General features: G+C 31.7%; 10 protein-coding genes and 6 pseudogenes across 16 annotated transcripts; 10 read left to right on the forward strand and 6 right to left on the reverse strand.

The window, feature by feature from the left end:
* Window positions 1-5,126: 5,126 nt before the first annotated feature.
* LOC148194840 (3-ketoacyl-CoA synthase 19 pseudogene) lies at window positions 5,127-6,873 on the forward strand (annotated as a pseudogene).
* Window positions 6,874-10,817: 3,944 nt separating this feature from the next.
* On the forward strand, window positions 10,818-12,932 carry LOC124832078 (3-ketoacyl-CoA synthase 19 pseudogene; annotated as a pseudogene). Of its 3 annotated transcripts, none has more exons than XR_015781758.1 (2): window positions 10,818-12,362; window positions 12,441-12,932. The product of XR_015781758.1 is annotated as a 3-ketoacyl-CoA synthase 19 pseudogene, transcript variant X1 (transcript). The 3 variants fall into 3 exon arrangements; XR_015781759.1 differs by having other exon boundaries at window positions 10,818-12,324; XR_015781760.1 differs by having other exon boundaries at window positions 10,818-12,306.
* Window positions 12,933-13,890: 958 nt separating this feature from the next.
* Window positions 13,891-15,180, forward strand: LOC124832072 (3-ketoacyl-CoA synthase 19 pseudogene; annotated as a pseudogene).
* A 972-nt stretch (window positions 15,181-16,152) lies between these two features.
* On the forward strand, window positions 16,153-21,148 carry LOC124832080 (putative protein phosphatase 2C 11). Of its 2 annotated transcripts, none has more exons than XM_047306200.2 (8): window positions 16,153-16,384; window positions 18,200-18,357; window positions 19,627-19,725; window positions 19,854-20,012; window positions 20,321-20,407; window positions 20,525-20,616; window positions 20,725-20,796; window positions 20,888-21,148. In XM_047306200.2, the coding sequence occupies exons 1-8, from the start codon at window positions 16,215-16,217 to the stop codon at window positions 21,014-21,016; spliced, it is 966 nt and encodes a 321-aa protein (XP_047162156.1). In that variant the 5' UTR covers window positions 16,153-16,214; the 3' UTR covers window positions 21,017-21,148. The 2 variants fall into 2 exon arrangements, with proteins under 2 accessions (XP_047162156.1, XP_047162157.1); XM_047306201.2 differs by having other exon boundaries at window positions 18,215-18,357.
* Window positions 21,149-22,215: 1,067 nt separating this feature from the next.
* On the forward strand, window positions 22,216-25,851 carry LOC124832077 (ankyrin repeat-containing protein ITN1-like). The gene is made up of 4 exons (XM_088097034.1): window positions 22,216-22,393; window positions 22,480-23,007; window positions 23,763-24,172; window positions 24,639-25,851. The coding sequence occupies exons 1-4, from the start codon at window positions 22,369-22,371 to the stop codon at window positions 25,470-25,472; spliced, it is 1,797 nt and encodes a 598-aa protein (XP_087953160.1). The 5' UTR covers window positions 22,216-22,368; the 3' UTR covers window positions 25,473-25,851.
* A 3,544-nt stretch (window positions 25,852-29,395) lies between these two features.
* On the reverse strand, window positions 29,396-31,027 carry LOC148194841 (putative membrane-associated kinase regulator 4 pseudogene; annotated as a pseudogene).
* A 2,237-nt stretch (window positions 31,028-33,264) lies between these two features.
* On the reverse strand, window positions 33,265-45,094 carry LOC124832075 (uncharacterized). 2 transcript variants are annotated; one of them, XM_047306194.2, is made up of 18 exons: window positions 44,721-45,090; window positions 44,265-44,489; window positions 43,596-43,691; window positions 42,794-42,846; window positions 42,340-42,436; window positions 41,266-41,339; window positions 39,904-40,018; window positions 39,026-39,136; window positions 38,156-38,232; window positions 37,717-37,783; window positions 36,316-36,381; window positions 35,813-35,920; window positions 35,584-35,714; window positions 35,285-35,351; window positions 35,113-35,180; window positions 34,810-34,903; window positions 34,200-34,270; window positions 33,265-33,919 (listed from the first exon to the last, which is right to left on the reverse strand). In XM_047306194.2, exons 1-18 carry the CDS (start codon window positions 44,868-44,870, stop codon window positions 33,559-33,561), a joined length of 2,031 nt encoding a protein of 676 aa, XP_047162150.1. In that variant the 5' UTR covers window positions 44,871-45,090; the 3' UTR covers window positions 33,265-33,558. The 2 variants fall into 2 exon arrangements, 1 of the variants encoding a protein (XP_047162150.1); XR_015781592.1 differs by having other exon boundaries at window positions 33,841-33,919; window positions 34,200-34,705; window positions 44,721-45,094.
* A 5,083-nt stretch (window positions 45,095-50,177) lies between these two features.
* LOC148194842 (chalcone--flavanone isomerase-like) lies at window positions 50,178-52,804 on the forward strand. Its single transcript, XM_088096921.1, has 4 exons — window positions 50,178-50,332; window positions 50,423-50,581; window positions 52,176-52,399; window positions 52,510-52,804. Exons 1-4 carry the CDS (start codon window positions 50,182-50,184, stop codon window positions 52,684-52,686), a joined length of 711 nt encoding a protein of 236 aa, XP_087953047.1. The 5' UTR covers window positions 50,178-50,181; the 3' UTR covers window positions 52,687-52,804.
* A 1,551-nt stretch (window positions 52,805-54,355) lies between these two features.
* LOC124846775 (chalcone--flavanone isomerase 1B-2-like) lies at window positions 54,356-56,948 on the forward strand (annotated as a pseudogene). The gene is made up of 4 exons (XR_015781586.1): window positions 54,356-54,515; window positions 54,668-54,823; window positions 56,283-56,506; window positions 56,603-56,948. The product of XR_015781586.1 is annotated as a chalcone--flavanone isomerase 1B-2-like (transcript).
* Window positions 56,949-57,360: 412 nt separating this feature from the next.
* LOC148194843 (chalcone--flavanone isomerase-like) lies at window positions 57,361-58,707 on the reverse strand. Its single transcript, XM_088096555.1, has 3 exons — window positions 58,342-58,707; window positions 57,845-58,068; window positions 57,361-57,708 (listed from the first exon to the last, which is right to left on the reverse strand). Exons 1-3 carry the CDS (start codon window positions 58,601-58,603, stop codon window positions 57,520-57,522), a joined length of 675 nt encoding a protein of 224 aa, XP_087952681.1. The 5' UTR covers window positions 58,604-58,707; the 3' UTR covers window positions 57,361-57,519.
* Window positions 58,708-61,647: 2,940 nt separating this feature from the next.
* On the reverse strand, window positions 61,648-63,601 carry LOC148194844 (cationic peroxidase 1-like; annotated as a pseudogene).
* Window positions 63,602-66,685: 3,084 nt separating this feature from the next.
* On the forward strand, window positions 66,686-70,779 carry LOC148194845 (uncharacterized). The gene is made up of 10 exons (XM_088096333.1): window positions 66,686-67,044; window positions 67,126-67,191; window positions 67,304-67,484; window positions 67,670-67,866; window positions 68,130-68,180; window positions 68,291-68,382; window positions 68,925-69,052; window positions 69,851-69,942; window positions 70,084-70,188; window positions 70,348-70,779. Exons 1-10 carry the CDS (start codon window positions 66,736-66,738, stop codon window positions 70,483-70,485), a joined length of 1,359 nt encoding a protein of 452 aa, XP_087952459.1. The 5' UTR covers window positions 66,686-66,735; the 3' UTR covers window positions 70,486-70,779.
* A 1,356-nt stretch (window positions 70,780-72,135) lies between these two features.
* Window positions 72,136-77,808, forward strand: LOC148194846 (spliceosome-associated protein 130 A). Its single transcript, XM_088096332.1, has 4 exons — window positions 72,136-75,312; window positions 75,746-76,237; window positions 76,478-76,633; window positions 77,325-77,808. Exons 1-3 carry the CDS (start codon window positions 72,298-72,300, stop codon window positions 76,613-76,615), a joined length of 3,645 nt encoding a protein of 1,214 aa, XP_087952458.1. The 5' UTR covers window positions 72,136-72,297; the 3' UTR covers window positions 76,616-76,633; window positions 77,325-77,808.
* A 478-nt stretch (window positions 77,809-78,286) lies between these two features.
* On the reverse strand, window positions 78,287-81,798 carry LOC148194847 (caffeoylshikimate esterase-like). The gene is made up of 8 exons (XM_088096334.1): window positions 81,673-81,798; window positions 81,546-81,578; window positions 81,280-81,406; window positions 81,025-81,171; window positions 80,730-80,860; window positions 79,122-79,259; window positions 78,941-79,039; window positions 78,287-78,863 (listed from the first exon to the last, which is right to left on the reverse strand). The coding sequence occupies exons 1-8, from the start codon at window positions 81,673-81,675 to the stop codon at window positions 78,573-78,575; spliced, it is 969 nt and encodes a 322-aa protein (XP_087952460.1). The 5' UTR covers window positions 81,676-81,798; the 3' UTR covers window positions 78,287-78,572.
* Window positions 81,799-88,320: 6,522 nt separating this feature from the next.
* Window positions 88,321-90,187, forward strand: LOC124832745 (large ribosomal subunit protein uL29-like). Its single transcript, XM_047307025.2, has 4 exons — window positions 88,321-88,438; window positions 88,509-88,644; window positions 88,743-88,899; window positions 89,974-90,187. Exons 1-4 carry the CDS (start codon window positions 88,435-88,437, stop codon window positions 90,046-90,048), a joined length of 372 nt encoding a protein of 123 aa, XP_047162981.2. The 5' UTR covers window positions 88,321-88,434; the 3' UTR covers window positions 90,049-90,187.
* Window positions 90,188-92,199: 2,012 nt separating this feature from the next.
* LOC148194848 (putative pectate lyase 21) lies at window positions 92,200-95,220 on the reverse strand. Its single transcript, XM_088095962.1, has 5 exons — window positions 94,999-95,220; window positions 94,507-94,858; window positions 93,419-93,629; window positions 93,243-93,311; window positions 92,200-92,789 (listed from the first exon to the last, which is right to left on the reverse strand). The coding sequence occupies exons 1-5, from the start codon at window positions 95,132-95,134 to the stop codon at window positions 92,553-92,555; spliced, it is 1,005 nt and encodes a 334-aa protein (XP_087952088.1). The 5' UTR covers window positions 95,135-95,220; the 3' UTR covers window positions 92,200-92,552.
* Between the last annotated feature and the right edge of the window lie 7,582 nt (window positions 95,221-102,802).

Genomic DNA, 102,802 nt, shown 5'->3' on the forward strand with positions numbered 1-102,802 from the left:
TTTATATCTTTTAATTTTTACCTTTCATAATTTTTTTTTCAACAGCAGTAATAATTTTTTATATTAATTTATATTTATAGAAAAAAATTAGGAGGTTCAATTGGTCTTCTATGATCCACCCGATGTAAGTGACAACACAAATCATAATGTTTTCAATAAAATAATAAAAATCATTTATCATTTATATATCAATCATAATATCTTTTGTACTAACTACAAGTGATATATGGCAATCCCATAAACAAAAAAATTAAACAATAATATTCAATTTAAAAATACAATTTTTTACAGTGTGTGTGTGTTATTAAATGTGATTAAATATCTGGAACAAAACTTAGGAAAGATTTGAATGGCAATTGATAATGTTGTTCATGATTTCAATGAATTAGCTGCATGTTGCTATCTCCTTTTGAATCCATCCATTTTCTCAACACATAGGTAGCATTTATCAATGCAATTCCTTCATCCAAGTTGTTGCTTATCTTATTCAATCTTTTATCTGGATCATACATAAACATTAATTATTTCTTATAATTTCTTTACCATAATTTAACAATTCCACTATCAACCATTTTTATAGACCTCTCTTGATATAACATGTCACAGTTTGTCTCTTAGCTATCAAATAAATGCTTATATGCCCTAAAATTGACTTCAAAATGCATGCATACCAGTCTTCTATTCAGACTCGTAATGCAGCATTCCATTTTAAGTCTCTTTTTAGGGTTCCTTCCAGCAACTTAAAAGATAAAAAAAAGCTATCATGTTTATCCTTTTTTTTTCATCATGTTATAACAATGGCTTTAGAGTGCTTACTCAAAAAGAAATTCCCTGTTTTGATGTTCAATTTAAAAAGATATCCGTATTTTAAAATCCACAAATATTTATATTGAATATTTTAAAAAGAAATTATAACTTTTTAAAATAAAAACTAAATAAAATTATAAAAAAAAATATATAACATAAATTAAAATTTAATTTTAATATAATAAAGTATAAATTAAATTTTAATTTTAATTCTTTTATCGATAAGTAAATAATTAAACAAATATTAAAATATCTAAATAAATATTAATTACTAATTATCTATAAATAATAAATACTTACGTATTAAATATTTGTCACGAATTTTATCTAAATATTTATAACTCAGTAGAAAAAAAATTTATATAATTTTATTAAAAGATAAATTGGGGACCTCTTGAAAAAAAATATTTTTTTTATATTTTAATAATAAAAATCATATATAAAATTTTAAAATATGGACAGATTTGTGTTAAATTATTAGATTAAATTATCACTTTTTTCAAAATCTATGGTTTGATTGATAATTTTTGTGATATAGATTATATATGGAACTTATTAATAAAAAAAGTATATCAGTATATATATACCTTTGATTTAAATATATATTTATATATATATAAAGTTGAAAACGTTAGTGTAGTTGAGAGATTTATGAACCATGCCATACCATCTTATCATCATCTTTATTAAATTCGCATCAGAATAAAGATATTCGTAAAACATTGTTTACTATAATTAATATAATTTAGAGAATATCTAGAAGAGTTGCTATCATAATTCCTCTTTTACCTTTTACTCTTCGAAATGAACGCAATGAATTAATGGGAAAAATATTAACCTGGCATAAAACTTTTTTTTAAGTTTTACGTTTTACTTTATACAAACTAATTTTAACTTACAACAAAGTAAAATTTATTTTTTCTTTCTATTTTTTTAAGTGATAAAAAAATTAGTGAAAATGTGTATTTATTATGACCAGGTCTTTGGAAAAAAAAACTTTTTCTGGCTATTAAGCATTATTTTGCTCTGGTCATGTTTTTAATAAAGTCTGTATGAGCCGTTGGCAAACATTAATTAGATTCATAAATTTTGCTTAAAGCTTTAATACATAAATTAATTTAAGATTAATATTACGACAAAACACGTCGAGATGATGATACTTGCTTGAACATGCCAGACATCACGATACACGATCGAAAAGGAGAATGCCATTTCAGTATATTTTTAATAGATATATTATCTCTTAGTTTGATTGAAATAATTTGAATCTACATTTTTCCTTGATGCAATAATATATTAAGAAAATTAAACTTTATCAAATAATATATATATATATTTATTAATTAAATAAAAAATATGTTATGCTTTAAAATTGGACTGGAATGTAGTATACATAAGGATAAACAAAACATTTAAAGAAGAATAGTCTAAGTAAACGAGTTTTAATTGTAATTAATATGGCTAAGAAGTTTTAAACACAGATATCAACATCAACAACTACGTCTTCTTGAGGGCAACGTTGGAGTCATGCTCAATTAATTAATTAAAAGGAAAGCTAATTATTCTTTACATCATGGCCGCTGGTACAGTCCCATGCCAATGAAAGGCTTATGGAATCGTAGATGGTTTATTTTAGAGAAATATTATATCATATGTTTGCTTTAAATTTAAGTAATAAATGAAGAAAAAGTAAAACCTAAAATCAAGAACCAATAGGCAAACTAAGCCAGTTAAGTTTTTATTTCTTATCAACACAATTTATTTTTTAACAGAATATATAAATACATTCAAATTTTGAAAACAACATAGACATCGATTTCTAACTTTGTCATCTTGTAATTGTATTTAATACAAACATATTATTTATTGGAGTGATAAGATGATTTAGTTAAAAGGAAAGTAATAGAAAAAAAATTACGAGTTCAATTTTTTTATTAACAAAATATTAGTAACTAATATTTATGGATAGAAAAACATTATATCATTTACATGAATGATACAAACCTAATAATTTAAACCGTTCATTATATGCTTAGCTACATCTAAATAATTTACAACAATATGTCATCTTTAATACTTTTTAATACATTTTTTTGAATCAACAATGAAGAAATTAAATATTTAACTTAATAGCAATAGGTCATATGTCTCATTCTCAATAAAAGTTGCATAGCTCAATACCAAGAGCTGCTTCAACAATTAAAAAAAATCTTCTCAATAATTAAATTTAATAAACTGTATCGAAACAATATTATACAGCATAATGGCACAGAACAAATACTTATATATATATATATATATATATATATATATATATATATATATATATATATATATATATTTGTTGTTAGAAAAAAAAATGATCTTTTTGGGTATGTTTTATTCTTGAGAGCATAATTCTCATGTCCAAGACATTTTTCTTTTTTTACTTCCATAAGAATAGATGGATATTTCATACTTGGGGAGGGTAGATGTTATTTCTATGATAATAGATATTTTAGAAACGTGAAAGTATAAAAAATATACAACAAAGTAGTCTTTTGAATAAATAAAATTACAAATTGACATGTATAATGCACGGTTAAGACAGAAGAATAATTTTACAATAAAATAATAGTGAATAAAATATATCATAATATAATTTATCATTCAATAATTTAAATTAATAATACATATTTTTTAAAAAATAAAGAAATAGAAGCCCTAAATGAGACTAAGGCTAATGCTTTATTGCACTAGTAATTGTAAAAAAAAAAAAAATCTTATGTAAGGGATTGTAGATATTTACGAATAGCTTCTGCTTTGTTTTTTCAATTATTTTTGGTAGTTAAGATGTCAAGCAAATGCCATCTGATATGATAGCAATTAAAACAAAACATTTAAATAAAATAACTCCAGATCCATGAGACTGTGATTCATGCTCCTCTGGTGACGTTAAAGTTTAAGTTGAGAACAACATTTACGGAAAACAATCAAGAAATTAATTAAGCCACTCCATTGGTTTCAAAATATTATAATTGAATGCAAAAGAATACAAAATGTACAATGACACCATGTACTAATAATACACACATATATAGTAAACTGGTAGCAGAACTTTATTTAGTCTATGCATGGGCTAGTTGATTGAGATACCATAAATATTATGGAAAAAAAATTAGGAAAATGATTATTTGACACACCTAAATATTTTACATTCATTTGATACTAATTTTTATTTACTTTTTATTCTATTTTTTCTTGAAAAAATATAAAACTTTATCCTTTTTAGACCATTTTATCCTTATATCATGTGTCAAATGAAATATAAAAGTGTGTCATAGTAGCATTTCTCAACAAAATATTGACAGATATTATATATAGTAGACATATTATTTTTTTTACTAATTCATTATTTATTTACGTATTTTAAATTTAATAAAAAAATAATAAGTGTGTTTTGTCAAAATATTATAAAAAAAATATATCATTTTCTGTCAAAATGAGTTGTAACCCGTGAGTCAACCTAGGTTACCACGGGTAAAAGACGGATTGAGTTTGAAAAAAAATTAATTTTTGTTTGTCTTTTGTGCTTGTTTTTTAATTATAGGACCTAGTGAATCAATCCGTTTAATCGATCAATATTCATATTTTTTGAGTGGGGTTGGGTTGACTCGTGATCAACTCGTGATCAACTCGTGATGGAGACTGAGTTGAGCCGGTTAATAGTTCTGAAATTACATTCGAGTCTTAGTCATTAAAGTTTCTCAACTCCATTGGGGATGTTAGTTGAGTTCTGAAATAAACATGGAAGATGAAGTTTTCAAATGGAGTTCTGGTTTCGCTCTTCTTCGCAAGCTGGTTGGTCCACACCGTATTTATTAACTTTGACCTACTCCAACGAGATTCCTGTTTATCCAGCATCAATCATAACTGGCCGAAAAAGGGTTAGAAATTTTGCAGCGTCATTTCATGAATGAAAAGTAAATGGAAAACACCAGGGATCACTCACCACAACTCACACTCTACAGTGTTACTATTATTTATTTACTTATATTTACTCAAAGTGATGAAAATTTTTATTTTATTTTATTTTTGAGAATGAGAGAGAGAGACACTTAATCACAGTCAATATCGACTGGTTAAGAGTTGTCTGTAGGGCACATCTTACCTTTTCTCAGGCAACTTGTCAAACTGGGTGACGCTCAACTTGCACATCGACGTTACATAACTGCCTCTCTCTGTGTATATATATATACACATGTCTTTGCACTTTCAACATCCACAATTACAAACATATATCCTCCTCCTCCCCTTATCCCTAGCTTCTTTGCTATAGCTAGAGATGAATCTTTTTTCTTCTTTCTCCTTCCCTTCTTATTATACTCTTTCTTTTCACTTTTCAAGTTGATTCTTCAACGTAGAGGCCAATCATGTTACATGTTGGCCTACGAGTGCTTTATGCCTCCAGAAGACACCAAACTCAACACTGACTCCGCCACAAAGATTGTCCTACGAAACAGAAAGCTGAGGTTGGAGGAGTTGAGGTTTCTCCTCAAAACCATTGTCAGTTCGGGGATTGGGGAGAACACTTACTGCCCCAGAACCGTTCTTGAAGGGAGAGAAGAGTGTCCATCTCTTAAAGAGACGTACGAGGAAATAGACGAGATCATGTTCGACACACTCGACAACCTCTTCAAGAAGACGGCCATTTCACCCTCCGAGATAGACATCCTCGTAGTCAACGTGTCCTTGTTCTCGCCGGCACCTTCTCTCACAGCACGTATCATAAACAGGTACAAAATGAGAGAAAACGTCAAGGCTTTCAATCTTACAGGAATGGGGTGTAGTGCAAGTGTCGTCGCTATTGATGTGGTGCAGCAACTCTTCAAGACTTACAAGAACTCTGTCGGGGTTGTTGTGAGCACTGAGGATCTTGGTGCACATTGGTACTGTGGAACGGACAAGAAAATGATGCTTTCTAACTGCCTCTTTCGCTCTGGTGGCTGCTCTGTGATGTTGACAAACAAGCCTTCTCTGAAGAACCGTGCAATATTGAAACTGAAGCACATGGAGAGGACCCAGTACGGTGCTGATGACGAGGCTTACAACTGCTGCATACAGGTGGAAGATGAGCAGGGGTACTCGGGTTTTCGCCTCACCAAGAGTCTTGTCAAGAGTGCCGCTCAAGCCTTGACGGTGAACCTTCAAGCGATGGCACCCAAGATTCTGCCAGTGTGGGAAATGTTAAGGTTCCTTTTTTCCTCTGTAAGGTACAGTGGGATGAAGAAAAGGGAAATGGTACCCTTTTTCACTGGGCTGGTTCTTGGCAGGAACAAGATGAAAAAGACAAAAGTTAATCTGTTGGGAGGGGGGTTGAATTTCAAGACAGGAATAGAGCACTTTTGTGTGCATCCTGGAGGGAGGGCAGTTATTGACGGGGTTGGCAAGGGTTTTAGGCTCACTGAATATGACCTTGAACCTGCAAGGATGGCACTTCACCGATGGGGGAACACTTCTGCTGGTGGTCTTTGGTACGTTTTGGGTTACATGGAGGCGAAGAAGAGGCTGAAGAAGGGTGATAGGATCCTGATGATTAGCCTTGGAGCTGGGTTCAAGTGCAACAACTGTGTTTGGGAGGTGATGAAGGACTTGTCTGATACCAATGTGTGGAAGGACTGCATAGAAAGTTACCCTCCAGAGAACCTGAGTAACCCTTTCAAGGATAAGTATGATTGGATCAATGAAGAGTATCTTAGCTTTGTGAGGTTGGATTTTAGCAGGATGGTCCTTTAGGTGGGGTACAGAGGGAGAGGTACAGTTCAGTAAAATAAGAAGAGAAAGGAAAAAGAAATATAAACTCTATATCAAACTATACAGGTTAATTATTCAATTAGAAGTTGTGGAATATGCGATGATGTTAATTTCCAGGTTTGAAAGTATTTTATTCTGGTTCATGTTTAAACACAAAGATCCATATAATTAGTCAGAGGAAGAACAAGTGTAGATTTGATTTGTTGAGAGAAACTTGATGACAAACATGTACTATTATTGTGCTATTTATGAAATAAAGTTTCATGTTATTAATGTGGTGTGGTTTTATTCACAACTGGTGAAATGGCATCTCTGTTAAGATCTAGAAAACATTAAACAAATATAACTTTGTCCAAGATGTCAATCAGAAACACTTTCGTGAATACATCGTAATTCTATATCTTCTCAGTGGCAGAAAAAACAAAATCAAATAATGGAATATATATATATATATATATATATATATATATATATATATATATATATATATATATATATATATATATATATATATATATATATATATAACTCTAAGTCTACATCTAATGTACTTAAAAGCTGATTGATACAAGATATGGACATACGTCTCTGATTGCCTATTTTATAAGCTTATAATTATCTTATGCTCTATTAAACATAACAAACATACCGATGTTATGTTGTTTCAATTCACATCGTCAAATTTTATAAATAAAATCTCAAATTTTAATACAGTGAATAAAAGAACAGATTGAAAGCGAAGATCTGTTGAAATTAATTATTTAGTGCTATATACTAACAGAAAGAAAAATCAGTGGCTAAAAATACTGTTCTTAGACTAAATGCAACTGAAAATATCTTATTTTATCCCATCTTTTGCGGCCCAATGTCTCTATAAAAGTATAAATAAGATAAATTCACTATTATTAATTGATACAAGTTAATTAGGAAATAGTAAAAAATAAAGAGCTGAAGATTATAGATAAATATAAAAATAAAAATAAAAGATAAAATTAAAAATTAAAGACAAAGATGATAATATAAATAAATAAATAAAAAATAAACCAAACTCTAAACTAAAAAAGGTTGTTGAACAATATTTACACATGTATTGTACATATACGTATATTTTAATAAACTGTACAGATTGAAGAAACTGTTGAGCTAAACTTTTGTGGAGCATAGCATTAATGACAGAAGGATTTATCTCATATCTAACTTTTTATCTTGCTTTCCTGTGAAAATCATGACTCATCATCTTTAAATATTCTAAAGGTTGCATAGGTAATATTCTGGAGAGACAGAACAGTCTTGTAATATTGAGATGGAGAATATATAACAGTGGTGAAATATATATATATATATATATATATATATATATATATATATATATATATATATATATATATATATATATAATCAAATTTCCTTTTGCTTCAAAATTACATCCATAAATATAAAAAAGTTCATTACATTATAAAAGAGTGCACATTGATTATATTAAGATATTGATTAGATTAAGTTTTTCTATTGAAGTAATATAGTGTATTATTAAAGAATGAATGTAACCTTTGTAATATCTCTCAACGAATCCATCTGTATTTTCTGAATATTATAGTTTGCTGAATAATGCAGAAAAACAGATAGAATACAAACATAATTTGAACTGATTAGTTGAATGTTGCTGTGCCTTTTTCTGACTCCATCGTTTTCCCAATTGGCTGCTGTGAACCTTTTTTTTTTCTTTTTCATTTTTCTGTTCATTTTAGGTTTTGGTACGTACATATTCCATGCAATATATAATATACATGCACATGTCATCCTTATATATCATATTGTTAGAATTTTTTAACCTAAATCTTTCTTAAGATATTGTATCATTTATCACATTATATATCACTCCTTTGTTTTGATATTTTTCTCCTCAACATATATTAATTTCACAACTTAAAAGAATGAATTCACAACAAAATTATTTGTTACAAATTGAAATATTAATTTTTTGAGTAATCTTCTTTTTTGAATATATGAACGTTTTGTTTTTCAAATTAATGATTGTTTTTTTAAATATCTTTTTTTACGATACTATACTCAAAGTATTGTACCATAAGATGATATCGACTATAACAAATATCATCATATTGGATCAGTGTGCTATTATGGTAACACAATACATCTAATTAAAGATTAAAATATCCTAAACACATCATTCACGTATAGTAGATATTGTTCATTAATTCTTAGGATATATATTTTGTCGATTTGAGTATCAAAGTGTTTTCCAAACACCCATTTCACATCTTGAGGGGGACGAAGACTGTGTCAAGAAATACATCTTTAAAAACACTAAAATTATATTACCTATACAATAAAAATATGTAGGCAATTCAATAAATTCGTAATAATACAATTTTATTTATGGATTACTTACAGAAAAAGATTATAGGTAGTCGTACCAATCTATGAATTCTTTTTGTAGATAATTACATGTGTCTATAACAAAATTACAAATAAATTTATTTGTTGGTAATGACTTACATATAAATTCATAAATTCATATGTAATTATCTTACAGATCCAAACCTGGCATGTCCATGATATTACTGTAACAAACTGACAGAACTGGTGTTTCTGACTTGCCCGCCTTAACCTAAATTTCTGCATGGCCGTCGCTTACTGTGGTATTTCCAATGAGTTCTTCCTTCATTTTTATTTTATGTTGGTGGTGTGTTAAGTAACTGTCCTTTTTCTGATTTCGATTTCTAAACCCATCCTACCAAAATAATTAAACGCGCAAATCAATGAGAAAGGAAACTTAAATTGTCAGTATATGATTGCTATAGACAAATAATTTTCATTTTGCCCTGTCATGTGTCATTTTCTACAACCCATTGTTATGAATTAATATAGACTCACTGATCATAAAATTTAGGTGCGGTATAAAGATCTAAATATATTAGTTACACTTTTAATTTGTCTCTTTATTAGTTACCATGTCCGTAACGTAACATTCTCTTAAATGTAATAAACTTTATACATTTACATACATCATTTATTACAAAAATTAGGTATAACTAGCTAGCAGTAACAATTCACATTGAAGTATGAAAGAGGTGTATAGACGTGTCTTAGTATAACATGTCACAATTTGTCTCTTGGCTATCAAATAATTAATCCTTATATAGCTCAGATTTGATTTCAAAGGCATGCGTATCGTGTTGTAATGCAACTTTATAATCATGACTACGATTAGCATTCCATTTTTAAGATTTAGCTGCTATTTGTAGGGTTCCTTTCAGCAACTGAAGGTAAAATAATTCATCATGTTTATCCTTTTACATCATCTTGTGTATCTTTTCAGCCAATTCCTTCCTTTCTCTGATCCTAACGATCGCACACTATTGTTATAACAATGTCTTGAGAGGAACATGGGCAAGTTATGAACTATCATCTGCCTACATATCATTCAATCAATATCTGATGGTTACGTTTTACTTCCCTTGCAATATATGTTTCATCTGCTGCTGCTGTAATAACAAAGGAATAAACATTGTTGATGTATGGTTTCTCACAGTAGCTAGTATAATATGAAATTCGCGTCCACTCTATATTGTGAATTATCACTCTAGTCAAAGTGTGACTTTGAACAAAGGTTACTCTTTATTTTAAAAACATAAATTATGAAAATACATATTTTCATTTTCTTATACCTATTTAAGACTATTTAAAATTAATATATCTCAATTTATTTTATATTAAAATAAAAATTTACTCTTTTAAAATTATTTTATTCTTATAATATAAATGAATATGAATATAAATGTGTAAATTACTTTTCATTTTTATCCGACATAGATCATAAGTGGTCGAAGAAGGGTTAGAAATTTCGCTGTGTCAAATGAAAGTAAACTGAAAAGATCGGGGATCAGTCACAAGCCAGATTATTTATTTGTTTATTTCCTCCCTTCTCACGCAACTTGACAAAGTGAATGAATTTAGTAAGTGGGTTTATTATGACAAACTCAATCAAACTCCCTAGTTCCTAAAAGTAATGAGAGTTTATCGCTAATTAAATAAAATTTATTAATAGTATATAAATGCATCCAATTTATATATTTATATATTACAATTCAATGTTATTTGAAGTTAAAAGTGGAATCTTGAAAAGTGAAGCTCATCTTAGCTTGTTAACATTGCATAACTGCCTATGTGTATATATATGCTCATGCATTTGCACTCATCCCCATATCTCTAGCTTCTATGATATACCTAAAGATGGATGTTTTGTTCTTATGCCTCCTTCCCTTCTTATTCTACTCTTTCTTTTCCCTTTTCAAGTTGATTCTTCAACGTAGAAGCCAAGCATGTTACATGTTGGCCTACGAGTGCTTTATGCCTCCAGAAGACAACAAACTCAACACGGTCTCCGCCACAAAGATTGTCCTACGAAACACAAAACTGAGGTTGGAGGAGTTGAGGTTTCTCCTCAAAACCATTGTCAGTTCGGGGATTGGAGAGAACACTTACGGCCCCAGGACCATTCTTGAAGGGAGAGAAGAGTGTCCGTCTCTTAAGGACACGTACGAGGAAATAGACGAGATCATGTTCGACACACTCGACAACCTCTTCAAGAAGACGGCTATTTCACCCTCCCAGATAGACATCCTCGTAGTCAACGTGTCCTTGTTCTCTTCCGCACCTTCTCTGGCAGCACGTATCATAAACAGGTACAAAATGAGAGAAAACGTCAAGGCTTTCAATCTTGCAGGAATGGGGTGTAGTGCAAGTGTCGTCGCTATTGAAGTGGTGCAGCAACTCTTCAAGACTTACAAGAACTCTGTCGGGATTGTTGTGAGCACTGAGGATCTTGGTGCACATTGGTACTGTGGAACGGACAAGAAAATGATGCTTTCTAACTGCCTCTTTCGCTCTGGCGGCTGCTCTTTGATGTTTACAAACAAGCCTTCTCTGAAGGACCGTGCAATATTGAAACTGAAACACATGGAGAGGACCCAGTACGGTGCTGATGATGAGGCTTACAACTGCTGCATGCAGGTGGAAGATGAGCAGGGGTACTCGGGTTTTCGCCTCAGCAAGAGTCTTGTCAAGATTGCCGCTCAAGCCTTGACGATGAACCTTCAAGCGATGGCACCCAAGATTCTGCCAGTGTTGGAAATAGTAAGGTTCCTTTTTGTCTCTGTAAGGTACAGTGGGATGAAGAAAAGGGAAATGATACCCTTTTTCACTGGGCTGGTTCTTGGCAAGAACAAGTTAAAGAAGACAAAAGTGAATCTGTTGGGAGGGGAGTTGAATTTCAAGACAGGAATAGAGCACTTTTGTGTGCATCCTGGAGGGAGGGCAGTTATTGATGGGGTTGGAAAGGGTTTTAGGCTTACTGAATATGACCTAGAACCTGCGAGGATGGCACTTCACCGATGGGGGAACACTTCTGCTGGTGGTCTTTGGTACGTTTTGGGTTACATGGAGGCGAAGAAGAGGCTGAAGAAGGGTGATAGGATCCTGATGATTAGCCTTGGAGCTGGGTTCAAGTGCAACAACTGTGTTTGGGAGGTGATGAAGGACTTGTCTGATACCAATGTGTGGAAGGATTGCATAGAAAGTTACCCTCCAGAGAACCTTAGTAACCCTTTCAAGGATAAGTTTGATTGGATCAATGAAGATTATCTTAGCTTTGTGAGGTTGGATTTAAGCAGGATTGTCATTTAGGTGGGGTACTGCGAGATGGTATAGTTCAGTAAAACTCTTTATATCAAACTATACAGGTTAATTATTTAGTTACAAGTTATGGAATATGTGATGATGTTAATTTGCAGCTTTTAATGGATTGATTCTCGTTATAGGAGGAACAGAGTGTAGAGTTCATTTGTTGAGAGACTGCTGTTGAGATAATTGGGTGACAACAGAACATTTGTTCACATTGGGATGAACACAAAACAGATATGTGGGGCTCTTCTGATGCAATAGCAATTGCATGTCCTCCACCACCTTCGGAAGACCAGCGGTACCTGATGGCTGCTTGGATTTGAGTTTCTAGAGACAATTATGGTTTTCATGAAGAAGCATATACATATCTTATGCACTTGGAACAGTTCCTCCTCCCGTTTAACCGAAGCTTTACAAGAATTTCATTGAAGCTTTAGAAGAATTTTCCTTGCTTTTGTTTGTGTGTGTACATCAAAGAATGACTTTTCAAATAAGGCTTCTTATTATAATATGTAGTCTATCTTTTGAAACAAAGCTTCCTGTTGTAATATCTAGTTTCTGTTATGAAACAAACTTCCTGTAATAATAATGTAAAATTTAATAGGTCTACGAAAAAGTTTTTGATTTAATTACTTCTTTTTTTTCATTCTTGTTTGTACGATAGATGCTACAAAGTTGATAACACAAGTATATCAAATTTCATAACTAAAAAAACATTAACTTAGTCATATTTTACAAACAACTAATCATGTGCTGCCTCAATCTCTAATAAAGCTTCATTCAAATTTTGGAATGGTACAGCATCTAAAATAGTCTAACTAAATTCTAATGATTGATTTGATGCAATACATCATTTGGCATATTTCTTTGCCTCTTTGAGTTTAGATAGTTTTTCATCTTCTGTTGTATAGCCCAAATTCTCTTTACCTCCTACATATTTACTCATCAAAAGATTCCTTTTGTTGGGTGTGAATTTTTGTTTAGAACTAGGGTTGCTGACGGGCGGTAATCTTAAATCTATTTCACACCACAACACAGTGTATAGTAGACCACAACAAAAGAGAGTATAATAGAAAGAAAATCCAAAAGAGAATAAAACATCCGAATACGAGAACGGATTCGGTGCACCTTGTTCAACGAAGTGAAGGTTATAAGCACCACCAACTACCAACCAAGAGCACCTCCCACACAATGGTCAACCACGACAGAGAAGAAACAAAGAAGAAGGACCACCAGTAAAAATGGAAGCAGAATGGAAGGTTGTTGGAAGTTACTGTAGTTTGCAAACCTTGCGCTTAAAAGTGGAACTTGAAAAGTGAGGGTCATCGTAGTACGTTAACATGAAAAATATTTTTTTGGTGATGGGTACATTTCAAATATTTTTTTTAAAATAAATTCAAATGAAGTCAATAAAATAATAAAATAATAAAATAATAACATGTAGTAAATTATGATAACATGTAGTAAATTGTTAAAAAATTATTATAAAAAGTTGTTAAAAAGTCCCGGTAACATTACCTGTGTGTATATATATATATGCTAACGCATTTGCACTCATCCCCATATCCCTTGCTTCTTTGATATAGCTAGAGATGGATGTTTTGTTCTTATGCCTCCTTCCCTTCTTATTATACTCTTTCTTTTCCCTTTTCAGGTTGATTCTTCAACGTAGAGGCCAATCATGTTACATGTTGGCCTACGAGTGCTTTATTCCTCCAGAGACACCAAACTCAACACCGAGTCCGCCACAAAGATTACCCTACAAAACAGAAAGTTGAGGTTGGAGGAGTTGAAGTTTCTCTTCAAAACCATTGTGTTTTCGGGGATTGGGGAGAACACTTACTGCTCCAGAACCATTCTTGAAGGGAGAGAGGAGTGTCCATCTCTTAAGGACACGTACGAGGAAATAGACGAGATCATGTTCGACACACTCGACAACCTCTTCAAGAAGACGGCTATTTCACCCTCCGAGATAGACATCCTCGTAGTCAACGTGTCCTTGTTCTCGCCGGCACCTTCTCTCACAGCACGTATCATAAACAGGTACAAAATGAGAGAAAACGTCAAAGCTTTCAATCTTATAGGAATGGGGTGCAGTGCAAGTGTCATCGCTATTGATGTGGTGCAGCAACTCTTCAAGACTTACAAGAACTCTGTCGGAATTGTTGTGAGCACTCAGGATATTGGTGCACATTGGTACTGTGGCACGGACAAGAAAATGATGTTTTCTAATTGCCTCTTTCGCTCTGGTGGCTGCTCTGCGATGTTGACAAACAAAACTTCCCTGAAGGGCCGTTCAATATTGAAACTGAAGCACATCGAGAGGACCCAGTACAGTGCTGATGATGACGCTTACAACTGCTGCATACATATGGAAGATGAGCAGGGGTATTTGGGTCATCACGTCACCAAGAGTCTTGTCAAGGAGAGTGCTACTCAAGCCTTTACGGTGAACCAAGAGTCTTGTGAAGAAATTTACATTTTGTGTTTTATTTTATGTGTTGTTACTCTTCTGGGTTTGAGTAGCATACTGTTGAGTTCGGTTTCCATGCTATATAAACCGTACTAAGCCTATGGTGGTGTAATAAAAAATGAGATAACCTAAAACCTAAAAATACCTTTTTGTTAAAATGTTAAAATATATAAATAAAAGTAAATACAGATATAAACAGAATCAAATATATATTACTGAAAATGGAGTTTTTGAAACATGAAACACGGACAGTGTTCCAAGCAAATAATGCAACTAATGGGAGCACAAGCACAGTGACTCTGAGTGCCCTCATTACTGCACTGCAGAAGATGGTAGAAGCCTTAACTGCTTCCGTCACTGCAGCCAGAAAGAAAATAACAGTTAAACGAATTCATATTGGGTAGCTGAGGTTTAAAAGAGAACCAAACCAAACCAAACTACCACATTCATGGAAAATGTTTTCTCCCAACACCTTTGTGTATTCTTGACATGGCTTCCTCATAACAACCACTGAATCTGTTCAGAACTTCACATGTCTCTTCATCTATTGCTTTGTTTGCCTTCAAAATTTCTTCTGTGGGGTATGATCTTATCACCACCCTTACCCTTTTTAATGCTTTTTTACTACTTCTAACTCTACTACAACTATGATAGGATGTGATATGCGAATATTATATACAGAAATACACAAACATAACATGTGCTTTAATATCATGTTTTCTTTTTCTGTCTTGTTGATGTAGTTCAAACCAACACTATATCAGTTTATTATATTCAAAAACAGTGAAGCAATGCATTGACGTGGGATATATATGAGTGTGCATGCATATATATATCCTTACATGAGGAGACAATTCTTATTATTGGTTAAACATTACGAGGTTTTGTCCTTCTTTGACACTTCCTTCCGTTCAACCAAACCAGACCAACCGAATATGTTGGATAAAGTACAACAACCTAAAACTATGTTTTATCAGAGAAAAATAATTACATTTCTTTGAGAATTTCTCGTTGTTGTATCCTATAATTAGTCTGATAAGAAAAAAAATTACTGTATTAATTAAGAAGCTACTATTACAAGAAAATCAAATCATTTTTGTGAAGTAGAAAATGGAAAGGAGCATGTCAAAGCCAGTAACTTATATTGTTCGTTTGAAAGAAGATGATAATGTAGTAATTTGCATGACAATGGCGTTCATTCACTGAAGCTCAGTATGGTGTTAGCCATCAAACGATGCTTGATTGTAGGCCAGACATGTATTGGGCCTTTTGCTCTCTTAGGCTTATTTGGGCCTTGTTTTTTTTTTTGGCTTCGTTGAAAATGAGTGGACCCAAAAAAACTGAAAATAGCGAAATAAACTACGCGTAAAGTAGATAGTGCAAGAGAGAGGTATAGAGGGAAAAAAAGAGGGAGAAATGAGAACGAGGAGATGGTAAAATGATCTCAAACTCCGACCCTGTAGAACCACTCACTGCGGCCGCGGCCACCTCCGCGGTCGCGGTAACCGCTTCGTCTTCCGCTGAAGGTCAGCCTGCACCGCCGGCGACGCCAAACATTGTGATGTCCTCCAAGGATCACGATTCTCTCTTCAGCGGTGGCGGCATCAGGTGCTTATTTCCATTTACTGTGGGCCTTCCCGCTTTTCTGAGGCCTTTCCTCTTTTTTGTTTCAATTTTCTATTACTTTGGAGTTTGAATTGAGGCTTTTAATCGGCAAATTTGTGATCGACGCTATGAGTAGAAGTTGAGCTCGGAAATTCAATTATCAACGGGATTAGATAAAATGGGAAAATAAATTCTTAGCAGGACCGGAAAAATACGATGATAGCATGCTTGTAAATTGTGACCGTAATTTATTGCATTTTAATGCCGTGGGTTGATGGTCATGTGTTTGTATGATAGGATATGATATGGCGTCGCAAATTGATGATAAGAATACTTGGGTTTGCTCCTTCTTGATATTTAAGCTTCTGAAAGCAGCGAGGAGGGAAATTATAGTATCTATATTAATCTATGTTACTGTTAATTAGAAATGGGCGTTATGGCTTAGTGTACCCTTCTTTTATGTTCATGTTTGTTAAATAATTTCTCGTGGTGCCTTTTTGTACTTTTTATGAATTACAAGATTGTTTTATAAATTTTTCATCAATTGACCACTCAGACCAAACCCTGCATCTACTACTGATTTTAAGCAATTTTTCTGTTGATATTTATATTTTACAGTTATAGTAAGACGTGAAGTTATAAAGTTGAGTGGCGTTGAGGTTGCAAAGTAGTGGTTCTTGTATGCCCATTAAAAATTTGTAATGCCTTTCAAGTTTGTATCATCAGTTTATTTGCTTTGTCCTACCTGGAAGCATCCGTTTCTTACCACATTAGATGAAGAATTTAGGAAATTATGGAATTCTTTTTCCTTTCATTTTGTTGCATTCCCCCTCCCCCACTCAACACCAAAACCCGATAGTTCCTTTTAACTATTCCATGACTGGTTGAACCAGTCAAATTTGGAATTTATTCCATGCCGATTTGCCTTGATTATTTGATCAAATGTGTTATTAACTCGGTCAGTCCTCACATAATCGAACCGGTCTTAAGACTGATACAAACCAGTTTTTGATCCAAGGCCCACTTTGCAATCACATCCAATGCCATGCCTAACTGAACTTTCAATACTGGCAGTCTGGATTTACAGTCACATCCAAGGCTGTTAGGCATTTTGTAGGCTACTTGATATTTTCTCTGGCTTGCTTTTGTGCTACAATACTTGACATTTCAAAGCCTAGTTGTCTAGCTCTCATGCTCTAATGGTAGGTTCAAGTGTTGATATTTCAAGCAATGAAATAGGAAAATTGCGTGAAGGAGGAATCAACTCGAAGACCTGAAATTCATAAATTTAAGTTATACCACTATGCCATGATAATTACTTGGCACGTACATGGAAAATATATGTACAATTTTATAACGCTGGTTTGGGTATGTATTTGGCTTGTACCCTGATATTTGTGAACTTGAAGCCAAAGCAATGGTGGGTCATTTATAGACAAGGAAATTATGGACAGAGAAATTATAAGATTGAAAGTAAAGTGTAGTATCATAGTCATGATTAGGTTTTATAATGTTGATTGTTGAGCAATTAACAAGCTGTAGCTTTTTTCTTACGAGATATTTGTGGTTTTTTAATCAGTTATACATTTTGGTCATGTTTATATAAAATTCTATTTTCTTATATATGTATATATTTTTAACTTTGTGTCCTGTAATGGTACCAAATTATTTGTTTATTTACTGCCATCAACATTTTTTTTTACCAAAATTCATTCAAATTAAATTGTAGGGTTCTATGAAATATATTTGAATTTTGGTTCAGGTACCCTCTTATGTTTTCTAATAATTGTCTCCCAACTCTCAAATATTCAAAAAAAGATTATTTTTGTCTAGCTTTCTCTCTGGAAGTCGAAGTGGAAGGTTCAGCTATGGATATTCCAGTTTCAAGGGTAAAAGGTCATCAATGGAGGATTTCTTTGAGACCACCATATCAGAGGTCGATGGTCAGATGGTTGCGTTTTTTGGTGTTTTTGATGGTAAGCCTGTTTTATGTTCCCTAAATTGGTTTTTTTATCTTTACCCCATTTCCTCTTTTTTTCTGATTTGGTGTGCAACATAGCCAATTTACAAAGCAATTGTAAGATTTTGATTACTTGGTATGGCATTTAGAATAAAAACTTGTGGTCCTGTTTCGTTTTTATAACTTATGTCTTTTTATTATCTGTGCTGTTGGGTGTTGGTGACATGCTTTTTATCATAGGATCAATCTCGCTAGCATGTGCCTCCATGGTGAGTGTCTCAGCTTTTGTGGCAATTTGACAAACATCTTTCCTGTGCGTTCAACACTGTTTCCATTTTCCATCTCTACTAGATTCATCCTACCCTTTGCTTCTTGGATCTGCCACCTTTGCTTTCTTGATCCATCCATGTTTTCTGTTATTTACATGTAGCTCATTTTCTCGCTGTCCAGCCCTTTTTGTTACATGTGGTTGATTCGGACTCTCTGAAGGCTGAACCAACATAGTCTTTCTCTCTGTCACGTCTCAGCAAGTCCCCGTTCTGTTTTGGCCTCTTCTCTCCTTTGAAGGATCGTCTTATTGTTTGACTTCTGTCCCAGTCTCTGTTGCACTCCTCATGTTTGGTGGCTGCACGTGGCTTCTAGATTGTTCTTGCAGAAACCTCTTTGTTAGAGTTCTTTTGTCTGCTTGGTTTGCTCTGGTTTGACTTTGGTTTGCCTACAACATTGGTTTCTATGCTTTAGTTCTCCATTTTCTGTCTTCAGCAGTCTCAGACACACTCTGACCCTTCCTTCTAGTCTTTCGTCCTGGGTGCACTGCCCCTGTAGATATTTTGTACTGGGATGATGATTGTTGAAACCCAACATCAACTATAGATAGGGTCGATAGGGTCAAAGTAGAGCTAATAAAGACTTGGCAATGGACACTTCTTGAGTTTGGGATTGAGTAAGGCACAGCCCAAATTAGAAAATTATTATTCCAACCATGGTTGGTGGAGTCTATATTATATTTTAAAACGGATTTATTTGTAATAAAGCTTAGTCACGTTTAAATAATGGTTTCTAGTTTTTACTTTCTATATTTCCTCTAATGATTTGTTTTCTTATTTGTTAGGGTTATAATCTAGTACATTTGTATAATTAAGGGAATGCTTCATTTATCTCTGGTCCTTATTCAATATTAATTTCTGATATTGATAAAAATGTTATTTATATTATTTGATTAGATATGTTAAAAATAAGGAAACAAAATCAAAGAGTAGTGTTAATTTGCTTCTTATTCTTTTAGGTCATGGAGGTTCCCGGACTGCAGAATATTTGAAAAATAATCTATTTAAGAATTTGAGTAGCCATCCTGACTTTATCAAAGACACAAAGACTGCTATAGGTATGAACTTCATTGTTGTAAATTTATACATATGTTAAAATTTTCATATCACATTACAGTTGTTTGGTTTGCGCCTGGACAGTGTAAATATTAACATGTTTTCTGTCCAATCATTTGTTTCATTGCAGTAGAAGCATTTAAACAGACAGATATCGACTACCTCAATGAGGAAAAGGGCCATCAAAGAGATGCTGGGTCAACTGCATCAACAGCTATGTTGTTGGGGGACCGAATTGTTGTTGCAAATGTTGGTGATTCCAGAGTAGTTGCAAGTAGAGCTGGTTCAGGTTGATGCCATGTCATTTATGTTTTAGTGAGAATTTGATTTACATTGGGCATAATCCGCATCTTTTTAATATGGTGATGAGTGGAGGGAATATGCAGCATGTTTCCTTTCAATGAAGTGCATTGTCAAACATTGGTTTTGGGTCACTTCAGTTTTCCTAAGTTTCCATTGTTATCCTTTTCAGTAAAATTTCCTTACAAATTGTTTATGCTAGTTGGATAGGCAAAATAGGCTCAAGAAGCAATATATAAATTCCTGTTCCGTTTTTTTTTTCTTGCCTTCTTTTGATGACTTTTTGTTTTAATGTAGCTATTCCTTTGTCTATTGATCACAAGCCCGATAGATCTGATGAACGTCAAAGGATTGAAAAGGCTGGGGGATTTATAATCTGGGCTGGTAAGTTTCTTCCTGTAGGGTTGTACTGTCTTTTTTTTGGGCAGGGGCAGTGGGGGGGCATACTTCACAATAAATTGATAATAAATAAATAGCTTGTACTGTTGCTGGTTGATCCAGGAACATGGAGGGTTGGTGGTGTTCTTGCTGTGTCCCGTGCATTTGGCGACAAACTTCTTAAGCCTTATGTTGTTGCTGACCCTGAAATTCAGGTTGCCTAAATCATAAGCGCATAAACTTTTGATCATCCATTTGGTATTCTGTGTCGTTCTATTTTTTTGCCGGCTAAGTTCCCCTTCTTTTGTTATTTTATGGCTTAGGAGGAAGAAATTGACGGTGTAGATTTTATTATAATTGCTAGTGATGGCCTTTGGAATGTCATATCAAACAAGGTGAGACTATCTTACTCGTTAAAGTTGACCTAAACAAGATAGATTTATTTTTCAATTTGATTTTGTGATTGATTGTGCGTTGCCTTTTCAGGAGGCGGTGTCGTTAGTACAAAATATTACAGATGCAGAAGTGGCATCCAGAGAACTCATAAAAGAAGCTTATGCAAGGGGAAGCTCTGATAACATCACTAGTGTTGTTGTTCGATTTGATATATCCTGATATGCTTGTACTCTTATACTTTAGGTATCTCTCGTTTCTAACAACTGAAATTCTGACCGTAGAAATCATAAATGGGTGTGAATGTGTACTATCTTGTTTTCTAACGAATTGCTTTATTAATTATTTTCATCATGATCTTGCTACTCCCTAATTTATTTTGGTCTTCTATAAATCTTAGTTATAAGGTAGTAGATCATCCACTTAATGTTAACTCAATCTAAAAGATTGCTTAGAAAGTTAAGGTTTCTCTTCACTTAAATTAGTCTCATTTTATCATATTAACTAAAAAAGTACCAATCCCACTTTTTTTTCGTTTATATATCTAAGAATAAAAGTTATTTATTATATTAACTATAAAAGTACATTATTATATGAAGACAACTAAGGAGCAAAATAATAATATTCAGGTCACTTAATTAACAATTTTTTAAGTGATTCAAATAAAAATATATAAATTTATCATGTACTTAAAATTTAATTAAACATTTATATTTATGTGCGGGTAAGTATGATAAGATGCCTATCTGAATACACTAATCATATAGTAGATTTATACTTACTCCCTTAAATATGATAAAATAAAATAACTATTTTTCACATATAACACCATATACTTTACATATATTTGAGTGTAAGGATATGAAGCACATTTTTTTTTCCTTACTATTTGAATTATCGTCAAATTCAAATCCACAAGTCCAGAATCAAACACATGTCAAAGGAATTTTTCCCCAAAAAGAAGAAAAATATTGTGAGTTAGGTCATGAATCATGATGATGCCAGCCCGTGAAATCGAAGCCTTCAGCTTGAGTCAAAGAAAAGTCTTATTAGTTATAAGAAACAACTATTTAGGTTCACATTACATAAATCAAAATGATTACCAATTTGTTTATTTTATGGAACGGGAAAGAATGCAGTAAGACTTTTTTTTTATTAATTACTTATTTTTTAAAATTTTAAAATAAAACATTTCAATATAAATCAGGCTACTTTGAAATCAATTTGTAAACTTCATCCAATTTTATTTAAATCAGATCATAAAAATATAAATTTTATTTAAAAAACATATATAAATAATGGTTATGTTAAAAATGTTTTACTGATAAGGAAAAAAAAGAAAAAGACAGAAAATTATAGGAAGGACAAGTAAAAGAAAAGTCCAAAGTGTCTTCCTCCGAATGCGTGTGTTTCTCTGAAGTTTCGTGTTTCTGAGTCTGTTTCTCCACTTTCCTTCCACCCATCTTCCTTTCCTTTAAGATTCTCAATATCTTGTAATCATAACAATCCAAAACCATCTTCCTCTTACTCCCTTCACTTCCACACTCTCCTCTGTTCCTTCTTCCACCATCTCAATGGCCTCTCACCCAAACCAAACAGGTTCTCCCTCTCTCTCTCTCTCTTTTTCTATATTTCTTCACTCTTCTAAATTTTTCATTTTTCGATCACCCTTTTGCTTGTATCAGGAACGGGAGCTGACGGGCAAGGAGAAAAGGACCCCCCATCGCCGATCCCAGCATCAGCCTTTCAGAATCCACTTTCTGAGATATCGCCGTCACCGTCGCCGTCTCCGTCCTCATCGACAGCTCCGGCGCTGGTGCTTTCGAACTCGGGGAAGCGCATCGACCAGACGGGGAGGAAGAAGTACGTGAAGCAAGTGACGGGGCGGCATAACGACACGGAGCTGCACCTGGCGGCACAGAGGGGCGACGTCGGCGCCGTGAGACAGATCCTTCTCGACGTCGAATCTCAGGTTATGGGAACTCTCGGCGACGGCGACGACGACGATCTCGACACCGAGATTGCGGAAGTGCGAGCTTGCCTCGTCAACGAAGAGAACGAGCTCGGTGAGACCCCTTTGTTCACTGCAGCTGAAAAGGGTCATCTCCATGTCGTGAAGGAGCTTCTCAACCATTCCACTGCTCAGACTGTTTCCAAGAAGAACCGATCGGGATTTGATCCCTTGCATATTGCAGCTAGTAAAGGCCACCACTGTATGTAGTATCTCTCTTTCTGGTACTTGTGTTTCTTTGTGCTTTTTTAGTTAGTTATACGAGGAGTTAAGTTATGAACTTATGAACATATGCTCTGCTGCTTGAGGTTTAGGAAAGAGACTATAAAACCTGTAAAGTGAGCAACTCATCCTTGAAAGTGAAGTAATTAATCTAATTCGTTGAAAAAACTCTTCGGTTACCCCTAGTTTCTTTAGTTAAAGAGAGTTCTTTGGCAGATGAATGATAATGAGTCTTCTCCACAACAATATTCCTATTGTGTACTAAAGGGTAACAGGGGATTGTTCCGGTGGTGGAGGGATTCTGCCAGATTTCTACTAGCCTTGAAATATGCCATTGGTGGTGATTGTCAATCAGGCGAGGGTTTTGCAGCCTCGAGGTTTTGGTAGCGCCCCCTTATGCGCGAAGTGGCTTTAATATAGGATTGATGGAGTCATGATCATAGCCATTGATTAGAAATTTAGCTGTTGGTATTTGAAGTATATGCATAATGTGTTGAAGTATCAACCTTTGCTTTTCTCATCAGAGACTGAGATTATTTACTTTATTTTTACTTACACTAGAGGAGCGAGAATTAAAGTATAAATGTTTTGGTAGCATTGGGAAAGTTCATTGTGATGATGGACTTCAATTTTTTGGTGTGTAATCTGATGAGATGTTCTTATGTGCTGATGTAGTGCAATGTGTGTTTGGTTTTCTATTCTTCCATGTTATTCATGGTGTATTTTGGTTTGCAGCGATTGTTCAGGTTTTGCTAGATTATGACCCGGGATTGAGCAAAACTATTGGTCCATCCAATTCGACTCCACTTATAACTGCAGCGACAAGAGGACACACGGAAGTGGTGAATGAGCTGCTGTCGAAGGATTGTAGCTTGTTGGAGATTGCTAGATCCAATGGCAAAAATGCTTTGCATTTGGCAGCTCGTCAGGGCCATGTGGAGATTGTGAAAGCCTTGCTCAGTAAAGATCCACAGTTGGCTCGAAGGACTGACAAGAAAGGGCAAACTGCATTGCACATGGCTGTAAAAGGGCAGAGTTGTGACGTGGTAAAGTTACTTCTTGATGCAGATGCTGCCATTGTTATGCTTCCTGACAAATTTGGTAACACAGCATTACATGTGGCAACCAGGAAAAAGCGAGTAGAGGTATGTCAACAGTTTCATAGCATTACAAGCACCATATCAGTATAGATGAGGCCATTTAAATGAAGTTGTTAGAACTGATGGGGGGCTCTCACCAAATGGCTAAATATCTCTTGTTGTATACCTGGGTTACTAAATGCTGCTTTTAACTGTCTAAATGTGATGAGTTTTTATTCAAAAAGGAAACATTATAACTTTTTGAATTTCCAATGTAATGTAATAATGTTTTCTTTCCTAATTTTGGCTTACCACTTATAGATTTTCCATAATATTATATAAATGCAACTAAACATCTAAATGAAGGTGGTAACTTGGTATGGTTGAACTTACATTTGTCCAGAAGTTTTGATCCTTTTTGTCTTTGAATTTTTCTTTATAAAACCATGCAAATCCCCTGTATATTTTTAATCAGCCGTCTAAGTTCCTCAAATGAAAATCTAATACTATGGTTTCTCAATTCCCTGCACAGATAGTGAATGAGTTATTACATCTGCCAGACACCAATGTTAATGCATTAACCAGAGACCACAAAACAGCTCTTGACATTGTTGAAAGCCTTCCACTCTGTGAAGAGGCATCAGATATTAAAGAATGTCTTTCTCGATACGGAGCACTCAGAGCTAACGAGCTCAACCAACCAAGGGATGAACTGAGGAAAACTGTTACTCAAATCAAGAAAGATGTTCACACGCAACTTGAACAAACCAAGAGAACCAACAAAAATGTTCATAATATTTCCAAAGAGTTAAGGAAGCTTCATAGGGAAGGAATCAACAATGCCACAAACTCAGTAACAGTGGTGGCAGTGTTGTTTGCTACAGTTGCTTTTGCTGCTATATTCACTGTGCCTGGTGGTGATAACAATGATGGCTCAGCGGTGGTAGCAGCTTATGCTGCTTTTAAAATCTTCTTCATCTTTAATGCTATTGCACTTTTTACATCTTTGGCCGTGGTGGTTGTTCAAATCACCTTGGTTAGAGGTGAAACAAAAGCAGAGAAAAGGGTGGTGGAGGTCATCAACAAGCTCATGTGGCTGGCTTCTGTTTGCACTTCAGTGGCATTTATTGCTTCTTCTTACATAGTTGTGGGTAGGAAGAATAGGTGGGCTGCTATTCTTGTTACATTAGTAGGAGGGGTGATAATTTCTGGAGTTATTGGCACCATGACTTTCTATGTAGTGAGATCTAAGAGAAGCAGGTCAATGAGGAAGAAGGAGAAGCAGCTAGCCAGGAGGAGTGGATCTAACTCATGGCATCATTCTGAATTCTCCAACTCTGAGGTTGATCGGATTTATGCTATTTGATCTTGAACTTGCAACCTACAAAGGGGATCATGAAGAACAAATTGTTGCAAAATGGATGCAGGTGTTTAGAGTTTCCCCATTCTACCACTTAAGAGTTCACTGTACAGGAAATTGTTCTCTCAGACTTAGCTGCAGCTAATGCTGCTGTTGCTGCTGCTGGTTTTCTAGGAGGATCATGAGGAATTAGAATGAAGCTCTCATCATCATTGTAACTATTAAATGATGCACTGCAGGGCGAATGTAAGCACCTGTGTCTTAATCCCAGGTTGTGATTTGCTAGGAAAATAAATTGAACATTGCTTTAACTTTCACTTTATGTATTGTTGTATTATCAAAATATACCTGCCAATCCTGTTCATTACTGAGTATTTTGTTACAATTTTCTTGAGGCCTAATCATTACAACTACCTAGATTACATACTGGACCCTTCATACATGCATCATGTGCAGTGCTCATACAGAATGAAATAGTAGTATACCTGTTAATTTTATTTTTATTTTTATTTTTATTTTTGATGAATTTGTGAGGTGAAAACGAGGTTTGCAATTTGCTGATAATGGTATGATTGAGTTTGTAATGAAGGTTTTGCTTTTGTTCTCTGATTGACCATCTGCTCATCTAAAGTGTGGTGTCAGCTTGCAGTTATCCATTTCTAGTAGCGACGTGTAGCAGCCAACTTTGAAAATATTATAGTGGTATACTAAGATGGCCGTTGTTTTCAATATTTATAATAATAAATTAAATAGTTTATGTTGCATAGAATCTCAATTAAAGAATTTTATTATAAAAAATAATTTAATTTTACAACAGTTGCTACCAATTTAGGAGTAACAAGAACACAGTGATGAAGTAAAAAAAAACGAAAAAGGATGGAGCAGCTAGTTTTAAAACAGAACGATAATTAGTCATAATGGATAAAAATGTTTTAAAATATTAAAGTTTTTAAATTTTGAAACTTTGATATATATTTAGTTATTAAATTTTAAAAATGAATGATATAGTTTTTTTTAATTCAATTATATAAATTTTTTACGTGTTGAATGTATTTTTTAATAAATATTAAAGTGAGAATATATAAAACGAAATAAATAATTTAAATATTAATATTTTTTAACAAATATTAAAGTAAGAATAAAATGATATAAATAACTTAAATATTAAAAAACAGAATATAATTGAATTAAAAATATTATATTTATTTTTATTTTTAAAATTTAAAAACAAAAAATGTGACGAAATTTTAAATAAAGATAAATTCTAATTTTAAGTCAAAAGTTATATAAAAAAAATATTCTTAACTCTAACAAAGAAAATAGGATAATGATACTTTGACAATATTTTTTTGATAATATTTTAATATCATTTACGTGTCATTCTGTGATTGGTCTAAAATTATTCCAGAAAGACACGTGTTAAAATATTGTCAAAAAAATATTGTCAAAATATCATTATCCAAAAAAATAACACCAAGAGTTAGGAAATTTTTTAAGAAAAAAATTGATGAACACAAAATAAAGCCTACTCGTGGTTAATAAAGTTGAACAAATCTCGTATTTAATCCCATACATAAGCTTTCATTATTTATAAATTAAATTTATCAAATAATAAAAGTGAGCAATAGCTTACAGTTTTTTTTTTTCTTCTGTTTTTTCAAGTCGTAGCACATGGAAACATTGAAAACCTAATATTTGACAGCTGATAGGACAACAATGGCTGCTACTTTAACATGAAAATCTCTCCAGTGCTCTATTGACTACACTATAATAAGTGATTAACTTCATAAGGGAAGTGTTAGTACAATAGTTAGTTGGTGATCACAAGTTTCGAGTCAAGTAAAAATAAAAATAATAACTTTGTCACCTTTGAAATCGTGAGATCGAATAGGAACACTGAATGTTAAAAGTAGCCTGCCTGAATGATTTATTTATTTTTGAAGAGGAGTAGCGTAGATCTCAATGGCATTTAACAGCATTAAAACCGCTATCTGCACAATAAACACATACAAAATTACACAAAAACGAAAGCAAAAGGAGAATTATGTATTGAAATATGTTGAAAATTGAATCTAAGTCTTACATTGGATAGAAATGAGAAAGTGAAGTATTATATAAAGGGGAAAGACTCATTAACTCATTGCCTCAACCTGAGTACAATGATCCCTATACCGAAAGTCTTCATGACAAAGGTATTTAAGTAAGCTAGTTTCGTTAAGATGAACGCGGTTAGAAAGGATTACTCATGGTTGTGATTGGTTGAGAATCATCCCGAAAGTCTTCCTGGTTGGAAATGGTTATTCGTGGTTGTGGTTGGTTAGGAATCTTCCGCTGGAGGGAGAGTGTACCAATGTGAAAGGAAGACCCATAAATCCATTGTAAGATTTTGGATAAAGAGTGGTGTCGATCCCTTGTATATAATATCCATACGAGCTTTATAATAACTTGTGCTTAGAATATCAGGAGCTGACATAACAAAATTCTATTCAGAATAGGCAAATTTTGAGGACCCAGGCTACCAAAGTTGAAAGCAGTTGTCATATATTAAAATTAAAAAAAATAGAGATTCTTGAAGGCATCCACATTATACATAAAATATATTTCATAGCTACAAAGTTGCCAAACATCTGATAACTTAAAGAAATCAGAATAGAACCACCTGAAAAGCTGTTTGTCACCTTGTCTGCACTGAAGGATCCTTTTATACTAAGTGTGAATATTTTAACATATTCTTGTACGTATGAAGTTCACTTCCTCCTAACTCTTCTTTTTTCTTCTTTCTCAGTTGCTCTGACAAGCTTTTTGCATTATAATAGAATAAGCTTACTTTAATGGTCAAGAAATTTTCTTCACAGAGAAACTAGAAGCCAGTAAATGTCTTAGAGTAGTAGCCAAGGGATGAAGACATGTGGGCTTCAACAATCATAATGATTGTGACCCTCTTGGTTTCTGATAATAGAATTTAGAAAGGACCTAAGAAACATGTATTTTAATTTTAAAAGACATTTATTTATTACAAAAATTGCAGTATGGCAATCACATTTATTTATTCATTAAAGAAACCTCATAAAATTAATGGAGAATTAGATGATCAAAGCTGACAGATAAGCAATTACAATTCAGTGGCAAATGACATGAAAAGATTGGTGTTCTTTATTTCTTGTCATCATTTGAACACAATTGAGTTATTAGTATTGTTTTGTTCGGTTTATCAAGTAGGAGGTCTAATTGAGAGATACAAACATCAATGAAATCCGAGTCCAATAATACAAAAGATTGACACTATTCTCTATCCAAAATCTTAAGACAACAGGTTAATGAATCTTTCACCTTTACATAGTATCCTACTTTTTATTTTTATTCAATGTGGGACTTGGACTCACAGTTCCATACCTTGTTTGTCAGTGAGAGTCTGGGATTGCATTAGTAGATTCCTCTAACTTTCTCATTTGTTTTGTATGTCCAACTTTTTCTTTTTCAGAAGATCTTGCAATGTACCTGTTCTCTCAATTTAATAGTTGTACATATTATCATGCTTTCCACTTCAACAATTAGGTTTTGATGTCCACATTACTCTTACATTCATTATGTCTGTACTGTGCCTGCATTAATCATTTCTTTCTCATGATTGGTAAAAGTAATTGCACAAAACAGAATCAATTTCTTAGTATCAAGTATCAAACATTTATAGTGTTTGTTGCATTGTCACCATTCTAGTTGACAGCATTTACAAGCAATGAGATTTCTAGTAGAAGATAAACTTTTAATCTACTCTTCTTTTCACTGTTCCTTATGTATCGAGATCCATGAAAATGCTTGATGTATGCATATAGAGGCCTATCATAGTGCAATAATTGATTGTTACAGTTGATTTACAAGCTGGAGAAAGATCAAATCAGTTTTTCAGTTGACAGGGTCCAAATTTCAGAAAGACACTAAAATAAATTTGTCACTGTTTAGGTTGTTTCGATCACCAAGTGATTCTTGAAATATGGGGGGAAAGTTTTTGGCTTGGAAGATGATAGCACAAAGTTGGAGTTTTATTTTCAGAAGAATCTCATTCTGTAGCCATCATCATGATAACCATGAGTGTTTCTAAAATTAGTGCTGGTGAATGAAGCTATCTTTCACCAAAGTTACTTTTGAATTGAAAGACAATGTGTGAAGAATACAAAATAAGCAAAACTACTCTTCAATTCCCGTCAGCCCCTCCAAAGCTCTACCCTCTCATGATCCTCACAAACTGAGGTTCTTGATGATGCAGACACCGAGTAGAGTCCTGCTTCGCTTGCAGTCTTCTTTGAAGAGAACACTTGCTGAGACTTCTTGCAGTGTGCAATTGCTCCCTGGATTGAATTTTCTATCTCTGAATTTGCACTGCTGCATCTTTTCAGTAGCTGGCGAGCTTGGCATCCATATGATTTGTTTGAAAACGAAAATGAAGTTGAGCCAGACAGAAACGAAGATGATGACGATGACGATGACGATGATGACTTGTTCCCTGGAAGAATTTTTATGCCGACCGAGAAAGACCTTCTGTGGTGGTTACTTCCATCCTCACTTGTCTTCTCTTTGTAGCTTCTTATGACAGAATTAGAGGACTGATATCTGTCCCTGTGAATTTGGCCATATGGGTTCTTCTTTGCCACTTGCACATTCATATTTAAAATTTCCCTGGCCTTTGAAACCGATCCTTCATCTGCAACTTTGGTTGAGGTTGCATAGGTTTCATATGAGCAACCAGATTTTCCAAACCACGATTTGAGATAAGCCCTTGAAGCCTTCAACTTGGAACCTATTGAAGACTGCTTCAGTTTCTTTGTCCAAGACTTCTTCTGGTTTTGAACAACAAATCCACCACTCGTGTCTGTTGGGTAGGCAAGGTTGTAATACTCTTCAGGGTTTAATTCTCTGCTAACTTGGCAAGAATCTGATGGAGAGATGTTGCAGGATTCAAATGGGGTGCCTGCAATTGGTGTTGTGTAGGTAGTGGCTAGAGGAGTGCTAAAGAACTCCTCAAAGATATCATTTTCTTTGTGGAAAGGAGAGGTTGAGTTTTCAAGGAGTTTTTCAACCATTTGTAACCGAGGGGGGAGGTGAAGAGGGAGGAGTTTTCCTTTGTAGAAAAGCTCATCAGCTGGGGAGGTTGTTGGTTCTTTCTCTTGAACAATGGAAGACATTTGAAACTCAAATTCTCTAGGCTGTGGATAAGATTGAGAATGGCAGAAGAAGTTGGAGTATGAGTTGACTTCCATGTCAATGTAATCATCATCTGCAGGGTCACATGCTAAGAGTGTTGTAGCCATTGTTATTTCTCAGGTTCAGTACCACTCTTCTATTTTGGACTTCTTCTTATGAGGGGATACCAGCTAATGGTTGCAGAGCTTTTATTATGGAAAAATGAAGAGTGGTATAGTACCTCTTTTGAAAGTGCAAAGAATGATTTATTCTAAAAGCAGTAGTATCCTGGAATTAGTGGTATTCTAATCTTGTTGCTTTTTATTTTTTATTTCATGTCTTGTCATTATTGAAGGAGTTTGTCTGCAGGCATCCGAATGTAAAATTAGGACCTCATTGATTTTCTTACGGGGAGAAGCACTGACCCACCCAACATAAAATTGTAGCTTATTTCTAATTGGGATTGCTACTTTTATACTTCTTTTGCTGCTAATGGTAACTAGCATGACATGATTTAAATTATTTTGTTTCCTCAAGAAATTAATAATGCAGACAAGTGTCCAAAAACTTCACCGTGTCGCACTGCAGGTTGGTTACTTGCTTAGTGCCGTTGGCATCATGAAGTCTCGCACAATGGGAAGCTAGAATCAACATATTACATAATGATTGTAGCCATTCATTTGATTACTTTCTAACAAAAACCAATGTTTTATTGTTGCCATTTTAAGCAGAAGGGGATTGTTGCATGATATTAATATTTGGGAATCTCCTGGCAGTGGTAACAAAAGTATTTGAGTCTGATATTATGGGTACTTTTTGTTGTTATCCAAGATGAGTTTTATTGAGAGACACGTTACCAAATGAGATACGAGTCTAATCATATAAAGAACTGACATAATTAATTGTTCAAGACCTTAATACAATGAAGTAATGGGTTTTTCACTTTCATACGAGAGTTGGACTCACTTTTTTGATATATGGGAAAGATGGTCTGTGAATTAAAGAGCCTATTTTGGAACCTTGTGTAACACTAGCGATTTCCCATGCAAGAAAAATGGGTTTATGAAAAAGATATGTCTGGGGGCATGCACTTTGGCATTCATGTCAGTACTTAACTACTTATCATTGTGATGTGCACCAAAATGAGTTAATGAAGAACAACCACAGCATACATTTTGGAACTTTTAACTGGATTCCTGCCTTTGTTTTAACGCACTTTAGTGAATAATTGCACACGGGAAAAGCCCTGGCAAAGCTTTTGGTGTACACGGGTGCAAAACATGGGCATCTTTTTGAAATTATTGGTGTGTTCTTTTGTGTTTATTAATTTGACATTGAAAAATGAAGTTGTGTGGTAAGTGAATAAAGTATTATAGTGAATGCAGAGAGTGAAGAAGAATGAGCAACACATGACCCGACAAGCAATGGTGGGAGAAGAGACTGAGGCCGGAATGCCTGCAAAGCTCGAGAGTTTCTTTGTCATCATCTTTTAACACACTCCTCCTGCCTACTTTTGAGTTTATCATCCTTTTCCCTTTTATATTTTTTAGTCGCAAACAAAACGATAAGCTCTTACCTTTTCTTTTTTTTTCTCCCTCTGTGCAATTTCTTTCAGATTATTATTTGCCAACATGCTAACAAAACACCACCAAATGGTTGGTTCTTTCTGTCAATGCAGGACCTATGCTAATGCCCACCTTACTTTCATGTCCAATTTGTCGCCAAGTTAGGTTGTCAAGCATTTTCATTTATTTTCTCAAACCTACTTATACATTATAATATAATGTCAACATTGATCAAACTGCATCTCTATCAGAAAAAAAACAAAAAAAACACTACTTTACTTTTGTTACATCAGATTGAGAAAAAAAAGGACCAAAATTGTCTCGTTGAGCCAATAATTTTTTTTGTTGCCTAATCAAATATAGCAACATCCATCTCAAGGCTAATAATACACCCGGTGCATTTACATGGATAGATTCATGAATTGATTTTATGAATCACATTAACAAGATTGACTAGCAGCTACATGGTGTATGTTCCGTGCTTTGCATGTTAGGTACAGAGTTCACAGGCAAAAATTTCCGGCTATACTTAGAAGGGTTCTTTGAACATTAGGCACATTCGAAACAAGGTTTATTTGCATATAAATTCATTAGAAATAGAAAGAAAAAAAAAACAAGAAAAAGATAAAACATTCAAATTTTCATTGTTTATTTCGAAGAGAAATTAGAAGGAAATAAATAATAAAGAAGCACTGTAAAATAAGGAGAAACACTTGCTATATTTCTTATTTTATTTTATGATAAAAAAATAATAAACAGCTCTTTTTCTAAAAAAAATACAGTACAAAGTTTAATTTTCACTCCACTTTTAAAAATAATAAAGAACTCTGTTAAAAAGGGAGGAACACCTATTATATTCCTTATTTTTTACTCTTTGATTTCTATCTAAATTCTCTTTATCTTTTTCAAACATGCCATAAATGTAGAAAGCTCAAAGAGAAATGTTACCAGACTTTAACACTACTGTTAACTAAAATTTGTTAGAGAAAAATTACATATATAACTTAATTTTGCAATTTTTCAACCAATAAAAGAATGCAAGGTGGGCTAGTAACACTAACCAAAAACAAAATATGACATAAGAACTTTTCCAGTCATTCGATGTAACGGTTCTAGGGTAACCATACTGATTGTTACAAATAATTTTTCGACTGGTCTACATGTTACATATTCATTAATTTACAGAAGAATCAAGAAATTATGCTCTAATGTTTACAAATTAAAAGATATCGGGATACAAACTGAGGCTTCATTAACAACCGACCCATGCTTACAAATTTATGATACTTGAACTTGCCTCCTTATAAAAATACAACAGCAAGCTTAATTACTCATAAATAAGATTTGACCTAACTAGCCAATTCTTTTTCAAGCTCATCAAACTCCCAATCACCAATTTCTTCTGACGAATACTCGTCACTAACCCTTCCAATCTCAGATTCCAGCTTAGCTAACTCGGCTGCATGGTCTAATAGCTGGTCTGCCTTAACTGAAGATGATTTTGGCTGTTCATCCGTCTCAGGCTTTGAAAGCTGTGCACCATGAGCTGGTGCAGAAAGTGACGGAGCACCATCCAACTTTTTCTCAGAAGGTGGAGTTTCAACCTTTGCAGGACTCTCTATATCAAGAATTGGCCTCTCAATAGACTCAAATTTAGTTCGTAACTTTTCAATGGCCTCAAACAGCTCTTTAACTCTATCTTCATCGCTCCTGGATTGGTGCGACCAATAAGTGAAGGCAAAAGGAAAAAATTCAGTACAAGGTGTCTGATGCAACCATAATCTTCTATTCAATAAATGAGAAAATGTTTTTTCACAGGGAGAGAACAAAATGGTTTGTAAAGGTGAGTCTGGGTGAAAACCAGTTAGAGAAATTCTAAATTTCAGCTGGATTTACACAACACATTTATTTTGAACTTGTATCAACCAACCGTTCAATTCTTCGGTTAATAAAGCCACCCAGTAAAGTTAATCTAGAAAGAAAACACAACCTGGAAACTTTCCCATGCTGAGCGTAAAACTGCTGTTTCATAGTATCCACAACACTGAAAGTGGTAATAATCTGAAGCAACGAAAGAAAACCATCAACAAATCCAAGCAAATCATATCACTACTCCATTGTTTTCGTCATGAACAAAGCATGCAGCATACGACATATATCAGAAGATCAAACTCATTTAAGGAGACAAGCCCACAACACCGATAGTCTTATCCTATTAGGATAAATCAGTACAAGCCCACAACACTGATAGTCTTATCCTATTAGGATAAGTCAGATCGAATTGGATACCCTGTAGTTCATTTTAAATCTGCAGCGTGTGTAGTTCAAGAGATCTCACGATTCAAATGTTTAAAGTTTTTTATTTAAAAAAAAAAGCAAATACAGTTTTAAAACTCGTGGGTTATTGGATACAACTGGAGAAGGTGCAGTTCATTTTTTTAACTGCCGAAGATCTGCCTTCAAGGTCAGTTACACGGATCGCATGTTGCCATTAGGCTGAGTCAAAAACCAAATTCACACTTGAACAAAAAAAAACGTTATCATAAAAAAAATAGGTAAATAAACTGCTAGATGAACGAGCCAGTGATATGCATATATACCTTGGCCTCGTACGTCAGATATTCCTCCTCAAGGTTTTTCCTTGGACTTAATCCTTCTGAATCCTCGGTATCTGGATTGGGTGTCATCTCTAACCTGTATCCCAACACAAACATACACACAAGAGCACACACACGAAAATTTTTAAAATTAAAACTTAATACTTTATAGACAAATGAAAATATCAATGATTTGAATACCAGTTCATTTATAGAAGCAAGAAAATCTAAGCTTTTTTGTTAACATGGAGAAAATACTGTACTCCCAAAGAAATTTACAATCAAAACACCCTTAAAAGGTATTACCTCTGATTTAAATTCTTGAGGTTCACGACAAATGTTCCAATATGGTTAATAGAAGGCTCTAACTCTTTCTGCACACAACGTAGCAGGTCATACTACTAAGGGGGAAAACCAGGAGGGAAGCAAAAACCAGGTCATACACCCATTATTTGAATCAGTAAAGCGTAGTATGTACCTGGTAAGCTGTAAGAAGTTGAATGGCCAAGTTCACAAAGTAGTCCTCATGTCTCTCCAATTCATCACTTTAAAATGTAAGGATAAGTCAATAATAATTCGTGAAAAATAAAGAGCAAAGGCAGAATAAGAGTAAGTATAGCCCATAGAATTCTTGTTGAAGGATGTAGTCAACTAAGTATATGTGAAATTGGAATTATTCCTAATATAATAAATATATACACATCCAGGGTCATACTCAAATTAGTTTATTTTACAGGCAGCAAAAACATTTATCATTGCTTAAGTTCAGTTACATACTTGACCAGCTTGTCGTTAGTTTTTGCATTTGACTGCTGAAGAACCCAAGTATCTTCCAGAAAATTAATCCAGGTTTTGATAACATCTGCTTCAACCTTACATGAGTTAATGGATTTTGAAAACTCATCTTCCTGTCGATCAAGGTCAAACCAAAATTTCAGACAACCTGGATGCTGAGCTATTCAGGAATATTCAACCATACGTGGAATAGAAAATTAGAACCTCGAACCTTTATCTTCAGGTGCTCAACTATCTGATTGTTTGCTTCCTCAAACTGGTCTCTCTCTTCCCTCACATTCCATAGTCGTGCTTGAGCAGCAGCCAAAGAAGTGTTAACCTACAATTCATGCCAGATTTCAGTTATTTATAAATTAGTTATGAAAGTCGTCACCACTCCTCCAACAGCATCCCATATATTAAAGTTGGAGTCGTTTTAACAATATAATAAGACAAACAACCATTTATTGCTATTAGCAGTAAACTTGAAGAACAAAATTCACATTCAATGGCCAAAGAATCTTACACATGTTCAAAGTTAAAAAGAGGCAATACAAGGTTCCTCAACAAATATCAATCCATAAGTCGCAAGGATATAAACAGACAACTAGAGTACAAAAATCATCACATTGCATGAGTAGAAATGAAGAAAATAATAAATAAACCCATTTTCTCAAGCAAATATCATTTACCACTCTCACCACCACAAAAAAAAAAAGTTGAATATGGTCATACCTTTTTCAGTTCAGCTTCAAGATCTTCTTTTTTACGTTGCAGTTCAGATATCTCTGCTGTCAGTTCCTGAAATTGAGGAAGAAAGAAAAATCAGTTGTCCCCTACAATAGATGGAAGACATAGTACTGACAGGCAGATGCTAGTTTTTCATTATGGTCTTGGCTCCTATGCACACAAGGAAATTGATCATCTCACTACAAACTTAATCAACCACAGCCCCCAAATAAAAGTGAACCAATTTAAGGGCGTGTGTGTGTGTATGTATATGTATACGTATATACATATGCATACATACATACATATATATATGTATGTAGATATATGTATGTATGTATATATATATATATATGTATGTGTTAGGAATAAAAGAGAATGAGTTAGACACGTGTGAGACACGTGTAAGGAGAGTAATATGTTATAGTTGTTAGAAGAGAGAGAAGGTATAAATAATAAACTAAGTAGGGGGAGAGGGGGATGGGAGAATTGGTTCAGACTGGATATTTTCCAGAGGAGGAAGGTTAGGCTTCCTTGGGGTGATTCTTGTATTCTAATTCACTCTTTCATCATTAATACATATATACATACTTTTCCATTCTTTATTCGAGAGTTGTGGTGAGAAGAGAGTCTTGATTAGGTTATTGGCATAAAGTAACCTAACAGTATGTATCTATATATGTATATTTATGTATCTATGTATCTATATATGTATGTAGGAATGCAAATTAATACGTTCAGGAAAATATCCAGCATAACCTATGAAGAAAGAACAAAATAATAAAACAATTACATATAAACTCCAGATGTTAATGCAATAAAGCTGTTATCAATATTGATCACATTGTTCATATATCATTTTTGTTAAGAGACCCTAATTTGACTAGAAATAGGGTAAAATTTTAGTATATAAATAGATGCAAACCTCACTTTAGTTTTGTGAGATTGAATTAAATTTAAAGTTCATTTTCTAAAATGGTATTAGAGTTTATCCTACCAAAGCTCTCATAGGCTTATCATACCACCTGCTATGGTACCACCCACAATATACAGTCACAAGCTTGAGATGTCAAGTCTTCAGTGTGATAGAATGGGTTGGAAATCCCATATTGATTAAAGACATGACCAAATCATAGTATATAAATGTATGTAAATATTACTTACAAGTTAGTTTTAAGGTTGAATTAGACTTAAAAACTACATTTAAAGAATTGACATACAGAACAACAGCTTAGATAAGTAGACATACAATGAAATCCCCATTTGAAATATGATACATTCCAAAAGCAAATACAAACCAGTAATATTTAGCAATAAACATAATGATTCCCTGTTGACCTTTTTAACTACTCTTTTTCACTAGCTTATACATTTGAAATATAATACATTCCAAAGCAAATACATTACCTTCTCCTTTTCACTAGCTTCACCATCTTTAGCTACTCGAACTTTTAATGCTTCCTCCTTTTGTACTCTGTAAAATTAGAGAGAGAAATATGGTTTAGTGTTCATTAACTTGAGCCAAATAGAATAACAAAAAACCCCAGTTAATCAGTAACATCATCTACAAAAACGGAAACAATGAACTAAAAGAGTAGGCAGAAGGTAGAATTATACCACCACCACTACAATTTCCTAATGAATGGATATACGTCTGGCATGTTTAAACCCACTTACAAATAAAACAGATTTATTGATCGGAAACTGAAAATAAAAACTATAAAGCAAAATGCTAAATAAAGTACATTCAACAAAACCTATTTGTCCGGTGAGTATAAAACTATGAATTCAGATGACAAAAAGTAAAGACAGGAGTATAAGAGAAGATAATATTATGACAGGCTACCTGTTATCTAAAATACGTTTTTCAGCTTTTACAGCAGAGTTGGCAAGAGATTCCGTCAAAACCTTCAGCTTATCAACCTACTTAAGCACAACAGTATTGACATGGATAGAACAATCAAAACATTACCAGAAATATGGGGAACATAATAGACAGAACGACAGAAAACAAGGAACTATATTCAGTGAATAAGAGACTGAGAACATTTCAAAGCAGAATAACCCCAAATGTAAGTTCTACTTCTACCATCTCATTCACTCTAAAATAATAGTTAGATCCAAACTAGGACACCTGGTAGTTTATTGTTTTGCAATTTGAATACAACCTGATAACAAAATGTAGAGAATTAATGTTTACTTTTCTATAATGTCAAGTTAATGGAAAGAATAAAATAAATAATAGAATTAAAAATTACCCGTAATATTTTGTTTATATGATTGACAACTAGAGAAGGGTAAATGTTACAAATCCTTCTAATTTTCTTTTCTGTTTCTCCACGTTCTCTGAGTGATTCAATTTTTCTATTTTGGTGAACTCAAGGTAAGCCGTTCCAATTTTCTTAGCCATAAAATCAGTTTTTCGTGCAAGGAAATATAATCTGTACCTCTAGTAAACATCTTTTTCATATGATTGACAAACTAGAGAAAGGTAATTATGAAAATTAAAAGTGCTAAAAATTCTTTCTAATTTTTTTTTTCAGTTTCTCTCCATTTAATCAGTGAATAAATTTTTATTTTGGTGAACTCCAGGTAAACCATTCCAATTTTAATTGCTCCAAAATATTAGTTTTTCATATCAGGAAATATAATTTTAACCTCTTGTTTTCCTTTCTCCGACCCTTCCCAAAGAAAATAATAAAGGAAGAAAATGTACCTTTTGAGCATGAACTTCAGGGGAGTCTCCATTGCTTAAATTTTTTTTCTTCAGCAATAATGCTTCCAGTTTGGAACAGATTCTAATTTGAGCAAGGGCAATTTTCAAAGCCTGCAAAATTATTGGTTGGTTTATAATCCACTCTCTAACACAGAATGGTCTACACAAAATATAATAAAAAGTAAATTATTATATATAAATCTATATTACATTACAACATAGTGATTAGAATCTTAAACTTAGAATGTAATTTGGCTACCTCGCACTTCACCATATCATAAGATCAATCGCAAATGACTTTGAATCTCACTACACATGAATGAATCTATGAAATTTTTTATCAATACAAATTACAAGATTCAATAATTGTTTTTTTGTTTTTCTTTTTTTCCTTTCACAAATTCTCATGAAAGAAATTGAAAATGCATATAAGCATGAATTGTTCAATGAAAAGCAATTGAAGGAACACTTCTAAACTCATGTATACGAATATTCCACCACTTCACCCACTCATTCAATGCATGCACTCTATTCAACCACACTCCATTTCGGTTGTCATGATAGTTGGTAAGTAAACCAAAAATGCTCATAACAAAAATGCCAGAAAGTATGAAAGCATCACAGTTCAATTAAGAATCAATCACAGTAAAGAACCAAGGAATTTACAGTCTACCAACACCGCTTCTTCAAAAAACATGGAAAATAAGCTCATAACAAGAAACAATAATGGGAGCAGCAGCATACTCGACTAATAAAAAATGGCTGACTCAATAAAAGTTTCAGATAAGCTTGTCTCATATTATTACTATATTAGTCGATGAAAAAATTCATTACTGGCAGTGAAAGGCTTTGAAGAGGAAGTGATGACAAAAACAAACCTCTAGAGTTGATGTTGTTTCCTCGGCAGCTTTAAAATCAACTTTATTTACAGACCCCTTTGAAGTTATTATCTCAGTGAGCTTTTTCTTAAGAGTAGAGGCTTCGGAATCTATTCTGCAGTCAATAAGGAAAACGAGACATGACTTGAGGTAGATTGCAGGCAGTTTTCTCACATTATATTATAACAACATGGATCTGCTGATAACAACTAAAGTAATATCTGAAAAGTACACACTAAATAGAACATTATTTCATTTTTCTTTGATATTAGTTAAAGGAATATATCAGTTAACTTTGTAGAGCTGTAGTGACTGGTTATGCTTATTACATAAATCCAAAGCATCATGGCATTCATTAAGGATAATGAAATAAAGTTAATAATTGTAAGTTGAAGTAAATAACAAGGGGGAGACAGAGAGGTCTCACGCCGTGAAATCTTTGAATAATATGTTCCTAGTCAATGCCAATAAATATATATTTCTCAAAGTAATCACTTTTGTTGAATTTCACTTTTAGTTGTTCATCTGCTAAAAAAACATATTTGTGCTCCATCTCAAATCAATGTGGTTCTGTCCCTGCTCCAGTTGCCTAGCCTAATTGACAATATGGAATACGATAGTGTTTAAGTTGTAACCTCTGAGTCTCTTTGAGTGCTGTCCAGAAGTTTATGACAGCTTCATTGCAGTTTTTAACCTCTTGAGGCTCAATGTTTCTTATTATCCTTTTATATTAAGGATGATGTGGGTTTTGCTCCGTTATCACTTTTATCTATTTACTAAATTCCATCCATCATACAACAGTAATCCGCATACCCCTATTTTTTCATTTCATTGCCAACCACTTTCTCCTAAAATCGAACATAATGGAGGCCTGATGCTGGAGGGAGGTACAAGATTACAATCCCATCACCTACTGCAATAGGAAAAGACATTTTCCACCCAAAGTTACTACTGTTGAAATCCTACCTATAAATTATTCAGGCATTGTATAAGATCAGAGCTACAAAGCATTCAGAGCATGATGTTCTCTGGAGCAACATTATCCTTATTAGAAAAATTGTCACATAAATTGTTTCATTAATTAAATGGGATTATCTATATAAATCACTTAGAGAAAAAGGCTAATAACCAAATTCATAAACAATTTATTACAACACAATTTATATATCAACTGTGCTACAAGGTGAGGTGGCTACATGAATTGCCAGACATTATTTGGCTAATTTAAAGACCAAATCTTCAGAAATATGATAACAAAAGTTATAGATTTTGATATTTGAACTTAAGATCAGTGTCAGACTTGGTTGTCTACCAGCTAGGAACAAAGAAAATGACAAAGGAAACCCATGTCTTCACACTGACCTTGCAACATCAGAATTGATTTTCAACCCAGTGATGGCACCTTGTGCAAATTGAAGCAATTCCTCTCGCTTCACCTAATGAAAAAGGTAACATATAACAATCTTATTGAATGCATAAAGAGCAAGTTTAAGAGGAGAAGACATTCGAGGCCCCACTGAGAGATGATCAATTGAAATGAAATGGCAGCAAAGTGAATTTCAAAGTTTAATGTCTCGACTCTATCTACTGAGTTGTCTACAGAGGACTACATTTCATTTCAATTACTTTCATTTAACACTTATATTCAGGTCGCCTTTTAAATTATGATTAGATATGGATATAAAAATCCATAATTGAAGTTATAAAATTATTATTTTAATCCCATTTTCTCCATTTTAATAAGTTATAAAATATATCATTAACTGTAAAATTAAGTCACGGTTTAAAATTGATATATGAGAAAGAAAAAATTGACTATGTGAATGATAATGCGATGAAAGATCTGAAACGGGATTATTACGCTTGCTGAAAATGTGTGGTGATGATACCATACAGTGCTTTATTTAAAATCAATGATGATTCAACCTAACTTTCAGCAATGAAATATGACACATTTTCCTATTTACATAAAGATAAATTCAGTTCTTTAAGAAGGATAACCATGTTTGGGAGAAAGGACAACTTCCCAATTTGGTTCTCAAAAGTAATTTAGTACTATTAACATTAACATCACTAATACATTATTTAAGGTAGAATGTTTCCAGATAATTTATTTTATTTTATTAGTCTTTTCAACAAAATAAAGTTAGGTTCCTCGTTTCAGAATTCAAATGTTTAAAACCAAAACTCAAAACTTAGTCAAGGAAAATGCTATCAAGGTATTAAAAATGTGCACTCTCAAAATTTAAAGTTCAGTTCAAATTCATATACTGATTAACAAATGGTCTACACATAAAACAGCCTTCCAAGATTTTGTGAAGTCACAACTAAACACCAAAAATACAATTAATCAAAGAGAGGAGAAAACAGAGGAAGCATTTACTTCTGAGCAATACCTATGTCCACAGATACGAGGGAAATAAAAATCATCCTTACCAGTACTTCATCTTCATAGCTTGAAAAAGCGGTTGCTAAATCTTGCAGGCTGCTCACTATGGCATTATGAACTTCTTTTCCTCCAGTAAGACAGAGTCTATATAGATAAGGATAGAGAAAGTAAGATTAGATGTATCTTCAGCTGAACTGCAATATTAAAAATTTCCCACAAAGGCACAAATGAAATTAAAATTTTAGACATTTTTTTCACAATAACAAAACATTGATCATACCCCACGAAAATTGCACCAAAGGATTTCATATACCATATAAGCTAGACTCGGATGTCATTCATAAACATAAGATCAAAGATAAATCATGGCATGAAAATGCGACATGCAAGTTGCCAATGACAAATCACAATGAGAGATCTAAATATCTATCTATCCAACTATTTATATCTATCTATCTATATGTGTGTGTGCAGTTGTGTGTATAAAAGCAATAAACTCACCCAAACATCTCCTGGAGAAGGGAAACCTCTTCCTCGTGGGGAGCATGAATAATCTGAGGAATAGAAAAGAGTTAACCCTGCGGTTAACCTCTATTATCAGCAAAAGAAACAAATTGACTTATCCAGAATGATATTCTTTTACCGATATAATGAAAATGATAAAACAAAAAGCTGCATACACCAAAGAGAAACTGAGGAGAAGAAGGTACGTAACTAGATCAAATTATAATTGATACAATATTATTGGGAAAAACCAAGTCTCACGATGACTAAATATAGAACCTGAAAAAAGTATATAAATGAGGACAACCCTCACCTTCCAAGACGATTATGAGGTTAAATTATGCAAAAACCCACATTGTAAGAAATATTCACAAGAATTTATTAAATTTATTGAAGTAAAGCAAATTGCATTAACTTTTAACATTAAATTATTCTTTTAGACATACAAGGTGCAAACCCACTCACAATCACTAAAGGAAAAGAAGGCAATATATATATATATATATATATAAAGAACATTGTACTTATACTGCATGTGTGTATACATTCTTTACAGTCTGAGACAGTGCATCTCAAGCTTACATCTCGGGCTTTCACCATGTTAATCTCATGTCTCACTTCAAAAGTACACTTGAAACTCGCTTCTCTTTTTGCACCCATTTTGCTAAGACAATTAAAAACACTAAGTTTTATGCTTTACAGAACAAACCATAGATATTTATGTTATAAAGATACCTACCAATATACCATGGGAAGTTCAGGATATTTATACATAATAATCAGCATTAATTGAACATACCATGGATAATGCTATACCCTCTAATGCCTGACTTTGAAGGAAAACATCACGAAAATTTAATGGTTCACCCCCAACATCAGAATCATAGTAAAGAACCTGAAAAGAGACAGTAGAATAGCAAACACAAACGGTTAAGGTAAAAGGATGCAATGTATTCGCTATTTTTAGGAATACATTACCAACATAAAAATTTGGGCACCAACTACCTACCAACAGGGAAGATGTCCTCATGTAATCTAGTTGTAAGAAGGAAAAAAAAAAAGAAGCCGACAACAGGAGAATTTTATTATCATCCAAAATACGAGAAGACATTGTAGTGCAAAAACAAACAGCAACAGCTTCTGAAGTATACTAGACTTAGCTAGGGAATGGCATCAATACGCCAGAAATCAGGAGGATTGCTATCAGTGACATCACACTCCTATTAACAATTTTTCTACTATTGCTTAAATTCTACGCAAAACTACAAAATCTGAGGTAGACCTACAAAATTTTGTACTTTGAATAATACAGTGTATTAGGAGAAGTGTATTAAAGAGAGTGTTGCTAGCATTTCTATAATTTTAGAGACAGTATAGTCCTCAAACATATAACGAAATTTCCGCAAAGTATAAAATCGGTCATAGCAAACTACTGAACATATGAAAAAGGAAGGTTCCGAATTCAAACCAGAGATGGTCTCCTTGGGTTCTCCTTGGCTTCTTCAACTGCAAGGTGCTGCTCTAGAGTCCTCTCTTTACCTTCGGCCAACGAGGCTTCAGACAACTTCTGAATCTCTTGAAGCACAGCCACCCATCTTCTAAGCAACTGCACTCTCTCAGGTCCCCTGTAAGAGATAGCAGCGTCTTCCAACCTCTTAATGGTCTCCGCAACACTTCTGTAATTCCTAGCACCCTGCATAGTGTGCACAACAAAACATAACACGAAATTAATATTCTCCTATCGAAATGTTTACACGTCCTAATATTGGTAACATGGCAGTTAGATTGGAACTACGCACACAAAGAGGATGGTTATGGATTGGTCTCAGTTTAGTGACTAGCATACGCACTGATGCGTTAATTAAAAACGAGAGGTGCCATGAGAGAAAATAAAAGAGGAACTGAGAATGGGGAATTTATTTACAATGCGATCCTGAAGGATTTTGGCACCCTCGGCGACCGCTTGACCGGCTTGCTGTACGACGGTGTCGGCGTAGTTCTTGACGGTGCGAGTGAGGTTGTTATTGTTGCCGACTTCGACGGCTTTGCTCACCGCAGATCTCAGCCACGACATGATTGCTCTCGGCCACTCCGAGTCGGAATTCGGCGATTGAAGAACGAGGCAACAAATTTATTTAGGATTTGGAACGTTAGGAGCGATAACGAGACGATAAAGAACAAGGTCAGGGAGAATCACAATGAACACCGACCATCCTCTGTCTTACTCTGTTGTTTGCTTCGTATCGGATTTCCAGAGGGTCAAGATTTCGAGACTCAACGACGCCGTTTCGATCTTCAAACTTTTTTTTTTTTGAGTTTCACTTTTATTTAATTTCTAAAAAAAGTTTGGTCGGTTATAGTACAAACGGTATGAATAGTATGTAAGATTGTAAATGAAAAAATATGACTTGTCTTTGATCATTTTTCTCTAAAAACACTTTTTTAGTAATTTTAAAATCAAATTTTCTCATTTTGGTTAAAAATAAAAGTAAGGATAAGATTACATATATTTTATATTTATTTGACACATAATAAAAAATAAAATTATTATAAATGAATAAACTTTTATATATTTTTTTAAAAAAAGTAAAAAATATGAAAAGTTGTATCAAATAAATATTAAAAGTTTTAAATTTTATGTGTGTGAAAATATTATTTTTTTAAAAATAATTTGACAAGTTATTTCTTTGTGGTAATTAATTAGATGTTAAGTAGGTCCTTGTGTGTTTATTAGGGTAATAACTAAGAATTCAATTTGTTAGGCTCACACGACTAATGTGTATTCAATGGTTTTGTTCTATAAACTTAAATTTGTGCTTAAGTTATGGTAAAAAAATTGAAGAAAAAACTTCTCTCGATATTTGTGAAAAACTTAAGAAATATCCATTGCGATATATTTTTGTTTAAACTTTGTGTTATTTTTTCTCATTTCAGAAATGAAGAATGAGATTGCAAACGAATTAATTTGTGAATGTATGATATTTTTTTAGGTATTTACATAATTATGCAACATCTTATTCAAAATAAACCTCAATTTACTATATTTTTTAGGACTTCAATTTTGAATTGGGTCGTATTATGATGCTAAAGATAACAGAGATGGATACTACATATATGTTTTGATGTAAATGCTTGTTTGTTGTTATTACAAAGGTTTTTGTTAGCATTTTGAACTTTGTTGTTTTCATATTTTTTTATTTAAATAAAGAAAAAATACCATTTGGAATTTTTGAAATATAAAAGCTGTAATGTGGTGTGTCAAACATTCTTAACCATATTATTAGGGGAGTTGGGGTACAAGGTGTCATGTTAATTTATGGTGAAAGTTTAAGACTGTTGATGAGTTGAAAATGTTAAATAATAATGTTTTAAATTAACGAAATATGTTTTGAAAAATAATTTTAAGGAAAAGAAACATCATAGTACAGACCTGAAACATATGATAAGTTAGTCCGTAAACCCATATAAAATGAAATGATTCAGTGAATACTATTCAAATCAAATATGTTGGTATTTAATTAAAAATATATTAAAATATGATATTGTAAATTATGAAAAACATCATTTCTCGTAAAAAAAATAGTTATCATTAATTATTTCTTTCTTTACCCATTTGCTAAAAGGTGAATTTGTCGATTTGACTCATCTTACAAAAAATGGTTCTAACTTACATTGATTAGAATAAATAATTCAACAAAATAAAAAGTTTGTATAAGAAAAAGTTTTTAAGGTAATGACAACAAAAATTCTGTGAACACCAACCCATCACTCATTTTTTTAAGTAACAATCGTATTTAAAAATGAAAAAAAAAAAAAAAAAAAATATATATATATATATATATATATATATATATATATATATATATATATATAAGTTAAGCTAATATCATCTTAAGTTTATTAAAATGAGACTAGGTGAAACTAAAACAAATAAAAAATATAGATTAAATAAAAATAGATCAACTCAAGTGAAGTTAAGCACGAATTACGACAAAATAAGTCAAGTTGAGTCTAAGATAACTCAAATCAAGTTGAGATAGTTATGTTAGGATAAGTTGAATTAAATATATGTTAATAAAATTAAGTTAGGTTTAAGTCTAGTTAAATCAGGTTGAAAACAAATATTGATTAGTTGATATCATATAAAAAAAATAAGATTAAATTTGACCCAAGTCAAGTACTCATTCGTATTGAAAACCATATCAATTTGATTAATAAAAGATCAAACCCACGTGAAACAATTTTAGATTAAGTTAAAACTAAGTTTGATTAAGTTGATTCAATTAAATATAGTTGGATCTAATAGACATATTAAGATCTAAATAATCAAAATTAAGTAAAAGTTAATTTATAATTAATAAAATATTTTAAAAATATTTGTAATTTAAAATATCATGTTATCGTAATTGTTTTTAAGTTAGTTAAAATGTTATAATAAATCAAAACTATCGTCATCCATTTTAAATGGGTTTTGGAAGTTGAATTATTTTTCAACTTAATTATTTAATATGCCGATAAAGAAAAACTTATTTAAGAAATGAATTAAGGTTAAAAGCGCGAATTGTGAATCAAATCGACCGCTTTACGTTTTTAGACAAAATATAGTAAAAAATAAAATGCTGGCCAAACTCACCACATAAAAAGCAAGACAAGTGAGTTTTTATATATTTATTTCGAAACGCAAAAATCTACAGTAATAATCTTTATATCCTTTTTACTTGTTAAGAAATTAATCGTTGAACGTAACAGAAAAATGTGAAATCTGATTTTTATATTTTCAAATTCCTAAAATTACAAATCACATTTTCTGCGCTCCATTACGATCTTATTTTGATTAGAACGGATACGTATTAGAGTATATAAACTCGAATATTCTCTGGATAAAAAATTATTATTTTTTAGCTCAAAACATTTATCGTTTATTAGGTTTGGTCAAGGGTGTTATTTATTAAGGGTTTTTGTTCTGACACAAAATAATCAATATTTTAAAATTACTGGTTAATTAAGGAATTGATTTTGTGATCATGATACATAAATGTATGTTCGTTATCATATCTTAATGGATTTGTATTTAATTAAAATATGGTATTGTTCTCTCCATTATCACCTCTCTTCTCTTCACTTTTCCTTTATTATTTTGTCCTCAGTAAAATTTATTTTTAAAGTTATTATTTTTTAATTTTATCCATTCATAATCTATTTCACTACTAACTTATTATAGTCTCGTACATGAGCAGTCTTCTTTCGCAGTGCGTGGAGTGCTTCCTCGTATTCGAATAAACCTTGAAATAAAACCCTAAAATAAAAAATGTAACATTTAAATGGAGGTGACATCCTTCAACGGATGTCGACATCCTTCAACGGATGTCGACATCCGTTTTACCTTAAACGAATGTTGATATCCGTTGAAGATGTCACCTCCCGTTTAAAGATACGTTTTTTTATTTTAGAGTTTGTTTTATTATGGGACATCCGTTGAAGGATGTCACCTCCGTTGATGTATACTTCGTCACGCTGGTTGATGCTTTGGACGTTCCTCCACACCACAGCGGCAATAAAAGCTTTCAAAACAAAAAAAATACTGAGAAGAAAAAGGAATGGAAGTGCGGAGGTGGGGAGGTGAAACGAAAATGGGAAAGGAGAAAAGAGTTCCGTGTGGGTGCTGGAAAAGTAAAATTAGGATTTCAAATTATTTAAAATAAGGTAAAAGTAAAAATCATTTTAACCTAATAATATAATTGTATTTAAAATAATGTAAGGAGGTAGAGGAAATATAGGGTGATAGTGGTAGAGGAAGCAACACCCATTAAAATAATGTATATAAACTCGAATATTTAATTAGAATATATAAACTCGAATATTCTCTGGATAAAAAAATTATTTTTTAGTCCAAAACATTTATTGTTTATTAGGTTGGTCAAGGGGTTACTTACTAAGGGTTTTGTTCTGACACCAGAATAATCAGTATCTTATAATTACTGGTTAAGGAATTGATTCTGTGATCATGATACATAACTGTATGTGCTTATGATATCTTAATGGATTTGTATTTAATTAAAATAATGTTTCAATACTTTTAATCTGCTTAAGGACACGTGTTTTTTTTCGTGAGATGTTAGGTGAGATATGTGTGGATTTTTCTAACATAACATAATAATCAAATGACCCTCCCACTCATACAAGTCAATTTTGGCTGCTTTTTTTATTTTATTTTGCTATTATTTTCTTTTAAGTCTGCTAGTTAGGTGGGTAGGTGAGAAAGGAGAAGATAAACACGAGTCAGTAGTGTCTTTATGCTTTTAGCATATACAATATATAGAATTTTCCATGTCAGACATTCATTTGAGATATATTATAGAAATAAATAATCATAACAAATTTTATTTTTTATATTTATAAAATAAAATAAAAATAAAAAAATTATGTATAGAGTATTGTTACTTCTTAACAAAACATTTATAATTGAATTTATAAGAACGAAGTGTCATGTTCACTGAATAAATACGAGTTAGGTAAATGAACTTTTAAAGTGATAACTAAATTCAAAAAAATACTACCAAGGAGTTAATTAAATTTAATATCAATAAATTTCCTTTTGAAATATTTTATATAAAATCAAAGATCATGAGAATATCAAAGGAAAGTGGTCAAATAATTGATTAAGTCTTGGAAATTTATTTCTCAAAATTTTCAAACCTATTGTTGTGATGATGGCATAAACATATAAATATAAATTAGTGAATTTTATTTAATGATTAAATAAAATAGTTATTTTTAACTAATAATTAACTTGTTCATTAAATAGTATACTCCAAGTTTATACTTTTCACATTAACGAAAGTTAGTAAAGTATATTTTAAGTTTATTATTTTGAGAACGTTTTAATTAAAACTTGTCAATATATATATATATATATATATATATATTATATATATATATATATATATATATATATATATATATATATATATATATATATATATATATATATATATATATATATATATATATATATATATATATATATATATATATATATATATATATATATATACTGGATATAAATTAATTAGCTCTACAAATATTTTCTGATATTCAGTTGGAATATGCATCGGCAAGATATAATAGAAATGTCCTTTAAGATAATTTTGTTATAAAAAAGTTAAATTAAAAAAAGTATGGGATGGATAAATATGTGAAGAGCATAAAAAGATGAAAATTGAATAATATTAATAAAAATTCATTTAAAATATTTATTTTATAAAATTAGTTTGTAGGAGGAAATTTACATTTAAATATTTATTAATTTTTATTTTTAGTCGACAGATTAAAAGAAAAAGAAAAAGTTTATTACTGGACATAGGCATCTCTTCCTATATAAGTTTATGCGTTCTTGCATTGTCATGTCATTAACAGAACAGAGTTTGAAAATGGCCACAGCACCGACGATCACCGACGTTCAGGTGGAATTCCTCCACTTCCCTGCGGTGGTCACTTCATCGGCCACCGGAAAAACATATTTCCTCGGCGGCGCAGGTTCTACAACTTCCTCTATTTATGTATAATATTCTGTGTATTTGAATTGACCTATATATATATATATATAAGAGATGAATTATGATGCAGGGGAGAGAGGATTGACGATTGAGGGGAAATTCATAAAGTTCACGGCCATCGGAGTATACTTGGAGGATAAAGCAGTGGCATCACTCGCCGCTAAGTGGAAGGGTAAGCCTTCAGAAGAGTTGATCGAGATTCTTGACTTCTACAGAGATATCATCTCAGGTGAAAACCAAACTTTTAACTTTCAACTTTGAATTTTAAATTCTCAATTCTGAATTTTGAACTCTGAATTTTGAATTCTAAACTCTGAGATTTAACTCTAAACTTTAAACTCTGAATTACGAATTTTGAACTCTAAATTATGAATTCTAAAGTGTGATATTTAACTCTAAACTTCCTTTAAACTCTGAACTTTAAATAGTAAGCTGACTGAACCCGAGCTCTGAACCCGAGCTCTGAACTCTGAGCTCTGAGTTCTGAACCCTGAATTCTGAACCTGAGTTCTGAATCTTGAGTTTTGAAGGATTCTGAATTCTGAACTCTGAACCTTTGAATCCCGAACTTTGAACTCCGAATCCTCAACCCTCAATATTAAACTTTGAACCTTGAATCCTGAACTCTGAATCATAAATCCTGAATCTCGAACCCTGAACTTTAAATCATAAATCCTGAATCTCGAACCCTGAATCATCAACCTTAAACTCTAAAAGTCGGGTAAATTAATTTTGTAAATGATATAAGTAAAATGATTTGATTTGATAAGTTGGAGGAAGTTGAAAAGATCAGTGTGTAGGTGAACAAAATGAATTAAACTAAATTACTATATGTCCTAACTAAAAATTAGTTTTTCTTGACTTAAGTAAAAATTAATTTAAATGAACTAAACTTCTTTTTTTTTATCAAACTACACTAAATTGTATAACTGCTAATTTACTAATACTAATCGATAATCAATAATTTTATTTATTTTTTAAATTATAAACTATAATATATTAAAATTATATACAATAAAATAATAATCATTAATTTTATTATCGGAAAATTCAAAATTTATACAAAAATATTTCTTTTATAATATATTAAACACTCTATGTCTCATTAATCCTTTTTCATGTATAAAATAACGAATGCATACAATTTACTAAAAAGTAACGTTTATTTAAAATCAATAATATAAAAACTTTAAAATAAAGTATAAAATCAAAGAATTTACAATTAATTATCTTACCTGTATTAGTTGACGAAAAAACATTAATTAAATTATGCATCAAAACATAATTAAATTATCTTAACTTAACTCTTATTTTATTTATATTACTTGATACTTTCTATTTTAATATTAAAATAAAAATATAACTAAGAATCTTACTTAAAAACATTAAAAATGTTAAATATTTAAAAATATTAATTTTTATACTGAACCACAATATTTTTTAATGACTCTATTTATGTTTTAATTGAATTAGATTAGTTGGGAATAAAATAAAACGACAGTGGTGCAATATCTCAAAAAACGACATTAAGTTGATTTGCATAGACGTGAATTTAAACAAATAAAAAATAAGTTAAGATTGATATACTTAGGTTGGATTTTCGATAGAATTATTTATCTAATTTACGTTTTAGGAGAAAATGAAAATGGAGGAGTGATAGAAAATTAACTGCACTAAAAATATAATAAGTTTAGTTTTTAATTAAAATAGATTAATTTTTTTTAAGTATAAAATCGTACGGTTTTCAAATAATTTAATATATTTAAATTATTTTTTCCGGCGCTAGGGTATGGTGTTGAGACGTGTTTTTATTGTATTTGTAGGACCCTTTGAAAAGCTAATAAGAGGGTCGAAGATTCTGCCATTGACTGGCACAGAATACTCAAGGAAGGTGATGGAAAACTGCGTTGCACACTTGAAGTCCGTTGGAACATATGGTGATGCTGAAGCTGCAGCCATTGAACACTTTGCAGAAACCTTCAAGAAGGTCAATTTTGCACCTGGTGCCTCTGTTTTTTACAGGCAATCACCGGATGGAATCTTGGGGGTCAGTCTATTTCTTACTTTACCTAATTTAGTAATAATTCCTACGTTAAACATGTTTTTGTTCCTTTGAAATAGTTGAACAATAATGTTTTGTTTTATGAACCCTTACAGCTTAGTTTCTCTGAAGACGCATCGATACCAGCAGAAGAGGCTGCAGTTATAGAGAACAAAGCTGTATCGGCTGCAGTATTGGAGACTATGATCGGAGAACACGCTGTCTCCCCTGACTTGAAACGCAGTTTGGCTTCACGATTGCCTGCGGTATTGAACGACGGCATTATACTCTGAAAATTCAGGATCACACATTATGAACTCGAGTTTTTCAAATATTCTTGTTTTCCATCATCTTCTGCTAATGTATTTCTACTGCTTTATCAAATCAATAAAATCTGAGTTTGAGTTTCAAGGTGTATATGTTTTATATGTGTAATTTAAACAGCCTTCTCCAAACCAAAAAATAACTGTCATGGAGAATGCATGGAAATAATTTGGCATAAAGTAAAAAAGTATTGGTTACACACATTAATATTTATTATAAAAAAAGTCATTATTAAATAATAGATTTTTGTATTTATAAACCATAAGAACAAAAAATAGTGTAACTTACATTAGTATAGATCTCTAAATAAATATTAATTAAGTAAATGTTAGGAATAATTATATAGTTTTAAAAATTTAAACTCTTCAGTGAATCTATTATACTTTATATTTTTTTTCCATGTACGTCTTCATCTCATGCTTTAAGACTATGTTTCAAGGTCATCTGATTAGATCAGAAAATTTAATCTAAGATTATTTGAGTAACTTTATATATGTAAGTAATAAATGTTTGGATCTCTATATATTAAATTAATTTTATTTTTAATAAATTATGTGTTACTATTTTATTAATATGTATATTTAAAAAAAAATCAATTACAAATTATCATATAAATGATTAAAAAAATTGTAAAAATAGGTTGTTAAAAATACATTTTCCTTTAATATATGTAATCTTGGGTAAAAAATATCTTGTCCGGGTGAGAGTAGACAAATCCACTTCTTTTGCCAGTTGCCACTACAGTCCTTAGCAATTTTTCCAAGTAGGACCAGTTGTGCTGCATAATATTCAAAACTTGTTCTCATAAAACAAAAAATCATTTTCACTCCGAATTTAGATCAAGAAAAAAAAAAGGGAAATAGATGATAAATAACATGCTAACATCACTGGCTGATTTTAAATTATTAATAAGTCTTTTTTTTTTCTTCTTCGTTTTTTATATGTTTTGTTTCTATCATCTATTTTTTCCTTCTATTTTTTATTGTTTCTTAGTGAATCACAACACCCGATAACATTTCAAGAATGAGTTTGAGTGAAATTATTATTTTATTTTATGTTTTTTAAGATTAAAATTTTACATGTGATTAAAAAAATATTAGTATAGTGGCTGATACCTTTTATTAAAGTGTTACATTTTTTAATTTATCTTGAATGAGGTTTCGGTCGGTGGAACAATAAAATGATATTTATTTTTTCTAGCAAGATAAGAAACACAAACAATAAAAAATATAGATAACTGCTAGCTATTAATAAAGAAAAATAAAAATGGACAATGATTCTTTGACAGACAAAATGTTTTTACACCAATTTATTATTATTATTCACTCTCTCTTTTTTCTTTATAAATATAAAAAATTAACCTTATAGTGAATTATAAAATGATAATTATTAGTAGTCAATGCAGTCCTAGTTTAAAATATCATAATTTTTTTGAGGCAGTCTGGTTCAGGAGTTGTCTCATTTGATGGGATAAGTGATTATGTTATTTCACTACCAAACCAAAAATTATATTAATTTAAAAGCTCGTGATCCATTTTTTCTACCATCAGTTTTTTTAATTAATATTGATTGAGTAAAGAGATTGGTTTGTGTAAAAAAATGTAACGAGAATTGAAAAAAAAAATGAACCTATGGCTTCTATATAAAGCATCTGAGTTCTTGAAGAAATCAGAACACAAACAACACTCTCCATTTGTTGCTCTTACAATGGCCACAGCAGTCACTGTTGAGTTCCTTGAATTCCCTGCGTTTGTAACACCTCCTTCCTCAACCAAACCCTATTTCCTCGGTGGAGCAGGTCGATTCTATCATGTTTTTCATCATTTAGTATCGGTTTATGTTTTAAGATTTTATTCTTAAACAGATTCTTAAAAAAGACAGACATGTTTTTGCAGATGATGTGAGATAACAGACAAGTTACCATCTAACATGCAATTTGATTTTGTTTAGGAGTGAGAGGGTTGAATATTGAAGGAGAGTTTGTGAAGTTCACGGGAATTGGGGTTTATTTGGAAGAGAAAGCTGTTGCATGGCTCGGTTCTAAATGGAAGGGCAAAAGTGCAGCTGAATTGGAGTCCCTTGAGTTCTATAGAGATATCATCAAAGGTCAAATTTCATCTTTGACTTATATGTTACTCATTGTTTTTCTGTTCTAACATTTGAAAATCTAGATCCAAGTTTGAATATCAAGTTAAATAAATATAACAAAGTTGAACATAAGAAAGTTAAACATGGATAACAACGGTTGGGTATCCGAAGAAAAATAATTCATTGACTTGTTATTTATAGGATATTTGTTTAAAAAATATTTACAAATTTTAAAATGTTTGTGAATATTAGGAATATCCAATTTATTTTAAAAATTTTATAAATTTTTAAAATAATATATAAATAAAATTACAAAACAAAATATAAAATATAATATAAATTAAAATTTTATTTTAATTAAATTTAACTTAATAAAATATAAATTAAATATTCATTTTAACTTTTTCTACAAGAAATGGATACTTGCACTTTCTTGTAAACCACTTTTCCCAAATACTCATCATTAACTTAAAAAATATATTGATGTTTCCTAGTTTTTTGATATTTGAATATTTTCTTTAATACATTAATATATTTTGAAAACACACTACTAAAAAACCAGTGGAGAAGTTAAATCGGAATTGTACCTTATATTAGTCAAATTCTTTTGAGTGAGAAAATTGGATATTAGTGAATCACTCATTCTTTAATCCAGTTCATTGGTATTGTGTCTTGTTAATCTCCTTCTTCCAAATATCTATTATTAACTTCAAAATATATTGATGTTTCCTGTTTAGTATTTGAATATATTTGAATATTAATTTTTTAATACATTAATATATTTTAAAAACACTACTACTATGACCTTGTTCACTTGAATGAATTTGAGAAAGAGTGATTAAGGAGATTTGAAAGGATTTGAAAGCAAATTTTTTTGTTATTTATTTGAGTGAATTTGGAACTAAAATGTATTAATCAAATTAATTAATTGTGATCTGTCCGCATCTTGAAAATATTGAATTCATAAGAAAATTAGGTAGTAGTAAGTTACTCATTCTTTAATCTATAACCTTAGAGAGTTTGTGTTGGCCTTTTTGAAAGAGTAGTTAATGTGACTGTAATTTTCTGAGCTTATAATATATTAACTCTTTTACTATGAAATTATTGGTTCAAATTTAAATAATTTCTTAGCACATGCATTAAAGACAACCTGAGACTCAGGATTTTGTCTTTTATAGCCTTTTTCTTTTTTAATAGTGTCATTCTTGAATTATACAATTAGTTTTGTTTGATACATTCAATTCTCTGCATAAACTAAACCCCATTATTGTAAGTAGTTCAGATTGAAATGCTCTGTTTCTCTTTTATGTCTTTATTCGTGGTAGATATTCAATGAGATTTTTTTATAGTTTGTTGTTGATTTTTATAACATGTACAAGATAATTTGAATCTCGTGTCCAACAATTATATTCTTTATACGATTGAATTATTGTCATTTCATCATTTACAAAATTGTTGAATGAATGTGTCTAATCAGGTCCCTTTGAAAAATTTATTCGAGGGTCAAAGGTAAGAACATTGGATGGACCTGAATATGTTAGGAAAGTATCTGAGAACTGTGTGAACTTTATGAAATCCAATGGAAGTTACGGTGAAGCAGAAGAAAAAGCTATCGAGGAATTCAGATATGCATTCAAGGATCAACATTTCCCACCAGGTTCAACTGTTTTCTATAGGCAATCACCCACTGGAACATTGGGGGTTAGTATAGTCACCAACTGTTTGTGGAATTGCATAGTATAATGAACCTGTGCACACATACAGTTTACAACATTTCTTTTCTTCCACAAATTGCAGCTCAGTTTCTCAAAAGATGAGACGATCCAGAAAATGAGTATGCAGTGATAGAGAACAAGGCACTTTCAGAGGCAGTGCTGGAGACTATGATTGGAGAGATTCCTGTTTCTCCTGCTTTGAAACAGAGTTTGGCTACAAGATTTTATGAGTTTCTGAAAGAGGACAATTCCAAGACTGAGTGAAAACTGAGAAATGCATGAGATATTCAATGTTGTCTCCTCAGCCATTGGTGGTACACTTCCTGTGTTACTCTTAATCTAAATAAATGTATTCATAATCTGAATAATGTAAACCAGACATTCGTAATCCTTTTTTTTTTATACTATTGTTGCCCATTATCGCGTAATCACTTTCATTGAAAAAACAATGTTCTTTTGTCCATTCTGTTTAGTATATAATTTTTCCTTCAATTTATTAATTTTTGATAATATATGAGATGGACCTGATCAAACTACTATTTTTAGCACTGCCATGATCTTTAATTTCATCACTCTCATCATTATGCATTATTAAATTATTATAAAATTAAACTTTAGGCGCATTATTACTTTACATTTTTTTTTCCTTTTTTATCTTATTCTTCTTTAGCCAACCCACGAACATGTCTCCCGAATAAAGTTGAGCCAAATTGACATTTTCTTAAACTTATTATAAAGGTAGTCAAATTAAGTTGACTACTTTTTCACAATTTTTTTCATTCAAATTTCATGTACTGTGTTTGATTTCAATAAGCAGAAATCCTGAAGCATGCAAAACAGTTAAGCATAATCAGTTGATTCACAACGAAAAATCAAATACAGCAATTCAGAACTTATACAACAAAGGATAACAACACAAGTAAAATCTGAAATTTCCCCCTTATTTATTGGTAACACACCAAAGTGGTAAAGGATTTTCATCATCAGATGGTGATAAAATCAGTTATGAGATTCAGGGACACCCCCCTCTTTGAATAACTCAGATAATCTGGTGGCCAAACTCTGTTTTGCTGCAGGGGAGACGCCATGCTTACCAATCATCGACTCCAACACAGCCTCTGAAAGTAGTTTATTATCTATAACAGTGCTGGCTTCTTCTGGAATGGATCCATCTTTAGAGAAGCTTATCTGTTTGCAATATAGATTTCTGATTAAAGAATGAAAAAAAAAACGTACTAATATTTCTAGAAACAACATAATGTGTAAGAAATGACATGATGTGAAATTGATGCATGACAACAGCTAGAACACCATAATCACTAACCAATAATGATCCATTGGGTGACACTGTGAAAAGGATAGAGGAGCCTGGTGGGAATGTTTCGTCTTTGAAAACAGTAACAAACTTGTCTATTGCCTGAGCTTCTGCATCAGTGTATATCCCAAGAGACTTCCAAATGGCAACACAATTTTCTGCAACTTTCTCTGAGTATTGCTGCCCCGTCAAGGGTAAGATCATTGTCACCTGCATAAATTTCTCAAACGGCCCTGAACAGTGAACAGAACATCCTTTAATTTCTTCGCATTCACATGCTGAAAACACATATCTAAACCTTACAAAGAGGTTCCATTACATGTTACAGCACATTTTCAGAACACCACAGCCACAATAGTCATACGATTATACCATTATTCAGAATATTTAATTTTAATACATAAAATTAATTTTTTTCAGTGAAAACAACTTCTTAATTAGATATAACAATTGAAAAGGAATAATGACCAGACATATGTAATTTCAGTTAGTAATAGGTTGATTACCTGTGACGATGTCTCTGAAGAATTCCACGGATTCCGTTAATTCTTGAGCAGACTTGGCGTTCCATTTGACGGAGAGAAGAGGAACGGCGTTAGGTTGGAGGTAGATCCCAATGGCAGTGAATTTAACGAAATTGTCTTGAATCTGGAGGCCCCTGACGCCGGCACCGGCGAGGAAGAAGGCGGTGGCGGAGGAGGGAGGGTTGAGGGTGGGAGGGAAGGTGACGTTTTCGACGTCTACGGCGGTTACGGAAGAGAGTGACATTGGTAAAGCAGTGAGTGAGTGAAATTGATATGGGTTGAAGTGTGTATGTAGGAATGGGAAATTTAAAGAGGGAGGGTTGGCGAAGGGTAGGTAAGAATGAGAAACGGAAGGTGGCGCCATCAAGCATTCAATGCAATCTTAAATATTCGGTCTAACTTCTTAACTTGTTTAAAAATATTAACTTTTTTGTTTGAATTTGGATTTTCTGATGGATTTTTTTTGTTATTATTCTTCTGACATGCTTTCAAAATATTTCATTTTGAAGTTTTAAAAAATATATTTTTAAAATATTGTATTTTTTAAAATACATTTTGAAGTTTTAACAAAATCCAATAAAGAATCTGAAGCCTTTTTTCTCAATTACTTGAAACACAACACATTTCTCTTACCTAATCAACAAAAATTCAAAAAAATAATTTCCTGATATCAGTAACTTGTTAATAATAGTAAAGTGGGTGATTAAGAAATTAGGCAGAAATGGCATATGGTGGCTGTATTAATGGCATAAAATGAATACTATCACTGTATCTCTTTTAACGTTCTTCTTGTGTAAGGAGAAATGATGAGAATGAAGAATGTGTTAATTCATTATTTACATAGACAAAAAGGAGAGATGCTTTGTAAATATGGAAAGAAAAAGTAGAATTATGAGATGAAATATGTATAAAGATAAGTGTGACAAAGTGCGTTAATCCAATTATTTAAGTTTGGTTTGATGTTGATATGTAAAAAATAGGTTGAGTCAGACTGATTTATCAATTAAAAGTTTAGTTTGAGAAAATTTATTCATTCGGCTATGGTGTACTCTTAAATCATTTCTTTATTTTTTTATAGTAATTTTTCATTTCTTCTCTTTTTTGTATTACTCAATTAGATTTTAATGAATACTTCAAATCAACAACTATTTATATGCTTATGTATAATTAGAAAATTAAATAAATTCATCTCAATAGTTTCCGCATTACATACATAAATTACTTCGAAATTATCAATTATTCAAATTTATTTTATACTAAGTTCTTAATAAAATACAATACCAATCAAAAATTGATAATTTAATTTACAACAATTCTTTTTTCAACCATATCTAACTTTTCATTTACTTTTTCACTTAGATTTATTTATTTATCCTTAATTCAAGCATCAATTCTCGTTATGATTTTCCTCTTTTATTTTTCTTTCTACTCCTACCACAACCCAAACAAAGTCTCGGCACTTTTAATATGGAGTGTGCCTAACATTAACACTACGTACAATGCTTTCCTTCTTAAGTAGTTCAATCAATGGCAAATTAATAAATTAATTTTTAATACAATTATTTTAATTTTTTTAACTACATTTACTATTTTTTTTCTCTATTTTTACTTTTCTTTAATTCGAATAACATCACTTCTCATTTTATTTTCTCTATTTTCTTTTTCCTTGTACTCGCTTCCCCCATTCAAACTAAGTTTTAGACAAATATTAACTTTTTAATATAGTGTGTCTAACATTAAACCACGATTATTTAGAAAATAAATTAAATATTTCTTCCCTAAAAATTACTTTTTATTCGAATTTCCATTCAAATGTGTATATTTTTAAGTGGCTATAATAATATGTAGACACGTTATATTAAGAAAGAAAAAAAATATCAAATTCTTATGATTATTTACTTATAAATAATTTTATGAGCTAACTCGTATATCTTTTATTGAAAAATTGACCGAGTTCATGCATTTTTTTTCTATTTAATCATTTTACGTATTGATATACACTAAAAAGTCAAAAGAGTGCAAAGGTATTCTAATAACTTGTAAATTAAAAATATGCTCTTTTTTCTCATCCATTTAAGGATACCACATAACAAGAAGGTAATTATAATATTTTGATAAATTCAAAGAAAAGTTGGTGAGATTAATGATTCTCTCTTATTTTTTATATTGTCTTAAACACATGCTTTCTTATATATATATTTTTTCATCACTCATCATTATATATAGGTCACTAAAATTACATATTTTTTTGTCTTTAAAATTACTTTTTTTTTAATATTTTGTTGTATTGATAAGAAGGAAAACACTAAAATGGTAGTACCATAGACATTATATATATATATATATATATATATATATATATATAAAGTAAAATGGTCATAAATGAAAATTTTAAAAAGTAAAAAGAGATTGTGTCAAATAAATAAAAAATTGTGTGTTAAAATATCATTTTTTTTATAAAAAAACAACAAATAGCCTTAAAGTTTGTTGTATAAGTAGTATGGTGAGGTGACATATTTATATTCATTTGATACATGAGAAGTAATAAAATAATTAAAAAAAAAGAATTTTTTGTATTTTTTTTTACGTGAGTAATTCTATTTTATGCTATACTCGTGATTTAAGGGAAGTCAAAATCTTAAAATGTGTAAAGAAAGGGCTTACGCAGCCCCTCTGTCAAGCAAAAACGCGTTTCTTCACAAATACAGAAGCCTTCATAATACTAATATAATATAACCTAGAAAAGATCTCTCAGTGAATTTGATGATCTAGCTTCAATAGTAAATATATATTTGAAGCCACCCAATATGCTTTGGGATTTATGCCATTTTTTAAGTTTCTTCAAAATCAAACACATGCATGCACCCACCCTTATTTTAATTTAATTTGTTATATATTAGGTTATAAGTGTGAGTCACATTAAATAAAGGATTTTTTTGAATAAAATTTAGAGTCAGAAAATTTAGCTGGATTAGAGTTTTACATCATATAGAAAAAAGAAAAACTTAAACAATATATAAAAACACATTAATGAATAAGGATATCATGATGTACATTCAATTCACATAGGGGTAAGATAATTTTAAAAGAATACATTTTTATAATTTTTCAGAAAAAAAAGTAAAAAAAAAAGAAGGAATAGTATTAAACGAATGTATAAAAAATTATGTGTCTCAAAATATTTTTAAATTTATGACTTTTTCATGTAAATATTACATGAGTTTATCATAGAACCATATAAATTACAATATAATTTGCAATTATGATAATATATACTAAATCATTTACTTCAAGAATCTTCATATATATGTTTCATTGATTACTTTAGTTAAGAAATTGCATTAGATTACAGTTGAAGGTGAGAAACAGAGGAAAGAAGAAGGCTTTATTTGATTGAATACATATAATTGAAGATGAAGTTGGTCAGGTTGAAGGAGGATTCACTCGGCTGCACTTTTTCCTGATCTCACCGTCTGAACCAGTAAGTGGGGTCATCATGCTCATCTTCAACATTGCAGCTGCGAAATCCTTCTTGAATTTTGCCATGTTTCTCGCATAAATAACTACTTGATCCTTTGTGGGGCTATTAGTTCCATTGACGCCGTTGAAGAGCTGTTGATCGGAGTGGACCAGACCCTTTTGCTGCAACAAGTTCTTGTAGAACGCATTGTCAAATTTGAACGGAGTGGTCGAATCGAAAGCACTTAAGTTGTCGTCACCACCTTCGAAGGGACACTCTTGTTGCTTTTCCTCTGCAAATGTCTGGTCGATGTTGCTCTCGTTATAAATCCTCTTTCTGAAGAAACGACACCTCACCAGTCCTATTGAGTGACCACCTGAACCATCAAGAAAAAAAAGTTTATCAAGATCGATACTTTATCGTGTTGCATCCATCGAGGAGGTTCACTAGATAGAAACAAGCACACGTACGAAGGATTCACACCACTCTTTAAAATAACATTAAGTCTCCAATTTATGGGTCTTTAATTTTTATATATGATTCTACTTTCTTATTTTTATCCTATTGTTGTGACTCACACTCGAATTTTCAATGATCATTTCAACAAGCTATTTTGTATATGATATGTTGGATCTATGTATATGAGTTCAACCATATAAAGATTCACACCACAGAAAACTGTAAGACAACTAGTTAACGAGTATTTCAATGTACAGTGTTTTACTTTCTCATTTTTATCCAACTTGAATTCCCAACGTATCAATCATTTGAACAAGCTATTTTGTATATCAGTGGTGTTTTACCTGATAAAGTAACTAGTTCTTGGACAGTGAAATTTTTCTTGGCGAAAGCACTGGTGAGGCCATCGAGATCGAAAAAAGGAGCTGGTAAGTCTGAATTAGATTCGGCTAAACTTGCTGTGGTTGAATCTCTTCTGCCTAACGGTACTTCCCATCTTGGTCCACCAAGCTGAGATGATTTCAACTTATCTTAGAAATCACTTTCTTTTAATGCATGTCATTGAATTCTGCAACATATCTACGAACCTTAATCGAACAAGATAAAGTAGCAAGTACTTACTTCAAAAACAGCGTCTCTCGCAGCAACGGCTAAGATGTCTGCACAAGAGACAACATCTTGGCACATTTTCCAACTCTGATTTTATGTTATCAATCACATCAAAACCTCTAAGAGAGTTAGCATTTGGAAACGAATTCTTCTCCCCAGTGAAAGTATCCGTGTCGTCTAACAACACAGATGCATCACATCCCTGTAATACCAAAACAAAACAGATCAATGTCAATTGATTTTCTCTCAACCAACACACACTCACTTTTCATATTCAGTGTTTATATATAAACTCATTCAGTTTGGAGAGTGATCATTATTCTAGACATTGCTGAATGCATATAGAGTATTAATTGTAGCTCATGCATGCAGCAATGCACCATGGAGGAATTAGCTAGAATGTAAAGTTTTTATACGTAAACATGATGGTGTTGAGAGAGAAATGAGACTTGCTTGAACGAAGCAGTCATGGAAATGGAGTCGGAGCAAGGATGCCCCCATGCGAAACTCATTGTGCACAGCTTGTTTCACTGCTTTCCTTATGGTGGCAAGAGCACCAGGGCAACTTTTTTCATAGAATTTAGCAGATAACTGAGCTGAAGTAACCCCAATTACACATGCAATCAGAGTCAGACAAAGTTTTAGTTTGAAGCCAGGAAAAGACACACTGAGAGAATTTGTAGTGGCCATTGCAAAAAGCCAAGAATTTTAAGATTAATGGTTGTTGGTTATCATGGCCATGAAATGATACTCTTATATACTGCAACATGATTTTGGTTAATGTAGCTATATGGTCCATATCTTCCGGGTCAATTGTGTATATATTGAATCATATCTGAGGAAGAATCATTTGACTAAAACAAATTGGAGGAAGAGACATGCAAAGGCGTGGAAAAATGATTGAAATTACGAAACCGTGTATAATATGAAGTTGTTAGTTAGCTGTATTGTGCTAAACATGTTTGACTTCATCAAATTCTTGCAGATTTCACTGCAAGGCACTGCATCTGCACTCAACCTATAAGGCTGGATCGATTCAAATATAAGAGAAAAAAAAACTATAGTTTGGTTCCTACTTGTTGGGTTATGATCCCTTTGTCTATAATTTGGTCGAAGGAAAACTATATAGAAAGCTTATTGAAATTTAGGAGAAAAGATGTACTTTGTAAGAAATAAGACATTGTTACTGTGATAGCTGGTCCATTTTTTTGCTGTTTAACCTTCTTCCCCAAGATCCCTTTCTTTAATTTGGTGTACCAAGAAGACAAATATAATATATGTTAAGAAGTTCAATTAAGAAGTGAGTTTTATTCTCCCTAATAAAAATAGGAAGTTAAGCTATATGAAAAAAATTGTAAATTTATTTTTTTAACATTTTGAGTTGAATGTGATATCAATATTTTATGAGTTAAATAATTACTTGAATTTTTTTTTTACTGAAAATAGTATTAATTTTTTTATATAAATTTATAAAAATGTCTCTCATCATTTGTCATAAAAACATGTTAATTTTTTTTTAGAAATCTGATAAGTTAAATTATTAGAACTTAAATTTATTGATAAATTATTAGAAACTTAAATTTATTGAAGTTAAATTATTAGAACTTAANTGAGCATTCACAGTTTGGATTTCCTTAATGTCACACCTGCCAAGACTATATCATCTATAAACAAGTAATATGGTGATATGAGCATAATCACTTTTTGACAAAAAGTGAATAATCTGATTTTGATTGTATGTAGACCAAAGAAAGTAAAATAGTTGTCAACTTGTAATTTTATTGTTTAGAGGGTTGTTTGAGTCCATATAAAGACTTCAAAAACTTGCAAACTTGCTTTGATTTTCTGTTTTATAGCCAAGAGGAAAAGATATGTATACTTCTTCATTAGATCCCCGTGTAAAAAGACATTATTTACATCTAGTTGATGTAATACAATGTTTGGAAGCTGCTAAAGCCAAAATCAATCTTACTGTTGTGAGTTTGACAATAGGTGAAAAAGTCTAAGCCTTATTGTTGTGTGTAGCCTTTGGCTACTAACCTTGCCTTATATGGTTCAATACTCTTATCAACATGCTTTTTTATTTTGTATACCTATTTACATCAGATAAGTTGTTTTCCATAAGGTAAATCAGTAAAAAAACAAAAAATAATTTAAACTAAAATATAATAATAATAATTATTAATATTTTTAATATTATTAGTTCTTAATTATTAAGATATAAATTTATTTATATTATTATATATTTGATTGATAATAATAAAAATATTTTTTAATATTTAATTTATACATTATTATTATTTAAAGTATTATTGTATTATAATGTTTATATTATATAAATTTTATTATCTTTAATTATCATTATTTATTGTTATATTATATTCGATTAAGGATTTTTTATATAGTTAAAAAAAATTAAATAATTGATTATTTATACATATATAAAATATTAATAATTAATCCTTTATATGTATAAAAGAAAAAAAAGGATGTTCCCGCCCAATAAGGTCCCAGGTTTGCTTTCTTAAGGATTTCTCTTTTCCCTCCTATCTTATCTATTCTCTCCCGCTTTCATTTCTAAATTTTGTTTTTCTTATTTTACAACTCTTTTCGATGAATGGATAAATGTATATCTGAATCCTGTGAAACTATTTTTGTTTGCCGAGAAGAAATCAAAGAAAGGAAAACTTCAAGACCCAAAGTTCGTCCAGTTTCGGCTGGTACTGTTTCAAGCATTATTGGAAAGAATTATGTTAGACCTGCTCCATCAGCAAATGGGTCTTCTCGGACGACGAAACCAACTAAGTTGGATGCAAAGTCGCTGCCAATGATCGGAATCTGGCTGAAAAAAATAAGCCAGATGTTTCGAGTTCGAAGCATGATCAGCTTCACCAGGACACGGAAGATTTCTTATTTAAAATGCTTGGAGATGTCTTTCAGCTTGACAGAAATATGATTTGGCAAGTTCTTGGTATGAAATCTTGGCATATTTTTGCTGTTTTGAAATGAAATTAAAGCCTGTTTTTTCTCTTATCCTATGATATTTCCTTAATGCATTTTGTATTTACAACCTCCGTTTTTCTGAAATTTATATGGCATTTTCTGTCTTCTGCGCTACTGATAATCTCGTCTCATTGTAGAAAACTCCAAAATTTACCTTCTTAAACACTCTTTTATCCAACTTATCCATTATCCCATACCGTATTTGTTAGAATCTCTGTTTTAAATCCCAGATAGTGGCGTTCAGCAGCTTTATAACATTTTCTATATACATATTATGCAATCTCTTTAAATCAATTGAATGAACATTGTTAAACTATTCACTTAACGTATTTGTTGGATTAAATATATACAATAATAAAAAATTATATTTTAAATTAAATAAAAAAAGTTAAGAAGAATGTAAGTTAAAGTTATAAAGTATATAGAGAAATTATCCCATAAATAAGAGAGTTTTTTCTTGTATATCTATAATTTCAATTTGTATATCTTTGAAATTTTGTACTTTAGATTATGTAATATGTAAATTTTATTATATAATTCAAAATATTATTTTTTATAGTTTAAAATATATAATCTAAAACATGTTTTTTGCATTTTATTAAGAAAGGTATATTGCAGAATATAAAAAAATTGAGTATAGAGTATACATTTTAGAATACAATCATTTATACAAATGAAGATTGAAATTATGAAGGTGCAGAAAGAAATACTTCAATTAATGTATTTTGGGTTTACCAAGGCCCAATACGCAATTGAGAATCCCATAAAAATCTAAACCTTGTGTCTCTGTTCTTCTTTCTCCTTCGTCACTCTTCATCTTCATCTTCATCTTTGTCTTCTTCACCATGTCTTCTTTAACTTTCACGGCTGAGGTAGCATCCAGCTTCTTCGGCCTCGCTTACCGCAATCCCAAACCCTTCACGCTCTCACTTCAAACCACTCTCCTCCCTCTTCTACGCAGAACAACCACTCGTTCCCAATCTCTAACTCACTCTCTCTCCGCACCATTCCCTCTCAGGCCCGCTCGCCGCTTCACCGTCGCCGCCACCACCGCGGCGCCGCCTCAGTCCGAGGACTCCGACGTTTCCACCGTAATCCCCCCTGACAATCGCATTCCGGCAACCATCATCACCGGCTTCCTCGGTTCCGGCAAGGTATTCATCCTGTTTCCCTCACTTTCCTGCTCAGTAAAATCACAGCGGAATCTGAATACTTAACCGTCTTTAACCGAACAGACGACACTGCTGAACCATATTCTGACAGCGGAGCATGGAAAACGCATTGCGGTTATTGAGAACGAGGTATTCGTGTTGCGGAGTTTGCTGAATTTTTATGGTTGTGTGACTTTGAATGCGATTGTTTCGGTTAATGTGTTGGTTTGTAGAACGAACTTACTCTCTGCATTATTTGTAGTTTGGTGAAATTGATATAGATGGCTCTTTGGTCGCGGCAAAAGCTGCTGGTGCTGAAGATATTATGATGCTGAACAATGGCTGTCTTTGCTGTACTGTGAGGGGTGATCTTGTCCGAATGATTTCTGAATTAGTTGCTAAGAAGAAAGGAAAGTTTGACCATATTGTTATTGAGACTACAGGTAACGAATAACTTCTGTTTTTGTATGTGTATGTAATTGTTTTCGTACTATGATTGTGTAGAATTGAGGTTTTGAGCTGGTAGAGCTTATTCTGAAGATGTCATGGACTTACTTATTAGTTATTGCGAATGTGTATGATTGTACTTTGTGTATTGTTTTTTTGTTTGTGCTCTGCACTTCGACAGGTTTGGCGAATCCAGCGCCAATAATCCAGACCTTTTATGCGGAGGAAAATATTTTTAATGAAGTAAAATTGGATGGTGTTGTTACTCTAGTTGATGCAAAGCATGCTGGTTTTCATCTTGACGAGGTTAAGCCAAAAGGTGTGGTCAATGAGGCTGTGGAACAAATTGCATATGCGGATCGTATAATCATAAATAAGGTATTGGCTGATTTATTTTTGTTGTGGAATGACTTTAGTTTTGCAGAAATGAAACATTTAGATTATTTAAGGCATATCGGTTTTGATTTGGCAACTAGCCAACCTGCTAAAGGATAGATTGTTTTTATTGTAGCATGGGCAACCTTATCATTCCGTACATTCAATGTGAAGTTATTCATAAAATTCTACATTCCAGGTTATGGAATGTGATGGATATTATCTTTATGCCTGAGTTAATGACATTCCTGTTTATATTGCACCAGACTGACCTAGTTGGTGAACCAGATCTTGCTTCTTTGGTCCAGCGGATAAGGGTTGGTGTCTATCTCCTCCTATTGTATCTAAGAGTTCAGTTTTAGCTTGAATTTGAATTTTATTTCATTATTTTGAGCCCCAAATGAACGTGGCTTTGTCATTAATTCAGAAAATGAACAGCTTGGCCCACTTAAAGCGGACAGAATATGGAAAAGTTAACTTAGATTATGTTCTTGGCATTGGGGGCTTTGATTTGGAGAGGTAGCTTTTTGTTCTTGTTTCTGATTTACTATATTTGAATTGTTCAAGAAAATGGCAATCTAAATTTGGGCTCACTAGTTCTCTGCACAAGAAGTTTTTTGTTAATCATATGGTTCCTTCGTGATCATGCACTCTCATATATAAACAGTTATAATTTGAATTGTTTAAGAAAATGGCAATCTAAATTTGGCTCACTAGTTCTCTGCACAAGGAGTTTCTTGTTAATCATATGATTCCTTCGTGACTATGTACTCTCATATTTAAACAATTATAATATCCCAGTCTTATACTGAAACTTTTTTGTCGGTTTACTATTCCTAGTCCCTAATAATATAAATCTGAGAACTATTCGTGTTAATTATTATCCTCACTGGCGACAATGCTCATAGCAGTACTCACTTTCCTGTGTCATTGTCTTATTTCTTGCTCTGTTACTATGTAATGCATAATCTTACGTGGATATTTCAAATGTTCTGCTTTAAATATTATTGTATCTTTCTAAATCTAGATATATAATTTGTTTTTTCTTGATCTTCTACAAGGATTGAGAATTCCATTAATGATGAAGGTGCAAAAGAAGATCATGACCATAGCCATGACCACGAGCATGAACACCATGACCACGGGCATGAGCACCATGACCATGATCATCACCATGACCACAAGCATGGTACCTTTTATTTTTTTCTTGGAGTCGTGTACAAGCCATTTTCTTGTTTGTAGCTCTAGTCACAACGTACTGGTGGTCTTATGAGTCTTACAAGTGTAGATTTAGTTGTTTACACATTTTACTTGGAAGCCTGTACATTTAAATTATTATTCCCTCTAGATTTGGCATTTGGATAGGGATCAATTCCTAACAAGTAGCTTCTTAATTCATCATTCATAAGGACATGCTTGTGGAATATGTCATTTTTGTTAGAATTTTATGATTTACATCAATAATTAATAGCATCAAACCCTTAATCTAAACAGTTCCCAATACCCGTTAGAGCGGAAGCATACTTGAAGTGAAGTATTAGACATTGAAAACAATTAATAAGAATTGGTCTCTAATATTCTCTCTGTAGAGAGCACCTTTAGTTTTCTCTATATTTTCTTTTCTGATGGGATAAAGAGAAAGAAACAAGAATGATTCGATGTGCTCACAGATGGAGACTATGACCTTTTAAGTAACCCTTGTTGGTTAGATTCAATAATTATAATTTGACCCCTCAATAAATTAAAATTAAAATTATTGCTGGTCTTTACACAATATATTTTTCATGACATATATATCCTTAACCCTATTCACTTAATTAGATGACTTTATAAAATTAGTTAATAAAATATAATGGTCCTAACACATTTAATAATTGTTATATATATATATATATATATATATATATATATATATATATATAATAGTGATTCAAATTGCTTACAATTTTAACTTTGTTAGAAATAATATCCAATTTGTTGTGTACAGAACACCACGATCACCACTCTCATGATCATACTCACGATCCTGGTGTGTCATCCGTCAGCATAGTTTGTGAAGGAAGCTTAGACCTTGAGAAGGTTAGACATGACGTATACTTAATGCTAAGTGTGTCAAATTCTATTTTCCATTTGGATGGCTGTGGAATGCCTTTCATTCTTTTATGTACATGTAAAAAGTCAGTGTTGGCATTTGCCTACTAAACGGCTTATCTTTTTCAGGCTAACATGTGGCTTGGTAATTTATTACTGGATCGGAGTGATGACATTTATAGGATGAAGGGTCTTCTATCTGTTGAAGGAATGAACGAGAGATTTGTCTTTCAGGCAAGCTTAAATTCCTTTACCGTGAAGGGGTTGCCTCATGGATCTCAAATGAATTCCTTAAATTTTCCACTGGGCTAATTGTTGTTTGTTATAACCCATCGTCTCTGACAATTATCATTCATGTTCAGTTTCGTGGAATTAATCAATTTTTTTTTACAGGGAGTTCATGACATATTTCAAGGATCACCTGAGAGGTTGTGGGGTGCGGATGAACCAAGGATAAACAAAATTGTATTCATTGGGAAAAACTTGGATGCTAAGGAATTGGAAAAAGCATTCAAGGCATGTTTAATATGATACTAAGAATTTTAATACACTGCTTTGACGTATCTCTCCGTTGCCCATTGAAGCTATGAGTGTGCCTATATACCATGCAGACCGTCCAGATATATATAGTGAAGAATGTTCCATTTTTACATTCAATCTTTCTTGGTTCTTCAAATGTATGTGACTGCGTTAGTTTTAACTTATTTTTCCTTGGTTGTTTCATGAGCTTAAATTTTGTTAAGAAGAATCATCCGAGAACATTGAACTTGTACAGATCAAAGAACCTTGATAAAAATTAATGAGAACATGAATATATTCATGGAAGCAATAGATGTTAGACCTACTAAAAAGGTTCCCCTATAATTATCTTGTAAAAACCGAATAGAATCTTCTCTAGCATTTTAACCACCATACTGAATTTCACACACCAATCTATCACACGTAAACTAGCACAACAATAGTGAGGTAGAAATGATGGTGTCGACTTTTTGTAGTGTGTTCATCTTTGATAGAACGTGGTGATGCAGTCATATGAACTGCATTTTTTCACTTATCAGTCCCACGGATGATAGCAATTTCTGTGTTTAGTGTTGCATGATCCCCTCCCCTTTAGCATGCGGTAAAACCATGAGCAGAGTGTTATATTTGGTATTTTTATTAAACTATTTAATTTATCTGTAACTTAAAAGTCATATAAATTATTAAATAATTTAATGAATTTTTAATTTAAAATTTTAAACTTATGGTGTAAGTCTCTATTTTTTAAATTTTCATTCTAATTTTAAATCAATTTTAACATTAAACTAGATATATTTAATTCATTATAATTTTAAACTAACTCTAATTCTAAATTAAAAATATTTAATTAAAAATATCAATATAACATTTATATAAAAATTTGATTTGATTTTAAATTAAAAGTAGACAAAATTATTTAATTTTAAAAAAAATAAAATTAAATTGAACAAAATAATGAACGTAAAAATTAAATTAAATATACAGACAAAAATTAAATTGAACTAACAAAACTCAAGAAACTAAATTAATATTTTAATAAAAATATTATAATATGCCAATTTCAAAAAATCATTATATATTATTATCCACAAGTCTAGAATTTAATATTCAACAAGATACATTATACAATAATACCATAGTATGCATCTTAGTCTAAATATTACTTAAAAAAATTATTAATATCATAAAATCTATATTAATTTTTTTCTTATAAACACTAAAAGATCAAATAAATTTGTAGTAGTATTTTCAAATGCGGCATTCGATAAATATGTTGATACAGTCTTACTAATTATTAAATTACTTTCGAAATCTCAATACGAATATATGAATTCTGATAATCTCACACTTAACATATTTATTATATATTAAGTATAAATAATACTGAAATTTTTTCGAAGTGCTACTTCGATGAGATTAATTTTAGAGTTACAAAATGTTTGTTTGATCTATGACTAAAAACATTAAGGATGATAAAGGGATTTTGTATTACATCAGAGTAGAGTATAAGATTAAAAAAAATAAAAATTGTTATCAAGGGGAGCTGAAGAAATAATAAAATTTTTATTTCCTTCTTTTAAAAAGAAAATAAAAGAACACTGATTTTATTATATATTTAATTTAATATTTAATAATAGTGTATAGAATGGAAGTGAAGGGGGAAAGCGTAGCCAAACCCCAAATAGGGTTTTTAGTCCCGCTCTGCTTACTCACACTGATATGATATCGTAACGAGTCTATTCCATCTTCTTCACCAGCGACTCTGTTACTGTGAATGTTCAATTGAAACCAAAACCCTAAATTAAACCCTAACCACTCTACACCATGTATCTCTACAGTCTCACTCTCCAGCGTCCCACCGGCATCATCTGTGCCATCAACGGCAACTTCTCCGGCGGCAAGAGCCAGGAAATTGTCGTCGCCCGAGGCAAGGTCCTTGATCTCCTCCGTCCCGACGACAATGGCCGGATCCAAACCATCCTCTCCGTCGAAATCTTCGGCGCCATTCGCTCTCTCGCTCAGTTCCGCCTCATGGGCGCTCAGAAGGACTACATCGTCGTTGGCTCCGACTCCGGCCGCATCGTAATCCTCGAATATAACAAAGAGAAAAACGTATTCGACAAAGTTCACCAAGAAACCTTCGGAAAATCTGGTTGCCGCCGAATTGTCCCAGGTCAGTACCTCGCCATCGATCCAAAGGGTAGGGCCGTTATGATTGGCGCCTGCGAGAAGCAGAAACTCGTTTATGTTTTGAATAGGGACACTGCTGCTAGGTTAACCATTTCTTCCCCTTTAGAAGCTCATAAATCGCACACTTTAGTTTATTCAATTTGCGGTGTTGACTGTGGCTTTGAGAACCCTATTTTTGCTGCTATTGAATTGGACTACTCTGAGGCCGACCAGGATTCCACTGGTCAGGCTGCTGATGAGGCTCAGAAGCATTTGACCTTTTATGAGCTTGATCTTGGGCTCAACCATGTTTCGCGGAAGTGGTCCGAGCAGGTTGATAATGGGGCCAATTTGCTTGTTACTGTTCCTGGGGGTGGTGATGGTCCTAGCGGGGTGCTTGTTTGTGCTGAAAATTTTGTTATTTATAAGAATCAGGGTCATCCTGATGTTAGGGCTGTGATTCCACGGCGAAACGACTTGCCGGCTGAGCGTGGCGTGCTTATTGTCTCGGCTGCCATGCATAAACTGAAGAGCATGTTCTTCTTCCTCCTGCAGACGGAGTATGGGGATATTTTTAAGGTCACATTGGAACACAACAATGACCGTGTATCTGAATTGAAGATTAAATATTTTGATACTATTCCTGTTACTGCTTCGATGTGTGTGCTGAAGTCAGGGTTCTTATTTGCTGCCTCAGAGTTTGGGAACCATGCTTTGTATCAATTTAAGTCTATAGGGGATGAGGATGATGTGGAGGCATCATCTGCCACGCTAATGGAAACCGAGGAAGGTTTTCAGCCTGTGTTTTTCCGGCCCAGGAGGCTGAAAAACCTTGTCAGGATTGACCAGGTTGAGAGTTTAATGCCAATAATGGATATGAAGGTCAGTAATCTCTTTGAAGAGGAAACTCCTCAGATTTTTACTCTCTGTGGACGTGGTCCTAGGTCGTCTTTGAGGATTTTGAGAACTGGTTTAGCGGTTAGTGAGATGGCTGTGTCCAAGCTTCCTGGTATACCAAGTGCTGTTTGGACGGTGAAGAAGAATGTTATTGACGAGTTTGATGCTTACATTGTTGTGTCATTCACAAACGCAACTCTTGTGCTTTCCATTGGTGAGACTGTTGAAGAAGTTAGTGACAGTGGGTTTCTTGACACGACTCCCTCCCTTGCTGTTTCTTTGATAGGAGATGATTCTCTCATGCAGGTTCACCCAAATGGTATTAGGCATATCAGGGAGGATGGCCGTATTAATGAATGGAGAACACCTGGAAAGAGGACAATTTCAAAAGTTGGATCAAACAGGCTTCAGGTTGTTATTGCACTCAGTGGAGGGGAGCTTATATATTTTGAAGTAGATGTAACTGGTCAGTTGATGGAGGTGGAGAAGCATGAAATGTCTGGAGATGTTGCTTGTTTAGACATTGCTCCAGTTCCCGAAGGCAGACAAAGATCTCGATTTCTTGCAGTTGGCTCATACGACAAGACCATCCGCATCTTATCACTGGATCCTGATGATTGTATGCAGGCACTAAGCGTTCAGAGTGTTTCTTCAGCTCCAGAATCTCTACTTTTTCTTGAAGTTCAAGCTTCTGTTGGTGGTGAGGATGGTGCAGATCATCCTGCTAGCCTATTCTTGAATGCTGGGTTACAGAATGGTGTGTTGTTTAGAACTGTGGTGGATATGGTTACTGGTCAGCTTTCTGATTCACGTTCCAGGTTCTTAGGATTGAGAGCCCCAAAGCTGTTTCTCATCATTGTGAGGGGCAAGCGGGCTATGCTTTGTTTGTCTAGTCGACCCTGGCTTGGTTATATTCACCAAGGACATTTCCTTTTAACACCCCTTTCGTATGAAACCCTTGAATATGCTGCTTCATTTTCATCTGACCAGTGTGTAGAAGGTGTAGTTGCTGTTGCTGGCGAGGCCTTGAGAATTTTTACCATAGAAAGGTTAGGAGAAACATTTAATGAAACTGTAATTCCATTAAGGTACACACCAAGGAAATTTGTGCTGCAACCCAAACGAAAACTCCTTGTGATGATTGAGAGTGATCAGGGAGCATTAACTGCAGAAGAGCGTGAAGCTGCTAGGAAACAGTGTTTTGAGGCTGCTCAAGCCGGGGAGAATGGTACTGGAAGTGCAGACCAAATGGAGAATGGTGGTGATGATGAAGATAAAGATGATCCCCTCTCTGATGAACACTATGGCTATCCAAAAGCTGAATCAGAGAAATGGGTTTCATGCATCAGAGTTCTTGATCCCAGGACAGGAAATACAACATGTCTTTTGGAGCTTCAGGAGAATGAGGCTGCTTTCAGCATATGCACAGTAAATTTCCATGATAAGGAATATGGAACCCTTTTAGCTGTTGGGACGGCAAAGGGACTTCAATTTTTGCCCAAAAGGACTGTAACTGCAGGATTTATTCATATTTATAGGTTTGTAGAGGATGGAAGATCTCTTGAACTTCTGCACAAAACACAGGTAGAAGGTGTTCCTCTTGCTCTCTGTCAGTTTCAAGGAAGATTACTTGCAGGGATAGGACCTGTGCTCAGGTTATATGATTTGGGAAAAAGACGTCTGTTAAGAAAATGTGAGAATAAGCTATTCCCCAACACGATTGTCTCTATTCAGGCATATCGTGATCGAATTTATGTTGGTGATGTTCAAGAGGTATGTTCTATATTATATCCATATGTAGTTTACGTTCGTACTGGTTTCTCATGTGGAACCATAGAAGGGTTTCTATCACTGCTAATTGGTATCTTAATTTATGCATTAATTACGGTGGATGCATTCACCGCAGTTTTAGAATTGTGGTAAATCCATAGCTGTTGAATATCCACATTTGGTGTCTTGAGCTTTCTGGTAGCATTTGATTGATATAATTTGATATAACTGATTTGGTTTTTATACAAAACTTCCGTGGGTATTATACTATTTTGGAAAGACTTGACTTAGGCTTTTCTGTTGTGAATTTATTCTCTCTTAATTTTGCAAATAGATAGAGTGCTTATTCTTGGATCCAGTGTGCTGCTGCACTACATGTTTCAGTTCACTGAATAAAATCTTCAGTTAATTGTGTTTTTTTCTTTCTTCTCTCCAGTCTTTCCATTACTGCAAGTATAGGCGGGACGAAAACCAACTTTATATATTTGCCGATGATTGTGTTCCAAGGTGGCTTACTGCATCGTACCACATAGATTTTGACACCATGGCAGGCGCAGACAAGTTTGGAAATATCTATTTTGTGCGGCTGCCACAGGATGTTTCAGATGAGATAGAAGAAGATCCTACTGGTGGTAGGATCAAGTGGGAGCAAGGAAAGCTGAATGGAGCTCCCAATAAGGTGGAAGAAATTGTACAGTTTCATGTTGGTGATGTGGTCACATGCTTGCAAAAGGCTTCTCTCATACCAGGTGGTGGAGAGTGCATTGTATTTGGAACAGTTATGGGAAGTGTTGGTGCTCTACATGCCTTTACTTCACGAGATGATGTTGACTTCTTTTCTCATTTGGAGATGCATATGAGACAGGATCACCCACCTTTGTGCGGAAGAGACCACATGGCATATAGATCTTCATATTTTCCCGTTAAGGTATGCCTGATATGCTGTTTATTGCTTCTATGAAATTGTGGAAAAGTGCTATCTGCAATCTGTTGGATAAGAGCATCGCCCCTTTCTATATTTTCATTGCTGTTCCTGCTTGACAAAGAGCCATTCATCCTGTCACTATTAAACATGTGCACACCAAAATGTTCTTTTTGTTTTTTGTGCTTTTTTGGACGTAGCATTAATTTTTTTTCAAATTTCTGATAGTCCTGCTTTATTGTGTAGGATGTTATTGATGGGGATCTATGCGAACAATTCCCAACATTGCCAATGGATTTGCAGAGAAAAATTGCTGATGAATTGGACAGAACCCCTGGAGAGATACTGAAGAAACTCGAGGAAGTGAGAAATAAGATTATTTAAGAAATGGTTGCATGAAAGGTATGATTCCCTAATTTTATCTATTTTGGTCCTGACTGTTCTACCGTTGTTATAATAGATTTATAACCAATACATGAGATGTAATTTTATTTGAGGTGGATAATTCCAACATTGTGACCACTATCAACATGAGGATTTGTCCCCCTTTCTATTCTCATGCAGATCTTATACTTAAAGAGTTTAGATATCCTTAATAGAGAATGAGGTATTACTGTTAGACATATTTACAAGCTAATTTCTTTAATGGGATACCCTCCAACCCCTCATCTGGACTATCTCCTTTTAAAGGTAGTCTTGGCCGAGGATTGTTTTCTTTATTTTCTGCTGAATAAAAAATTAAAGGAAAATTCTTCGCTTTAGAGATTTGGATCTTCAATTATGTGGTAGCTAAGGAGAAGTAGACTCCCCCCATCCCACACATTTGGTAGTAGTTAATTAATTAGTTGATAATCATGGACAAGAGGGAAATAGAAGACGCAACATATTTTGTTCCTTAGGTTAGAACCCATGTTATAGGCGTTGTTTAAACAGATGACCTGTGTTCCAATTAAACTACTTCCATCTGTTGCCATGTGGGTCTTGCCTAAGATGATGACAATGATAACTAATCATGAATAATTTTGCAGTTGCTTAGTCACTGAGAGTTTTGATTTGATGAATGTCTTGTACTGTGTTTTGGTGTTGCAAGCAGGTCATGGTGGAAATGTGTTTTTCTAGTAGGTCATTTGCCCGCTGCAGCTAGGTCAAATACTAACAAAGTGAAGTAAGCTCGTGTATCTCATTAATAGGGGAACGGTGATTACTAGTCCTATTTAATTGGAGGGGGAAGGGACCTGGCGATAACTCTACTCTGTATTGGAGTCAAACCCACAAGCCTCAGTTGGCAATTTATGTTGTAATTAGTCCTAGTTAACTGTTATCACGCTTTGTGGATGTGATAACGTGCCACATCGCTTCATATCTACAACTCACTCAGCAACCCCTCTCTTTTACTCAACTGAGATGTTTGATTTAACTGGATTTGAAATTTAGTGTAGATTATCACTGCTTTACCATTTCAACGAAAAGTTAGTTCTAGTTTTCCAAAATTAAACACTTGCATTTAATGTACCTATCAAAATTCATCATCAAACATTATGCACGAAAGTAATGGTTAGAGATTTTTTATTTATTTATTTAATTGTTGAGAAACTGGGGTGCCCTCATTTGGGGTTTTGTTGAATTTCTGTGCTTGCTTTTTCAACGTTCTTATTGGGTGTTGGTTATTGTAAAAAATGAAATACGAAGCAGACCTTCCCCTTCAGATCTTGCCAGTACCGTAACTGAAAGATGCATATCTCGTAATGGTTTTTTGCTGATTGGGGTTACGAAAGTTTTTGCGATCTTATACTCTGATAAAGGTGTTTCCGAAATGGAATAGATTAATTTGTGGAGAAATTAATCGATTCAACCACCGACTTTTTATTTTAAAGAAAACATCAATTATATTGTAATTCAATCAAATAGTACTTTGTATAGTATTGATTTTCAGTTTAAATCTAATTGTTGTTTACAAAAATATTCAATAAATGTTGATGTGTTATAAACATAATAACATGGTCAAACAGGTGAAATATTTCGTGTATTAAGTTTTGCAATAATTTGTCAAATTCGTAAGTGAAATATAACAGTGATTTTATAAATTTATGAATAAAAATGCATATGCTGATGCAATGAGTACCTAACATACAAACCATAGATTATTTGAAATAATTATTATACAGAGTGGTGACAATAGGAAATTGAGACATTTGTTCCTTTATAAACTGATTTGAAACTGTACACCGGCCCATATACACGACCCTTTGCTCTAACAATTCTGGTGTTCAGGTTTATGTTATGTTGTGCGCTATAACCTTATTCTCTAGGTTTGTTTTGGAAATGAGAGTTGGGGAATTCTCTAGAGATCAGACCTGACCAAATGTTCATGTTCATGTTCATGTTCTCCTTTCAACTCTCTCTCCAATCTTGTATTTCCAAACTGAGATCTCTTCTCGATCCACCCAATAATATCCGAGAATACAATATTCAAGTTTTCCGGTGGCTCTCCATACAGCAGACCATGCCACATTCCTGGGTACAACTTCAGTGTCTTGTCAGAGCTTTCAGCCACTTCATGTAGCTGTTTGCTAATTGCTTTATCCGTCACTTGATCCTCTTCACCGTGTAAAATCAGAAAAGGAAGTGAAACCTAACAAAAAAATTCAACATATTCCATTAATTCAATTCAATTCAATACGTCTTTCTTGTTTACTTCACCAAATTTACCTCATGCAGTCTTCCCTCAATTTCTCTACTGATCCTTAGAAGTTCCGACGCTGTTCTCAACCGAGGCTTTCCTTTATAGCAATATTCGTTCTTTCTGATCTGCAATACAACAATAATGCATCAAAACTTTATCAAAGAAAATAGTCAGCTTCTGCAAGAAAAAAAAAATCTTATGAAATACCTCTTCTCTGACTTCAGGCACCTTGAAGGCAATATCAATTATGTCTGGGCCTGGGACTATTCTCCACGACGGAGCAACTTTGCTTAATGCATTCAATACCTTAATCACCATTGTGTTTGGTTTCATTTCTTCTGCAATCTGCAATTTATTAACAAATATTCACTTTAATGCATCAACAAAATATATACTAAACAAGTGATTTTCTAATACCAATTAAATAAACCATATAAAGATTAACACTATTTTTTACTCAAAACCTTAGTGTTATGAATTAATGTGTTTTTCATCTTTATACAGTGTTTTATTCTACCCAATATGTGACTTAGACTTACACAATGAGTTCCACGTGTAAATAGACTCTCAATAAACTTATAGTATTCTCTTTACCTAAAACCTTAATATTGTGAATTAATGATCTTTCGTCTTATCCTATTTTCTTATTTCTACACAATGTGAAACTTAGTATATATTATTTCTAAACTTATGAATTAACGAGTCCCATTTGAATTCTCAACCAAATAAATAATATATACAATATAAGTCTATACTCTTTTATATTCTACTGTCACTCAATCGAATAATATTCGTATATATTTATTAACTTTTTTTCATTATAATTATGTTGTGGTTCTTCTTGATTGGGTTTGAAATTTTCAAAACGTGGGTGTATTTTTAAAGTAAAAACGTAGGCTGCGTATTCTCTGCTTCTGACGCATCATCACAAGAATATAAAACGGTTTAGCTTAAAAATATCTTGAACGATGCGTACCAAGGAGCTATTCAACGCTTCTAAAAAGTCAAAGACCTTCGATGTCAAATATTAGTATCGGTCAAACGGATCCACTCATTTCATTTTTAACTTACGAATAAACTCAAATCTAATATATAAGAATATATCTTTTATCTTCTATACATTCTAATAATAATAAATAAATAAATTTTGATGAAAACAAAACCATATATCTATTTTTCTTGCGATAAATTTTTCCGGTTGCTATAAATCATATAGAACAAGAACGATTGATAGTAAAAGTATTGATGCATTGAATTAACAAAAAGGAAAGATTCTGGCGCCTTATCTAGATAGAGTGACATACAAATTAATTTACTATCTTTTTCAATCTTTTTCTATCTCTTACGTGATTGTCTCACAAACCATCTCTGTATTTTTTATGTCGATAATTTTGCGTCTCTCTTAAGTTATTATCTGGTAAAAGCAATTTTCTATTATGCCTGTAATATTCTGAGGGAAAGATAAAGAAAAAGATAGCAGTGAATAGATTCCCAGAAAGAAACCATGAGAATAGGTAAATGAGAAGAAAAGAAAAGTGTATGCAAATCGACATTGAATTTCATTGGGTCCAAATTTTCTGGGTACTGAAAATCACAGAACACACCAATGATCAGACGTGTCAACGAAGCCAATGAATGATTATTTGATTAGGTAAAATTTTGCACTATTATGTTTGATTAAACTCAATGAATGATTAGATATAGCAGCAACAAGAACAGTGTAGTTATGAAACGAATCACATGTGCGGATTTGGCAGAAGACGTGCTTACAGAATAAGGACAAAAAAAAAAAAAAAGTGGAGAAAGGGATCAAACCTTGCACATGGGTGCGACCAAAATGGCCCCATCCCAGAACTGTGGTTCTTTCCTATGCAAAAGAAGTGCCACAGCTCCTCCCATGGATTCACCCATCAAGATCCTCATCTTGTTCTTGTACTCTGCTTTTTCTGCAGTTTCAATCATTCACAAAACAAAACAAAAAAAGACAACTTCATTCACAAACATATTCACCAAGCGACAAATCGGCCACGTCATGGGTTGGAAAACACGTTCAAGGAAACAACCTCAGTGGCAGGCAACAATTTGACATTAAAATAGAGAAGAAGCAAACCAGAAATTGTGGAGAAATGTTGGAAACAATCGTCGATGACGCTGTCAAAATCCATAACAAGACCAGGAACCCCTTCTGATTTTCCATGTCCTTCGTAATCAATCCCAAACATCGCAAAACCCGCTTGTGAAAGCCTTATTCCCGTGCCTGCAATCAGAAAAAGTGCAGAAAATTAATACGAACCGAATCAACTTCCATTGAAAGATGGAAAGAAAACGAACGAATAACGTTCAGAGGGTAATCGCGTGATTATACTGTTCATGGTGATGCTGCATTCCATGGCGTAGCCATGGCACATGAAGATCAAAGCTTTCGGACTCCTATTAGCCGGAAGCCATCGGCATGTAAAGAGCTTCAACCCTCGTGAATTCAGTATATGTTCCTTAAAAATATAGAAAAATCAAATATCCACGTTAAGATTTCCTTGAATTTTTGTTTTGAAAAATCTGAGCAAGATCAAGATAAGACAAGATAATAAGACAGACACACACACATATGTGTGTCTCGATGTTGATCGTTACCTCCTCGTATTTGATCGCGTAGGTTTCAGTGGCCTGCAGAAAGAAGAAAAAAGAACAGCGAAAGAAAATCGGTTATGAAGAAAAATATGATATTTATAGATAGAGAGATGGAGAGAAAGAGAGAAACCATGAAGAAAGGTTTTGTTTTGGGTGAGAGAGTCGAAAAGACGAGTGAAGTGAGAGACAGAGAGAGAGATTTTAAGATTAGAGTGCATGAAATTCAGGAAAAGAAACACGTAAGAGTGGGAAATAGAATGACATGAGTTTCTCCACTTATAGAGGCAGCAAGCCAAAACCAGACAACATCAAATCATAAACCAAACAAACTTTCTCCCTCCTTAGCCTTGCTCCACACACATTTTATTATTAGTTATACTACTTAATTAATAATTAATATCTAACTAATTATCATAATTATTAATTTATTATTTTCCAATATCTTCTCCATCAGAATTGCCTTAGTTTTTCTGTTTTTTTTCATCACTCATACAGATTTTTTTCTATAAAAAATGGTGGTTGAATGGATCAAACAGGTAAAGAGAGATGCATATAAATATTTTAGATTAATTTTCTAAATTAATACTGTAATAGACGTGCTTTTTTATTTCCACGTTTTGGTGTTTTCATTAAGCAACTTGGCATTAATTTTGTTGGACTTTCTTTTTGGACGGAGGAGTTTCTTTTGACTCCTTTGTAGATTATATTAATTAATTCCTTAATTATATTTAATTTGTTGACATTAACATGGTTACATTTGTTTACGAGTTTGTTTCACATAAAAAGGAAAATACTTTTTGAGTTACCTAAAACATATATTTTAACTAAATATTCTTTGTTAACAAACAAACTTTTTATCTCTGAATATTAAAAATATAATATTATGTAATATTTACAATGTTTTTTATATAAAGCAATCAAAACTATAAATTTCCATTTTATAGTTATAATTAAATATTCTTGATTATCCAAATAACAACCAAACTCTTCAACGACAACTTTCGTCCGATACATTATCATATTCTTTAAACTTATGTTTAATTTATTTGAAATATGAAAACACAAACAAGTATAAAATTCAATCATAACATTCGTCCTTAATTATTTGAAATTATCATACCCTTTAAACGTAGGGTTAATTTACTCTAAATAATTGAATTGCTCTTTGCATCGTTAAATCATGGTTATCTTTTTATTAAATAAAGTTAAGACACTATAAACCGTTTTTAAAGCAACACTGGTGGACACAAAACACAAGGTATAACAGTACGTTGAAAATTGAATGTAAGTGAACTAATATAGTTGAAACAAATGTTTTTTGACTTTATATTTTTTGCTATTTGTTCTCATTATGATTATATATTAGAATTTATATGAATGTGTATTGGAATAATTGGAATAATTGAAAATAATAAAAAAATATTCACTTGTATCTTTTTTTTCCAAAAAGGGTTATTTCTAGAAGAAATCCGTAGCCATGGTTGAATTGAAATGGTTCATGTTGTGTTCACATTGAACAAGATGAGCACAGTCACGGTTTGCAATAAAGAAAGAACACGTGAAATTTCCAATTCAAACAAAACTAGCTTCCACGATTTGATTATTGAATGTGTGAAATATCCTTTTTTTATGCATTTTCAACTTGTTCTACACATTACATTTATTTTAACTTTGAAGGTGAAAGTACTCTTCTTTCAAAAGTTTTTAAAAATGATTTTTAATTTCTTAACAAAATATATCCTAGATTTATACTACTGGAATGTGTTTTAAAAAATAATTGAATGAAACACTTATTAATAACTTTGAAATTCTTTATGTAGATTTATTAAAATAAATAAAATGTTTATCGACAATTATTCTATAAAATCATTTCAAAAGGTTAATTTGTATTGCAAGAACTTAACAATACGAAATTAAGAATAGCAATTTGAGAAATTGTACGCATTATACAAAGTTTTTTAAATGGAAGATTGGAAAATTTTGACATTAATGAGTCCTTAAATGTAATATCTCATTTTCAATTTAAAACCTTTTAAGTCATAGGTTTATGGATATTTATACTTACCTATCGTTTCATTTTACAAGTTTTTATCTAATATAATTTTTTTTAACTTATCTTGAATTTTATGAGTCATTATCAAAATAAACTATTGACTCTGATATAATTGTTAATTTTTACGAGATAAACGCTGGATATATTTACTATTAATGAATTATGAACAAATTTATATAAAAGATTTTGTCACTATTTTTAATTCAAAGTTTTAAGAAAATAAATTTATAATTTTTTTTAACTTGTATATTATTCTTCTTAGTAATTTTTACTTGATATGAAATTTTTAATTAACATCTAACACAAATAATTTTACAATCATAAAGTATCAACTATAAAGTGGATGTAATGCATAGTGATTTTTTCTCTTAGTTTTATAAAAAAATTCTTAAAGAAAAGTAACACAATTAATGATTAGTTAACAGTATGTTTAACACCGTAAGTTCGTTTTGTTAACACTAAATAAATATAAATAATCATATTTTACATAAACAATTAAAACTAAAATGTATTAAAGAAAATATAGAGGAGAAGTGACACGGTCAGTAAATGATTTCTAAATTAAAAAAATTGATTTAATAATTTTAATTCAAATGTGTTGAATTTTTTTAACATGTCAAACACGATTTTAAGTTAATTTTTAGTTTTTAGTTGTATATACGATTTTAAGCTAATTTTTATATGTATATATTTTAATTCAAAATGTTAGTTTAAAATATTCTTAAGTAAATTATATTTATTAATTTTTTAAATTCAGAGATCAATGTATATTAATATGAAACAAATTTTAGTTTTATGTTTAAATTTAGAAATTATAAATTTATTTAACCCTAAAATAGTTATTTAAATTTATCAAAACATGAAATTATTGAATTGAAAGATTATTAAGATAAGAATTAAATATGTTTTCAGTCCCTAAATTATTAGCCGTCTGGTTTTCGTCCCTCTTCCAAAATAAGGTACAATTTGGTTCTCATTCTTTTCAAAATTTTGGTTTTAGTCCTCGAAAACTAACACCGTTAAAAATGTGGTAGTTTTTGAGGTTAGTTTTCGATGACTAAAACCAAAGTTTCGAGGACTAAATTTCGAAAAGAATGAGGACCAAATTATACCTTATTTTGAAAGAGGGACGAAAATTAGAAACGACCAATAGTTTAGGGACTAAAAATATATGTAACCCTTAAAATAATTAAAAGAAGAAGATATATTTTTTAGATAATGTTTGAATGGATGAGGAAGACACGCATGTTGTGATGCTTGTGTGTTCTTTTGTCTGTAGTTTGGTGTGTTGTTTTGTTTAGCCGTAAAAGACGAGAACTTGGAAGCACGACATCATTGCCATATGGAAGTTCCATTTCAACTGTAGGCCAAACCCACAATTCAAAACACACTAACTTTTCAAGATATAAAAAATGACAAAAGCAAAACTATCATTACAAAAAGATAAGATTTTTTCCACACCAATCAATTTTTTGCTACATATCACTCACAATTTTGAATGCATCTAAAGCTCTACTTGCTGGACTACATAAATAGATATTTAATAAAATATCTATAATTAATTTATGTTTTTTTTTAATATGTTATATTTTTCCTATGTTGGAGATCATCTTACAAATGCCATTAGTAAAACACAATATACTATTTATGAGCTTAATTATTTGAGTTGTTTGTAAGCTAGTTTAACTGGTACAAAAGAGATTCATAAGTTATTTATATAATTTATTTTACGATTTTATAAATTAAAGTTACTTTAATCGTCTTATGATTATCTTTGATAAAAAAATCAACGAGTTGAAACTATTTGTTTAGCTACTTAAATTAGTTTATTTACGAGCTTTTAGCTTATAAGCTGAGTTATACTAGTTAATTTATGAATTTATTTATTAACTTGATTGAGTAGCTTGTAAACTAATTTAATTTAATTGGCAGAAATATGAGATACATACTTCATAATTGAAGTATATTCTCGTAAAAAAATTGTTTTTTTTTTGTTGTATTTACATCTATATCATACGATAAATGTAATCTTTTAAGGATTTTTTTTCCACATCATCTTCCATATAAAACTTTAAAGTTTGATGTTTATAAATTATTTTTTCATGTCACTTAACCTTTTTTGTTTTTATACAACGTTGAATTTTCAACTTATAATTGAATTTATAACATAACCATACTGGCTCATTTACTATTCTGTATATTAATTATTATTTTTTATGAAAAAAATATACGATATTATTAAATATTTAATGTCAAAATGGTATACATTTGATTTTTTCTAACTTAAAATATCAATAAATAAATTATAATTATATAAATTTGATATTATAAAATGGAATAAAGGTCATTTTTTATATAAAAAAGTAAAAATAATCAATGTACACATCACCACAAGACGCTTAACCATGGAGTTCTTATGAGTTAGGCTACCGAAAAACAAATGCACTTGGTGATATGAGTAGCCAAATCAAACCTTTAAGCTATCATTCAACTGTATAGTCTCATACCTATACAGTCTCTAGATCCATCTCATTCCGATGTATGTTCGATTCATCCATGTGTCCCTTCCACTGGAAACCTGCCTGGAGTCGCTCATTGTCAGTGTCTTGCACCGGCGATCACTTCTCGTCCTCGTCAGTGTTCAGATGTCACAATTAACAAATTAATTATTGAATTAATGAGTAGAGAAGAGTTAATGTAATTTCTTTTATATTACCTAATAAATTATAAGTGTTTTTATAATCTAAAATGGGATGACTACCTAAAATATAGTTGGATATTGAAATGAGAACGATGTGAATATATACCTAATTTAAAAATCAGGTATTATCATACCCATGGCGTTTTACTTGGAAAAAGTTCATACATAGTCCATGAAGTCAAATTCATTTATTATCCTTAACTCATACATTAATTGTACATGCTTTTGATAATAAGGGTGACAGAAAAATAGAATGAGACGGTGAGTTTAACTAGTTTCTTTTTTTTATATGGACAATATTAGTGGTTAATATTTGATGGTGAGGGAACTTTAATTTACAATCTTTTTCACCAGCTTTTTTAACTTAACTGTATGATCTCAATCTTTTAAATAAAAATTAATTTTCATCTTCATTTCTATTTCTATCTATACTTAATGGATATAAGATTTCTGTTTTATCCTTATTTCTATATTCAACGGATGTGAGATTTTATCTCACTTCTTCCTTGTTGAGTAGTATAATCATACATCTTTTGTTTTAAGTATTACTTAAATAATTTTTTATTGAAACAATAATTATGTTAAACAAAATATTAAATGTTAAAAGGATAAACATTTTTTTAGTGTCAAATATAAAAAAAAAGTCAAACAATTATAACAACAAAAAATATCAAATGTATATCCTGAACTTTTCAAAATACCTATTTTAATAAATTAAAATAGAGATGAATATAAAAATATAATGGATATTATATATATATATATATATATATATATATATATATATATATGTTTAATATATACATAAGTAGATATTCAAATAAAAATGATTAATTTAGTTGATTTTTGTGAAATGTTTTAACAAATATTACTAATATATAAAATTTCCACTATGAATGATTTAAAAAAATATCCTGTTTATAAAAGACACATATCCTACAATTATTTTTCACACAATCCATGAATTTAAAGTTAGTAGAGTCACAACTTTAACAATTTTGTCTCGGGTAAGCACTTCAAGTTGTTTTGAAGACCAAACAGACTCCTTTGTGTTCTCCTTCATCCAAGTTACGCTATCTGTTCTCCTTTTTTTGTCAAAGTCGTGTGGAATGGTACCTGTCAAAAACACTCTGACACTCAAGTCAGTAATATAAGTGAACGGTTGACACAACAAATAATTATATATTGTGCATCCTGATCCTAGAGTTGTACTTGGGACCTTTATATATACTAGTTGTAATGAATTTTTACCTTTCACTAGTCTAATGATGATATAATCAGATCTTAATCTGCATTAGGATTTTAATAAATGATCATTGTTTATAATTTAACCATGTAGTTGGCCTAGTGGTCAATTGGTTAGGCTGGATGGTCAACCTGGGTTAGATGGTCGGCCTGAATGGTCGACCTGAATGATCGGTCTGAATGGTCGATCTGGTGGTGTCCAGGAGACCCTAAGGTACACACCAGTGCTATCTTTCTCTTTTTCTTGTATTTTCCATTATTTCAATGCATAGTATAGACAAAACAAAAGAGTTAGATATTTACAATATATTGATAAATATTCTTTAAGAAAAGTTTGAAGTTCAATTATTATATATTGGGTTAGTTGTAATATTTCTTAAATTGAATAAGTTATCGACACATAAGTCCAGAACAGAAGAAGCAACATGTCAAAGACAGTAGCAAAATGGAATCCAATTTCCCGACAGAGTTAAAAGATTAAAAAAGAAAATGGTTGGAATTTAAATTAAAATCAGTAATTTTATAATACAATAATACACGCCAATGTTAGTGATATTAAAATTAAAATGAATACCTTTCTATTTAAGGTAAATACATTTAAAAAATCATTTCTGAAATATTATATATTTATAAAATATACTTGGAAATGTTTAAATCGGCCCATTCTTTTAAATTTAAATCGGCCCAATCTAGTAAAGTGGGCCTCCCCCTGCGAGTTCCTAGTCCAACCCAAGAAAAACTGCAGGCCCGTTTAAAACCGTATCTGGCCGATCCCGAAACAGCATTCTATATAACTATAAAAAACCCTAATTTGGAGCTTCGTCTCTTTTATTTAACACTAGGGTTTACAGCATAGAGTCGCAGCCGAAGCAGAAGCTCGCAGAATTGTAGCGATGGGTAATTTCCAGAAGCATTATTCTCAGTCCATTGTTGTTAATTGATGTGACTGACAACGTTGTTTTTGCAGCGAGGATTAAGGTTTACGAGCTGAGGCAGAAGACGAAAGCTGAACTCTTGAATCAGCTGAAGGACCTCAAGGCCGAGCTAGCCTTGCTTCGTGTTGCTAAGGTCACCGGAGGTGCCCCTAACAAGCTCTCCAAGATGTAAAATTTCACGTCTTTCTCCGTTTGGTCGTTTGTCATATACTTTTCTATTTTTTGCATGTGAGGTGTTTGTGTTTATGTTTGTTTTTTAATTGCAGAAAAGTGGTCAGGTTGTCGATTGCCCAGGTTTTGACTGTGATTTCTCAGAAGCAAAAGGCTGCGTTGAGAGATGCCTATAAGAACAAAAAGTACTTGCCCCTTGATCTCCGCCCCAAGAAGACCAGGGCTATTCGCAGGAGGCTTACTAAGCATCAGGTAATGCCATTTGTTCTTCCCTTAATGGAACTACTAACTGTACTTTACCAAAAGTATGTAGACTAATGTGAATGTTTTGTTGTTAGTTTTTAATAAATGGATTGCATTGATTTTGATGATCTTGAATTTGTTCTTTTTTAGTCATGCTCATTCCACTTTTGTGTTTATTAGTGTCTACCTGATATAATTTGAATGCCCGTTTTGTGTAATGCCTTGAATGTCTATGTCTTGAGGTGTTTCTCTCGAGCAATTTCTATCTGTGTTCTATTTTTCTAGGACTATTTTTTCCATGGTTGCTTGTGTGCTTAATAATTCTCCTGTATTGCTCAAATTTCAATTATATATCACCAATGCTTTTTTGGAGTGTTTTGTCAGAGGTGAAATGTGGAAGAATCCCTTCCTATGCTGTTCGGCAGTGGGGGCTGTGTTATTTTGCTTCTCGTTTGAAGCAAATGACCTCTTAGTTATTAGAATTTACTGGTTTAATTTTTTATCTAGGCATATTTATACCATCATTTTGTTAGAGAGGAATAGTGTATTGTTGTTGAAGTTTGCCTGTTTGAAATACCCGTGCTAGGATTGTCTGTCTTTCAGAAAGGTTATTGTATCCCCGATTGAAAGTCAGCGACATCTGTACTTGTCTCCGTCAATCTTAACATGCAATTCTAAGTAATTGGACAATTCGATCTGATTCTGTCCTTTTGCAAATGTTATCTGATATGATATTTGCTCCTGAATTTGTTCTTGAAACAAAATTTTAAAATATAAATTACAAATACTTATGATTTTGAGTTTCATTGATATAATTAGCTTTAGACACGAGGAATTATAACCTTGGTTAGGATTTGTATAAAATCTCACACATAAACATAAGCATCAATGGTCTCTAATTTTATCTATAAAATTTATTGGAGAGAAGTGAAGTTAAGTTCGACTATTAGTTGTTCTTACATTGTAGATTAACATGGTTGTGGGAATACCTTATACCTTTTTCTAAGTGTCTTTCCTCTATATTTGGTGGTGATGGACAACAAGTTGTTTTCTCATGAGATTTCTCGTTTCTTATTCATGCAGGCGTCATTGAAGACTGAGAGGGAGAAGAAGAAAGAGACTTATTTCCCAATGAGGAAGTATGCTATCAAGGTGTAATAGTTGAGCAAATCTTATTGATCAATTTGACTTTTACTTCCTTTAATACTTTACCAGTTTTGATACATCTCACATTTGTAGTTTCATGTTGGAGTTACCATTTGTTATTACCTATGTTAAAAATCTTGTGTTTTTCGAAGCTACTCGAATTTATGCGCATAGTTTTATAGTTTTCGTTCAAAATTGATGCATTACATTTTTTGACGTTTCTTTTAATCAGCCTTTACATTCACATGCATTTTGAGAAATGTATGCACAGAGACCATTTGCATTGACCTCCAAGTGCTCTCCAGTAACTCTCCTGTGCTTTATTTTCAAGAATTTTCTGTGGGTATGATCCAAAAGCAAGTTACAGTTTTGGAGAAAGATGATCGCACAACCCTTATTGCACACTTCAGAGACCCTGTAAATTTAATTCATGATGTTTATAATATTTATACGAGTCTGAATATAATTAACTAATACAAATTAGTCTTGTATAGAGCTAAACAATATCGCGTGTTAGACGCTTTTAATTAGGTAAAAAATCACTTTAGAATTTTCAATGCTTACCTATGAAAGTGATTATTTTTAAGTTTTCGAATAGTATTGAAATACTTAGTGCAATTCCGAAACTACTATACTTGGAGTTTGTTGAAATTGAAATTTACAATTCTAGTATTTAAGTGGGTTACATGTAAAGAGCGTCGAAAGTAATTTTACACTTGTAAATTAGTTAAAACATTTTAACAAAGTCCATGGAACTTTAGTACATTTTTGCAAAAATTGTAACTTGGTTTGTCAGTTTCTTATTTTCGTATGAGCTAGTAAGATTTGATTGGTAGTAAAATTGAGCATGGTACAAGATATGCTTAGACCATGAAGAAATAGTAACACAATTGAAAGTGAATGATGTGTACTTAATCCTCATGTTTTCAGGCTCATCTCTATTGAACTGTATGTTCTCAATCCAATCTGCCAATTGTGAAAGTAACTTCCACCGGCTTAGCGTCTCTCTTCTTCATGATTATAGCAATTTCAAAATATTCTTTCTTTTTGTTTCACAGTACAACCCAACCATACACAGATAATTTTTTCCGTATACATTTATATTTATATTTGATACAATCAAATAACTTTGATTACACTTGGCTAAAATTTTCTGTTAAATATTTACAGAATGAGAAAATAAAAAAGGTAAAATGAACTGGATTTCCTATATATCAACTTGTTTTTCGAAAGCAAGTTAAAATTAACTCATTTACTTTTCTTATTTAACAAAGTCTTTATTTAACTTACTTAAAGTTAATAAAGTACGTAAGTCAATTTAGTTCGTATTAGAAGCTGGAATCTTTTTTCCTCCTACAAAATCTTGTGAAAAAGTTTGTCCAAAACCTTTGTGAAAATAAACAGCTTTTGTTCAGCACATTGACTTAGTCAAATAAAATTGAAAAATAATAAATAAAATGTGAACTCCTGAAATGAAAGAAGTGGGCCAAAAGTACAGTGGTCCAGGCATGATCACGGTTGATGGGCCGAGGAATCGGAATAAAGAAGTGTACACAAGACCGAAGACATTAAGCCGCAACCACTATTCCTTCTTCTAATTCTCATTTTGTCGTTATTGATGGTCAAACTTGTTTGCATGTGAACTCTATAACCAACTCTCTTCCTGGTCTAACTTATTTACATGTGAACTTCACAAGGAATTCCTTAAATCCCGGTTCTTTATAATATAAAATGATCAAATTTATAGTATAAATTCATATACATTACCTCGTTTCAGTTAATAAAAGTTGTTCTAAAATTAGTAAAATTAAAATATTAGCCTAATTTTTAAGATGGTAATTCATTATATATTTATAGTAAATTATTTAGCTTATTAAGTTTCGATTTGTGACTACTTTCAGTGCTTTCAACTAGAAACAAAATGCTAATGTATCCATTTCAAACCATCAACTTAAAAAAAAGTGACCTTGTTTTCACGTCTCATACTTAGAGAATAGTCCAAGACTAGGCCTTAAACAATGTAAGTTGAATACGAGTTTAGTTTTCTTGCCTGGTCACCACATCTATATACTTCAAAAATTAAATTATAAATAACGACCTCTAAATTTCAAACTTGAACAAGAATAGCTTCTGACAATGAAAATTATGAATGGGGACCATATAAATACCAAATCGGGAAGTGTCAGAACCACAAAGTTGACTATGTTTACAGAACACAACAATATGTTAGTACAACTCGAATTAAATAAAGGACAAATTAAAGCTTCATTCTTAAATGTGCTTGATGTAATGTGAATGGTTTCCACATAATGTAGAAGGTGTTCTCATCCATAACGGATTGAGTGACTTTTTTTTCAGGAAAAGTCAATTAATTTTAATTTATCTGGTTTCTTTTATATTATTTTTTTTTTTAAAAAAAAATTGAAGTTGATCCTTAACACATGAAAGTTAACTAAAATTACAGTAACTTTTCTTAGAAAAAAGTCACTGGATCCGTCCGACTCATGCAATGAATCTTAATTAGAGACCATACGATCTACTGGCCTAGAAATGGATTGCCAACCTGTACACAATTGGAGGATCTCTCTGAGAGAATGCGCAGCTGCTTCCATCGTCCATGTCGGGTAATATTCACTAGGATGGAACATGGCCACCTCTCTATTTTGTGTAAGCAGGCATGGCTGTGCACCATTCAAAAGCATGTCTCCTTCTGATACTATGATGCCGGACTTTTGCTCTTCCTTATCTGCCGCCTAGGGAGACAATTTTATCACAACCATTAGTAGCCATTGGGCGAGGTTATAATGTGCTGCCCGACATGACTGAAATAAAGAGTAAAAACTAACTCTTTTTGGACATCATCTATGACCGGGACACAAAACAAGATTGAATATTTGAAGAAGCACTCTCACTATTCACATTTCTGGACTTAAACCATAACTGACTGCACTAAATATTCATCACTCAAAATCAGAGATACTGTAATAAAAGCAACGATAGTCTTGTTTGCTAGTTGATGTGTTCAGTTAAAAACCAAAATAGAGTTTCACTTCGTATATAATAATGACATGTGTGAGCTACAGAGATGAAATTTTAATTGTAATTGAAGAACAACACAGAGTGCATCTAAGGAATTGTATTCAATTTATGAATATGATATACTTAATGACCATAAAACAGCAAACTTGAGTGAAGAAATATTTTACCTTCTCAGTATAAAATTCAAAAGTCTTTTTCTTAGCTCCTGCTTCATATATGTTACATTGAGAGTATATCTGTAATATGATTTCACGAAATCAATTACTCTCTCTCAATTCTTGCATAGAACTTAGGACGGAAAGCAAATTTTAAGAAAATCTGCAGATGATAGCAGCAAGTTCACCTGGGATTCCACACTAGCGCAAACAGCATAAACCCCCCAGTTTCTGGTGTAATTGTTGTACAGATGAACTTTTCCAAATCTCACACGTGGTTGTCTTTGCCGCGTTCCATCAAAGAAACAGTGGTGAATGGTCACCCGGATGCATCTATCACCAACGTGAGTCGGGTCAGCTCCAATGAGCATGGTCTTGTCATGCTGCCCAAAGTAACACCTAGATCCACAAAACCAAGTAACCCATCAAATTTGATCAATGGATTCGCCTCCTCTAAATCGAGATACTCTCTCTAAAGGATAAGGTAAGTAATCTCTGTGTATCTGAGAATCCATCAATGATCCATGTCAAAAAACAGACTAAAAGCAAATGCTAACTGTTTTTTCTTTCCAGTGACGAGCCTAAATCGCGTGGAAGAGGATTCAAACACACCTTCGGTCATGGATGAAAAAACAACTGCTGATAGATTATAAATCTTGGATGTGTTGAAAAATAAAAATCAAATATGAATTTCCTTACCAACAACTGAGATTACTATGCTTGGAACATGTGACAACCACTGTTGCAGTTCAATTCAGTAAAAATGAACAACTACTCTCAAAGGATAAGGTAAATAATCACAATGCAAATAGATTTATGTCTAAGTCTATCTACTCCTTCATGTCAAAGCATACCAAACACAACTAATAGTTTCTTCAATGACATGCTTTAGAGTTGTGTGGATGAGGATCCAAACACAGGGTCAGCCATTAGTGAGAAACAAACTATCAATACTAGTGTAACTAATATTAATTATACAAGGAGTAGAACGCCACTTACTCAATTACTTATCAAAACATCATTGACGATGCTTCAGATTTTAATACTATTATTTTATTATAAAAGGGTTTGGTTGTAGATGGAAACGGAATTGTCAAAATATCATTTCTCATGACATGCACATGCATAACAAAGCATACCCACCAATGATATTACATATGCAAATGTATAACAACACATCATCTATTAATCCTCTCATCAACTATTCAGATGACTTACTTTTACATGAGTCAAACCGCTGTTGTAATTCAATTAAAAATGGAGAAAATGAGCCCACCTGGATACAGTGATATCGGTGCTTTGTCTTGTGATGTCTATAAGGCCATCGTCGTAATCACGAAGGGTGCATCGATCGATCCATATATGCCTAGAATTTGGTTTGATTTGAATGCCATCAACATCATGACCCCTACCACCCTCAAACTCAAGGTTGCACACGATGATGTGCTCACATTCCTTCAGCCTCAGACCTTTCCCAGTCAATTTCACCTTATGCCCTCTCCCATCTATTGTCTTATACGACGACACACTCAGGTACGACGACAGATTAATCGTACCAGAAACCTCGAAAACAATCCACAAAGGTTCATTTCTTCGACATCCTTCGCGAAGGGACCCAGGACCATCATCTGAAATCAATCATTCATCCGTCATAAACCACGATTCAGTACTATCTTATTGTCATTCATCACAATTCAATCAATTATTGTTTATTCACATTTTCAGAATTCAATTAAAATGCTGAAAAAAGGAGCATAGGTTACTGTGCCTGCGAGATTGGTGACGATATACAGAGAACCATGGAGGCCGCCGATGGCGTGGCGGCCAAAACCCTCGGCGGACCCGGCCATAGCCCTCAAATTGGAATCGACGTCGCCGTACGGTAGCATCTGAATCCCCGCCATTGAAATTTCACCGTTCAATTCCACCTTTTCACTTCCTCTGCCTCTCTAAATCAAACAACAAATTCGATATTTTAACATTTAAATAACAAAAGTACGTTTTGGATTACAGAATGTGATTAATCATAACAAAATTACGTTTTCAGTAATTAATATATCATGATAATTCATAAAATTAACTACGCCGATTTAATAATATAAAAAAATTATACTATATTGTATAACTTTGATTTTTTTTTTTAAAACAACATCATTATTTGTAAGATTTGATTAAACATTTTATTCATGACAAATTAAAATGAATAACCAAATAATAAAATTAAAAAAAATTAGGGTCTTCTTTGTTATTCATTTATCTTCTCATTGTATCATTATGAGAGTCGAACCAATCTCTTAACCCAAGCGAATTTTTGTTCATGTATATAATTTTTATAAGATAAGGAATGCCAATGACTCGGGTCTAAATACAGATAGTGTCATTCGTAAACTCAACTTGTAAATAAAAATTCAAAATTGATCTGTTATCCGTGCAAATATCTATTAAAAAAGTATTTATGGATATTTTAAAATTTGCTCGAAAAAATAAAAAAATATTTTATATATTTTTAAAATAAAATTTAAATAAAGTTACCAAAAATATATAGTATAATATAAATTAAATTAAAATTTAATTTTAATTAAATTTAATCTAATAAAATCTAATTTTATTTTATTTTTAATTAAATTTTATTAAAAAAATATATAAATTAAATTTTTATTACTTTTTGCAGGTAACGGGTACCCATACCCGATCTGTTTAAAACGAATATTAAAATATCTGTTACCTATTATCTGGAGATAGTAACTATCCGTCGCGGATTTTACCCGCGATTGTTCGTGTGTGGATTTTTTCCATTCACGATCCTTATAAAATTCTCTTTTTCCCCACTTTCTTTCTGTTTAATCTCTTTTACATTGATATCTGGATTTCTTTTTTTAATTAGGGAGAAATTATCAAATTCAAATAAAAAACCAGTAAAATAAATATGAATGAATTTTCTTTCATTAAATGCTTGGGATATAGCAGCCTAATCTTAGATAGCACCACAAGCATTTAAAACAATGAAATTAATCAATAGTTATCTAAATCAATTAATGGGATATTTTCCTTAACATTGGTGGCCAATGTTCAGAATTGATTAGTAATGAGTTATGTGGGTGAAAAGAGCAATCAAGTTAATTAAAATGGGAACAAATTGGTACCTTGCACAAACCCACTATACCTAATTTGGTGGGTTGTGTAACTCAAATTTAGTTCACAACTAAAGTTATTTTACTAGAAAAAATATTTAGAACCTCAAATTCAAATAATTAATTTTATAAACTATTTCAATTTATAGTAACTTTATTAATTAGTTGTATGACACAATTTTTTATGATCATATGACAATGGAAAATACTTTTTGTAACGTAAAACAATTTTTTGTTCAATTTCAAAATGTGACACACACACACACACACACACATATATATATATATATATATATATATATATATATATTTCATATATATTTTTTTTTAGATTTAGATTTTCGTTTTATTGTATGTAACATATGTTAGGTTCAGTTATATTGTAATATTTGAGTACTGCATAGGTTATAGCCTTCTAGATTTATTGGGTAAGGGTTTGACATGAATAAGTTGACCAAATTTTCCAATGAATGGACGTACGGATTTAAATAAAGAAGATAGATAAGAATTAATTACACAACAAATAATTTAAAAGCATGTTAGTTTATAAAAGACAAGTAAAATAAAACATTGTTGGTTGTTGGTGGTTAATTTCCTTACACCAAATTTACATTTGCCGACAATTTTTTATAAACCTAGCAATAATGATGTAAATAATTTATATTTTTTTTTTATCATTTGTGGCTAATTAATCAGTACCAGTCAATAAGATGGATGGAACAACATTTTTCTTGAAAGCTTTTAGATAAGAAAAATACGGAGAAAAATTAAATTTGTTTTTTTTTTCATAAAGTTGAAATTAACTTATATAAAAGTTAAAAACTAAATATATAGTACAATGTTAACTTAAAGAAATTTATTTAGGAAAATTTGATGTATGCATATTGATATGATACAACTTTCTAAAATAATAAAATGTCTTAACATTAATTACAATATCAATTTATATTAATGATGAATTATTTCACGTCTCTTACCATATAAAAATGAATAAGATAAGATTTATGTCACTTAATTAATAAAAAAATGGGTATCTTAAAATTTTAAATACTCAATTGATTACGAAAATTTAATAAAGACTCAGTTAAAGATATTTAAATATAAAACTTAATTGATTCATTAATTTTGATTGGATAAAACTAGTTCTTAATAAAATAAAAGGAAAAAGATAAATAAAGTTTTATTAATATTTTATTTTATTTTTTCAGATCTCTAGTTGAGCCCACTCACCAAACCCTTCGTAAAGAGGCTTTTGAAAGTCGCATTCAAACTAAAAATAATAATTTATTTCATAAATGTTTCCATCAAACACGATTTTCAAAAGTCAAAGCTAAAATGACTACTACCCACCCCTAATTTTAATGAACATGTGTTGTTAACAAATATAAAAGGCGTCTTTTTCTTTCCTTAAGCTAAACTGACTAATGTAAAATATTTAAAATGTAAAATGTTTGCGCCAGTGCCTTAATTTTTGTCCGTGACGGAATCAGCATATTATGCACAGTAAATAATGATTAAATTATATCAGGGATGCGAAATAACGTTGGAAGTCAATGTTCATTAATAATAATAAGGTAAATTTAAAGTATATATATATATATTGGTTTTATAAATTTAATTTAAATTTAAAGTTTATTTCTTAATATAATATTAAAATTAGTTTAGAGTTATAGTGAAATTTGTTATTTATTAAGCACATGATTTTATTCGTTATCAAATCATTAGTATATAGTGTTATGTATATGATGTATATATATCGGTATGAAGAGATGTATTAGAAGTCCTATATTAAATAATGAGGTTTATGTACAGTAGATATGCCACAAGATGATTAAGATGACCATTTTAAGATTGTAAAATTAAATTAAATTTTAAAATCTAATTCTTAAAATAATAAAATGAAAAGAGATTTTAGGATTTCACCTAGTGAAAGTCAAAGCATTAATTTGTTGAATTTATGGTGATTTAAAATAGAAATGAATAACGATGCAATAATATGAAACCTAACAAATCAAAGGTACATGCACTAGAAGATGTGTATATCTATTTCATGCAGTTATGAGACGCACGTGCCTTTACCGTCTTTAACCTTTAACTTTAAATATAGCCACTGTTATCTTCTGATGCAATCTATTTCAAGTAGAGTTGGAAGCTTCTTTTAATTAAACATATAATTTTAATTTCTCATCCATCTATCTGTAAGTTTAGAACAACCAATCATACACATTTAATTTATATATACATATTTTTTCTTTTCATTTTCTTTCTATTATATTATTTAATATATAAATTTATCATTTTTATTTTCTACAAGTATATAAATATTGATAAACCTTTTCGATAAATTAAACCTCTTCCAGATAGTGGTAATGAATTGACTAATATAACCCGGGACACATTTTCATGCATATTTGACTATAACATTACGCTCATACACTGATATATAAAAATATCTGACGACAAATTACGACCACAATAACATTTATCTTCTAATATGTGTAATAAATATTTTTTTTTCAAACAAATAATGTACAAGTAAAATCAAATTCCAAAAACATCTTTTTCGAAAAAGAAAGAAATTGTTTTCATGTGTACTAAATCTCTTTTAAGATCTCTAGAAAACTTTTTCAAAGATGTCAATAAAAAATACTCGTGAATCTATATTTTATCCTCACAGAAAAAAAAAAGTTGAAATAATGAAATATGATTAAATTCTACATAATCTTAAACCCAAAAGTTTAATGAAGAAAAAAGAGTAGCTAGTACATATGTATCGATTATGGTTAGATTATTTTATCAGGTATCAGGTATAGACTATAATAAAATTATTTTTTCAAAAAAGTTTAAGAATTAAAAATATATGTAACGATTCTTTTATATCTTATATTTTTTTTTATCTTTACTCAATATATTTTTTTTAACTTATATTTAAAATTTTAACAAAATACAACAAACAAACTTTATTGTTTTAATTAATATGAGATATCCAACTTTTTATAAGTTAACATCATCGATAGTGTTGTAATGAGTATTGTCCTGGTTAATGATAGTATTTTTATAGTAAAACATGATTTGAAGAATTAAAAGTTCTTAAAGAGATAAGACAGTTTTATATTTGAACAGATTAATCAAAATCAAACTTGGTGTAAACAAGTCATCATTGATTTAACAATACATTCATATAAAATAATATAATAAAATACTATTTTTACTAATGCATGCATACTTATAAACAGGCATAATATTTTGTTGTTCGTTTGAAATGAAAACGAAGACGGAAAGTGTTTGCAATAATATTAGGGCTGCGCCTTTCTTTTGAATAATTAAGAGTTGGAAGCATATCAATGTCATGCAGATATGTCCCTTCGGATCCACGCCTTCACGTGTCACAGATTTACGTCGCTCTTATCCTCTTCAATTTTAAATAAATAAATATTATACACATAATTTATATATTGTTTTATTGATGCAAAAAAATTTACATATTAAATATATTAGGGCAGTTATCTCTTAAAAAAAATACTTTTCTCCTTGTTTTTACAATATCAAACAGAAATTGCCACTCCATGTTGTCGGTGATTAATTGTCTATTATAATAACATCTTGATTCAGACATATATTATAATATATAATTCAACTCCACATAGTTTATTATATCAATATTATATTAATGCCCCAAACGACACATTCTGCTCAATAGTAAATTGAACTAACTTTTATATATATATATATATATATATATATATATATATATATATATAGCAAATTCGTTAGCAAATATCACTTCTTTTAAATTGATTTCATGGATTAATTTTATCAAAAAAAGGAAAATAAAATTATAGTATTCTATATTTTCATCCTTTTCGTACCTGAAAACATAAACAAAGTATAAAAATGGAAAACGTTATATTTACATCTTCAATCTTTTTACACAATAATAATAATAATTTTATTATTATATTTATCCTAAATTATTTTATATTTTATAAAACAGAACATATTATGTTATTAATATTTGATGAGTGTTTGGTATAAAATGAAATGTTTGTTATCTGATGAGTCTGTAAAAGAATTTTTATATCTGTTCATATTTCAGTGTAATAATTTTTTTTATCCAATATGATGTTATGTTAAGCCAATAAGACAATTTTTGACTGATTGAACATCAAAAAAGAAAAATCATTCACTCAGGTGAGCTTAAAGAAAGAAATTAAAAAGAAAATCCACCCATGTTAAGAAGAAAGACCTTGAAAGAAACATAAAGTAACATACAAAAATTATATATTGTAAGTGTTTATTTTCTATTTATATAATTTTCTTTTAAGTTTGACTTAGTCTTATAGATAAGTTACATGGATCAATTCATGGAATTGAGCTCATTTTTACTTTCTAACTAAATTTAAAGAAATAAATTAATTGCTTAACATAAGTAAAAGTCTATCAAACTATGAGATTAGCTATTTAATCTTTCTTTATAAAAATCTATTATATTTCCATAAAAAAGATAAATCTTAGTTAACATGACAGAAGTGAAACTTAGTTTTATAAATAAAATATTTGGTTTGAATGATTGATATATAAGGTGAACGATTTTTTGATAAGACATGACTAATGTTTAAATTAATCATTAAAAAATGTGGTTGAAAAAGAATAAGAGTTTCAAGTTTTGTAGGAAGAAGGGTGAATTAATACATATGAGATATTATTTTTTAGAATTTGAATAGGTTTTAGGAGATTGAAAGTGCCTATAAATTATTTTTAACTTTTGAATGATGCAATGATGCAAGACTATTAAATATAATAAAGTTGGTGAAAATTTTAAATAATTTAAAAAATGTAATAAGATATATAACAGTGATTTATTGATCAAATAATATGAAACTATTCAAAGAAAAAGAAATCTAGTAATGAATGAATAAATTAAAACATAAACCAGTTATGTATGAAAGCAATTATGATTAGAGAGACAGGTAAGTTAGAAGTAGTGGAATGCAATGAATGAAGAGACAGAAAATATAAGAACTGATGGTGACGATGCTTGATGTAAGAGAAAGTTCAAAATGATAATATAATGAAAAAATATTTCAACATAATTTATTTTTCTTTTTTTTACAATATTTTACACCGTATTATTTATATTGATATGTTTTAAATTTAATAAAAAATAATATATGTTATATTAAAATGTTATAAAAATATTTGTATTATCCTAATATAATGAAGCTTTTGTTACAAACCAAATAGAAAAGAAAAAAAAAATCTTAAACAGATATAATGGAAGCATAATTTCAACTAATTAGTTGAATGTTGTTATCCTCTTTCTATCCATATTTCTCAATTGGCGGCGAACCCTTTTCATTTTTTATGTTTTTAGTACGTACAAATCCATGCAATAATATCTGATATACATCCACATTTCATCACTATAAATTCTTTTTGAATTCATATTGCTAATTTTTTTAAATTAAACTTTTCTCAAAACACTCTATAATTTATCAAATTATCAATTCTACCTTTTCTATATCTTTTTCTATACTAATAAAAAGAAAGAATTCACAACAAAATGTAAGGACATAATAATTATTTATTACAAATTGCAATATTAATTATTTGAATAATCTTAGTTATAAATATATGAATTTTACAGTATCCTTCTCCTTCAAATTAACGATTGTTTTTATTTTAAAATGTCTCTTTTAAGCTTACTATCAACAAATGTGTATATATAATATATTACACCGTTTTCTTTTTCTTTGATAAAATAAACATTATTCTCTCTTGTATTTCTTTTTAGATTTAAAAGCAGTTCATAAAATTAACTTTGAAAAATTTATTTAGTTCTAGATATGTAACTATATATCACAATTTATCTTTTAATTTTTACCTTTCATATTTTTTTTTTCAACAGCAGTAATAATTTTTTATATTAATTTATATTTATAGAAAAAAATTAGGAGGTTCAATTGGTCTTCTATGATCCACCCGATGTAAGTGACAACACAAATCATTTGTTTTCAATAAAATAATAAAAATCATTTATCATTTATATATCAATCATAATATCTTTTGTACTAACTACAAGTGATATATGGCAATCCCATAAACAAAAAAATTAAACAATAATATTCAATTTAAAAATACCATTTTTTAAAGTGTGTGTGTGTTATTAAATGTGATTAAATATCTGGAACAAAACTTAGGAAAGATTTGAATGGCAATTGATAATGTTGTTCATGATTTCAATGAATTAGCTGCATGTTGCTATCTCCTTTTGAATCCATCCATTTTCTCAACACATAGGTAGCATTTATCAATGCAATTCCTTCATCCAAGTTGTTGCTTATCTTATTCAATCTTTTATTTGGATCATACATACACATTAATTAATTTCTTATAATTTCTTTACCATAATTTAACAATTCCACTATATCAACCATTTTT

Source organism: Vigna umbellata, chromosome 8, assembly GCF_029865625.1.
Source record: "Vigna umbellata cultivar VRB3 chromosome 8, Vumbellata_1.0, whole genome shotgun sequence".
In the NCBI taxonomy this organism is placed as follows: Eukaryota; Viridiplantae; Streptophyta; class Magnoliopsida; order Fabales; family Fabaceae; genus Vigna; species Vigna umbellata.

Bases quoted from the DNA above. Each gene is read 5' to 3' on its own strand.
- LOC124832077 (XM_088097034.1), top strand. From the start codon at position 22,369: ATGGCCTCTCACCCAAACCAAACAG. The intron at 23,008-23,762 runs GTATGTAGTATC...TTTGGTTTGCAG, and splicing joins AGCTAGTAAAGGCCACCACT to CGATTGTTCAGGTTTTGCTA. The intron at 24,173-24,638 runs GTATGTCAACAG...TTCCCTGCACAG, and splicing joins CCAGGAAAAAGCGAGTAGAG to ATAGTGAATGAGTTATTACA.
- LOC148194845 (XM_088096333.1), top strand. From the start codon at position 66,736: ATGTCTTCTTTAACTTTCACGGCTGAGGTAGCATCCAGCTTCTTCGGC. The intron at 67,485-67,669 runs GTAACGAATAAC...GCACTTCGACAG, and splicing joins TATTGTTATTGAGACTACAG to GTTTGGCGAATCCAGCGCCA. The intron at 68,383-68,924 runs GTAGCTTTTTGT...ATCTTCTACAAG, and splicing joins GGGGGCTTTGATTTGGAGAG to GATTGAGAATTCCATTAATG.
- LOC148194847 (XM_088096334.1), bottom strand. The intron at 81,407-81,545 runs GTAACGATCAAC...TATATTTTTAAG, and splicing joins ACGCGATCAAATACGAGGAG to GAACATATACTGAATTCACG. The intron at 79,260-80,729 runs GTTTGATCCCTT...AATAAATTGCAG, and splicing joins TGGTCGCACCCATGTGCAAG to ATTGCAGAAGAAATGAAACC.
- LOC148194848 (XM_088095962.1), bottom strand. From the start codon at position 95,134: ATGGCGGGGATTCAGATGCTACCGTACGGCGACGTCGATTCCAATTTG. The intron at 94,859-94,998 runs GCACAGTAACCT...GATTGATTTCAG, and splicing joins TATCGTCACCAATCTCGCAG to ATGATGGTCCTGGGTCCCTT. The intron at 93,312-93,418 runs GTGAACTTGCTG...ATCATATTACAG, and splicing joins GCGCTAGTGTGGAATCCCAG to ATATACTCTCAATGTAACAT.
- LOC124832080 (XM_047306200.2), top strand. From the start codon at position 16,215: ATGATCTCAAACTCCGACCCTGTAGAACCACTCACTGCGGCCGCGGCC. The intron at 16,385-18,199 runs GTGCTTATTTCC...ATTCAAAAAAAG, and splicing joins TTCAGCGGTGGCGGCATCAG to ATTATTTTTGTCTAGCTTTC. The intron at 20,797-20,887 runs GTGAGACTATCT...TTGCCTTTTCAG, and splicing joins GGAATGTCATATCAAACAAG to GAGGCGGTGTCGTTAGTACA.
- LOC124832075 (XM_047306194.2), bottom strand. From the start codon at position 44,870: ATGTCGTGGCTGAGATCTGCGGTGAGCAAAGCCGTCGAAGTCGGCAAC. The intron at 40,019-41,265 runs GTCAGTGTGAAG...TATTGACTGCAG, and splicing joins ATCAATTCTGATGTTGCAAG to AATAGATTCCGAAGCCTCTA. The intron at 37,784-38,155 runs GTAGCCTGTCAT...CTAATTTTACAG, and splicing joins AAACGTATTTTAGATAACAG to AGTACAAAAGGAGGAAGCAT.
- LOC124832745 (XM_047307025.2), top strand. The intron at 88,645-88,742 runs GTAAAATTTCAC...TTTTAATTGCAG, and splicing joins CCTAACAAGCTCTCCAAGAT to AAAAGTGGTCAGGTTGTCGA. The intron at 88,900-89,973 runs GTAATGCCATTT...TTATTCATGCAG, and splicing joins GGAGGCTTACTAAGCATCAG to GCGTCATTGAAGACTGAGAG.
- LOC148194846 (XM_088096332.1), top strand. From the start codon at position 72,298: ATGTATCTCTACAGTCTCACTCTCCAGCGTCCCACCGGCATCATCTGT. The intron at 75,313-75,745 runs GTATGTTCTATA...TCTTCTCTCCAG, and splicing joins ATGTTGGTGATGTTCAAGAG to TCTTTCCATTACTGCAAGTA. The intron at 76,238-76,477 runs GTATGCCTGATA...TTTATTGTGTAG, and splicing joins CTTCATATTTTCCCGTTAAG to GATGTTATTGATGGGGATCT.
- LOC148194842 (XM_088096921.1), top strand. From the start codon at position 50,182: ATGCGTTCTTGCATTGTCATGTCATTAACAGAACAGAGTTTGAAAATG. The intron at 50,333-50,422 runs GTTCTACAACTT...ATTATGATGCAG, and splicing joins ATATTTCCTCGGCGGCGCAG to GGGAGAGAGGATTGACGATT. The intron at 52,400-52,509 runs GTCAGTCTATTT...GAACCCTTACAG, and splicing joins CACCGGATGGAATCTTGGGG to CTTAGTTTCTCTGAAGACGC.
- LOC148194843 (XM_088096555.1), bottom strand. From the start codon at position 58,603: ATGTCACTCTCTTCCGTAACCGCCGTAGACGTCGAAAACGTCACCTTC. The intron at 58,069-58,341 runs GTAATCAACCTA...TTCACTGTTCAG, and splicing joins CTTCAGAGACATCGTCACAG to GGCCGTTTGAGAAATTTATG. The intron at 57,709-57,844 runs GTTAGTGATTAT...TATTGCAAACAG, and splicing joins CACCCAATGGATCATTATTG to ATAAGCTTCTCTAAAGATGG.